At 39.6% G+C, this 144,179-nt stretch overlaps 1 long non-coding RNA gene across 1 annotated transcript; it reads left to right on the forward strand.

The window, feature by feature from the left end:
• Nucleotides 1-3,783: 3,783 nt before the first annotated feature.
• Nucleotides 3,784-104,684, forward strand: LOC140907476 (uncharacterized). Its single transcript, XR_012157505.1, has 3 exons — nucleotides 3,784-3,930; nucleotides 41,402-41,463; nucleotides 104,227-104,684. It is a non-coding gene; the product is annotated as an uncharacterized lncRNA (long non-coding RNA).
• The last annotated feature ends 39,495 nt before the right edge of the window (nucleotides 104,685-144,179 follow it).

Raw genomic sequence — 144,179 nt, forward strand, 5'->3', positions numbered from 1 at the left:
GATACAGACAGACATCTTCCTTTCCAAATGCAAACAGATGGACATCGTACCAAAAGGACTGAAGGTAAAAAATCCATTACAATCTACATACCACACAGACTATGCTGACAGCTTGTGCCACACGCTCTCAAAGAAACTGCGGAATCACCTGATCAACATCCTCTACAGCAAACAGGGAAAGATTAAGAATGAGCTCTCAAAAATGGATACTCTCATAAAAAAACAACCTTCCACACAAACTTCCTCGTGGCTGGATTTTACTAAAACTAGACAAGCCATTTACAACGCACACTTTGCTTCTCTACAAAAGAAAAAGGACACTAAACTTTCTAAACTACTACATGCTAGAAGGGGCCACAGCAATGGTTCCCTCAACCCACCCAGCAATATTGTTAACCTATCCAACTATACTCTCAGCCCAGCAAAAGAAGCTGTCTTATCTCGGGGCCTCTCCTTCTGCCCCTCCACCCCCACAAACATGATACAGTTCTGTGGTGACCTAGAATCCTATTTTCGACGTCTCCGACTCAAGGAATATTTCCAACACACCTCTGAACAACATACTAATCCACAGAGACCTCCCTACCAACATTACAAAAAGAAGGATTCTAGGTGGACTCCTCCTGAAGGTCGAAACAGCAGACTGGACTTCTACATAGAATGCTTCCGCTGACGTGCACGTGCTGAAATTGTGGAAAAGCAGCATCACTTGCCCCATAACCTCAGCCGTGCAGAACACAATGCCATCCACAGCCTCAGAAACAACTCTGACATCATAATCAAAAAGGCTGACAAAGGAGGTGCTGTTGTCATCATGAATAGTTCGGAATATGAACAAGAGGCTGCTCGGCAGCTCTCCAACACCACTTTCTACAAGCCATTACCCTATGATCCCACTGAGAGTTACCAAAAGCAACTACAGCATTTGCTCAAGAAACTTCCTGAAAAAGCACAAGATCAAATCCGCACAGACACACCCCTGGAACCCCGACCTGGGATATTCTATCTACTACCCAAGATCCATAAACCTGGAAATCCTGGGCGCCCCATCATCTCAGGCATTGGCACCCTGACAACAGGATTGTCTGGCTATGTAGACTCCCTCCTCAGGCCCTACGCTACCAGCACTCCCAGCTACCTTCGAGACACCACTGACTTCCTAAGGAAACTTCAATCCATCGGTGATCTTCCTGATAACACCATCCTGGCCACTATGGTGAAGCCATCTACACCAACATTCCACACAAAGATGGACTACAAGCCGTCAGGAACACTATCCCCGATAATGTCACGGCTAACCTGGTGGCTGAACTTTGTGACTTTGTCCTTACCCATAACTATTTTACATTTGGGGACAATGTATACCTTCAGATCAGCAGCACTGCTATGGGTACCCGCATGGCCCCACAGTATGCCAACATTTTTATGGCTGATTTAGAACAACGCTTCCTCAGCTCTCGTCCCCTAAAGCCCCTACTCTACTTGCGCTATATTGATGACATCTTCATCATCTGGACCCATGGAAAAGAAGCCCTTGAGGAATTCCAACATGATTTCAACAATTTCCATCCCACCATCAACCTCAGCCTGGTCCAGTCCACACAAGAGATCCACTTCCTGGACACTACAGTGTTAATAAACGATGGTCACATAAACACCACCCTATACCGGAAACCTACTGACCGCTATTCCTACCTGCATGCCTCCAGCTTTCACCCTGACCACACCACACGATCCATCGTCTACAGCCAAGCTCTGCGATACAACCGCATTTGCTCCAACCCCTCAGACAGAGACAAACACCTACAAGATCTCTATCAAGCATTCTTACAACTACAATACCCACCTGCGGAAGTGAAGAAACAGATTGATAGAGCCAGAAGAGTTCCCAGAAGTCACCTACTACAGGACAGGCCTAATAAAGAAAATAACAGAACGCCACTAGCCGTCACCTTCAGCCCCCAACTAAAACCCCTCCAACGCATTATTAGGGATCTACAACCTATCCTGAAGGATGACCCAACACTTTCACAAATCTTGGGAGACAGGCCAGTCCTTGCCTACAGACAGCCCCCCAACCTGAAGCAAATACTTACCAACAACCACATACCACACAACAGAACCACTAACCCAGGAACCTATCCTTGCAACGAAGCCCGTTGCCAACTGTGCCCACATATCTATTCAGGGAACACCATCACAGGGCCTAATAACATCAGCCACACTATCAGAGGCTCGTTCACCTGCACATCCACCAATGTGATATATGCCATCACGTGCCAGCAATGCCCTTCTGCCATGTACATTGGTCAAACTGGACAGTCTCTACGTAAAAGAATAAATGGACACAAATCATATATCAAGAATTATAACATTCATAAACCAATCATTTGCAAATTGGATACTATTAATTTAGGCTTAAATAGAGACTGGGAGTGGCTAAGTCATTATGCAAGGTAGCCTATTTCCCCTTGTTTTTCCCTCCCCCTCCCCCCCCACCAGACGTTCTGATTAAACTTGGATTTGTACTGGAAATGGCCCACCTTGATTATCATGCACGTTGTAAAGAGAGTGGTCACTTTGGATGGGCTGTTACCAGCAGGAGAGTGAGTTTGTGTGTGTGGTTTTTGGAAAAAGGTGGTGGTGGTGGTGGTGGTGGTGGGGGGGGGGGGGGGGGGGGGGGGGGTGGGGGGAGATGAGAAACCCTGGATTTGTGCTGGAAATGGCCCACCTTGATTACCATACACATTGTAAAGAGAGTGGTCACTTTGGATGGGCTATTACCAGCAGGAGAGTGGGGTGGGAGGAGGTATTGTTTCATGGTCTCTGTGTATATAATGTCTGCTGCAGTTTCCACGGTATGCATCCGATGAAGTGAGCTGTAGCTCACGAAAGCTTATGCTCAAATAAATTGGTTAGTCTCTAAGGTGCCACAAGTACTCCTTTTCTTTTTGCGAATACAGACTAGCACGGCTGTTACTCTGAAACCTGACAGTATCCCATCTTACAGGGGATTTTCAAACATATGGTCTTGTGAAGTGACCGATGAAGTGCATCGGATCCCACCCCTCTGGCAGCATATCCTATCCAACGCCATCTTCTCTCACCACAGATTGATACCTCTGCTCTCTGTCAGAATTCAATTTTCAGTTCTCTCTGGGCATGGCCAGCTGGGGAATGTCTCTGCAGGGCGCAGGATAGAGCCTCTGCTCAACACAAGGCCTTCAGGGTGGATCTGTGACTTGGTCTTGTGCCCGGGGTGGGTCCTGACTGGGGGTAGGAGGGTGGGTTGCTTCATAACATGATTCATACCCAGGCCTCCACCCCGCCCTAAAACACAGGGTCATGAAGCTTCATGGTCAGGGCCCCCTGTGCTGGCCTCCCTGCTGGGAAAGAGGGAGGAGACGCGACTGCTCCCACATCGCCCACGCTTGGGGAGAGCCAGCGAGCCAGGGTGCTGAAGGGGGCAGGGGAGGGGCCTCGGAAAAGGGGCGGGGCAACAGTACTCCGTGTACCGCAAATAGGAAGTCGGCAACCCAAGCTTCCCTCCTCACAGCCCCCACCCTCCAGCCCCGCGCCGCTCGGCCCCGCCCAGGAAGCTTCTCCCACGCCTGCTCCCGGAGCGGGGTCGGGCCGGCCGAGCGCGAGCAGGCGCGTTCCCGCAGCCGGGGTGGGCGGCCTCCGCTTCCCTCAGCCCTGGCGCGCGCCTGCCTGCCTGCCTGCGTGCGTGCGTGAGGGGGCGGTGCCACGCGCGCGCGCGTACGTCCGTGTGCGGGCAGAGCCCGTCCGCTTCCCCCCCCCCCCCCTCTCTGCGCTGGTTTCCGGGCGGGTCGCTGCCGGGCCGGCGTGGGTCTGGGCAGCACAGGCGGGGAGGGAGGCGGGGAGGGAGAGAGGCTGAACCAGATCGTCATGCCGCAGCGGCCGCAGCAGGTAAAACCAGCCCCAGAGCATCTTATCCTCCCCCCCCAGCCTGACCCACTGCCCTCCTCCACCCCAGTCTCCTGCAATAAAAGTGACCCCGCCCCCACTCACCTCCCTCCCTGCCCCCTTCGCTCCAGACCTCTCTCACCCCCCAGCTGTGCCTGAGTTGCAGCAGGGGCGCTAGGAAGTGGCGGTGAGGCCTGTATGCTAGAGCTGCTGTAGGCTGCCCCTCTCTCGCCTCACAGAAACTTCCTCAGGGTCATTTTGGGGAACTGATTGGTGCCTGGAGGTTAATTTATTACAAACTGAGAGCAGACAGTGTCAAGCAGATTTTTTTCCCCCTGTGTCCCTTTCATTCCTGGCTGTGGAAGTGAGTAGGGAGGAGGGGGCATGATCTGTCATCAAATTTTCCTCCCTGGATTTTTTTTTTTTTTTTGGTTATATTTTCAATCCACTATTGGGAAGTTAGAAACGTCAGAGTTCCTCCCAGTCCTTTATAAATAGTTCACAGAAGTTAGATTTTCCTTCTTTCCTTCCCTCCCTAACACCTCCCCTCCACCATCCTGGTTCTTTTCACCTTTTGGTTTCAGTTCACTCTAATTCTCAGTCTGTTGCCTTAAAAACCGCAGTTTCAGACATTTAACCATTCCCTTCATATTTGTTGAGTATAGTAGTTTGAGTTACTTAGCATCAGTTTCAAGGCAAGCACTGTTGTTAGCACACTTTCAACTGTTATAAACTGCTGTATACTCTTAGAGTGCTGTACTATATCTCCATAAGTAGTTTGGTTTAGCTAGAGATCCTTAAAAACAACAGGAGGACTTGTGGCACCTTAGAGACTAACAAATTTATTTGAGCATAAGCTTATTAAGATCCTTATGGCTTTTTTTGCATCATGGAGCCTTTGCGGACTAGTCCTAGGAAAAGTTTTGCTGCTGCCATATTGGCATCTTGCCTTAGTGCTGTGATTGTACATGTTTGTAAACATTTAGAAACCATTCATCTATTTTATGGAAGAAGTATGTTCTGGTGGGTAGAACACTGAGTCGGAGCCAGGAGACCTGGGTTCTTTCCCCAGTTCTGCCACTTGCCTCCTGTGTGACATGTGAAATACACTTCTCTGTACTTCCGTTTTCCCCAGTGGCAAAAATTGGTGGTAATACCTACCATTGAGATTTATGGATGAAAAGCTCAATGTAAGAAAAGCATTGTTACACCAGTGACCATCTTCTTTGCTTTTGTAAAATGTGCTCATTGATGGATGTTATTTTTAGGTCTGTTGTTTATTACACAGTAGTTATTTGTTTACTTGTATTATCTCTGTCAAGGTTTTTAGGCCAAAAAAACTCTACAAATGTTTTCCAAACAAATCTTGTCTACATTGTTGACACTGAAAATATTTAATTAAAAAATTTAGAGAGATCAAATGGAATTAGTAACCTCACATCATATGATGTATGCATACCTCACTTTGAGTCATCGCATACTGTTATATTTGAAGCTTGGCTGGTTGGGATTTTATATTCCTTGATAATAGCCCACAGAGAGAGGAACCTAATGATTTTACTGTTTTCAAACCTGTTTGTATTTTGAAAATATAACAAATGCATGGCTTACTGTCATTGCTGAGAGGTTCATTGTTAAACGTATTTCCCACCTGGTATGGAAATCTCCAGTTTTGGTATCAGAAGGCTCTAGCTACTGTCCCTCTGAAGTACAGAGGTGAAAGCAATGAAGTGGAATATAAAGTTCATTGATAATGGTTGGTCAATTTTCAGCAGGCTTTTCTATTATTTGTATTGTGATGGCACCCAGAATATGCCAGGCATGCACTGAGGGAGAAATCCCCTGTGATGAAGAATTTGTTGTCTCAAGAATTTGATTATTTTTACAGCTTCATACTCTAAATTAATAACTTTAGTTACTTCTGAGCCAATGAATGATGTTCGCCTGCCCTTTTATGGTTTGTGAACCTATGTTTTAACTATAGTTTGCAGATTAAATTAAGCATGACAACAGTAACTGTCATTTGTTAGACATACACCTGTGGCAGGGTGTGTGTGTGTGCATATTTTTTATACTTTGTGATTTCATAATTCAAATGAAGCTACAAATAGATCAATTGAAGGCAAAAGCTATTTCAAAAAGCTACTCATGGGCTCTCTGTTGGATCACAAGATAGGGAGGTGACTCTGCACCCTTCTTAGTCCCATACTCTGCTTCCAAAGTCTTTGCTTCTGCTGCTTATGTTTTCGTGAGTAGTTAAATGAAAATGGGGATACTGGTGTAAAGTTCTTTGAGTTGTACTGATGAAAAGCACTATTAAAAGCTAGGGCTTTTGATTATTACGTAGTCACAGTAGCATATCAACTGAAAACCAAGGTGGGATCTACAACTATCTTAATGACCACTAACTCCTACCAACAAACTTTCTCTTTCTTAGTTTTTAAACAGAAATTAAATGACAAAAATCTTCATTAACACAGAGTTAAGGTTGCCTGATGATAGCTTGTGCCCTTCCAGAATGTTCAGTTCGGCAATACTCAGACTTCTGAAAACCATGAAATATAGAATTAAGGAAAATGCTCTGTCCTCTTTGAGCAATGCACCACCATGCCCATAGCGTGCATACTTGCGCTCTGCCTTGTCGCTTTAGTGGACAGGCACTACCTGCATTTGTCTTACACTCAAATGCTGTGCCTGCTCCCCCAGAAGAAGACCACACCTAATAAATTTAACAACCACATTATATCCTTTTCTGACCCCTTCACGCTTGAACATAAGATATCACTTAAACCTCTACTTTCTCCCACCCATCATTAAATCCACAGACTGCTTTGGTATCCCACCTCGCTATTGACCGTACCTTTGTCTACGGACACAATCTATACAATTCTGCATTGAAATGATGCGGACTGGAACCTGAAGGTACATATGCAGTTCTTTCTTTAGATGACATTTATGGGGACTCAGATGCAGATCTCCTTATATCACAGTCACAGCTCTGTGGTGCCTCTCAAACTAATCCCCAGATCTCCTCATATCACAATCAGAGCTCTTCCAACCTGTTCCAGCTTATTCCTCCACAATTCAGTACAGCTAACACAAGGAATACAGCTGGTATGCATACAGATAATTCCCAATGGCTATTGCAGCACAAGGGTGGGGCAGAGTTAAAGTTTTGTGGACATTTACCTTAATTCTGTATTTCAGAAATTTGAGTTTTGCTGACTTCGACATTCTGGAAGGGCACGAGCTACCACTGGGCAACCTTAGCTCTGCGTTAACTAAATCTTTTGCCATTTAATATCTACTGGTTTAGTCTGTCCTCTCTTTGTCCATATCGAATGTAATCCAGTATCAGAGGGGTAGCAGTGTTAGTCTGTATCCACAAAAACAACGAGGAGTCCAGTGGCACGTTAAAGACTGACAGATTTGTTTGGGCATAAGCTTTCGTAGGTAAAACCCCCATTTCTTCAGATGCATGGAGTGAAAATATAGATGCAGGCATAAATATACTGACACATGAAGAGAAGGGAGTTATCTTACAAGTGGAGAGCCAGTGATGACAAGGCCAATTCAATCAGGGTGGATGTGGTCCACTCCCAATAATTGATGAGGACGTGTCAATACAAAGAGAGGAAAAATTGCTTTTGTAGTGAGCCAGCCGGTCCCTATTCAAAAAATCTGTTAATCTTTAAGGTGCCACCGGTCTCATTGTTAATGTAATCAAGTAATTATCATTGCTCCTTTGCCAATCACCAACTTCCAGTTCTGTGATTAATTCATCTTTATCTATCATAAAGCACAAAATAGTTACCTTGTGTGGTGCTATGCCTTTTATATTAGAAAAGTGTTATCTATAATTTTTGGAAACCCCAATGATGTTTTACTACAGGCTGAATGAGACCTCCAGCATATGTCTCCTATAGCAACACAGTTTCCCCCCCACATGTTATGGACAATTGTTTAAGGAGTAACTTAGCTATTCTCTGGTTGATTTGGTTGTCTATAACATACCCCCACTGGTACCCCTGCCTAGGATTTGTTAGTTAGCACAACGTTTCTCTTAACTGGGGTCCGCAAGGGTACTCCAGGTGTTCCCAGAGTGCAGGAGGTGCTGGGAGGGGAGGGAGAGGAGGCGGGGAAGAGGAGGGGCGAGGGTGGGGCCTTGGGGAAAGGGTGGACTGGGGACGGGGCCTGGGGCTGAGCAGAGGGGCGTGGGGTCCTCAGGTTGATAAAGTTAGACAGCCACTGAGTTAGCATATTGATCCATAAATATTCAAGGTCCTGTGGTTGAGTTATTGATAACCCTAAACCAGGAATGTGTGAACTATGTTTAGCATGAAGCATGAAATACACATATTTGATAAACATGCCCATTATTATGTAGTATATAACTTTTTTCTTTATATATGCTTTGAGAGTAATACTTTCTTTTTACTGTAAGAAACAAATATGGTTATTTGTTAAAACAGGATTGGACTTACGTTCCAAGGAAGGCATGGGGTCTTATGGACCCTCTAGAACTGTAGCTAGATATTTTTGATATTTTAATTTTATTCCCGTGTAACATCAGAATTGCCATGCTGGATCAGACCGGTGATCATGTAGACCAGTGGTACCCAAACTAGGGCTGCCGCTTGTTCAGGGAAAGCCCCTGGTGTGCCGGGCCGGTTTGTTTACCTGCTGTGTCCACAGGTTCGGCTGATCGCAGCTCCCAATGGCTGCGGTTCGTTGCTCTGGGCCAATGGGGGCTGCAGGAAGTGGTGGCCAGCATGTCCCTCGGCCCGTGCAACTTCCTGCAGCTCCCATTGGCCAAAAACGATGAACCGCGGCCGCTGGGAGCTGTGATTGGCCGAACTTGCGGATGCGGCAGGTAAACAAACCTGGCCCAGCCCATCAGGGGCTTTCCTTGAACAAGCGTCACCCCTAGTTTGGGAACCACTGATCTAGACTAGTATTCTGCTCCCACAGTGGCCAAAACCAGATGTTTCAAAAGAAGTTTAAAAAAACCCCATAATATATAACTGTAGAATAACGTGACTATAGCAAAGGTTTCTACAAATTCCTATAACCTACTAGTTGGCATATGGCCTAAAGCATGAAAGTTTGTATCCCTTAAAATATTTTTTATTTTTAATATATACCTTTTGTACTGTTGATGTTTTTACTATCCATACAAATATCTCACCCTTTTACAAATACTACTAAGTTCTTGTTTTTTATTTAGCTAGCCACAATAATGCTCAGCTCTCTTATGAATGGTTAGGGAAATGTAGAACACAGCAATACATATGAGTAGTTTAAATTATTCCTTCCAGTATGCATTACCTTGCATTTGTCAACAATAAATTTAATCAGCCATCATGCTGTACATTCATCTAGGTTTTGTAGATATCTTTGAAGTTCAATCTTCTGTAGTGTTGACTAATCTAAATACTTTTTTTCTGCTAGTTCTGATGTATTGAGCTGTAAGAAACCCCACCATTAACCTTTTGCCATTCTAAAAATAGTCCATATGCATTTTCTCTATCTCTAAGCCATATTCTTTTGTGTAGTAGTAATGTACTACTTATATCATGATTAGTTTTCCTTAACAGCCTTGTTATGAGGAATACTGTCAGAAGCCTTCTTGAAAGTGTTTCTTCTTTACCCACTATTTTGTTGATATATATTTAAAGAATTCCTGTAGATTAGAGAAGCAAGATTTTCCTTTACAGAAGCAGTATGGGTTTGTTTCTATTCAGTCTACAGAGTATGCATGTGTTACCTAAATTATCTTCTGTAAGATAGTTATTTTGTACACTTTCTAACCACATTAAGTAATTCTATAAGATCTTCTTTGAAAAGTAACTTGTAAAAATGGCATTGTAGATTTTATGTTAATTTCATAATGGTTCCCATATCAAATGTGCTCTGTTTAGTATAACTCTGACTACAACTTGAATAAATCTGAGTAATAAAGTGCCATCTCTACATAGCCACTTTTCAGTCTTTGATCACAAGGTAGTCAAAAATGAGCAAAGAATTTTCTCTAAATTATTCATGTGATTAATACTTGCTGGTTTTATAGTGCTTTCCATCCATAGATGTTGGTGCTTTACAAAGGTGAATATCCTTTTCATTGAGAGGCAAGTGATTTATCTGAGGCTTAACAGCAAGTCAATGATGAAGCTGTAGTCAGAACCCAGGTCCCATGATTCCCTATCACAGAGTGAATCCATCAGCATGAACCAAAATATTTGGTAAGTCACTTGATTTAAATGCGTTTGTCCTTTCTTTTCCAAGTTTTAACAATCTAAACACATTAAATAATGGTGTCTTTTAAAGAAACTCCAGAAATATAATGAAGGAGCAGGCTTAGAATGACAAGTTGGTCCTAGTGCATTCAGGAAGAATGCAAAGAAGTGTTTAGGAATGTAGTCACTGTTAGAATAAGACCATAGAAATCAATGGAGTTAGTCTAGGAGAAATTTTGGCCCTTAGTTTGTTGTTTTAGTTGAGATTGTTTTTAGTTTGTAGAACAGTACTGATGCCTGACCTTGGCTGTCCTGCTTTCCTTAAGTCTTTTGTACTGGAATGATAGTGGCTGGGGGAATTGGAAAGTGGGGCTGTTTTATGTTCAGTGAACATAACTTATTTTCTAATTACTTTATGTTAATAAAGATAATTTTGTGCCTACTTCCTTTCCATCCCAACAATATAGAATATCTCTACATAGAACCAAATACTGGACACAGTTATTTGAAAATGGGTGCTTTGCTTGACTCTCAGTCATGAGTCAGTGGCATCCTGTTTCCTCCTTTAGGCCTCAACCTATGTTGCTGATAAATAAGTTGGGGGGAAAGTTAATAATATAATCTGTTCTTTTTTCCTTTGGCTTTTTATATCACTTCTGTACGCTGAAAAAAACAAAGCGGTATGTGTCAATTCTCAACGTAACTGTACCTCTGACCTCTTTATGGCCTCCCTGAGGGCACCTGTATTAGGCGATGGTCCGAGATCTTCCTCAGAGCAGGATCCCACAGCTTTCTAGATTGGGGTTTGGGCTGCAATTAACTGATCACCTGAGTAAGTCTGACTTCAGTTCAGCACTTGCAGTCCTGTTCTCCCCAGGGCAGTGACAGCCAACCTTCATAAAACAAAGTATCTATTCAGAACAAAAGCATGAGAGAACATCATAATAAACTGCTTCTATGCAGGTCTTAAATGACTGACTGCTTGACAAGTTATCTTTGAAATGGAGAACTTGGCAGGTTTTGCAGTACTTCTGAACCATTCTGCAGGTTCTGTCACTCTTGGTCATAGCATCCTGTCAGGTCTTGGACTGAGGAAGTGTCCCTCTCCACTGTCAGGCTAGTGAATTACAGTCTTGACCTGGTTAAAGGTAACCACACATGTAAGTTCCTCCAGGACTGAGGTGCTGCCTGTGGTGATACCTATAGTTCATTATGAATGAATCGTTATGCGCATTGTATCCAGTTGTCTAGACTAGCAGGCCAAGAATTTGATCTTGTTTTTTTCTAACTGTAGATTCTCATTTTCACATAACACTTACACTGCCTATGCCTTGTTAACTTTACTTCCTTCCAGGAAAAATATAACAGGCAACATTTAAAAGAATCCTGTTCTTTAAAGTGTTCAGAAAGCTGGACTCTTGTAACTTTCACTTCCTAGTCTGATGAAAGAACAGTGAACAGCACTATGGAGGAAAATGTTACATACAGGAAGTTTGTGTGTTACTGTGGTTAGAGGGAACTGCATTTATATCACTCTGGGTGTCAAAACCATTGCAAAACACTTTGAAAGAAATCAGTGGTTTGTATGCGCCCTTTCCAGCTGGTTACCCAATGTTTGTATTATTTTGAATTTTTTTGCATCATCTTAATAATGAAACCTGCCTTAAAGAAAGGGAGATCGACTAAGTGGTGGTTGGTTACTTTATTCCCTCTTCCCTGGTTTATGAATTTGCCTACTAGCTTAAAGAAAAGGGGTACTTGTGGTACCTTAGAGACTAACCAATTTATTTGAGCATAAGTTTTTGTGAGCTACAGCTCACTTCATCGGATGCATTCAGTGGAAAATACAGTGAGGAGATTTATATACATACAAAACATGAAAAAATTGGGTGTTATCATACACACTGTAAGGAGAGTGATCACTTAAGATGAGCTATTATGAGCAGGAGAGTAGAAAACCTTTTGTAGTGATAATCAAGGTGGGCCATTACCAGCAGTTAACAGGAACGTCTGAGGAACAGTGGGGGGTGAGGGGGAGAAATAAACATGGGGAAATAGTTTTACTTTGTGTAATGACCCATCCACTCTCAGTCTCTATTCAAGCCTAAGTTAATTGTATCCAGTTTGCAAATTAATTCCAATTCAGCAGTCAAGGATCTACAACCTATCCTGAAGGACGACCTATCACTCTCACAAATCTTGGGAGACAGGCCAGTCCTTGCCTACAGACAGCCCCCCAACCTGAAGCAAATACTCGCCAGCAACCACACAACAGAACCACTAACCCAGGAACCTATCTTTGCAACAAAGCCCGTTGACAACTGTCTATTCAGGGGACACCATCATAGGGCCTAATCACATCAGCCACACTATCGGAGGCTCGTTCACCTGCACATCTACCAATGTGATATATGCCATGTGCCAGCAATGCCCCTCTGCCATGTACATTGGTCAAACTGGACAGTCCCTACGTAAAAGAATAAATGGACACAAATCAGACGTCAAGAATTATAACATTCATAAACCAGTCGGAGAACACTTCAATCTCTCTGGTCACTCGATTTCAGACCTAAAGGTCGCAATATTACAACAAAAAGACTTCAAAAACAGACTCCAACGAGAGACTGCTGAATTGGAATTAATTTGCAAACTGGATACAATTAACTTAGGCTTGAATTGAGACTGGGAGTGGATGGGTCATTACACAAAGTAAAACTATTTCCCCATGTTTATTCCCCCCCCCCCCACTGTTCCTCAGACGTTCCTGTTAACTGCTGGAAATGGCCCACCTTGATTATCACTACAAAAGGTTTTCTCCCCCCTCCTCCGCCCCCCGCTCTCCTGCTGGTAATCATCTTAAGTGATCGCTCTCCCTACAGTGTGTATGATAACACCCATTTTTTCATGTTCTGTGTGTATATAAATCTCCTCACTGGATTTTCCACTGAATGCATACGATGAAGTGAGTTGTAGCTCACGAAAGCTTATGCTCAAATAACTTCGTTAGTCTTTAAGGTGCCAAAAGTACTCCTTTTCTTTTCGCGAATACAGACTAACGTGGCTGCTACTCTGAATCCTACTAGCTTACTTACATATTTCCACAATGACATACTTTAAATTATGACATTAAGGATAGAAAAGCTTCTCTTATCCCCAGACTGAATCTTGTCTCATCCTGGGACTTGGGCAGATGTAACTTTGGAAGGAAATTTCATATTTGGAGAGACGAGTTGAAAACATTTTTGTCAGATCTTTTTTTTTAAATGGCAGCTATTTAGAATAAATTTTGGGAGTTGGCAGAGATTAGCTGAGGTGTTCAAAAGTGACTGCTAAATTTATCACGTGGATTACACCTCCACAGGTATAGGAGAGTATGTGCATAATTTATGTGTGTGATCGCTTTGCCCATTAGAATGGAGTATGAGTTTGAGGGGAATCAGTCCTGATGAAACTGGATCAGGAAAAAGCAATGGTGTCACTGGACATAGGTGCACTCTGATATCATGCCGAGTTGAGACTAATTAAGGTCCCCAATACAGAAGAAACCAGTGACGCAATCACCTGGTTCCAAACCTAGCTGAACTTCCATATGATTCTGGTAGCAATGTATGCATGCCACTGCTTTAGTGAAAGGAGATGATTCTGGAGAGAAGAATCCTAAACCTATCAAACAGGACTCTGTACCTTTGGGATTTGATAATCCAAGTGAATCAACTAGACAAAGCCCTCTCCAAGACTAGAAGTTTACCAGATCCAGGTAAGAAGAGAAACTTACGTTTTGGGTAGACTTTGTGGGAAGAAGTGGGAGAAGTAAGAGGAGAGAGTAATTAAGGGTGTGAGGGTAGGGGAGAGGGCAGAAGAGGAGACAGACATTGAAGACAACTCAGGAAAAGATACTTCATGATTTATTATAGTAAAGAAAGAGTGGTGTAAAAACAGTACAAAAATGTAATGCACTCTTTTATTGTCCTAATTTGTATATGGTGTGGGATTGTATGGCCTTGGTTGGCATAGTAGCACAGATATTTTTCTCCCAGGTTAGTAGGCTTTGTCCTTGGTCATGTCAGTTACATTTTCTGAGCTCCAGGTACTGGAATTGGACTACAGTACATAGCTTTTTACCTATAGATCAGGAGTTCAATCTGAACTGGGTCAATAGCAAGTGAAAGGCATTGCCATTTTATAGCTGTTCAGTGAAACTATGTGAAACTTTTTTCTTAGACGACTTCTTGCTGTTGCTGGCATCTGACCATGGTTTTAACTCATCCTTTTTGGTAATCTCAGTTGAGGTAGCTCACAACTAAGTTGAGATAGGACACAAGGGGTTAATTCCCTCTCATCTCTTCCCCTCCCCCCACTGCACCCTAAACTCAGAACTGTTCAGGGGACACCTCTACTTTAGGGATATCAGGGTCCATATAGCTCCAGCCATGTGAGCCTGAAGAAGAAAGAGAAACGGCTGGGATGGGCTACCTAGAAATGCAGCTGTCAGGACCAGGGGTGAGCAGCTGCTGCAGGGACTTTCAGACACTGATGATGATGTCAATGCCTGATAGCTTTCTACAGATTTTACTCTGGACTTTCTCTCTCCTTTGCTGTTTAGCTGCCCACTTCAACTTCTTCCCACCTCCTTCCTCAGTCGTTTTTTCAACCTAAATCTGCATGAATTCCTTCCCCTCTCTTTCTTTGTCTCTGTTTAGCTAATCTTATCCCAACAAAGTTTAACCGTGCCCCCAAATCCGCAATAAAACATGGGAACAAAACACAAGTTGTAGCACTAACGTGACATTTGCTGACCATCACACTATTCATTGTGCTTGCATATAGTATCCTTTCTCTGTTAATGATTTGTCTGCCATGTCTATTTAGCTTGAAAACTCTTCAGGGCAGAGACTTAATATTCCATGTTTGCACAGAGGGGTGCCTACGTGATTCCATAATGTAAATAATAGTGAGGTGTAGGTGAGGAAGGACAGATATAATATCAAAACCATTACATGGTTACTCAGTGAAGTGCAGAGTATGATGGAGTACTTTCTAAGATAAACAAGTAGATGATTTTGGCTAATTGTAGGTGTCATGGGAGAAGTAGGCCTTAAGGCGGGATATAAATAAAAATAAGGGTTTTTTGACCCATCTCATAAAGGGCATTCATGTGCTGCTGGGATTATTGAAGAAAATCTTGGAGCTGGCTAGGGGAGAGAAAGAGAAACAGGGTACAGAGAGGCAGAGACATGTAGAGTCTTAAGGGAGAGAACAAGAAAATTCAGCTTTATCCAGTGAAGAAAGTGTGAAGCCATAGAAGTATTTTAAGAGTAGGATGATCTGGTCAGATCATCTTATTGGCTTCATTTTGAATGGATTGGAGGGAAACTGATGTAGGTTACACTAAAGAGGGGGAAATTTGCAGTAGTAAACTCTGGAGATGAGTTTTAACTGTGTGGACAATGAAAAGGTTGGATCTTAATTATATGGGTGAAGAGGCAACAGGGTTTGGCCGTGGCCTGAATGTGCAGGGCAAAAGAAGGAGCTGAAGATCCTCCAGCACAAACTGAGCCTGAGTGACAGGGAGGACAATGACGTGTTTGACAGGAATAGAGGGATCAGAGAGCTTTCAATCCAGCACCTCTCAAAAACATTCTGTTCACTTAACAGAAAAAAAACCTATCAGCATTAGTGCTTTAATGATTACATTAGTCTTTAAGACTTATTCTGCAGTGTTTGTGCTATGTACTGTATATATTTCCCCTCTAGTTTAAAAAAAAGAAAAGAAAAAGAAGTCAAGCTGCCAATGGGTCTCTAAATTGCTAAAGTGTTAGTTAAAATATAACATCTCTCATTTGCTCTGACCAGACAACTACTAACATCAGTAATCAAATTAACCTCCAAGTAAATGAAAAAATTGAGACTAGTTCTGCTTTTTTCTAACTCAGTGAGAAATTACCTTTCAAAGCCCTGAGCTACAATTTTCAATGATTTCATCATTATATGGTATTAGGAACAGACAGGAATAAAATAGCTGCCATTTGACTTGGGTCCAATTTTCAATGTACAGCTAAGGATTTTGATTGGTAAAAGTAATGGTTACACCAATTTATATTGCTGTTTGTTTTGCTGAATTTTACAAGAACAGAAATATGTTTTTAATTCCAGAATTCTTTTGTAGCAGCCAGCACAAGCTTTCTTGTTTTCTAACAGTTCATCGCTGTACCCAGCTGCAGTACGCAACACATTTTATGGCTGTCTGGGTCTAGACTGGAGTGTTAACTTCTTCACTGCACCTCTTGAGACTGGGGTTTCCCCAGTTCTCTTGCCTTTGACAGTGCTCACATTTTTTCCTCTCCCTTTGATTTGGCATTCTCTGGAATTAGAGATGGGTTTCCTCTCAGTAGTTTTCCAAGTCTCTACTACCAATGTCGGATACCTTAACATAGTTTTTTCATTTTAAGTTTAAGGGGATATTACCAAAAATAGACAATAAAGTGTTAGGTTATCCCTGTGATGAGCAACCATAGCTGTGTCTGAATTTAGTAACAATCCGTTGATTTAGCAAGTTGAAAATGTTACATAGCAGTAAGCTTTGTCCCTCCTAACAACAGCATGTTGTGTCTTAACATCTGTCTCAGGCATTTATGACTGATCAAGCTGTGTCTATGGTCAGTGTCTGTCAGTTTTGCCTTGACTTGTCTCCTTGTGTAGCCAGAAGCCCTGTTTTTAATTCTCGGAGGGCTTTATTAGCCCAGGTGTTAAGTCTTCATTAGCTTGTTGTGTATTATGTTGGCCTTTAATTAAAATATCCTTACACAATTACATGTAACAACAGATTTAATTAAGTCCATGCCTATTTTGTTTGGCTCCACTACTTAGTTATAAAGTCAACCTTGTGTGCAGGGCAAGGTTTATTTGCTCATTTTAAAAGATGCTTTGAATGTGTATTTTAGACTTTTAAATTGGATACCTCACACATAATTACTAATTAAAGTCGACATAATTACCTTTGACATTTTGTATCCAATTGAAGAGTCTTCATCCCAACTTGGTGTCTGAGTATTCCTGTTTTAGGAGTGTGTCTTTGATTGGATAACAAGTGTATAAATGCAATAACAAAATACAATAGTTTAACATTAAATCTGGTTTATTGGATAGTCGCGGCACCAGCTGTCACAAATATTCATTGATCTGCTTCACTGTGAAAGACAAAATTATCAGACAGCTTTCTGTTACAGCAGGTAAAATGGTTCTTTCTCAAAAGCAGGACTGAGCAATCATCAGTAAAGTTTTCAGATTATTTACAGTAATAAGAAATCTTGGAGGACTTAATGTTTGGACTGGACTTTATTTAGAAATTTAGATTGCACATTTCAGTTTTACAGCTCTACAGCTTACTCACTTTAAACAGTTGTTACAGAAAACAAGTCAGGAATGTTTGTTCCAGGAATCTCTGGAATCTTAGATCCAACCTTAAGAAAAACGACTGTGGGTGGCAGGGAAATGGAGATACAAATGTCAATAACTAAGCATACACCTATCCTGTCAAAAATCTTAAATGATTTAATTGTCTTAATTTACTTTATTTTGTCATATGACTAGAAAATTGAGAAAATTTCTTCTTGCAATATCATTTGAGATTGGTATTCATGTAGTGCTGCTTTTGATCCTGAAGGTAATCCCTCATAATCACAAATGTTAAAGAACATTGATTACATTTTCTAAATTGATGTATTTTGCCTTGGTAAAAAATACATAAGATTAGAAACTACACTGTATAAAACTTGTGTGGACATCATTCCTGTTTATATTTGACTTTGCTTCGTGTTTAGATTTTGGGCTTTAGGTAATGTCATTAGCTATTTTTAAAAATAATCATTTGTACTGCATGTGAAACATAAGGTTAAAATGAAATGAATTCCTCTAATGGAATGGCGCTCTGGATAGGTGCCTTATAAATAATAAATAAAATAGTGCTGTCTCTTTCTGACAACCATATGATTTCATAAAATTAGTTTACTGTGAAGTATAGCATTTGATACTATACATGACTCAAAAGATGAAGCTTGTACAGTAGGAATAGAAAATTACTTCTGCACAGTTTATTTTTTAACATAGACATTTCATCTCACTGAATATATTTGGGTTGCCATAGGCTTTCTCCACTAGTGGAGATAATTTTTTTCTGTGTTGTCTTGTTTTGCTGTTCTTGTGACATTTTGTCACTGTTAAGGAAATTAATTTACCTGAAAGGGGTCAGACAAAATATCTGTTGTTTGCCCATATGTTTTGCAATATGTCAAACAATACACTTGTTATTGTTATGGATTCTTATGTAAAATGGATAATAGTGCTAGCATGGTTAAGTGGAGTAATGCATTACTTTTTGGATGCCTGCTGAGTAAGCACTTAGTTCATGAAGTCGAACATTGCAGTCCTAGGTTTCAGATTGTTTGAGATTTGTTCCAGGAAGGGAAAATGGGTCTGTTCTCATAGGCGTGGAGTCATGAATAGCATTGCTGCTGACTTCAGCAGTTGAAAAGCCTCCGTTTAAATAAACTTTGAACTAATAGTTCAATATAATTACAATCAATATAAATTTACTAAGAGGCTTGAGAGGGAGGGTGAGTGTGGAGCATACCAGGCAGTTATCAAGTTAAGCCACTTTCTCTTTATTGCTTCTGCCTTTGTTTCTGTTTGTTGTTTATGTTTCTATTGACTTTTGGTCTGGTGGTGGTTGAAATGTGTTTAATGTGTACCAATTAGTTATTTGCCTTATAGGTTAATATTTTGTTCCAAATGCAGGGAAATTTAACAAATAGAATCTATTTCTGTTTATTTTCTATTTCAAATAAGTAGTAGCAAGAATACTACTGAAAAAGGCTTAATGAATGAACAATACATGCATTTCCTAAAGAATAAAATCAAAGCTGGTTAAGAAGAGATGGTCAGAGTTATGTAGGGCCTTGAAAGTAATTATAGAAAATTTGACCTTGATGTGCTGTGGCAACTTAGTGAAGAATTTGAAGAAAGCAAGTCATATGGTCAGAATGATGACCAGGAGCTATAATTATCTTTGTGGCTACATTTTTTTTTAGGAATAGGAATGGGGTGAAATGGGTGTTTTGGCGGCTAGTGAGGAAAAGGTTAGAATAAGTAGAAGTTACGAAGACCTGCCTGATGGTTTTATCTCTGTGGACCAAGGAAGACGTAGATCTTACAAATGTAGTGAATGAATTTGCAAGACTGGGATGCTATCTGGAAGTGTGAGGACAGAGGGCGGTGGGAGGGAGGGCGGGGGAGTTTCAGGTGACCTCTTGGGTTATTGGCCTCAATGACGCACACAGGATGATGGTATGCTCACAATGAGAACTTGTGAGGATTGGGGAGAGGAGATTTTGTAGGAAAGATCATGTTTTGCTGTTAAGTTTGAGTTGATGGTAGTAAACCCAACAGTGTATTTTATGGATGTTACCTTTTTAGCAGGATGAATTTAGATTGCTTTTATGTTTCAGGGAAGTATCTGATTTTGAAATGTTTAAAGGTCACCATCAGAATTTTGCCAAAGATTTCACCTGAGAATGAGAGTATGGATAAATGCAGGAATTCAGTCTTTGGAGTAGTTTTTTGGGGGATATAAGAAAAAAATTAAGCAGACGGCTAAAACCTTAATTTACAGTTAATATTTTGAATTAATGATATTGACATTTAAGTGGCAAAACCGTAAAAGTAAGGCTAGTACGTTAAACCAATATCCTAGATTGGTTTCTGATCCTGACCTTGATAGGCCTTGGTCTCACATGTTCATCTTAACTTTTTCCCCACTAAGGTTAAGAGTTTCCACAAATACACTATGACTTCTGGCATCAATAAATTCATTGAGGAAGAAAGGTGGAGTATTTCTCAGAGCTTTGGGTAGGATCTTACATTTGGATTTGAAGAGACTGATTCATTTTATAAATGTAGTCAGTGATCAGTACAATTACTTGAGACTTGACTTTTTTGTTCCTTGTATTTGACAGAAGAAAATGCAGCCAGCCCTGTCAGGCTTTTGTTGTTTAAGATCAACTCTTTGACTCACTGACACTATAATGAGGAGTAAACAAGCACCCTTTCTTTGAGTTTATAGTGTCTAGTAGATTTCTAAATTAATAGTACTTGTTTAATAGTTATTAAACCATATCGCTTTAGTAAGTTTTATGATTGTACACATGAACATGGAACAGTTTGCTTATCAATTAAATAAGATTACTTGCACTATTTGCTTGCACCTATTCACTTGAAGTATATCCCTGCTAGCAATGCACAATATATCTGCCCTACCACATCCTTCTGGGCTCCCTATACACTTTTTCTGAACTCTGGGCAAAAGGAGGCCACATAGGAAGGCTGAGTTATGTGGCTGTTGCTCCTGGTGAGCAAGCTAATCTGAGTCTTGGCCTAGTGGACTCAAAGCTGGATTGGCTCTGAGCTCATTAAGACTTCACAACTGCCAACGTCTTAGAATCTATTTCTGGTAGTGAGACATAAAAGAAAGTAGTGGCTGGAAAGGGAACATTTACTTGGGTTTTGGGGTGTCAGGTCAGTGCCCATTCATGTTCAGTTCCAAGTTGCCTTCATCTGGTGCTATTGCTCCCAGCTGGGGGCTTCCTCCAAGAACCCTCTTCCCCACTTTTTTATGCTCCCCCTTCTTTGGGAGTCATCCTCTCTCTACTTCATGCTGTAGCTTACTGAGGGGTTCCTCCTCATTCCTCATATCTTCTGGTTCTGCCCTCAGCTGTTCCTGGCATCCAACTGCATGCCAGTTGCTCACTATCCCTGCACCTTCACATCTTCTTCCATGTCTAGTCACTGGTTTGCTCCATCCTGTTTCTTCCTGTCCCCAGTCAGCCTGTCCCTTCATTCCTTTCCCCATTTGCCCCTCTCACTAAACACAGTGGTTTTGGGAATACTGTTAGTTGCTGCTGATCCAGAGCTGCAACGTACACTTTTGATCAAAATCATGGAGAAGTAATAGGGGTAGGATATATGTACACTCCCTTATGTCCATTTCGCTTCCCTACATTGTATTCCACTACACCTCTATTTTTGTCCCTCACCCTCCCCAAAAATTCTTTGTGTTTTCCTTATCCTATTTTGTTTCTTACCTGGTTGCAGCAATTCTTTCTCTCCCCACCCATCTAGTCATTCACACATACACCAATGTCCTGGTTCACTCTCATAGGACTTAATTTTTTTGCCAAATACTGAATAAACAGAGGACACTCTGGTGTTCAGGGGCCTCATGCAGGTGAGAAGCCAAGCCTCCCCTTTTCACTGTTGCTGGAAAAGAGGACGGCACTTGTATTTTTACCTCTGTCCTAGGAATTACTAAGGGACTCGGTCTCTTGTAATTTCCATTGAGTAGGTATAATAAATACAAAGCCTCCAAGCCTTTGGCTGATAAAAGGAAGAAGGGATGTTCTTTGTTTTTCTCCCCCTGTTCATCATCTTTACTGAAAAATCCATGGAGAGTGATAGAAGCTAGTACAGGGGTGGGCAAACTTTTTGGCCTGAGGGCCACATCAGGGTTGTGAAACTGTATGGAGAGTCAGGTAGGGAAGGCTGTGCCTCCACCTATCTGCCCCTTCCCACGTCCTGACTGCCCCCTTCTGAACCCCAACCCATCCAACCCCACCTGCTCCTTGTCCCCTGACTGCCCCCTCCTGGGAACCCAGGCCCCAACCCCTCCCCCCCGCTCCCTATCTCTGACTGCCCCCCCCGACTCCTATCCACACTCCCACCCCCTGACAGACCCCCCGGGACTCTCACGCCTATCCAACGTCCCTTGTCCCCTGACTGTCCCCCACCCCAGAACCTCCACCCCATCCAACCGCTCCCTGTCCTCTGACTGCCCCCCAGGAATCCCTGCCCCTTATCCAACCCCCCTCCCCCCTTACCATGTCACTCGGAGTGGCAGGAGCTCGCAGCCCCATTGCCGCGCTGCCCGGCAGGAGTGGCGGGCCAGAGTGCTGGTGGTGCAGTGATCTGAGGCTGCAGGGGAGGGGCCGGAGGCTAGCCTCCCCAGCCAGGAGCTCAGGTGCCAGGCAGGACAGTCCTGTGGGCCAGATGTGGGCCGTAGTTTGCCCACCTCTGAGCTAGTAGAATCTTGAATTCAGATGTAGTTTCTAATTAAATAAGTTTGATCTTAATCTATTCCTGAATGGACACTTTTTACTCATCGCATACTTTACTGGTGGTGGTGATCTCTATTTAAGAGGCCCAGAATCAGATTAGCTTGGATGTTACAAGTGAAGAGAAAGGTACATTCACATAATTATCTGAGGAAACTTACACAGCTCACACTATGCCAGACTCAAACCATTGTAAGTAGGCCCCCATTTACACTTTTTTAAAAACACATTTGTAGAGTAAATATTAATACAAATATTTATTAAAAGCAAACTGATTTTGTTAAATTAGAAAAGCTTAGCAAAATTTGTCTTGCTTGTTCACCTGGGAAATAATAAAGGTCAAGTAAAATATCATTAATTTTTTTCTTTGTTTTCATGGAAAAAGTGGACAGGTTTTGTGCCCAGGCTGTCAACTTTTCAATAGTTTGGTAAGGCAACAGAGAAGTCTATACGGAGAGAAGGAGGTAAATCTTTTTCTGCCCCCTCCCCCAGCCAAGATATTGCTGTCCATCTTATCAAGTGAAGCATTACAAACTTTTTCCTCTGTGGCAAAACATTTTTCCTTGATGAGTTGGAAAAATATGTAACATAACTGTTAGGATCATTTATAAAACCTCAGTGGAATTTATAAGATTTTAACCAGGGTTTAAAAGACTTGGATTAAAATACTTGATTTAATCATGGATTTCTACATAAAAGTTCATTCTTGTTGGTAGTTATAACCTTAATACATATTCTTCACAACTCAGAGATAGATGTAGGTTTTATTTTTAGAAGGTACACACTATACATTTTTAAAGTGATTTATTTTGAAAACTTTTCAGATTAGTTTTACAGCTATGTCAGAAAATGAATAATTGTTTGGTTATTACATTTACCAAGGGTAATTGAAGCAGATACTTATGAAGTCTTTGGGAGGTGAACTATCTCCAGTTCAACAGGTTAATCATTAATATTTGGAGGATTTTCTTGCCATGCTGTATTAGGAGAACATCACCAGATAGACATTTAAATTGTTTTATTTAACTAAAACAACAACGTTATGTATTCTGGATTTTTTTATTCAACAGCAAACATATAATATTTTAACAAAACAAGCATATTAATTTTTGAATTTAGCTAAACATTCAAGTTTTTTAAAATCAGGTTTGTTTTTGTTAATTGTTTAATTAAAATAGTTAAATGAAATATTAAATGGACTATGTCAGCCAGATCAACATGAGAAACTTAAAATATTGGCTTCTGCAGCTAACTCAGTCATCTTCACCTTCATTTTCCTGTTTGTTCATAATCTGGAAAAGAAAAACAAACTTTCCTCCTTTTTCAGGTCCCAAACAATTTCTCAATTTGGAATGAATTAGTCTAAAGGAAGAAAATATTTTTTCTACACTGGCAGAAGAAGCTACTGCTGTTAAAAGTGAGATTATCACTTCAACAGTCTCTGAATCGAAGTGCTTAAATGATTTCCACCAGTTCACTGGTGTGACTTTCTTTAAAATATCATCAACAAACATATATTTCTTGACTGGTTCACCCTTAGCTCTGAAGTTTATTATAGTTGGCATTGTGAAGGGATGATTCCTGGATGTCCATGTCATAACCATAGATCCCCGTTCCCGGCCAACGGGAGCTTCAGGGGAGAGGTACTCACAGGCAAGGGCAGCGTGTGGAGCCCTCTGCTCCCCCTCCCTCAGGGGCCGGAGGCACGTGGTGCTGGCCGCTTCTGGGACTGGTGTGCGGCCCGCGGGCTGGGGGCCGGATCTGGCCCACGGGCCGTAGTTTGCCAGCCCCTGCTGTAGACTTTTTGCACGCTGCTCAATTTCTCTTTCATATACTTTTTCCAGATGTCGCAGGCAAATTGCTGCTCTGTTGGGTGGACTGTATCCTGGTCTTAATGACTGAACCATGTTAAGGAAGTATGGGTTTTCCGTCATATGGAAAGGAGAGTTTGTTGCATAAACAAACCGGGCAATTTTTTCATCAGTTACCCCTTTTTGTAATCTGCTGGTTCTTATCACAAACTTATCTATGGTTGTTTCTGGATGATGGAGTTTTTTTTTTTTCTTTTTGCTGCAGGGGATATACTGTGGCTATGTAACCTACATGATGTGACTGAAACATTATCATTGGCAGATAACTCTGAAACTATAGAAAATGATGGTGATCTTGAAAGTGGACAGTCTTCAGAATCCTGTATGTTGAGGATGGATTCTCCTAAACAAAATAAGTCAATGCAGTTATTTAATTAGTATTTACTGCTCATTTAGTATTACTCATTGCATTCACTGACACTCAGTACTACTTTAAAGGTGAAATTGTAAAAGGAAGATCTGCCTATTTCAGCTATTTATTCTTTTTATCACAACTGCATCTAAAATGATAGTACCATAGAGTAACAGCTATATTTTTTGCTCAAACATGAGAATTCAAGAATAGTCCAGAAGGAAGACGGGCAGTCCTTAAGAAAGAAGTATGAAATAAAAAAGTTTACCAACCTGAAGATCCTGCGTGTTCACACATGTTCCTTTCATCATCTTCAATGCACTTCCTCCTGAGAAGGAGAACACTTCTCATGATGTTGTTTCATTCGGCCAATCAGGCCGTGCAGTTCTTTTTTGTACTGTTTGCATTTTGCACGCATGCCTGTCTTACCCACAGGTAGAGGAACTTCATTAAAATATTCCCAAACTGGGTCTCTTATGGCCTGCTGACATTATAGGTTTCCCCTTCAAGTGAGAGAATGGTATGGTATATCTCAAATCAATGCAGGCTACACTCAGAAAGACCTCAAGACTTCTGGAATATGCTGCTCAAACAGTTTCACTTTTGTTTCTACTGCCTGTCCCTCCCTTCTCACATTTATCTCCAGACTTCTCCTTGTCCAGATTTATTCCCCCTGAACAATCTTCTATTCATTGAACTGTTTGAAATTTTTTACTTTTAGAGAGAGGTAAGGGATTGACTCTGTATACAAAATTTGCAGAGGAACAGTAGGCTTGAGGTCTGTTATTTCTCACCTCTCTCTCTCTATTTATTTATTTATTTATTTAAAAACATTTTTGCTGTTGTTGAGCATGTTATCTCTGGAGACGCAAATCCACAGTTTGAGAACTGCAAAACTGAGCATCTCTGATGGTATCTTCTAGACTGAGCACTGAGTCCCATTGGGCAGATAGAATGATTAACCTAAATAATCTATACAGAAGCCCCTGGAACCCCATAAGATTGGGTCCCTAATCCATGAACTATTGGAACTCATTTACAAAACTTTTCTTAAACATTACATGAATATATTGTCTCATACTACAGAATTAGAATTTATAATCCCTATTCCATGATGAGATATCTTTGCGCTATAATGTATCTTAATTAAAACTATCTTGAGATAGGTTTCTCCTCAAAAAACATGTTATCAAAAAAATCCATTTTAAATAAAAATCTGATTTTTTTTAATTAAAAAAAAATCATTGATTTTTATCCACCCTGATTTTAAAAAAGTCTATTATATGTAACAATTCTTTGTTCTGTTTCTCTGATTTTCCATTCCACTGATAAATGTTAATAAGTAAAGGCTCAAAAGCTTGAAGAAATTACAAAGCATAAATTGGAGCTCTCCAAATTATTTATTAGTAATCCTAAAGATAATGTATTAAGTCAAAGGGGAAAATGCAACTTTGTGTACAGATTTGTTTTCAGTTGAAATTGAAATCCGCCAATGAATCAAGCTGAACCTAGTTAACGATAATTACTTTTAAAAAGCACTGTTAAGGTGTGATCTGTCAACAGTCAGCAATTACTCCCTGAACAGTGCTGCTATACAGGCCATTTTGAGTTTCCATTGGACTATATGAATAGTTGTGATCTGGAGTTGGCACAGAGAAGCTGACTGTTTTGTTGAATGGAGTAAAATACTCTAATGTTTCCGGTTCCAGTTGTCTCCAAACTAGGATACTTTTTTTTCCTTAGTGGCAGAAGTTTAGGTAACAGCTATTTGTTGCTAGTGCAGTTTCTATAAACACAATTAGTAATCTGAAACATTTTACCCATTTAAATCTCACACACACAATTTGTTTTCATTAATGCGGTTTTTTTTCCACTATAAGAACTTCATTCTTCAGTATCTGATCCTATTAATGAATGAATTAGACTCTGCTCAAACTCCATCTTACATAGTGGACAGAAAATAGCCTGATGCAGTACCATTATTTCATGTAAAATATTAATTTCTCTTAATGGGAGATTTTGCTTTATTTAAAAGCATGTAAATATTAGAGGGTTGACAGAATGAGATGAAGCCTAAAATGGCAAAAAGCATATTCGTAATCGCACATACAATGCAAAAAACTACATTAAAGCTACAGAAAGGTTATGTATTCTATTTAAACACAGACTGTGAATGTTCTCATAGCAACTTTAATTAGTTCTCAGTGCATATGCTTGTGATGCTTCCAGGAGTACCCAGGATTGAGAGGTACCTCGCTACTGCCTGCCCTTAGTGTGAGGAAGTCTTGTCTGTGCCTGCTGTTGAGCAGCTCTCGCATTCTACCAGTCTCTGGCAACTCAGGCCCTATTTTACGGGTTAGTGGTAAGCACAGACACACTCCCAAATCCTCCAACCATTGCTCTGGAGTCCTCAGGACCTCTTCTACTGAACGATCACAGAACTCTGATTCTCTATTCCCGAAGGAATAGTATACTCCAACTTACAAGATTCAACTCAGGATCACCACTCTGTTTAAAACACAGCACTTAGATATGTTTGCAGTGAAAACAAGAATAAGTTTATTATCAAAGAACGGAGATTCAAATGATAGTAAGAAAGAACAAAAAACGATCATACTGGGTCAGATCAATGGTCCGTTTATCCCAGTATCCTGTCTTCCCACAGTGACCAATGCCACATGCTTCAGAGGGATTGAACAGAACAGGGCAATCATCAAGTGATCCATCCCCTGTTTTCCACTCCCAGATTCTGGGAATCAGAGGCCAAGGACACCCAGAACATGGGTTTGCATCCCTGACCATCTTGGCTAATAGCCATTGATGGAGTTATCCTTCATGAACTTATCTAGTTCTTTTTTGAACCCTGTTATAGTTTTGGTCTTCACAAAATCCCCTGGCAACGAATTCCCCAGGTTGATTGTGCATTGTGTGAAGAAGTACTTCCTTTTAAAAAAAAAACAAACAAAAAACTGCTGTCTGTTAATTTCACTGGGTGACCCCTGGTTCTTGTGTTATGGGAAGGAGTAAATAACACTTCCTTATTCACTTTCTCCACACCAGTCATGATTTTATAGCCCTCTATCATATCCCCTCTTAGTCATCTCATTTCCAAGATGAAAAGTGCTAGTCTTAATCTCTCCTTTTACTGAAGCTGTTCCATACCCTTAATTGTTTTTGTTACCCTTTTCTGTACCTTTTCCAATTTTTATATATCTCTTTTTTGAGGTGGGGTGACCAGAACTGTATGCTATATTCAAGATGTGGGAATATTGGAAACAAAGGATTACAAATAAAAGAAAGTTATAATGCATTTTCTAGTGCATAAACTTAACTCTCAAGATATTCCCCTGTTTTTTACAGGATAGTTTACCCCAAGTCCTCTTCCCAGCGTTTTCAGCCAGGATGGCTGAGATTCACCTTTATAAGATTAAGGCTTCTGGTAGTTTGTCTTCACACACTGGAGGATGCCAGAACATGTGTTTGCAACCCCAGATAGGCCAGACCTTTGATCTTCATCTGAAATACAGGTCATCCCTCCTCCCCACTGTTTACCTCTTCCTGTTAATTTCCTTCAGAAGTCTCTGCAAGCTCTTCATTAGCTTTTGACTCAATATACTAATAGACTTGTAGTGTGAGAGAGAGTGGTTCACCAGGGAGGTAAGTGTCTCCCACCTCCAGTCTGGAGCAGTTTTCCTCAGGGCATGCTGCATTTGAGTGCCCAAAGGCTAGAGAACAGTATACATAACTTCTCACATAGTTTCTGGTCATACATCTCACGATGATGATGGTAAATGTGACACAGGATTTCATTAGGGACCTTGCAGGGGTGAATGCAGGGGGTCTCTGTACCCTTATGTATCTTTGTGCCCTCTGCCACTTGGCAACAAAAGGTCCTTGGACATTTAGTTGGGCATTTGGGTTTTCCCATGGGGTGGAGTTCAGAGCCACTATTTTTAAAAAAAAACAAAAAAACCTCAAATAGGGTCTTTAATAAAAAATAAAGTAGAAATGAGTCTTTATAGACTGAGTCTCATAATCTGAAAACATGGACAAACTCAGTAGTTTGCTAGCCTCCACTACCTTTCTGCATTTCATGATTTATTCTATTTAAGAATATATAATCTTCATGTAACATTGATTTTTACATTATTTTGCATTTCATTCCCTTGTTTTTATGTTAGAGAGAAAAACTTCTTATGTATGTTAGCATTCAAATTTGTCCCACTAGGTTTTGATGCTCATATACTTCTTGAAAATAAATGAAACTCTGGAAGACAGAACTCACTACTCAGGGAGGGGAATGGAATGATGAAAGGGGTATTCATATCTTTCTGTCCTGTTGGGCTGAGGGCATCAGCAAATCCAAAAAAGCAAAAGATGAGAATTATCAATTAATTAATGGATTCATAAATAGAAAATATTTGGAAAAAATCTGATCTAATACTTGATCTTTTGCAGTACTACTTTATGGGGCCAGTTGCATGTGACCGAGTTTAAGTGTAGGCATGTGCCCTGACTTTGTTTTAAGAGAGACCTTAATTTGTAAGAAAAACTTCTTGATGCCACCAATAAGTTAGGCACAGATAATGATATTCTTCATCAAGAATACAGGTTTTTCCACTTAAATAATTTCTCTGTTTCCCATTTATAATGGCCAGTACAAAGAAATGTGACTACTGTGTCTCTCTAAGTTTTGTGGGGCACAGCATTTTGTTTTAGTCATTTATTTCTTTATACAAGGCTCCACTGAATCAGTGCTCCACTGCAGTTGATTAACTGGGTTCAACAATTTCCTTCATGAGCATTTTCATCTTTCACAGACAAAAATGTTTCGCTCCTTTATATTGAATGTTGGGGCACTCATCTTTACTCCTTGGTACCATAAGAGGCCCCAGATTTGATGGTGTCAAATTTTGAAATTCACACCATCCATACAAGTGGTTTGTGTTGATGTAGTTCTCCCATTGTAGTGGATGAAACCAACTTGTCCCTGTTCATTGTGTGCCAGTGAGGGTGGCTGTTTTGTTTGATGAATATGGAAAAAGTGTATAGTCCAGTGCTTTGTTCCATTCCTCTAATTTATGACACACACAGTAATGGATGATGAATGAGATATCCAAAACATTGATAGATTATCTTAAAAGGTGTACTAAATCAGAGGAGACTAAGAAAATAATCTTATATAATGCCTCCAAGAAAAGTAAGCTAGTCCCAGCGTTATTTATTCAGCAATATGCAAAAAGCCACTGAGAGAAACTTTTGAAAGGGAACTACTGTAGTTAGTGAAACAGTAACATAACTCAGCATTCCTCATGTGGATTTTATGTCGCTAATGTATCCAACTTTAAGGTCCAAGAGTTTTAAAGGGACTGGGTACAGTTTGAAATAATTTCCATGTATTTAATGGTTTCGAATGTCTTAATGTAGAACTTAAGTGTGTTCAAATAACTGTTTCACTTCACATTTGCAATATGTCCCTCCTCTGCCCTACGCGCATTCCTAAAATGGTAGCAGTTTTCTGGTATTTACAGGTTTACATTCACCATTCTGGTGTCATAGGGTTGTGCATTGTTCTGGAAAACTATGAACTTTCTCCTGTTCCATAGAGGAACAGAATTTCATACAGTTAAACTGTTGCTATATTTTCATATTTAATGTTAATAAATGTGGGGGACACTTGGCGTATTTTATAATGGTGGATAAGATTTAGACATGAAGTGAAAAATGTTGCTGTTTTTAGAGGTGTTAAAGCAGTCTGAATGTATCCTTGTTTAATAATGGTTTCAGCTTTACATAATTTTGCCCACCCCAGCTCTAAAACTACGGGCTGGAGGCCGCATCCGGCCCTTCAGACATTTTAATCCTTCCCTCAAGCTCCTGCTCGGGAGTGGGGTTGGGGGTTTGCCTCAATCCACATGTGCCGTGGATCCTGGAAGCAGTGGCATGTCCGCCCTCCAGCTCCTACGCGTAGGGGCAGCCAAGAGGGTCGGCATGCTGCCCCCACCCCAAGCACCACCCCCATAGCTCCCATTGGCCGTGGGCTGGTCCTGCGGACAGGGCAGCCCTGATTCCCCTCACACCCTCTAAACTCCTTGGTCCCACCCCAGAGCACTTTCCTGTACCCCCAGCCCTATCCCAGAGCCTGCATCCTCAGCCCCCCCTCACTCTCCCACCCCCGCCTGCACCCCTGCCCCAGCCTGGAGCCCCTTCCTGGACTCTGAACTCCTAATTTCTGGCCCCACCCCAGAGCCTGCTCTCCCAGGCAGAGCCCTCACCCCCTCCCGCACCCCAGCCCCCAATTTCGTGAGCATTCATGGCCAGCCATACAATTTCCAAATCCAGATGTGGCCCTTGGGCCAAAAAGTTTGCCCACTCCTGTTTTAGAGGGACTAACTTTTTTCCTTCTCCCCCAGCAACAATTTTCTTAACTTTCACTCATACATTAGGACTCTAATCAGCTATTATTCGTAATTCCCACGAAGCCTGACTTTTTCCCTATAGTTACTTTTGAAGATTATTAACTTTTGACCACCTCCCATAATTTCCAGCTACTACAATCATGTTCTAGTTAGGTTCTGATACTGTACTCTTTATTGTAGTATCTGAGAAACTGCCACATCCTTTGGAGGGCTCAAACCACCAAGCTATTATTCACAACTGAATGTAGTTGGCCTATGCACCACAGACACACAACACCCACCTCCAGGTTGTTCCAGTTTGTGCATAGAAGAAAGGGAAAGGAAATTCATTTCTGTCTCTCACAGAGCCTATCTCAAAACACAAGATTTTGCTTCCTTGTGCTAGTGAAAAATATATATTGATATAGTAGATATATAAAATGCTAATAAAACTATTAAAATTAATGTTTTTGAAATAATAGTAAACAATTTACCTGGAACAGTCAATTCTACAAGTATGTGGTCTTTATTTTTGATTGTTAAATTTATTATGTTTCCATATTTGTTCCCTTCATATGGCAAAACTGTGAGAAAGAGTATCTGACAGTTCCCTGTACCAGTGCAGTTTTAACTGAGATGTATGAAAAATGTAATTTTAAAATCATTTTGAGACTAAACTTGTATCCGCTTCCAGACTTTAAACTATTTTTCTATTTTACTGTTGTTGTTTGTTCTCTGCTTTATTTTTTTTTCCTTGAGCATCAGTGACCAAAATTGACCATAGTGCTCTGGATGATGCCTTACTACTATTAAACTATTCATAATCTGTAAAGACAAATGCAAAGTAATGCACTTAGGGAAAATCAAACACACAGATACAAAATGGAGCATAAGTGGTTAGGTAGCAGTACTGAAAAGAAGGATCACGGGTTATAATGGATCACAAAGTGAATATGAGCCAACAGTGTGGTATTGGTGCGAAAAAGGCAATGTCATTCTGGGATGTGTTAATAGGACGCAAATGGTAAGCGTTCTACTCTACTTGTTGGCAGTTGGAGTATTATGGGCACCGTACTTTGAGAAAGATTTGAACAAATTAGAGAGATTGAGGAGGAGAGCAACAAAAATACAAGGTTTAGGAAAAAATGATCTATGGAAAAAGTCTAGAGAAAAGATTGCTAAGGGTGGACAAATCTTCAAATATGTAAGCGATTTAAAAGAGGATGGTGATTAATTGTTCTCCATGGCCACTTAAGGTAGGACAAGAAGTAATGGTTTAGTTTGCCATAAAAGGGAGATGTGGATTGGAAACTTTGTAACTATAAAGATAGTTAAGCACTGGAATAGGCTATCTAGGGAGGTTGTGCAATCCCCATTGCTGGAGGTTGTTAAGAAGAGGTTAGGCAAACACCTACCAGAGATGGTAGATATTTGTAATCCTGTTTTAGCCCAGGGAGATGGAGTAGATGACCTTTTGAGGTCCATTCCAGTCCTACGTTTGTATGCTTCTATAATGATTCTTGGGTGTTTCTTCTGTGAGAAGATAATGCAAGTTAAAAACCTACTGTCATAAATTTTTGCTACCTGCATTATTTTGTAGATTTCCCAAATTAAATCTGATCTGTTTTCCTTCAACTCAATCCCTCTGTTTTTTTTTATTTAGTTGGGTCTGGAATTCCTCACATTCTTGGTTCTTTAGCTTATAAATTGTCATTAGCAAATTTCAACAACTTGCTTTCATCAAATCCATAATAAATACACTGGATATCTCTCGTCTAAAGTCATTTCTAATCCCCGATTTTCCTTCTGATGAGTAGTTGGTTAGTATACGTACACACACACAGTTTTTATTGCATACCTAAATTTAGTAAGTGACAGGGTTTTGACACTTGCTCTGTGGTTATTTTCTTTAATCTCAGCTCAAGGACATGGCAAAATTTTGATAATCCAAGTACATTGTCTTCAATCTTCTCCTTATCCATTAGCTCAAGGTTTCTCAAACTTCATTGCACCACAACCCCTTTCTGACAACAAAAATTACTACATGACCCCAGTAGGGGGGACTGAAGCCTGAGTCCTCCTAAGCCCCTATGCTGTGGATGGTGGGGCCAAAGCCTGAGCCCCACTGCCCCAGGCAGGGGGCCTATAACCTGAGCCCTGCCACCCAGGACGGCGGGACTTGGGTTTTGGCCCTGGGTGGTGTGGCTCGGGCTTCGGCTTTGGCCCCGGACCCCAGCAAGTCTAAGACAGCCCTGGCGACCCCATTAAAATGGGGTCCCGACCCACAGTTTGAGAACTGCAGCTTTAGCTTATTACCACTTTCAATTAATACTAAGAAGTTCAAGTAATTTACCTTTACAGAAGCAGGGCTGGTTTGACACAATCAGTTTATATTTATCGACGTGTTCATTACATTTCCAATCCATTTTCTCCCAGAGCTAAAGTGTGATTAAATATGTCTATAATTTCTAAAATCACCCTTTTCTCCATTTTTTTTTTTTTAAAACATGAGGCATCTTCAGGAATGAAAACTGTTGCTTTTTATAAGAATATATTAGATAGCCATCTCAGTGCGTCGGCTACCTTACCTGTTGTTTTCTGCAGAAATTACTACTTTCTAGTTCTGATCATTTATTATACTTGAGGTTTTTATAGATTATTCCTTAAACCCTTAACTTGATGCTTACCTTCTGATTAAAATGGAAACTATTTTATAATCAGACTTTGATATAGGTTATTTTGTATTAATGAAATTTGAAGAACTGCAGACATTCTACTTACTTTGTGCAAACTTACCTTCGATTAGCTATGAACCTATATGTGCCTTGTGCAACTTAATGTATCTGATGACCATACACACATCCTACACCTTATGGGCTCATTCCATCCTTCTCTTTGTCATTAGCTATAATTGTAAAACATCTTTCATCTCTTCTGTAAATGAAAGCAGATGCTGATGTTACTCTTTGATGTGCTAAAAGATGAACAAAGGACCCATAAGTCCACCAACATTTTCCATAGATTATGAAATATTCTCATCAGTGCCAGCAATTTCATTAATTGGGGAAATGGACAATTCTTGCTTTGCAACTGGCAAAGCATAGCTTCCTGTGAACTGTTGATAAGGCCTAAATGAGGAGAACCCTTGCCTGTGGAATGAGACCAAGCCTGATCTTTTTGAGAACAAGATGAGACCTACTTTTTTTTTTTTTTTTTTTTGTGGATGACTTCTGTCTGGAAGAAGAACCTGGCATCACATCTTGGGGATGATGATGATTTTAAAACATACACTAAGTAAAATGGTGTAATCAAAGAATAGTGGATGATTGGATAATTCATGGGGAAGTTCTGTGCAATTCTTAACATTGCATTTGGTGCTACAATGATGGGCAAATTATAAATACACAGGTAATTAGAAAGCATCTTACTTTGGTCATTAAAATAAAACGCTATCTCAAAATTACCTCTTTGTGGAGGTGACAGTTGGAATGCTTTGGTCTTAAACCACCTTTCTCCTAGAAAGTGTTTTCCTTTAGAAATAAGCATCCTAATAATAGAGCCATATGCTCTCCTGGATGGGATTTTGGGAGCTGATTAGAATCATATCTGAGGCTCATAATTTAGATTCTTTCAGAGGAATGTTCTCTTGGTTATCATATTTCAACAGTGAAAGGAACCTTAAATATTAAAATCTGACCAGCAAATAACCACAAAATCATCCTTTGCTTATTCTCTATTTACTTAATCAGCATTAATGTTTTTCATCACTTCTGTTTTAATGAATAATCAAATGTTTAAATAACATAGTAATTTTATCTGTGTAAACTGTGTAAAGAGAAATATCTCTGATAGTAAAATAGACTTTACCATCAAAATGAGGATCTTATTGTAGGATACAGTTTGTAATAAAAATATTTGCCCGGTCATATTTCAGACAATTTAATATGACCAGCTGTAATGATGACCATCTTGTAGGCAGATACTAGAAAAGGGTGCATAGTGGAAATGGATAGAATAGTGTAAGGGATATTGTTTAAAAAAATAAAGGGATTAGTAAAATATAGGCTTAATGTTGATCATAAAAATACAAGAGTATCAGTTGAAATTGATTAACATGCATATAAGATAACTGATTATATAAATATGAAAGTCAAATAATTGTAATTGTTAACCATGGCTTCAGGTCATGTGAGTTGTCAGATTTAAAAAACTAGAGGAGAAAGGTTAATTTGCATATAGTTAATGTGGCATGCTGTACATGTGGGAATATGAGATAAACCTTTGCTAGTGATCAGTTAGTCTTTTTTTTTTCCCCTAGGAATCACCTATTAGGAAACCTGGCTGCTAGATATCTACAGCCCAGTGAACTGCATGTTGTATTAATAGCAGTTGATTCAATCATATATCATCTAATAAGGTAAAACATTCTGCATTACTATTTTTTAGGAGACAGTGTGGAGAGGATTATATAAATTGTATCCCATCTTAATACTTTAGGATTTATTTTATATATAAAACATACATGTCAAGGTAAAATATCCACCATATGTGTCATGGAAAAATTTGGCGTTCCAAAAGAGGCACTTAGCTACGAGTGGCCTAAAATGATGAGTCATAAAAAGATGGTGGCTGAAAACTCTCTCTATATAAATAAAATACCACTATATATATATATACTTAAAATGCTATAGTGGCAGTGTTGCTGCTATGCCACTGTAGCTTTTTAAATGTCAACACTCACTACAAAGGCAGGACTGGTTTTCCTGTCACTGTAGTTAATCCATCTCCCCAAGAGGTGGTAGCTAGCTCAACAGAAGAAATTTTCCATCGACCTAGCACTGTGTACATACATCAAGGGTTAGGTCTGTGTAGCTACATCTCTTGGTGTAGATTTTTTACATTCCTGAGAGACATCACTACGCTGATGTAAATTTTCGCCATAGACCAGCCTTTCGTCTCCAAACGTCCAAGAAGTCTTTTCCTAGAACATACTGAAAGTAATTCTATAACTATTTGATATGCTGGATTATTTTTAAAACCTTTAGTTAAGCTTCAGTAATAACACTTCCCCTGCTATTTTAAAATTTGAAAAATCAAAATCACTAAGAAGAATAATGGAGATATATGTATGCATTCTAGTCATATACAGTACTAAATTATAATACAGTAAACACTATAGTCTTTGAAGTATGAAGATGAAATATAAAGAGGAGGATCTTGAACAAAACAGAAAAAAATTCATTAATATATTAAAAGTGTGGTAATTAGAGAAAACAATTGAAAAACAGACCATTCCCGTTAAAGTCTTCAATGTAATACACAGTATTAAAGTTCCTAAAGAGAATGACCCACTGAAGTCAAAATTACTTTGATATTTAGATACAAAATATTTCACATAACCTCATAGAAACTGAAATCTTGGAACCTGTGTGAATATTAAATGATCAGAAGCTTTCTTTGCATACAGTTTGGTCAGATTGATATGTATGTGTATATCTCTTCCCCCAAGATCACATATTTTTGTTTTTTTCATTTAGGAAGCTTCCCCCTCTTGGTCCTAACTTTAAAATTATATACTTTTCTTAATTCCCACGTCTCTCCTCTGGGACACTGTTTACTCCATCAGAGGTATCAAGTGAAAGAAGCACTTTTGGGACTCTGGTTAGTGCCTGCAAACTGAGGAAACATAGCATCTTCATCCAAAGCAATTGATGGTGCTATTATAGATGTAGATGTTATCTCCATGGAAAGTTTTAGGCAACCTCAACTGTGCATTATAAACTCTTGTGTTCAGTCGCTTATAACTTTGCCAAACAGTAACCATTCAGGGTGAAATTTTATGGTTGCTCTCTGCCTCATGCTGAATTTGTTTGGAAAGTTTTTTCAACAGAAATCGTTCAGCCATTTCAGAGAATAATATTAGGAAAAAATTAGTAGTTTTGCCAGTGTTAAAGAATTTCCAACTATTTCTTTGACGAGCTGTAGCAGCTTTATGACTTGAAGCAGGAACTTGAAATTAGGCAGAGGCGTGTGGTGATGGATTCAGAGACGAGTGCTTTGTAATCTCCGTGAAAATCCATTGAGTCTTGACTAAGGATATAAACCTTTGAAAATCATAATTTGTACGTCCTCAGTGGAACTCATTAGACTTGCTGTTAAAATCTCTGAACATGCTATCTGTACTGAACAGTACAGTACAGTCCCACAGTATTCTTGTCAGCAAGTTAAGGAAGTATGGGCTGGATGAATGCACTATAAGGTGGGTAGAAAGCTGGCTAGATTGTCGGGCTCAATGGGTAGTGATCAATGGCTCCATGTCTAGTTGGCAGCCGGTATCAAGTGGAGTACCCCAAGGGTCGGTCCTGAGGCCGGTTTTGTTCAATATCTTCATAAATGATCTGGAGGATGGTGTGGATTGCACTCTCAGCAAATTTGCGGATGATACTAAACTGGGAGGAGTGGTAGATACGCTGGAGGGGAGGGATAGGATACAGAAGGACCTAGACAAATTGGAGGATTGGGCCAAAAGAAATCTGATGAGGTTCAATAAGGATAAGTGCAGGGTCCTGCGCTTAGGACGGAAGAACCCAATGCACAGCTACAGACTAGGGACCGAATGGCTAGGCAGCAGTTCTGCGGAAAAGGATCTAGGGGTGACAGTAGACGAGAAGCTGGATATGAGTCAGCAGTGTGCCCTTGTTGCCAAGAAGGCCAATGGCATTTTGGGATGTATAAGTAGGGGCATAGCGAGCAGATCGAGGGACGTGATCGTTCCCCTCTATTCGACATTGGTGAGGCCTCATCTGGAGTACTGTGTCCAGTTTTGGGCCCCACACTACAAGAAGGATGTGGATAAATTGGAGAGAGTCCAGCGAAGGGCAACAAAAATGATTAGGGGACTGGAACACATGAGTTATGAGGAGAGGCTGAGGGAGCTGGGATTGTTTAGTCTGCAGAAGAGAAGAATGAGGGGGGATTTGATAGCTGCTTTCAACTACCTGAAAGGGGGTTCCAAAGAGGATGGCTCTAGACTGTTCTCAATGGTAGCAGATGACAGAACGAGGAGTAATGGTCTCAAGTTGCAGTGGGGGAGGTTTAGATTGGATATTCGGAAAAACTTTTTCACTAAGAGGGTGGTGAAACACTGGAATGCATTACCTAGGGAGGTGGTAGAATCTCCTTCCTTAGAGGTTTTTAAGGTCAGGCTTGACTAAGGTCAGGCTTGACAAAGCCCTGGCTGGGATGATTTAACTGGGAATTGGTCCTGCTTCGAGCAGGGGGTTGGACTAGATGACCTTCTGGGGTCCCTTCCAACCCTGATATTCTATGATTCTACTCGAGATACAGAGCCCTGTACATGTCAAAGGGATCTCAGAAAACTGGATGGTTGGGCAAGAAAATGGCAAATCATATTAAATATTGATAAATGCAAATTAATGTATATTGGAAAACATAATCCCAACTATACATACAAAATGATGGGGGTCTAAATTATGTGGTACCACTCAAGAAAGAGATCTTAGTATCTTTGTGGATAGTTCTCTGAAAGCATCTGCTCAATGTGCAGTAGCATTCAAGAAACTAATAGAATGTTAGGAACCAATTAGGAAAGGGGCAGATAAGAAGACAGAAAATATAATACCACTATATAAATCCATTGTACACCCACACCTTGAATACTGTGTGCAGTTCTAGTCACCCCATCTCAAAAAAGATATATTAGAATATGAAAAAGTACAGAGAAGGGCAACAAAAATGATTAGGGATGTGGAACTGTTTCCATAGGGGGAGAGTTTAAAAAGACAGGGACTGTTCAGCTTGGAAAAGTGATGGCTTGGGGGGGATATTATAGAGGTCTATAAAATCACGAATGGTATGGAGAAAGTGAATAAGCAAGTGTTATTTACCCCCATACATAATATTTGAACTGGGGTCTCCCAACAAAATGAATAGGCAGCAGGTTTAAAACAAATATAAGGAAGTACTTTTTCACATAACGCAGCGTCATCTGTGGAACTCGTTGCCAGGGGATGTTGTGAAGACCAAAGTATAAGGAGTTAAAAAATGAATGAGATAAGTTTATGGAGGATAGTTTCATCAATGGCTATTAGCCAAGATGATCAGGGACGTAGCCCCATACCATGGGTATCCCTAAGCCTCTGACTGCCAGAAGCTGGGAGTGGATGAAAGGGAATGTATCTATAAATTGCCCTATTGTGTTCACTTCCTCTGAAGCATCTGGTGCCAGCCGCTATGAGAAGACAAGATACTAGCTAGATGGGCCTTTGGACTGGCTATTTCTGCATTGCTTCCCTTGTCCCATCGCCTCCTACCGACCTGCCAACTCGCATCACTTTTGGTAAGAGAAAGTGGTGTTTCTCTCCCTCCCAGGTGCTCCCCAGATTTTGTGGGGTGTGCACATAGGTGCTTCTCAACCTGCCTCCCAAACTGGCTATCCTATGGGCGGGTAGGGGTGCTCCTTGCCAATCCTCCCTACAGTCTTTCTACCATATGCTGTGTGTATGGGAGTGGAGTGTAGGATGTTTCTCCCTAGGTTTTCCTGATGCTGTCCCGAATCCTTTTGAAGATGACAGAATCTCTTATCCCCCTCGATCCTTCCCAGGCTCTCTTAGAGCTGCTGGTCTTTAAAACAGCTGCAATCTCTGCTAGCCTAGGTTCCCCCAATGTTTCTGAGCAGGGGAAGTGAGCCTCTACCTTGCAAAAACAGGAAGAAACATAAGTAGGTCAATCCTGGGGCCCCTTATGGTTCAAATTAAGCTTTAAAGTAATTAAGAACAAAGCACAGTTACCAAAAACCTAGCCACTTACCTTGATGCATACTTTTATAAAACATATTGGTGGGTATAATTATGTTCTTAACTCTACTGTAATTCATTAGTGAATATCACATTGCGACACAAACTTACAAATAGTAAATGACGTCCTGTAGCTTAATGGTACAGTGTAGAAACTCTGATTTTAGAGGCTCAGGATCAAGCCTGGTCTGTTGTGTATCCCAGGAAACTCTAAATCCTTTCATCTATGAAGAATTCATGCTGTGTAGTTTGAAGGAGAGGAACATTACTAAAGAAAGAAAGTTTATTTCTTATTCACATAATGCATCAGTACCAGGAGAAAAATATCTTCTTTAGGTACATCTCATTTATCCCCAATTTAGAAGATTATATCCTGAGACAGGTGCATTTCAGATACCTTAAAATAGAAGCCTCTGCACTGCTATGTTTTAGGGTTTGTAATGTTAGCTCAGAGGAGAGGTGTGCTTTTGCAGGATGACTATATTTAGCCAGGAGGAATAGTCCTTTTTAAAGCAAATTGAAATGAGAGTATGAGAGCGTGAAATTATCAGCAGCGCTGGTGCACATTTACATTACTTCTACAAACTCTTTTGAATGACCACATAACAGAACAAGTACTCTGTTTCCACTGTGTTGATTTTTCTTGACAAAACATGGCAGTCTATCCAAAGGAGGATGTTTAGCCAAGATAAATATAAAATTTATGATTAAGCAAGTGTTTCCTTATTATAATCTCTAAAGAGAATTTGAGACTTGTTAAATATAACGTGTCTGTAAGTTCTTTTAGGAATGAATTTTCCTTTGTAGTTTGAATGCAGAAATACACACAAACCAATGCAGTTTAAAATCTTATCTGTAGAGGAAAATAGTTCTGCTTACCTGTTTCCTTTGGCTTGAATAGCAAAATTCACGAGTATGTGAAATTTGTTCAGTGACATACTGTAATTTTTGTACATAACATCTACAATTTCACAGACTTGTACAGAGTCCAAAAATACTTGTAGGTGACATTGCTTATAAGGTGTGTTACGAAGTCTGAGTTTGGAGAGTACAGGTAAAATCAATGTATGCATAACGTTTCTGGCATGTTCCTTTAAAAGACTATTTACACAATACCACTTTTTGAAGCAAACTACAGTGTGTGTCAATATAGTGTATTAAAATAAATGCAGAATAAAGGCTGATTTATGAGGGCAGTAGTTTCTTGACCCTTCTTGGTATCACTGTTGGATTTGGAGTGCAGTGTTCTAATTACACTGTGAGGGAACTTAGATAGTGGAAATTAAGTGGTCTTGTATTCTTTGAAGGGTTATGTGCTTCCAAAATCCAGAGCATTAGATGTCAGCCAAGCATTTGTCCTTCTCACGTTTTGTCTTCACATCTGAATTAGTGCCAGTTTGCACAGATTGCTTGTCAGTTTAAATACAAGAAACAGGCCTCAGTTTGCTTGAACTCATTCCACCAAAGACTTCTAAAAACTTTAGGTAGTCTGCAAACAGCAATGGTGGTTTCACATTAAGTTGCTTTTTAGAATTATAAAACAGCTTTACTTGTGCTTTCAAATAAAATGTTGTCATCCGCTAATGAATGAGATACCATCTGTAATAATTAAGGTTATTCTACTTATTTTCCCCCTGCAGCACAACTTCTAAAGGTTTGGAGAAGATAGTGAGAGAACCACCAAGAAGGCTATAGTACTATTGTAAGTACTGCACTGAAAAGAAAATTAAGAATTAAGAGTGTTATAAAGAGGCTGTCCATTTATATTTGGGAAAAATGAGCTACATAAAAGGATTGCATGTAAAATACAGAGCAGGAATTGTAGGAATCGTGTTAATAATTTATAAGGAAAAAACTGCCTTCTTGTAAAATCTGAATTGTATCCTTATACAGTGTAATCAGGAATTTACCAATAGCAGTGAAAAATATTTCTCTATCCAACAAAGATTGATCTAGTTTATATACATTTGTTTATTTAAAACTATCAGAATTTAGAAAATTATTGTAGTTTTGCAGGTTTGTCATTTGTTTTAGTGACTTCTTGTTTAGGTTATTTTGCAGAATTATTTATTTGCTGATTTATTTATGTATTTCATTATTTATTTATTTGATTATTTAGTAAATTATTTATCTGATGAATTATTAATACATCTTCATGACATGCTTTAAATTATTTATAACTTAATTTTGAGTTTATTGCTTTTCGACGCTGCATTGTTACTGACTAGTTTTGATTTTTTTTCTTACTTGGTTCTTGAAAATTAAAGTATTAGCTCCAAGGGAAAAGTATAGTCATTGCAAGATCCATAGATGTTTTTCATATGAAGTAATTTACCATATAGAGACAAATGGTGTATAGTTCTATTTTTCTTAACACTACTGTTTACCTGTATGAGTTTTTACTCTGCTTATTCCTAGAAATATAAACATGAAATGAATGACCTTCAGGAGCAAAGATTAAAAATGTGTAAAAATAGGGTTGTTTCTTATACAGCTATTAATTATCATTCTTAGAGTTGTTGAAATTGATCCCGGCATTTTTAGTCAAAAAAAGAAATTGGTGCTTTTTTGATGAAGCCTCTTGATAGCAAAAATAACTTATTTAACAACTTCCGTTAAGAAAATAACGGGATTAAAATCACAAGAACTCTTCTCAAGGGGAGAATCAGTCCTACTGAGACCATTTTAAACATATGATATGTACGGATGTATATATAAGATTAATATTTACACATAACTAGGAGGAGGAAGTGGACTAGTATGTAAGATGTGTTTAAAATTCTTGGCTGCAGATTTTTTTATATGAATGGGGAATTTATAAATTCCCCAAATTTAGCATTTGTGTATTCCCATAGGTAAATAACTGTTAGCCACTATTTTATATAATTCACAAAGAACCATTCTTAGTGTACCGAATATCGTGACCACCTTTTGGTGGTGCTTTCTGTAGGCAGTTCTCTTAAATCTGGGTTTTTACTCAACAAAGGGTTGACATAATGTGTAAAACCAAAATTAAGGGCTAAATTCTTGCTTCATATATGAACATCAGCTTCCGGGAGTTGTGTACAAATATCTGAGTTCTGAATATGTCTCATTAACTTACGGCTGCTGTGATTTGAGAAGCTATCAACCTTGTATCTAAAGTTATCTATTTAACTTCTGGATCAAATAAGTAAATTGCTTCTCTAATCTGACTCTACCTGATACCCTGTGGGAACGCATACTTTACCTTCCTACCTTATCGGAAAGTGTAGTGATTAGGGCCTTATTGCATAGCACTGAAGGGAGTTTAATGAACAAGGCAAAGCAGTACTTCCCGTAGAAAAGTGCCGTGTGCATAACATGGCCTTTATTCTGTGTTTAGTGCTTGAAATGAATTACTATATACTTTAAAGTTTTAACACAGCATGGAAAGGCTGCATTGTACATTTCAAGTTAGGATGCTGTTGAAATACAGTAGAAATGGCCTCTGTAGACAGGTTTCACTATAGAATTTAAATTATGCATGTGTATATCCAAATTCCTTATTTTGAAATATTGAATGTATGAATATTTAATTGGTATCTTGCTTTAGTATCTTCATATGCTTGCCTTAAAGGAAGCTGTTTCCTTTGATTTATATACATGGATAAAAACGTGTGTACAGTATGTATCAATGGCTTTTTCTCTCCACAATATTACATGAACAGCTTTAAATGATAGCTAAAGATTTTATTCTAAGAGTTACCACTGTGTGTAAAACATGCAGAAGTGGCATATCTCTTGGCTTCTTTTACCTTCCAGGAATATTTTTTTCACATGTTTAGAGAGGTCAGGTATATTGCAACTTTTAATACTAGCATAAAACCCCAAATATTTTCACTATTTGGGGAAGAATTTTATTTTGAAATTTTTGAGTTTTCTCTTTATTTAAATATTTTGGTGAAAGCTGAAAACTCCATGGAAGTTCCTGAATGTATATTAAAATTACGTGGCATGTTTTATGAAATTTTGTACAGTTACTCTTATTTTCCTGCATACGTGAAATCTTCTTGTTCAATAAGGCCTATTATGCATTGTTACAGATAACAGCAGGTAAAGTGCTGTCAGTGTATTCTGTCTCCAGTTTTGCATAGTATGAAACATTTCCTGAAATATGCATTACTATAGTTATAGGGATAATATAATGAAGCGTATGTGTTGGCACCGAGAGTAGCTACTTTGTAATTATGACAAGTGAAAGTACAGCCAAAGGTCACATTAAACAAGAGATTTCTTTCACACCTAATCCTTTTCCTGGATAGCACACAACATGAATTTGGTCCCTACACTACCATATTTTTAAAGAGAAAAGGAAAGCACTGATTCAGTTGCCCTGAAATGTTTTTTGTGGCTTGTGTATTATTTTGTTCATAGTTCAGAACTTAAGCCTGGAACTTTTGCATGTTGACTTAAGTGCTACTACACTATTCTAAAGTAAGTTAAATTCTGGATAAAATTATACAGTATCAATAAATAATATTTATGCTTTAATATATTTTTAACTTATATAAATTTAGTTAAAAGCATAATTTCATATTCCAGAAAGAGAACTGTTTGTGTCCATGTGTGCAAACTGATGTTTGTATTAACGTGGTCTGACTATAAAAATGGCTTTCCTCTTGCAGTTCAAGTGGAAAAATGCTGATTTAAAAAAAAATTTTTTTTTAACAGTTTTGTAGGTGAATTTTATCATCTTGTAAAGTGCTAGACTCGCTGTCCTGGTAACTGAAGTCTGCTATTTAGGAGCAGGAAATTCAAACCACTCCACGCTGTTTTTCAGCCTCAACTTAAAGGGTTCCTATCACTAAGGGTGAGAGGGTAGTTCATTTCTTAGGGCTATTCTGTTCTTGGCTTTGTGCTGAAATTGCCAACCAAGATGCTAAAAATAACAAAAACAAGTGTCCACATCACAAAAGCTAATCAGGAAATGAACTGAAACTACTAATTCACTTCACATAAGCTACTGACCATCCATGGAATAGAGGTTTTATGGCCTGACTTTAGGGGTACTACTGATCTGAATAGTATGACTCCATAGAAGTCAGATTGGATCCTATTTGAACCCCTGACCTATGGATGAAAGGATTTGCATCCTCTTAATAAATCCCTCTGAATCATATAGTCTCCCTATTGTGTTTAATTAATATTTCAGTATTTAGCATTTGTCTTATTTTGTCTCCTCCCCCTCCACCCCCCTTTACTGTTCCTATGGAGTCTGTGGAACACCTCCATCTAGGATTTTATAATGTCTTCCATCACCATGGTACCATGGAGGCACCAAGAGAAGTAAATATCTCCCGTTCAGTTAAGGAGACAAGGTGGGTGAGGTAATCTCAGAGTTTGTCCAATAAAAGAGATGATCTCATCCATCTTGTCACTCTGGGACCAACACGGCTACAACTACACTCTCCTGTAATTTTAATCCAATAACACCCCTGTGAAAACTACAGCAATTGTGCTTGCATTTAAAAGTGATAGTAGGGAAGTATTAATGTACTTCTGTCTTATTAATGCAGTTTAGTTTTAGGAAATAAGGAGAAGCCAGCAGCAGATGACCAGCCAGTTGTCTGCAAAGTTTTTTTCCTTTTCTTTATATATTCATGGATTAAAAACGTGTGCACAGTATATATCAATGGCTTTTTCTCTCCACAATGTTAGATGAACTACTTAGATAATGGTAGCTTAAAGATTTTTATTTTAAGATTTACCACTGTTGTGTAAAACATGCAGATGTGACATCAGGCAACAGTGTTTGCTTTTGAAACTGAACCTATTGCTGTTTCACGGATGAAACAGCACAACGTGCTTGGTTTCAGGCAGTGTTTCCTCTTGCCCCCATGAGGCTTGTCTGTGTCATCCTAATGACACGGTACGTCTACAGTGCAAAAAGAGGTGTGTTCTTAAGTTGGGTTAGCTAACCCAGGTGAGAATAGTAGTGAAGACATGGCAGCTTTGCTTTTCAGTTGTGTTAGAATCTAGGGTTATAGGTTTCAACTTGAGCTGCTAAGGTGAGTTAAAAACCCAGTTGTCATGTCTTCACTGCTATTTTAACCCAAATTAGCTAACCTGAGCTGAAATATTTTTTTCAGTGTACACATACCAGAATATAGGTTTGAGAGGAGACTGGTGATTCCGTCTTTACAATTTATCTATCTGTTTAAAAGAGTATGCTCAAAGAATTACCAGAGAAATAATAATAAATATCTTAGAGTAAAGTATTGGCAGTGAAAATACATGTATTGGATTAGGTAAAATGAAGGTTAATGAAACTGATAGTTTTACCTCACTTACTAGAAAAGAGACTCTACAGCATATTTTTTTCAATCTGCAGTGTGAGACTGGTCAGAACTGACAGTGATGGCAGCATGACATTTTAAAGAAAAATTGCAAACATCTTAAAGAAAAAATATTGGGTTCAAAGAAGGTGAAGACCACAGAGTGTCTACTGTTTTAAGTTAAAATGCCCAGAGGCACATAGAATATTGAAATTTTTTTTTTTAAAAAAAGAAGAAAATTCCACAATAAATCTTTGCTGCATTGACCAGGAAAAGAAAATTATCTTGCGGGGGGGAAAAATATTTCCTCCAGAGAAATTGCTGTACCAAACCTAAGATCACACTCTGTGTTGTGGTCAAAGAGGAGTAAACAGTTGTTCTTAATTGAACTCAGAGTCCCAGGGGAAGACAGAGTTGTGGAAACGTGAAGTCAAGAGGAAATAGCGTAGGCATGAGAAGGCAGTATAATGATAGGAACTCGTGGGCATAGGGCTAGCAGCAGGCTTGAGCTTTTGAACAACCTGTACTGGGACTGTGATGAGCATTTGTGAGCAACACTAGGGATAAATCTTCTTGTACTATTGAAGTATAATACTTTCCTCAACAAGAATATATTTGTGTGTACACTTGTGTAATATATATGTATATTATACAGTTATTAAGCCCTCAAATAATACATCACAAAATTAAGGTTGCATAATCTGCTTGGGTGAATAAAAATAATCTGTGATTACATGATCATGTAATATTATGCAGCTTTATCAATAGCATTCTACACGTAGCATTTTATTATTATACTATTTTCATTGTCTTATATTTTTGACAGGGAGCAAGCGTTCTCAGACTCTTTCCTAGTGTAGGCAACATGATAAATACATAGTTTTAGAATGCCTCCCCTTCCTTCAATGAGTGTGTGGAACACCTCTATCTCTAGGTTTTTAGAAGATCCATCACCATGGTATCTCAGTGCCTCCGCGAGAAGTAAACATCTCCTATTCAATTAGCAACCAAATATCACCCCTGTGAAAACTATAGCAACTGTGCTTGCATTTAAAAGTGATCATAGGGAAGTATTTAATGTACTCCTGGTTTATTAATGCAGTTTAGCTTTAGGAAGTAAGGCGGAGCCAGCAGCAGATGGAGATGACCAGCCAGCTCTCTGCAGACCAGCAGTTGGTGGTACATAGACCATAGTTTGAGAACCACAAACTCAGAACACTTATACGATAGATTTCTCTTTTCTCTCTCAAGTATGTTTTTAATGATTCAGGCCAAGTCTCTGCTAGGAGTGATTTGCTGGTATAGCTTTAGCGGTGTGCATACCAGCAAAGTACTACTAGTGTGGATGCAGAATATATCAGTAAAACTACCCTTTTGCCAGCACAGCTTATTCCAGTCCCCTGAACGAAATAAACTATACCAGCAAAAGTGCAGTTCTGCTGGAATAACTGGGTCGACACTAAGAGTTTTTGCTAGTATAGCTAGGTTGGACAGAGACAGTCATGATAGCAAATATTTGCAGTGTAGAATTGGTCTTTTACATAGCCACATACTATACAGTGTATTTTCAGTCACTGAGAGAGCTTTCCAGAGGTGTCAGAAACTCTAAAAAGCGCCCCCTCCTGGTCACCCAGTAGGACTGCTATGTGGGGAATCCAAGTTCTCTGTTCTGGATTCCCTGGGCCGTGCTAAGCTTTTGGAGCCTCAACAAGCTGCAGCAATTGTTCCTCCCTTGGTCTCTCCGGCACATTTCCTGGGCACTGACTCTGCTATCCCTCTTGGAAATGGGGCTCCCCAGCCCAGCTGTCCTAGGCCCCAGGACCTGTGCTGACCCCTGAAATAACCCAGTAACTTATACCACCCCTGTCCCAGAGCTTAACCCCAAAGATGCAAAGTTTTTGGATTACAGTTTAGCTCTCTGAGGCATGCAGTAGTTGTGAAACAGTTGACATGCATACATTTTGCACAGTCTACATCTTTATACCTTTTTATACTTAATCATGTAAACCACAGGCGACTATAGATCATTAAATAATAAATCTGAAAGCACGGTATCCCTAACTTTCTAGCTCACCCTTCCATTATGAGTCCTGGGGGAACCATCTGGGTCCGGGAAGGCAGGCAGGAAAGGTGTCCCCTGCCTCATGCAGTTACATGGTGAGCGGAATCTGCCTCATGGATTGGAGAAAATCACCTTTTCCTGTGTTTCTTTATTTTAGAGGTCTAAGCACCATCATTAACTTAAGTATATTCCTTTGTATCTGTCTGGGGTGTACTTGCTACAGGATCTATCAGCAATAGTTGATCCACGTACATATAGGCATTTTTTCATAATACAACTTCACAGTATCAATCAGAATTCATAAGTTGTGCAGACATAGCCCCAGTATATCACAAAGTGTAACTGGGAGATGAAGCAGCTAACTATAAAACTGACTTAACTTCACACTTAGGTGTACTGTATATGCCTGAAAGTTTCCATTATTACTTCATTATTCTTAATATAGTGTACGTTGTGTAAAATTGATTTACTATTGTATTTTACTTTCTGTATATGGCTTAATGGACTGTTTGTCTAACATATACAGAATAGTATACAGAACTTTGATGCTGCATGGGTATGTCTAGTTGTAGAAAAATGTATATTACAGAATTTGAGAAATATCTAATTGTGTAAATAAAATAGAATATTGTGAAACATACTTGCAAGGGGACAAATTTAAGACTGCATGTGCAACTTTAACTTTATAATTTACTGACTTCAAGCATTTAATCAGGCAACCTTAATTTCTACTAAATATAGTAGTGGTATTTCTCAGAATGATTTTTCTTGGAAAAAAATAAATTCTGTAGGCTTTTGCTAGGCTAACCTCCACAAGAACACTATTGTACTTTTGAATGCCCACAGGAAGGAGCCCCTCAAATATCAGGGGCAAGAAGCTCAGTGAATGTGTCAATGTCGTCTTGGGCACCCCTGTCTCCTTGAAGCTCAGGCTCTAATCTTGTCTGTCTATCTTTCTAAGGTACTTGTATGATCCCCATCACCATAGTATATGAGTGCTTCACAAGCATTAGACACCTATTTCACAGGTGGAGAACTGAGGCATAGAGAGGTTCAGTGACTTGAAGGTCACACAGGAAGTCTGGGGCAGAGCAGGAAACTGAACCCAGGTCTCTCAAGCCCAAGGCTAGTGCTCTATCTACTGGAACGTCCTGCTTCTAAATATGTGCTCCATCCTGCAAACGCTTAGGCATGTGCTTAGCTTAAGACCTGACTAATCATATGAAAGTTGATGAGTGTTCCCTTGCAATCATATATTTAGCAAACACCCACCGCTTTCAAAATGCTGTCTTCATCCCAGACTCTAGCCAGCTAATGCATTTGACATATGGTGGTAGCTGGATTAATGTTCCTCCCTCTTTTGTGAGGATCAACAAACATTAGAAACATCGTTGTTAGTTGCTGTGAAAGTAATCAGCAAAAACATGGAGATTAAAGGGTTTTATCATCCTCCCATTTCATAGTTGTCTGTGGGGTAGATGTATCTTGGGTTTTAGAAATGGGCCATATTCAGTTGATCCGCACTTTCAAAGCAAACTAAACAAAAGGTGTGATTGCCCCATTATTTCATATTTATGCCAATCATATGTATGAGATTTGAGGAAAATTGCAAACCATAATTTTGTATGCAAACCATAGTATGAGTTTAAAGTGATTTGTTGATTCAGATAACAAAACAGGTAATTCTTTATCATGGAGATTTCAATACCAGAGTGGAGTTGATGTGCATGGGCAAAGTGGAGGAATGATGTAAGCTTTGTGGGTAAAGTGTCTCCTAATATACTTTCAACTTAGACCTCAGCAGGAGCAAACTTGTTGGTATTTTAAGATTAGGCTACTTTAGTTATATTGTTTTTTGGCTTTTCTGATGTGCTGAAAAGGTGTCTAATATTCAGTAATTCTGTTTTAGAGCAGATTAGCTATTTGAAATATATGTGGCTTTAAGGAAGCATTATTTCCTATTTAAATTGCTTTAGTACTAAAAATGTGTACCTTACTTTCTAAATGCAGAGGAAGACTTTCCCTGCCCCAAAGAACATAACGTCTAAACTTAAATTGTTCAGAGTTGTTATAAGGTTTGATGCTCGTTGTTTCACAGAGGTGCTTAAGTGTACATTATAGGAGCATGCTGTTTAGTGTTATCTCCTTACTATTAATGATTATAGATAGGGCCCTACCAAATTCACGGCCATGAAAAACACGTCACGGACCATGAAATCTGGTCTCTTCCCATGAAATATGGTCTTTTGTGTGCTTTTACCCTATATTATGCCAATTTCGCAGGGGAGATCAGAGTTTCTCAAATTGGGGGTCCTGACCCAAAAGGGACTTGCGGTGGGTCACAAGGTTATTTTAGGGTGATCGTGGTATTCCCACTTTTACTTTTGTGCTGCCTTCAGAGCTGAGTGGCTAGAGAGTAGTGGCTGTTGGCTGGGTGCCCAGCTCTGAAGGCAGTGCCGTGCCATAGAATCATAGAATATCAGGGTTGGAAGGGACCCCAGAAGGTCATCTAGTCCAACCCCCTGCTCGAAGCAGGACAACTTGCCATGGTGCCATGGTATTGGCACCTTTACTTCTGTGCTGCTTGCTTCAGAGCTGGGCGGCCAGAGAGTGGCGGCTGCTGACTGAGGGCCAAGCTCTGCAGGGCAGCAGTGCAGAAGTAAGGATGGCAATACCGTACTATGACATCGTTACTGCTGCTGGCGGCATCTCTGCCTTCAGAGCTGGTCTCCTGACCAGCAGCCTCTGATCTCTGGCCACCCGCCTCTGAAGTCAGTGCCGCTGCCTGCAGCAGCGCAGAAGTAAGGGTAGCAGTACTGCTATCCTCTCTACAATAACCTTGCAGTCCCCCATATCTCCTTTTTGGGTCAGGATCCCTACAATTACAGCACCATGAAATTTCAGATTTAAATAGCTAAAATCATGAAATTTACTATTTTTAAAATCCTGTGACTGTGAAATTGACCAAAATGGACTGTGAATTTGGTAGGACCCTAATTATAGAGATATAATACTTTATACAGCGAAAGCAACTGTTTAACATTTTATTTCTTTGTTTCCACCATTGAGATATTTAATTAACTCAAATGACCAGGCCAGTTGTTAAACTTCTTTTTTATAAACATCCACCATAGCTAGAAGGAAATAAATAAGTGACCTCAAGTCAATGAAACAAACAAACAACAGAACTCCCACATATTTGGACAACTTTTAGAAAAATCTTGCCTTTATTAATAGTAATCTATAAATGTAAAGTATTACTCTTAGGATTTTGTCCACAGAGTGAATGAATTATAGGTAATGTTCCTTGGTTTTACTTCCTGTTTCAGAACACTTGTGAGGGGATATACTGTACGTTAGTTATTTTAGAATACAGAAGTTTTGAATAAGGACCTAATCTGTTAAGTGAAGTTGTACATTGCTTCTAAAGGATCCTTTTCAATAATCTGATGAATGAAGGTAGTGATAGTTTAGAATTGCATGCCTTCTTGAAAAGGAGTTACAATCATCAATATGATTGGGGGACTTCATGACTTATATGTATAGGACAGTGATGGAGAGCTTCATTTTTAGATAACTTGTTTGAATCCAGCTTTGGTCAGTAATGAAAGTTTCTGCCTTGTGATGGCAGCTTGGTGACTCATGCACACTTATTTAGTGACATCTTAATTCATTCATATTACTGAAACTCCACCAGAGCTGACAGCCTGTTCAGTTTCAGTAGAAAGACTAACACCTAAATAGATGTGGAGGCTGAATTTATTTCTCAACTCCAGAGATAATCTGTTTAAAAAAAATAATCTACAACAGGGACAATAGCTTGTCTTGAAGCTGTTATTTTGTACCCATTATTTTGCTAAACAGAATATCTGCAGAATTGTCAATCCAGTAATACAAGGATTTAAAAACCAAAGACAATGTAAACAACAGCAGTAGGGATGAAGAGAAAAAAGCATAATTTGGGTTGCTTGTCCAACTCTGAGAGACAGAGGTCATATGGCTTGTCACAGGTCAGAGATAGGGACTAGAGAAACTTGTCTTTGATGTTATGTTCAGCCACTTTTAAGTTTTCAAAATAAGTTTATTTTAAAAAATGGGAAATTCATGAGACAAATGGGCTGGTCTGCCAGAACTTCAGGCTTTATAACATCCTCTCTTCTGCCTCCCAGGGCTGCCAAGGAGTTGAACAGAAGCAAAATGCTCCGCTTTCTAGGAGGAGCTATGGCTCTCTTGTAAGGTGTTCAGATATCCTGGTGCTGGTGGGTTGTATAAATATCTAGATGGATAGATAGGAGTGACTTGTCATTCATTCCCCCCCCATCAGTTTTGCATTGGTGTGTTGGTTTCTAAAAGGGAAGCCTGTCCAGTTCTCCTCAGCTAAAACTATGGTGGCTTTAATGTGGGTCCCTGAGGATGGAAGGGGAGGATTGACCTTGATGAGAAAAATGGGTGTGGTCATAGGTGATTTGATAAAGGAATGTCTTCCCTTTTCACCCCTCATATAGAGGAAAAATGGAAAACTCTTAATATATACAGCAGTTACTAGAATAACGATGGTACAATCCCTAACAGTATAATGCACTGCTTCTAAAACTGTTAAGGTTGTTAAAATATTGATATCTTGACAGAGCATTTCAGAACATGTTTTCTGATATTCCAGAATGTAAATCCATGTAGCCACTCCTAGTTTGCAGTCACTGTCTATTTGTTTGTCTTTAAGCAAGAGTGAATATACTGAGTGGTATTGAGACTACACTTTACAAAGTTAAATTGGTCTATGTCCTGACAGCTCCACACCAAAAAATTCCAGTTTTGATTATTTGCCTACTTCCCCACACTAAGATTATCAAGCATGTCTTACAAAAAGAGCTCAGGAGTTCAATCACCAGCTATATATCCCAGGCAAGACTCTCACACAGCCAGCTGTTGTTCTCCCTGCAGTGACCTGGACCAGGCAGCCTAGCATCTGCTGCTGTTTTCTCTTCAGTGACCCCAGCCAGATTTCTTTGAAGCCTATTGCTGATTTTCCCTGCAGTCACTTATGCTAATGTCTCTTATATGCTACAGCTGTTTTGTAAGGCCTCTTCACTTTTCCTTTTACTATCTCAATCTTTTTTTTTTTTTTAAACTTGTAGAGTGCTTTAATTTTTTCATGAGTTCCTGGGTAATATTTATCTTAAGGATTGATACTGTGATACTATCTTTGCAAAAAAAAAAAAAAAAAAAAAAAAAAAAGCACATGCCAACTGCTATGGATTATGGGGGAAATAAGGTGACACTAAAAATATTCCATGCTGTCTGGCCTCTTTATAGCCTGAGGAAGATCTTGAGCTGAGTTAATTTTATTAACATGAAAGAAATTAAGGTAAAACTGCTGCTGGAGGAATGGGATTGAGTAAAGACATTTGCATGCAGAAACAGAAGATAAAATGGGGAACAAGTTTTTTTTTTGTGATCAAGAAACAGTGTGAAGAAAAAATTAATGTTTAGTTAAATAGATTTTTTTTATTTCCAATGAATACATTACACAAATGTAAATCATGTCAAGATGACAATTTTTCACTTTAATATATATGAATCAAGAGTGAAGTTTAGATGTCATACTTTGGGAAATCTAGTTTTTCCTCAGTTCACAGAGGGTTTAACGTAGATTTTTTTTCCCCCTTCCCATCATTGCCAATTGAAGTTGTAGAAATTCCGTATGTATTGGTGAGTTATGCCTCTGCTAAAACCAAACTACCCTGTGATCTCATTGTCAGATGTTAAGTAGCATTGAGTTGAGGAGGGGGTTCTCAAGTTTTCAATGATCACATATTAACAGTGTATCTTGTATACCTCCCCTTCCATTTGCAATCACATAACATCACTATGGCAATTTCACAATTACTTACATGGAAGAGTAATGTTAGAAAAATGTGTAGTCTATATTTTGCTGTCTTTAATGTGATTTAGCAACTGAAAATGAGGAGAACCAGCATAATGTGATCATCCAGCACTGCTTGGATCACCATCTCTCATGGGTAAAAGTTTGGGAATCACTGGTCTAGTCAGTACTTGAATGGGAGGCATCCAAGAAAAACGCATGTTGCAGAGCTAGTAGATAGTAGTCTTTCTTCTGAGTTCATACTTAACCAGTGACCTAATATGATGTTGTAAGACACTGTGTTCCTGGTGATATATCAAAGGTCAGAGAATGATGACCACTGTGATCATTAAAGTTCTGGCACTACGGTAGAAACTCAGAGTTACGAACTGACCAGTCAACCACACACCTCATTTGGAACCAGGAAGTACACAATCAGGCAGCAGTGGAGGTAAAAAATAAAAATAAACACAGTACAGTACTTGGTTAAACATAAACTACTAAAAATATAAAGGGGAAGTTTTAAAAAAAAGATCTTGCACAGTAAGGAAATTGTGTCTGTGCTTGTTTCATTTAAATTAACGTGGTTAAAAGTAGTATTTTTCTTCTGCATAGTGAAGTTTCAAAGCTGCATTAAGTCAGTGTTCAGCTGTAAACTTTTGAAAGAACCATAACCTTTTGTTTAGAATTATGAACATGTCAGAGTTACAAACAACATCCATTCCCGAGATGTTCGTAACCGTGAGGTTCTACTGTACTTTGCAACAGCAAGTCATCTTCCTCTAAATTCTGTATTCTGCTCAGTTCTGCTTTTGCAAATCTTTTCAGAAAATACAGCTTAAGTTTGAAAAAATTTCATTATGCACTAGAAAATATATGTAGGGAAAATTCTTCATAGACTGGTAGGAATGGAGTATTTGACTTATACTGTAGGCCTTTTCCACTCTACCTTCTATCTGTAACTCTCTAATAATGTCAGCATTTTTCTAAGATAAAAAATGTTGCGAAGATTGCAAGGACTTTAATGTAACTTGTTAATTTACAATATGAAATTATAAGGCTTTACTTGTATGCTCCCCCATTAGTCCTACAGTCAGTGGTTCTCAACCTTGTACATGCTTGGACCAAGTTTTCTGTACCATGATCTCATTTAGCTAGACTCTTGCCTTCCTCTAACACAGTATTATGGGCCCCTGACACCTGGTTGTGACTCCCATATTGAGAACTCATGCGTTAGTTAAATTAATTAAACATTCTATACATATAAGTGTGTGTATATATATATAAAGAATTACTTTCCTGTGATGCTAATTTGATCTTCATGGAACAAAGTACAGTATTCAAAACACACAAAAATGGATCATATGACAATTTTAGTTGTTTTGATGAAAGCAGAGGACTTTAATAGAGATTTGTGTGACCTAAATCAACAAGCAATTTAAGAAAAGGAGTACTTGTGGCACCTTAGAGACTAACAAAGTTATTTGAGCATAAGCTTTTGTGAGCTACAGCTCATTTCATCGGATGCATACAGTGGGGAGATTTATATACATAGAGAACATGAAACAATGGGTGTTACCATACACACTGTAAGGAGAGTGATCACTTAAGGTGAGCTATTACCAGCAGGAGAGTGCGGGGGTGGGGAGGAGGGGAGGGATCTTTTGTAGTGATAATCAAGGTGGGCCATTTCCAGCAGTTGACAAGAACGTCTGAGGAACAGTGGGGGGAGGGGCGGAATAAACATGGGGAAATAGTTTTACTTTGTGTAATGACTCATCCACTCCCAGTCTCTATTCAAGCCTAAATTAATTGTATCCAGTTAGCAAATTAATTCCAATTCAACAGTCTCTCGTTGGAGTCTGTTTTTTAAGTTTTTTTGTTGAAGAATTGCAACTTTTAGGTCTGTAATCGAGTGACCAAAAAGATTGAAGTGTTCGCCGACTGGTTTTTGAAAGTTATAATTCTTGACGTCTGATTTGTGTCCTTTTATTCTTTTACGTAGAGACAGTCCAGTTTGACCAATGTACATGGCAGAGGGGCATTCCTGGCACATGATGGCATATATCACATTGGTAGATGTGCAGGTGAACGAGCCTCTGAAAGTGTGGCTGATGTGATGAGGCCCTATGATGGTGTCCCCTGAATAGATATGTGGGCACAGTTGTCAACGGGCTTTGTTGCAAGGATAGGTTCCTGGGTTACAGAGTAGCAGCCGTGTTAGTCTCCTTTTCTTTTTGCGAATACAGACTAACACGGCTGCTACTCTGAAACCAAACAATTTAAGGTGATACACTTGCACAAACATTTAAGTTTAAGGATAATTAACAAGAGTGATACGTAAGATCTGTCCAGAACAGAATCTTGAGTAAAAACAACATGATGTTCAAGAAATTGAGTTAATTTAGGAGAGATTTCCAGTTGCAGAGGGGGGGAATCAGAGGGGCACACAGTAAAAAAGCAGGTTGTGAAATATGCAAAAAAGAGTAACAAGAACTTTTCCCACTCTCTCCACTCCCCAGTCTTTATTTTGTGGTAGAAGGACTTACGAGCTGAGGTGGCAGAAAGGGATGTTTGGAAAAGATTCTGTTTCCTCACAAACTTCTAAGAGAACATGAGAATAAAAATAGTCTGCTGCACAGCCTTTCAAAATCTCAATCAAGATTTAGTTCTCTTCCTTGTGTCTTAGTAACAATAAAACATATACAGCAGGATCTTCCTCAGTAACCCTTTTTGCCACTTCAACCCATAAATCCTGACTAGCAGACGAAAATTGGGGCATGAATAAGAAAATAAGGTTCTTGTGATCAAGAGTTTGCCTGTCTGAATGTGGTAATTATGTGATTTCCAGCATGTGGAAGAAGCTCTTCTGACCCAGTTAGGCTTTTGGCTATTACCTTTTATTTTTCTTTGGTTGCCGAAGCTTTTTGTTTCTGCCAAAACGCCTAGTTTAGAGTTGGGTGCTCTTGTAGAGAAATTTTAAAATATTTTCTCCCCAAGCTGATAAGAGCCCTTTGTGCAGAGATGACCCCAGAGATTGTTGTGTCTCACATCTGCCCTAACTGGTAGGTAAAACCTTTGAAGAAGCAACCCTCTGATTGCATCCTGTCCTGCTTCTTATAAAGGCCTAAGGTTTAATGCTTTAGAGTGAGCAGAAGCCCAACAGAAGTTAATCCAGCTCATTCAACCCCAACATTTCACCAGTTCCACATGGCTTCATTCTTCCACCTGTTGGGCAAAATGAATGGTGAGCCCTGCAAGTGACTGTTGCATCTGGTTTTGCCTTAGGTATGGTAACTACAGGAATAAAGCAGTCCTTTCTTAGGGAAAAACTTCTGGATACAAATTAGCACTATTGTTCACTTAACACTTACCATGCTTGTTGTTGACAGGGTCCTGACCGTGTCTCACAAAGCAACGTGAATAAGTAATTTACATCAATATATTTTTACCTTGTCTGTTCAGAGAAAATCATAGCACCCTTGCATGACTCTGGAGACTCTAAATGTCTGGGTTACCCCAGAGCACCAGATCTTTCCTCTGCCAGGCTGGAGAAAACCTAAATGAGGCCAGTTTCTCCTGCATGATATCCCTCCTTTCTCTTTCTGAAGTAGTGCCAATTCCTACCTTAACTCTACGTACATCAGTCTTTGCATTCTGCAAGGATGATTTTTCCATCTCTCCTGCAAACTCGATATCAACAGATGATGCAGGATCTGTTAAGGATGAAATACCTTCTGAGGGGGTAGTTGGATTTCTCAAGAGTCAGATTTTTCAAAATGGGTACTCTGCCTGTGCTGACTTGGTGAATAGCTCGCACAGTCTCTAGGGTCTGTGGATGAGGAGAAGCTATTTTGGCTAGGGCTCCAAGACGTTCATTATTTGATTGTTTTATTGAAGACACGTCATGATGCTGGCTGTTCCTAACAAGAATGTTGCACTTAAGATAGCTTTACACCTCCACAGAGATGTGATTTATGTGGCCTAAGGGTGGATTCAGAGTCTGGTAAGTAGACAAGAAATCCACTCCACTATTTGATGCCTTGTGGCCCTGAGTGGGCTGGGAAGTAGTGGTGCCTCTTAAAAGCTACAGATGTCTTTACAAACATTCTTTTATAGAGCTTATTTGGCAAGGGCTCAAGTAAAATAGCTGGAAAAATTGGTGTCCAAGGAAGATGGTTTATAAGCATGCTCTCCTAAATAAAATTTCCCCTCCCATGTTTTAGATTTTTTTCTGCAATCTCATTTGAGCTTTCTTTGTAGTAATATGCCCTGCCAAGATGTACAGCTGTGGATGACCTTACAATACTCCAAATCTGTTTTGACTTCTCTTTCTTTAGAGTGGAAATAGCTTCGTGTGGTCTCAGCTTAGAACGAAGTTCTTTAAGAAGAAATGTGAACAAGGGTGGTGATGAACATAATGACAGATCGATGTCAAGATGTTAATTTCTTTACAATTGAGTGTACAATTGACTGGGAGTCAGGAGATTTGGGTTCAATTCCTGGTTCTAGCACTGATTCTGCTGTATGACCTTGGGCAAGCCACTTAGCCTCAGTTTTCCTCTCTGTAAAATGGAGATGACACTTTTCTCTCCCACGTGAGATTGAAAGATGAAAAATGCTATATAAGAGTTATGCGTTAGTCCTAAATATCCTCTCCCTTTGCTTCATCTTGGCTGCTTGCTTCATACTTTGCTTGGGTATACAAATGGTCTGTGATAGACAAATATAAATGGAGGAAACTACAGGGAGAAAAGTGAAAAAAATCACACTGAGGTTGACTGATATATAGAAAATTGTGATCTTATACCTTAGCTGGAGAGGTATCAAAGCTGATATTTTTCAAGTTCTGTTCTTGTTTGTGTTGTACTGAAACTATTGTAAAATGCCAGATTCTTGATCGTTGCATATTTTACAAATCAAAAACTAAGCATTACTGGTTATGGCATTTCTATCAGTCTTTCATTACAGCCTGACTAAAGGTCCATTGTCAGTTTCTTGTATATTGATACAGCAGCTATTGTGTTTTGAGGACACACAAGAGAACATTCCTTTGTGAGTTCCCACATGGAGGTGGTGAATTTTTTAGAGTAGCTAGTAAGCTGAAGATGAAATTCTGGCTTTATAGGATTTTCATCCTTTGCAGAGTAGTACTTCATACATTTCCCCCCAGATCCCTAACAAAGGGAGTTGACAATTCTGCTCTCTTCAAACTGATTTACTAGTGCCTATATGTTCAGTTGATTTGGGAAGCTTCAGCCTATATCAATCAAGAATCCGTATTTGCTTTTTCATCAGTAAAAGGTAGAGATCAAGCCCCATTTCCTTATCAAGATGGTTCCATCCTTTATTTTTCATTTGGATCAATATGTTCACAACAAGGTACCTTCATGCCCTTGTTATGAAGAACTTTGCATAACTTTCTGCACAAGACACTATTGTTGTATTCAGTGTAGTTGTAGTAGAGTTGGTCCCAGGATATTACAAGAGACAAGGTAAGTGAGATAATACCTTGTATTGGACCAACTTATGTTGGTGACAGAGGCAGGCTTTGAGCCATACCCAGCTATTCTTCAGGTCTGGAAAAGGTACTCCAAGCATCACAGGTAAATGCAAGGTGGAACACAGAAACACTGGATTTATGGCTTATTACAAAAATCTGTAACCCACTAACTCTCTCTTCTTGTCCTATGATTTCAGAGGTTTTAGTGGACCACTGTACCTTGAATGGTCCCTTAGAATATGTGCTAACTACTTATGCTAAACAATCTGTTTCACCTTGCATTTAGCTATGATGTTCACAGTCCCTTTTCCAGATCTGAAGAAGAGCTCTGTGTGGCTCGAAAGCTTGTGACTCTCACCAACAGAAGTTGGTCCAGTTAAAGGTATTACTTCACCTACCTTGTCTCTCTGAACAAGACACTGGAAGTTAAAAAGTCACGTCACCTGTTTGCTGTTTTGGGCCCCTTAGACTCTTAGGCTTCATTGTCTTAGTCCTCACTTACTGATTCTGCATCAAAGATGTACAGGCATGTCCCAAGCATTGTTTGCTTAGAAGAATGGATACCACGATGAGTAATTTGCATACATGTGGGGGAGGAAGAGGAATGAAGCTGATGTGAAGGGATGTAGGACTATCTACAGAGAGAGAAAGAAGTCTTGTTTGGGAGGTGTAGGTTATTCTTCCCAAGAAGAAGAACTTTTTACTGGAAATCTATGCCATATGCCTAAGCTGTCTATTGTAAAAAATATTACTTCTCATCCCAGCATTCCACATTGTCCCCTGTTTGGGTGACTTGCCTTACCTAGGACTGGGAGACATCGGAATAGTTTGGGGATGCCACCTTACTGGATGGGAATTGCTTACGCGTGCCTCCTGGCTGCTGCTGGCTAGTATGGGCTGCAGGAATAAGCAAAATGGTAGACGAGGCCTCACCTATTATCTGCTCTTGACAGCAGCAGAGCTGGAATCTGGAGTAGAGCTGGAACTGGCAGAGGGCTGTAGCAGGTGGTCTTGAGCAGTATTCAGCAGCAGGTGGTATTGTTTCAGCTTGAGAACAGCATCATGAGTCTGATGCAACTTGCCACTATGCATTCCCAGCCAATACTGGAAGTGGAAGTCTTCCAGTTGGTCTGAGGGATTGGCTCACTGAACAAATGTCTTGTTGTCTGGGTAGCCTATGTGGGCCTTTTGTGTATGTTTATTCTTTTTGGTATGTTTTTCAAGGTACATCTCTTATGTTTGCTATGAGTCTAGGTACTGTTTTTGTCCCACTGCTTGAAAAAGCATGGATAATGGCAATTTCTTGCCTTTTAATTTGATTTCTCTGCGTTTCATTTTTGTTGCCAAACTGCACTGTTTTTTGTTATTGGTTTGGAGTTTTTTTAGACCCTCTTACCAATATGAAGAAATTATTTCAATCCCTTTTAGAAAGTAGCTGTTAGAGATTGATTCAGTTAATACTGTCATGTTTGGGTCAATTACAGCAGACGAGGTTCTAGAGCTGAACTGAAGGAAGGAGACCTTTCGCTATCCCACAGAGTTGAAATAAAAATTTTAGAGTCTTAACTCTTAAAGGCAGATGCTTAAGAAAAGGACATTTATGGGCCAATTAATTCCTTTCAAATATAGTGTGTTCACTTTTTTCATTTTAGAGAATTGTTTATACAAGCTGTTTGTATTTAAAGTAGTATAAAGAAATACCGTAGTTGATTTGTATGTTGGATTTTTTTTTTTGATTCATGTAGTTCATACTGTAGTGTTCCCTATATTGAGATTAATGAGGAGAAAAAGGGTAAGGCATTTTTGTTATGGCCAATTTATTTCATTTCAGACTGTATTATCATTTGGTGAAAGCCCTATTGATTAGCCTTCATAGCTTTACAGAGCTTTTCTTCTAAGCACTTAAAGTTTGAGTTGTCTCAGTCCCATAGGACTGAAAAGAAAGCTGTTAGTACCATGAAATTCTTCTTCTGTATGTTTCCAACAGCTTGACGCTTCTTCTGAGAATGTGGAATATTAGCACATTAATGTTATTAACCCATTTAGTACAAAAATACATTTGGAAGCAAAAATATTTTTTTATATTATCAAAGTCTGGGTGGTTTCTTCCATATGAGTACAGTTTCTTAAAGCTGAAAAATGTGTTATGCTGTGCAACAAACAGATGCTGCTCTAACAATGCAATACATTATGTACCAAAAATGATCTCTGTTTTAATCATAGATGCTGATTTAATGAGACAAGACTAGCTTACATCAAAAATGGATTTAGGGTGTGATTTTGTTTTCTCTGTGTTTTCTCTACATAATTAATAGAAATATGGTACCTTATATACTCTAAATTTGAAATTTGTACTATAGTTTTATATTATTTTATGCTCCTTGGTCCTAAGTCTGCCTTGTATAAATACTTGTTTTCGCTCTTCGTGCTTTGAATTAAAAGACATATACTAGCAAATGTGTAGTATAGTTAGTTAAAAATTTATTTAAAATAATTAAGATATTTCCATAGGTCTTCTCTTCTTTATAGCTGTGAGAGTACTTAATTTCTCTTGATGATTTTTTTTTCTATTTTATGACTTCTCCAACCTTCTCCCACCCAATGGCTTTGTTTTATGTTTACCTTGTAGAATACATTAGCTGTTTCTCTCTAATGTTGGTACTAATTCATGGATCAGAGAGGCAATGCTGATCAATATGCTCGGTTCATATCTGTACCTTAAATCTTGAACACACTCTTGACCGCCTGGGAATGTTTCATTGTTGCTGTCCCTCCAGTTTAACTTTTTAATTTTATTCCATGGATATTCTGTTTCCACATTAGTTACCACATCTAATCATTTAAATTTTTCTATCACCAGATATAAATAGTGATTGACAATTTTACCTTTCGATACAGTCAGATAATACTATACTTGAGGGCAGCGGGGGGGAATCTTCTTATTGTCTTTCTAATTCCACTGAACCCAGCAGAGCAGTTTGGATGCACAGGGAAGAATTAATGATTGGAAGATACAGAGTTGGTAAATTATTTATTCTGGCCCTGAGGAAGCTGAAAAGCTGAGTGAAAGACTAATAAATCATTTGTGGTAGTGCTGGTTGTCACTTCCAATTATTTTAGACGGTTTTGTGATAAACTGCAGCACCTGCTAGATATCCCTACACCATCCCTTGATGCTTGCAGTGCAGCTTGTTCAGTGGATTATCAAAGGCAAGTTTGTCTAAACTTTCTTCAGGTTGTAGAGAGAATTACTCTTCCCAGTCGCCCCAAACCCCATTTTTAACAACTCCCTTTTCATTGCACATGTGAGCTAGGTGCAGTATGTGATGTACAGAGTAGAGAATTCTGAGTGATGCTGTAAAATTCATGGGTTTCAGAGTAGCAGCCATGTTAGTCTGTATTTGCAAAAAGAAAAGGAGTACTAGTGGCACCTTAGAGACTAACCAATTTATTTGAGCATAAGCTTTCATGAGCTACAGCTGCAGATGCATCCGATGAAGTGAGCTGTAGCTCACGAAAGCTTATGCTCAAATAAATTGGTTAGTCTCTAAGGTGCCACTAGTACTCCTTTTCTTTTTGTGAAATTCATCTATTTCCTGTTGATCCAGAGGTTAGATTTGGGAGACATTCGTAATTGTTGGAAAATGGCAAATTCTGCCTTTAAAAACAAAAAACCCAATCACACCAGAAACGATAGAGCCAGTGACCCTAACATCTGTTATGGGGAATCTCTTGGAAATTATTTTAAGGCTGTGGTAGAAGTACATCTGGAAAAGCAGTCTAAGGATAGCCAGCATGGTTTTAGGCATGGCAGTTCATGCTTATCTAATTTGTTGGAGTTCTATGTAGATATTACTGCCATAATAGATGAGACGAGAGAAATTCAGTGGATGCAATGCACTTAGTGTTTCAAAGAGAATTTGGCTAAAAAACTATGGAATAGGGAATAAGAGTGTACTGGATAGAAAGCTGATGTAAAAGCTGGAGACACCATGTCTCTTGCTTTTAAACAGGCTTTCTAACTGGTATGCTGCAACAGCGTTTTCAGTTGGAAAGTGGTTACTACATGGAAAACCATAGGAGTCAGTTTGAGACTTTTTGTTTGCAGTAGAACAACAGTGATTCTTACTATGTGAATCCTATATAAGGGATCACAAACTGCTGCCAGCAGTAGGGAAACCAGTAGCAAAATGGCAACTGTGGAAACATTGAAGGGTGTGGAGGCAAAAATCCACAGAGAAGACAGCACTGGGATGGAGTGAGACTGACTGACTATAGATTCTTAGATACTATGGTGGTGAGAGTGGTATGAGAGCTTTCCAGTAATGCATTAAGGAACATGACTAATATCAGTCATGTGATGTTTTTCTCATCCTCTCTACAAGGAGAGAAGTATGTGAAGTTAAATGTCTTGTTTTGGTTGTGTAGGTTTTCTGTTTCTTTAAAATACGTGTTGCTATGTATTTGTTATGTATCAAAGAAATGCTCCTTGCGCTTGAAGTGGGAGATGGTGACGTTTGGAGGCCCCTAGTTCCTAAGGAAGTTAATTCCACAGACCAGCCCCAAGAAGTTCTGTGTCCCACACACAGACAAGCTTTATCTTTACGGTAGAGAGTTCAGCTGTGCCAGAGGAGCATAGTTCTTCATCATGGTCTTCATCGCAGAGCTTTAGGTGGTCTTTTAGATATCCAGGGCCCAGGCCATGGAGGGCCTTGAAAATGAGGGCCAAGACCTTGAACTTGATTCACTATTCCATGGGAAGCCAGTGTAGAGAATGGAGAACAGGTTTAATGTGTTTCCTGTAGCTAGTGTTGCTGAGAAGACGTGCTGCAGCTTTCTGAACTAGTTGGAATTTCCCAAGTGCAGTGTTTCATGCCCAGGTTTCACATTGCTCTAGTCCAGCCAAGAGTGATAAAGGCGTGAATAACTGAGGCCAGGTAATCATCAGCCAGGAAGGGACAGTCTCTCCTAGCCAACTGAAGATGATAGAAACTGTTACTTATGGATGCTGCTACATGAGAGCTTATTATCAAGCGAGGAATCCAAGAGTACTTCAAAACGATGGTCTGAATTGACCAATTATGGATGTGTATGTTCAAAGGAGACTGCACCATGGCTACAAACTCTTCAAAATGCTTTCCTCTCTTCATAAGTACCACCTCTGTCTTGCTCAGATTTAGATTCAGCCAGCTGTTCCTTGTCCATGAGCTCTCATCCAAGCACTGGGCTGTCTTGCTAGTAGTGGTGGGGTTGTGTGGTGAAGAATAGGTAAAGCTCTGTCTCATTGGCATATTGCTAGCACTTGATTCAATGTGTAGTGGTTGCGTGTACATGTTGAAAGAAATGGAAGAGAGAATTGGTTCTTGTGGGACTTCACAGGTGAGAGGTCTTGTGGTGGAGTTGCAGTTTCTCATCACTATTTATTGTGTATATCCCTTCAGGAAGGACTCAAACCATCCTAGTGTATTAACCTGGTACCTCTTTTAGCTGAGAAAGTAGCATCTCAGGTGTTGAATGCTGCAGAGAGGTCCAGGAGGCTGAGAAAGGATGTCTGCTCTCTATCCATTGACAGGAGGAGAGCCTCCATCAGTGCTCCAAGGGGTTTTGGTTCCATTTGCTGGGCTGAATCCAGATTGTGCCAGGTCTAGACTAACTTCAGGCTCGTCTAACTGAAGCTGCCCTTTTTGCTAATTTTCCTTGCTCAGGAAAGGTAGGGTTTAACGTGGGCAGTAATTAGTGATACATTGGTTTCTTCGGTGTTAGACTATTGACTTTCTGACACTGGCTGTTTTGGTCAGGAGTGTGTCAGTTCCTCATGACTCTTTTTTTCATAAATCAGGAATGTCCTGGGTTAGATTCACAAGTCTTGGACTGAGACTCCCTTATGGTGTCTAGAACTTCTTGGGGCGTGAATGTATGGAACTCTGGGAATGCAGATGGGCTTTTGCATGGTTCTAGACAGAACGGATCCATGCAGTTTGAGAGAGCTTCCTGAATGTAATATTTTCAGCGAAGTAGGATGATAGTTTTTTGGAGTGTGTAGTGCTAGTTCTGATACATGTTGTAGGCACACAGGATCGATGAAGTGGATAACTCCTTGGAATAGGATTTGGCATAGTTAGTGGAGGCTGATAGGAAGATTCTCTTGGTCTACAGTATGGCCTCATGCAAGGCTTTGGGGAAATTGTTTCATCCTGTCTGTATCAGCCTTTGTTTTCCACTGTTGGTGCCCAGGTTTCCTCCCCTTTCTATCTGGTGCAGAGTGTCAGAAAACCCAAGGTGATCTATGCTGGGGATGGGGAGAAGGGGCTGTTTGGGAGCCAGTGTGTCAATGGTTGAGGCTAGTGTATAATGAGGATGATTCATCAGATTCTTGACTACTCATCTTGTGGATGGAGTACTGTGTTTTAGCAAGCTTTGGAATTTGTTAAAGACTATGAGTTTTCATAGTCAAATCAGGATCATTGGTTGGTCATGTTGCCTGGGGGCTGGAAGATTTCTGACTGCTGCCTTAATGAGATGATAATATGTCCAAGACAGTAGGTAGGTTGTACTGTCCTTGATCTTGACATCTAGGCTGAAGATCAGGTCTTTGGGATCTGATCTAGCTCTCCCATGGATCTTTATCCGCTCAACTTTTGAGATGCTGTATCACCTGCCTGTTTTAGGAGGTCATGCAGAGAGAGATCTCCCAAGTAGTATTTTCAGGAATGATGGTGAAGAACTAGAATAAAGGTAGGACAAGTTTTGTTGGTCCAAACTGTTGCTTTATTTTTAAAACTTCCTAGGGCTCCCTCACTAATGAAAAACTAACTATACAGTAATTAACTCTTAAGAGTACTTAATTCTTTCTTACCTTTATTGTTAGCTAAGAGAAATTACAAATAACACTTGATATCTAACACTCTGCTATTTAAGATTAGGAAACAGACCATTGATGTGTTTTTTAGCTGTTGGTTGGAATAAATGTGTACCTTTAACTGAATCTTTGTTTGAAAATGTGTGTAATGAGATGCAATTATTTATATAATCAATTACTCAATCCAAATTTTTGTCTTTAAAAATGGTAGATTTAAGGGGGTTTGTGTGTTTCTTTTGACTGACAGTATATCAGAATCAGTGTTATGATTTGCTTTTGTGATGTTTTCTCTAGGATTTTCACTGGAATTTAGACTTCAGCTTTTAGTTTAACGACATTTAAGAAAAAAGCATGTTTTGAATCTTTGAGCAAAGAGAGTTTTTATACCTGTTAAATTTTATATCTGTTAAATGCCTGTGAAAATTTGTAGTCAGAGTTCTACCCCTGTTCCATATAAGGATCCCTGGGATTGATTATAAAGGTATGTCTATACTTACGGCAATGTGTAGAATACAGACAACGCACACCCAGCTAGCACAAGTATAAAATAGCAGTGTAGATGGTGAGTCACAGCTGAGGTGAGTAGAGTAGAGTTCCCTACATGCCTGAACCTGCAGGGTATATACTCTACAATACATGGCTCTCTACATGCCCAAGCAGTGCCTCCCACTTCTACATTGCTATTTTTAGCAGTGTAGTATCCTGCTGCCAGAGCCTTTCTCCTTGTCTTCACCGTGTCAGAGCCTTTCACTGCCTTGTGTAGCTACATGCTGCAGTGGCAAATGTGTACACAGCCTGATTTCACTGTGGTATGTAGCCACACATGTAGTGACTGTACTCTAGTTGCTGCATAGGATACAACCAAAATGCAGTTACTTTGGGCAGAACTTGTTTAGAATGACATGTTGGGGGTGACATTGTGTGACAAAATGGGCAATCTGGATGTTGGGTAAGTCAGGGTCATGCTCTGTTTTCTGAGAGTGCACTTTAAATTTCAGTCTTCAATTATATTTCAAGTATGTAGATTTTCAACATCACAGTTACTGGAAGACTTATGATTTTAATGATGGACACAATATTTGTACGATGTATTTGAGTAAAGGTGGTACCAAATCATACAGACGCTCCCTGACTTACGCAATTGTTCCGTTTCGGAAAGCCTTGCGTAACTCTAATTTTGCGTAAGTCGGAAACGTATACCCAAACGTTATTGCCCCCTCCCCAAAAAAAGAAAAAACAAACCCCCCTATTTCTAGCTTAAGGAACTTTTCCCTGTAAGTGTGAATTTGCGTAAATTGGGTCTTCTGTAATCTGGGGAGTGTCTGTACATTGCCTCTTGAGAATACTGTTAAATCACATGGAACTACTTAAACTCACCATTAATTACTTACAATAACAGCAGTGTTGGGAGGAATTTCTTACTAGCCTAGTTATAGATGCATATGATTCTGGCTGCTTGAAAAAGTTTCTTTTTAGACATATTTATGAAGTGCTTGCTTGGTTTCTGGGGCAGTGATAGCTACATTTTGAAGAGGAGGAGGTGTGTATTGTACAATTGTAGAGTATGACATTGTTGACTGTGGTAATTGTAATAGAACAGTGGTACTGTTAGGTTCCAGATGGAACTTTAATCTGGCTTCTGATTGAGCAGAGTGTCCTTGTAGAGTCTCTTAGCATCTGCTGTGAAAATGTATATGACATTATTCAAAATTTGTACCAAATTAAACCACCTTCAGGCTATAATTCAGTTTTTCTTTATTGAGAAATGTATTGTCAACAAATTTATGCCACGGAGTAAAATCTACACTGAATCTATTATTTATTTGGCTATTAACTGGTCATTTAGATTACTGTGATTGAATTTCAAATGACTTCCAGTTTACATTAGGAATAGAAAGTTTCCAGTATCAAATATGGTCAGATAATTTTTGCTATGAAAAACACCCTGAACTTAAATGAATTGACATGATGTAGCACAAACCATTTCTATTGGTTTACATTTTTATTTATAAAAACCTCATGAGATTTTATGTTTCTAGATATTTCTGGTGGATCAGTTTGAGATCTGTTTTTGACATTTGCATTTCATCAGCAATCTTGGAAAAGTATTGGAAGCATTTAGTCCCATTAATTTAACTTGTGTCATATGAGTTAGTTCCTCTTGTGTCTTAACTGCTAGCAATTGTGATTTTTGTAAGTCCTTTACTTCCAGAAGTTTGCTGCATTTAATAATTATACTTTAAAACTGTGTGTTGGAAACTCCTCTTTTTTCCTCTCCCTCAACAAATGCACACACTATAGCTGATTTTTGGTAGGATTTCATTTAGCAAATATGGCCAGATACTTTTTGCTAGACTTAAAAGAATTGACATGACACAGTGCAAATCATTTCTGGTGACACACTTATTATGTTTCCTGGCAAACTTGACTAATTGTACTTGAAAAGCCTGAAATCTTTTAACTTGCAAGATAAAAATCTGAGACTTTTGTGTACTTGGTGGCTCCTATTGAATTTTTCAGACTTAGGAACATTTGTTCAAAACCTCACAGTGCAATTTGATCCAATTTTGATTGAGTGCTGAGCACTTTTGAAATTCTGGCCACTCCTTTCAGGTGCCTAAATAGGAGGTGTGCTCTTTTGTAAATTTGGTCTATAGTCTTTTACCCATGACTATTAAAGCATTACTACACTCTGCTAACTTTGATAAATGAGGCCTTGTCTTGAATAAGTCTGTGCATCCTCCAAGTTCTCTAAGCCATTGGTGTTCAGATTTTCTCTCATGTCTTCACCCTGCCCCTGGCATAAAGCTATTCCGGGGTCTGCTGTGTGTGTTCCCCACCCTAATTGCATCCTTCTTGTCTTCCACAGCAAAAACTGACTGACATCTCTGTTGCCAATTTGGCAAAAGATGCTGATTCATTGAAACTACAACACTTTCCACAAAACCTTCATTGGGAAAGCTTTACCAGAGAGACTGACTGACTAGCTGGGTGGGTGGTTAGGCTATTGGCCTGGGATGTGGGAGACCCAGGTATTCAAGTCCTTGCTCTCCCTGATTGGGATGGAAAAACTCTGCTCTACACAAGGAAAGAAGAGACCTGACCCTGGGTCTCGCACATCCCAGGCCAGTACTCTTGCAGCTAGGCTATAGTGTGACATGTCCATGTTTTTTTCATTCCAGGGCAGAATCAAAACAAATTTTGAAATTTTGAAAGTTGCTGTGGAGTGAACTGTCGTCCTCCGGTCAGCTGTAGTTATTACCACCTGCCTTTTAGAAGCGTTATTACATTCCCCTCCTCCTCTTCCTCTTCCTTATTGTTGCTGAGTGGGGAAGTAGAATATTCCTCCCCAGTATTCCACTTTTCGAGATTAAAAAGAATCCCAGTTTCCTGATCTTGCTGCAGCAGCTCCCTCTTGGGAGTGAATAGAAAATATGCTGGTCTTGCTTACAACCGCATCCCAGGAGGCGTGAAGCTAAAATGCTATCATACCTTTAACTTTAGGGGTGAAGAAGGACTGAACATATTTCTTAAGGTGAAGCCAGAGATATTTTGCCTCATTTGGTCTGCTCTTGGTAAGGTGAAACTCTGCTTATGGTTATATGTTTTATTTATAAAGACTGAATTATAAGAGAATTACACTATTGCACATATTGCTTTTATTAATTATAAATAACAATAAAAAATTACCATAGAACCAATGAAATAAGAACATTTGTCCACAAATAGAACATAGCAATAAGAGACCATTTTATACCAAGTAAAACAAAAATAAATTAAGTTTCTATCTTACTGGTAGATAAAGGGTAATACAAGTATATGTTTGACAGATTTTTGTAGCTCTTAACTGTATATAGGGAAAAGTCCCAGATGTCTGTGAAAACGATGCCTTATTTTCAATCTTCTGTTTGGGAAAAGGTGGTGGTTGGGTGCTTGGAGAACTCATAGTAATAGGAAACTCTTATTAATAACTGTCATTGGTATGTTGAACTTTGAGACAGACTATGGTAAGGAAAATATCCACTGTACTAAGGTGTACTCTTTATGAAATATATTTGTGAATTTACAAGCTGTTTTCATTTTCTGGAAATAAGTTAAAGCAATTAACTACCTGGCATTTGAAAACTCAAACAACTCTAGTTACATGCTCAAGGACACAATCTTAAATTGGACTTAGTTTGCCTCACTTCCTATTACTCTTATGACATGCTACTTCTCTGTAGTTGGGACCCTTCTGATCTTTAGAACTTGCTTAGGAAACATTGCCACTGAACTATAGAATGAGGCCTTAAATAAAAATTACTTGGAATAAGAGCACTCTAGGAACAGACTTCTTGCAATAATTCACACTCATTTTAAAAATGTCACTGTGTAAAATTCCCTAGGCTTTGTGCATCCCAACACTCAGACTCTAAAGAAAGCAGCAAAGTATTGGCTACACGCATGCACACATACTCAGACCATTGTTACTCCACCACTGTTCTGTTTGTAATGAGTCCATCTCTGTGAATCCCTTCTTCTAACACAATAAACCAAACACACTTCTCAGAAAGTAAGAGTATGGGAAAAAATATTGTTGTATACACCTAGTTATACCACCTTTATCACCACAGTATCTTAGCACCTACCAGTTTGAGTGCTTCTTATGGAACAGAACAGAATTTGCAATGGCACCGCTAATGTCTCCACACCATCCCACTAATTTGCTGGGCCTCAGTCTTTACCTAGGGGAGACACTTCTTGATATGTGAAGGTGGCTTTTTCCATTTCTTATTTGATACTTAGTATTCCTTGTGAGATTAATGATATTAGTACTAATTGGTACTAACTGTAGTGATGGTTTACATTTCATCACTTGTAAATTAAGATTTCTAGGTGAATTTTTAAATTAGTCTTTTGAACATTTATATATTTATTCATTCAGATTTAGAAAAATACAGGATTTATTTATCTTGCTTCGGACAGTCGATCAAAAGCATGAAAAAATCAATATAACAATATGAAAAAAACAAAATGCCGCCCACAATATATAGTAGCTGAATAGCCATACAGCACAGATCATATTACAAAGAAATTACCTGCTTTTCTTATACATCATCTCTTGGAGAGTATTTGTTTCCTCAACCTCCATCTTAAAAACATGAACCCTACAGCATGCCCTCCAGACAAACAGATTTGGGCTATTTTGGATCATAAGTGGAGCACATTCCAAAGTGAAGTGGGTTTTAAGGAACGGATCCCCCTTTTGTGCTGAGATGAAGTACATCCATAGATCTTAACTATGGCAGTAAGGGAGAGAGATATGACCTCTCAGGCAGGAAGGTCCTAAAACATTTAGAACTTCATAGGTAAATTTCAACATTTAATTTCATCTGAAAACCATCAAGCAGCCAGTGTGGCTCATGTAGTATTGGTTGAATATGTGGTTGGACATTCTGCTTAATTAGACAACTCCATGTTCTGTACTAGCCTTATCTTTTGAATCGATTTCAGATGTAGCTCCAAATTGAGCACGCTACAGTAATCCATCTTTGAGGTACAAGGTGGGTGAGTGCAATATCTTATATTGGACCAATTTCTGTTGGCGAGAGAGACAAGCTTTCAAACCTAAACAGAGCTTTTCTTCAGGTCTGGGAAACGTACTCAGTGTCACAACAATCTCTTCCACCTTCTTTTTAACTTAGCATAGGTAGTTAATACATATTTCAAGGGATCAATTAAGATGAAATGGTGACAGGTGAGAGAGACTACTTCCTAAACAAATGCAAATAATAGAAAGCTAACACTGAAAGGTGATTGTCCAGCAATAATTTGGAGTCTAGTTGGATTCCTCGTTTCCAAACATGAGCAAAAATTGGTGGGAAGACATCTCCAATGGATGGCACAGGTGCGATTTTTTGCCTTACCTTCAAGTTGTATTCTTCAACTCACCCCATCACATTTGTCTTATCTGAATTGAGTCTCTGGCAGTTGGTCTCTATCCATGGCCAAATCTCCTCCAGACACCGGGGAAGGCAGTCAATTCAGTACCAGCATCTGGGTGAGAGGATATTGAAACACAGAGATAAGTGTCATCAACTTGCTGAAGATGCTACAACCCATGTTTCCTCACTCACTCTCATCACAGCCTCATATACATATTGAACAAGCGAGAGGACAGGTGGAATATTATACAACACCATGTGATTGCTCTTGTGGTAGAGGTACAATTGCCCAATACTACCCTCTGGGATTTGGTCGAGAGAGAAGAATGAATTCACTTGAGAGTAATGCCATCAACTTCTGCTGAAGACTGCATGTGTGTGGTGAAAAATTCATAATCAACTGTGTGGAAAGCAGCTTTTCAGATAAAACCAGCCTGGATACTTCATCTTCATCCATTGTTAGCTCATCCAGCAATGCAGCAGGAATAACCCAGGTCAATACTTAGATTGATGAGGGTAAAGAAAATGGGGTATCTAGATACTGTGTGATACTGATTATTCTAACTCTGCAGATCTGTTTAAAAAATTTACAATTTGAGTGCTTCTGAGGAATTTACCCACTGTCTCTTGAGGAACATTTCCTGTTCAAATATTTTTACAGAATTCTCAGGTTTGTGAGAGTTATAAAAGCCTCTTATGCTGCTTTGTAACTCTGTTTCCTATTTCAATAGCCCACAAATTTCTATTTATACACATGCAGACAATTGTTTAAATTGGGTAACTATTTCAGTTATCTTACATGTTTTGAATAGTGAAAGACCTCATATCTATAAAATAGCTGCCATTTTATCGATAAATATGACAATATTTTAACTTCCTTTAAAGAATTGATTACAACTTTTATTGCATATGGGTCACAGTTAGAGTTGTTTCTTCTGATTGATCTTTATCTCATAATGTAGAATTTACAAGCTAAGCCTACAGCAAAAAGGACAATATAAAGCATGCAGTATATAGCTTTTTCTTTCTCTGATATAAAACAATTACTTTGCAGCTTGGACACACCACCATATGCATAGTATGATCCCCAGGAAATGGCGGTTGGCATGTCAGCTCCAGAACTGAAATAATTTGAACCCCTGTGTGTTACCTGCATGGTTATACTAACAGGAGTCATAGATCCTGACAAAGACTTTAAAAATTGTTGGTTTCAGAGTAACAGCCGTGTTAGTCTGTCTTCGCAAAAAGAAAAGGAGTACTTGTGGCACCTTAGAGACTAACCAATTATGGTTAGTATGGTTTGTATGGTTGACAACAAAGGTTTTTATTTTGCATTGTTACTTTGGTGGTGGAAGGGCAGAAAATAATGAGTTAGTTCAATTGGGCTTTCACCTGTTGAATATAGGCAAACTTAACTCCTCCTTTAAAAATTAAATCATACACTATGTATCTTTAATAAATTAAGATAATTTTTGTTGCAAGGTACTAAAAAATCTGTTAAACTTAAAAAGAGAACAGATGAAAGGAAGAAACAATTATTTAACTTGTAGATTTTGAATGTCGGCATGACCTGTGTATATTTAAGGAAGACATTTGTCATACAGATGAAGCTGTTTTTTCCAGAACTCACTGTTGACAGAATCTCACCTACTTCTCCCATTTATTATGATAATAGTCTACTGGATGTCGTATGCCACAGACTAATGAAGTTGTCTGTCTATTACTGCGTTGCATATATTGTGTATTTTGTTTCTTTTCTTTGAATTTAGATAATGTTATATGCTCTTTGACATTTGTGGAGTTAATTTACAAGAAAAGAAAATAATGGATGTTTAATAATTAAGAACTTTTGGGAGTAATTTAAGGAATTTCTAGTTTTCGGAATGCAAGTATCCTTCATAAATGTTGACACGTCGTGCTTAGCTTGCATCTCTTGAGGAATGGTCAGACTAGAAACTTTTGTAGTATGGATTAATTCACTTGTGGATAAAAGTAACTGTATAGCTAGCTACAATATGCAACTGTCAGTTTCCTAAGAAGCTTATCGGAGCATTTATTTTGTCTCTGTTATGCTTATATATCTTTCTTTTATTGTATTGTTAAACTTTTTCAAATGCAATTTCAAATGGAAAATGTCACTTTTTGGGGTGTAATCCAGGCCAGTGGGAGATTGTCACTGCTTGTCCTGTAACTCTGAGTGCCTTAAAATGTTCTGCTGCTGTAGCTCCTTGTCTAGATGCTCTCACTTGGAATACAAGCATGCACTGAGTGTCTGAATGTTGAACAGCCCTGGTTCAGCAACTCTGACTCCAACAGTCTGCTTGTTACACCACAGTTGCAATATGATCTTCCACCAGCCTTGGTTACTCTAGTCAAGAGACCACAGCACAACCCCAGTCTCGAATTTCCCCAGAGCCATCTGTCCTGAAATGTCCAGTCCTCCCCTAGAACGCTGAGGAGTAATAATGTCTGTTGCTCCCTTAAAGAGACAAAAGCACAGCAGCTTGTTGCTTTTACTAGAGTAAATCATCACTTCAAGTCAAACACAGCATTGGATTGATCAAGAGTGAAAGTAAAACAAGTGTATTTAATCAAAAAGAGAGAGGGTTGGAGTAAGTTCAAGTTTGAGGGATAAAGTCCGAAATTGTTACAAACAAGTAGATGTGAAAATCACTTTCTAGTTACCAAAACATCACACAACTACAGTCTTGGTTCAAGGTAAGATTCTTACCATACCTCCTTCCAGCAAGATGGCTGACTACCATCTTGGTTAGGATCTCCCACAAAGTCCAAAATGCTCAGTTCTGTTTTGTTAGGTGAAAGAGAACTTTAGGTTCTTTGCCCCTCTCTTCTGTAGTCCAGTGAACTTCTTAAATGTATCTTTATCCAAGTCCAGTGCCTTTGCTGTGAGGTAAGCGCCATGGAATCAGATGGGAAAGATTCTATGCTGATACTTCCCTCCTGGTGCTTTCTACGGTGCAAATTGATCTGTCCCTACTGCTTCTGATATGCCAGCCAGTGGCCACTAGATTGTGCTTGCATCTGGATGGAGGCATCAGCCTTTCCTTTGTCTGGAAAAACCTGTTTACTTGTTCCCCAGACTTGTCTGCTTCAAATACATTTTAGACCCATATTTCCTTCACATTTGTTCTTTCCTTTAGGTGCTTAACATACATACACCATACAGGAATTAATTCATTATTAATTAATAATCAGTGTGGTGTTGGTTTTCCACTGATACCGTAGATACATATGACATAAGTGAATTGGGGCACTGAACTGGGCAGGCCAACTGAAACTTACTACCTGATACCAGTGAGCCCCTTGTCTTCTGGCGGTAGAATGTTCTTAAGGTCACAGAAAACAAAATTGTTTCTGTCTACATTTTAGCAGATGTTAAGTCCAGTAACTCCTTTAGAGCTCACTATTGCTTTAGTGTATATAATATAGATATAAGATATGTTCCAAGAGCACAAAGTACTGTATGTAGCTGATTTTAGTGACAGTGGCAAAGGATGCCAAATCTGCCTCTCTAAATGGAAATGGCTAAGATTTATTATTCCTGATAAATTTAAATTTGACATACCCCAAAATGGTGTCTACCCTCTCCCTTATTTTGCCTGAATTGAGTTTTGGCACGTATACAATAATGAAACAGGATAGTGTCTTACAATTCACATTCTGTGAGCAATTTAAGAGCTCCCCGTCCTATCTATTCAAAGTGTAGTCATTTTGGTTCTGTTTCATTCTTGCAAAACTTTATGGAGGATCATATTTCTCTGTTTGATTAGAAAGTTGACCAGGTCTAGAAATCTGTAACCATGTAAATACGTTGAATTTTTGCAGCCTTATTCCCTAAAATAATTGGATTTTTTTCCTATAGCAAGAATACTATACTACTCTTTATCTTTCTAAGGATGGTTTCCTCATCACATAAGATCCTGTCCTTCTATCTACTGTACTCTGATTTACCTCTCTTAGGAAGCTAAATATTGTACTCAATGTTGTATAAGGAGTGATCGACTAACATACTACTTTTATTCTGAAAAATCAGTTGGATTTGTAAATTAGTTGGTAGGAAATCACGAAGTGCTGATGAATAGTTCAATGAGATACACATTTTTCTATTACAAGCACTTTACTTTCCTGCAGTTCTACTAAGAGTATGATTATTTTTCTACTGGTTGTGAATTAGATTTTCATACACATAGCATTGCATGTTCCCTGATGGTACAGATATCTAACACAGAGGTTTTCAAACAGTGGGGTGCATAGGAATGTTTTTTGGGGGGCCAAACGGCTGGGGACAGCCCCATGTGGAGGGAGCACCACCTCCACCCCCTGACTCACCTCAATGGACCACCCAGCTTGTGGGTCGGTGTCAACATTTGCTTCGCTGTTTCTGGCAGCCTCCATACCCAGCGCTGGCTCTGCCCCCAGAGACGGTCAAATGCGCCTTCCCTGACCTTGAAAACCCAAGGGAGGAGAGGCAGGTATTGTATCTATTTTTGTCTGGGTTGGGGAGGGGTGCAACTAAAAAGTGTAACTCAAAGTGTGGGGCTTAACTCAAAAAGTTTGAAAACTGCTGGTGTAACATGTAATAAACGGTAATCTTATGCACCCTTTTAGTGCGTAGTGGTTCTTAGTGCCAGCCAGGGCTAACCCAGAAAGGAAGAAATGAAAAGTAATCCATTAACATAGATTATAAAGTTTCCATATCCCATGAACCCCTGACACATGATCCTCTTATTATACTGAAAAAACTAAATGTTGAATATGTAATAACACAGGTGTGGATATTAACAAATACATTGCAAGGTAGGGGTTTTAAAAATCACAACGCAGGATCAAAATAAGAAAGTGGTAAAGGCTATTAGGTATTTTCTCAGTTGCATGTTTTGCATCTCCAACCCCAAATTTATAAAAGTAGAATCCAAAATGTTTTATACCAAACTGATACTCTCTTTAAAAGGCTATGTTGTTTTTACAGTTTGAGCAATCATTTTTTTTACCTTTCAGTTTACTGTGTTTTCTAGGTCATATAATATGTGTTGCATTTCTTTAGTACGAACTAGAAAGAGACTATTGCTGAATATGCTAAAGTAGGTATGGTTGATTTTTTTAGCTTGGCATTTAAGTAGACAAGTAAGAATCATGTTTAATGCTGCTTTGATAATAAATAGTAGTATAATTGATTGTTGATAGAAACCCTTAAAATACATTTTTATGGTTAAAAATGTACTTTGGGTAAACAGCATTCATTTTGCCTATTAAAATAATTCACTGTGTATTGTGGTTACTTTGAGTATTAAGGAGGCAAGACTTTTCCAGCAACAGTAATTGGTTGACACTGTTTGACCTTAATGCAAAGCTACAGTATTTAATGAACAAAAGGGGAGAATAAAGTTTTGATAAATAAGGCAATTTTCCTGAAACCTTTAGAAATATGGTTGAAGTCTTTTAGTATTAGATTGACAGTTTCTTCTTTTGTGAAAAGAATAAGTGAATAATTTAAGGTTATATTTCATGTTTTCAGATCTTCATTCTGTCATATAAATAATAGACTGCTGAAGTGTGGAAGTTTCTGCATTCACAGCTTTCATAGAGCTATATTAGTGAGCCTCTTACTCCATTTCTGGGTCTTGTAATCCTTTTTGCCCACTTGCATTGGAACAAATTTAATATCTAATATGGAGAAGTAAGACATTCAGAGGTACTCCACAGTTTTTTAAATTCTTTAGAATATCCATATGCCAAACCTTAAAAATACCACATGATTATCCACTTTTAAATGAGACTTTCTATTTCAAATCTTTAATACAACATCATGATGGCTTTAATATTTTTACTTTTTTTAAATCCTGTAAGATAGATAGGATGCTAGGACTGATAGTTGTCATCAAAATACAACTCATATATCCTCAAAACTAAAGCCTGATAGAAATGCCCAGTTGACATAAATGGGAAGACTCCTACTAAATGCATTGAGATTTGGATCAAGCACCCTCTTTTTGGGACTTGGGACATAATCAAATCTTGATGAGATAGAGATGAAACTTGTATGTCTAGTATAGGACTTTTTACATTAATTGGTGGAAAACAAGATGTGTATGCATTCTGTATGTATGTGAGTGTATATATATACAATTATAATTTTGGGAGGAGCAGGGGAGCAATTGATCACTGATTAAACAAAGGAACAATAAGCAGCCTTAGTCTGCTATATGTTGCATCTGAAATAAGAACTATTTCAGACAAGTCATTGTCTGATAGCAAGAACATCGTTTGAGGACTTTCTCTTAATGGAATGAAAAGTATGTATGTAAAAATCTCCTTATATATAAACATATCTTACTAACTGAAGGATCCTTATCTTCATCTTCCTTCTTCTAAATATGATGATCATTCTTCTAGATTACAACAGCACAGTAACTTGAACTGTCAGGAACCTGTTCAGTTTGACATAACAATCTTGCCTCCATCTCCCAGGTTACACACATGCCTACTGTCAGTGACAAATAGTCCTCATCTTACATTTTCATTACTATTTTATTTTCTAGAAGTAGGATTTAGAAGGAATTGCTTCATTATGCCTTTTCATTGGTCCATGTAGTCATTTATCCTGCCTTCAAAAGTGGCCGGTCCTTGATGCTTCAGAGAAAAGTGACAACTCTCCATTCGTGCTCCTGACCACTTGTTTACAACATGGGAGGTTTCCTGCCTGACCCTTGCCACCTATATACTTTATTTCATAGTCAAATTCCTTTAACTCTTACTTTTCAAGATCAATAATTAATTTTGCAATCTGATGTCATACACTATGTAAATCTTGCTATATTTTATTTTCACTGCTCTAGAGTGTTTTGTTAATTTATTTATGTATTGATTTCTCATTTCTGCTTTTGTAATTCTCTTCCTCATATTTTCATTAAGTCTCAAATCTTTTAACTTTCAAAACTGGAAAATGTGTGTTTCCCATTTTCAGTTCTCAGAAATCTCCACTGGGCACCTGTATATCTTAAATGTCAAAAAATAATTCTCATAGTGAAGTACTTAAATCGGAACTGGGGTAGTTGATGATCTTTTAGGCCACTTCAGAGCTTGACTCATGACTAACTCCCAGTAACTCATGCTCCTCCTGTAGCCCTTTATTTAATTCAGTGTTGCATACTGAGTCTTCCATGTGGTACAGATATCAGCCTGGTTCCAAATAAGGTTAAAGAGGAGGGTAAATAGAGAGATAAACATGACATGAGTGAGGAAGATATGGAAAGTAATATTTTAGTAGAACGGAGGAAATAGGGTAGTCAAAGTTCAGTAGTAGATATCCTGAAAAATTATGTACTATGAAAATTTTTGAATGAAAACATAGATGTTCACACACAATCTTTTTCCATTATCATTAAATAATGCAATTATATGAACACAGTAATATCTCCTCTGGTAACCGTTGTTTTCCATTGATACAGTAGCTGTAGATTAGAAGGTCATGGTATGTGTCATGTGCAGAATGGCTTGTGGCATCACATTGACTTGAAATAACTGGTGTCACCATTGTTTTCAAAACATTCCTACAGTAATATTTTATATTCCTACTATGCAAATTTTATTTAAATCAGCGGTAGAGATTTCTGTTCATTTCCATAAGAGTTGGTGTGTTAAATGTACTGATCATTTTGCCCAAACTAGCCACTGAACTAGGTTCACCAGAAACCAGATTTATACTGTTTTTGACATCTAATTTAATACCTTTTAAGATGATTTGTATTTTTAGTGCTCAAAATCCCAGTCTAGATTGGACTCCCATTGTATTAGGCCCTGAACAAATATATAAAAAGTCACAGTCCCTGTTTACAAAGTTGACAGTCTCATTTAAGAGAGGATACAACACATGGGTCGAACAAATAGAAGGAGGAAGTGCAAGAGGAAGAACAAAGTGATAGGAGCAAGTGATTACTGCACTGTGAATGTTACCATTTACATATATTTTAATGATGATATAAGGCAATGGTTCTCAAACTTTTTGTATTGGCGACCTCTTTCACACAAAGAAAAGGAGGACTTGTGGCACCTTAGAGACTAACAAATTTATTTGAGCATAAGCTTTCGTGAGCTACAGCTCACTTCAGTGCATCCGATGAAGTGAGCTGTAGCTCACGAAAGCTTATGCTCAAATAAATTGGTTAGTCTCTAAGGTGCCACAAGTATTCCTTTTCTTTTTGCAAATACAGATTAACACAGCTGTTACTCTGAAACTCTTTCACACAGTAAGTCTCTGAGTGCAGCCTCCTCCCGCCCCCCCCATTATAAATTAAAAACACATTTACCATTATTTTAAATGCTAAATTTAAAACCCTGTTTAAAATGAATTTACCCTTTCTCACTGCTTTTAAATTAAGACTAAAATATATTTTAATGGAATGATTGTTATAAGCAGAATTTTTTTTATAGTTACTGTTTAATATTGGGAAGTGGGGGACATGAAGAAACTTTGTCAATATCACTGATCACAGCAGATTTGGCGCCCAATTGCCACCCTTACTTCTGAGCTGCTGCTGGTGGCAGGCACTTCTTTTAGAGTTGGGGGAGTGGTGGCTGCTGGCCATGCACCCACTCTGAGGGCAGCACCGCCACCACAGGCACAGAACTGCAGAAGGAAGGGTGGCAGTACCATACCATGCCACCCTTACTTCTGCATAATGTTTGACCTTTGTGCTGGGAGAGATGACTCCGGGGGGTGGGGCGGGACACTAAGGCAAATTTTGGGGTGGCTATAGCCTCCGCAAGCCTCCCCCCAGTGCAGCCCCTGCTTGTGAGTCTGACTGTTAAATTAGAAATTTTTATTTTTTGCCGATCTCAATATTCTGATTGGTCGGAGGTTTAATGCAGCTCTTCAGCTGCTGAACAGTCAAGCTCTCTAATGTTGTCTTAGTCCCACGGCCGGCCTTAGGGAATATGGTGCACTGGACAAAATTCTATTTTGGCGCCCTTTTTTTGGACCTGGAGACCCGCCATGTACGGGGTTGGCGACCTGTGATCACCTGAGTGGTCATGACCCCCAGCTTGAGAAAGTATAAAAAAATCTGAAATCTCCTCTGGTCTTTTACTTAGCCAGTGAAATGTTGTTTTTTAATATGTTAAATCATGTTAAAAATGGTGATGAGTAGTTGTCATGGCCTTTGTATAATCTGAAAACTGAGTTTTATTGTGTTTTAGTAACATACAATGTTCAGCTGCAATCAACTATATAAATGCCATTCACTTAGGTTATTAAGAAATAATATGGGAATGCAGTAAGTCCTCTTTGTAACTAGATGCATTACAACTTATTCAAGTTGCACAACAGGATTGATAAATTATGTTTTGGATTAAAATCATTTTTGTATTTAAAATATTGCAACTAGGATGACTGTGTTTGACCATTTTGATTTCAAATGTCTGATGCAGATCCTTTGAAACCTAGAAATAATTATTTAATATCTAGTGTTTGTGATGATGTGTTGATCCAATTAAAAGTGTTTAGGTTCTCTCACCAGCATCTGGGCCATTTCAAAACATTAATTTCACCAAACTTCTTTAAGAAACTTTTTAGTCTTTTGCAATAAGTACTAGTTTTTCAAAGTGTGTATTCAAAGTGAACTATTATTAGCTTGATAATAAGGGCCAGCTTTTCAAAAGTGTTTAGTTGCCTAAGGATGCAAACAGGCACCCAGGTGGGATTTTCAAAAGCACCTACTTATGTTAGGTCCATCGTTTCTAATGTAGAAACTGTGGAAATAGAAAAGTTGTGGTTTTCCTCAAAAAAACAAACGTTAACTGTTTACTATTCAACAAGATTAGATTTATACTTGTTTATGTGGAACTGTAAAATGGTTTGTAATTAAAGATACAGTTCTATTAGTTTCAGAGTAGTAGCCGTGTTAATCTGTATCCGCAAAAAGAAAAGGAGTACTTGTGGCACTTTAGAGACTAACAAAAATAAATTTTAGTCTCTAAGGTGTCACAAGTACTCCATTTCTATTAGTGATACGCTTGTTCACACTTATAGCAGTGATACATTTATAAACGGTTTATAAGTAACTATAGATATTTTCATAAATGGTTAACCAATTAGTCCAACCATTGAAGAGTTTTCTGAGAACTGTCTTATAACAATCTCTATCCTTTATGATATATACAGATATAACCATCAGTAACATATTCTACTCAATATAGAGTGTCACGGATACATTTGTACACTAGAAGTCTTTGAGGATTATAACACAGGGAGAGGAATTCACAATAGTACTAAGATGTAGCCTGAAATAGAGGAAAATAAAAGTTTAGGTTGAATTTTGGGGAATATTTCTAATAATGGGACTTTGGAATACTCTCCCAAGAGACGTAGTGGCAGTTCCATCACTTGGATCATTGGAATATTTGTTGGGCAGAATACTCAATATAGAGTAAAAAAATCCATCATGTAACTGGTAGGTCTTTTCTGTCTCTTAATTTGTGATTCTTTGTCATTTGATCATATGAAATAATTATCTGATCAGAACCAAAAGTTCAATTTGTCCAGTGTTATGTTTCTATTATATTAATAGGTAATGGATTTTAAAGCCAGAAGGGATCATTGTGATAAACAAGCGTGACCTACTGTGTAATACAGGCTATAGAACTTCCCCCAAAATAATTCCTAGAGCATGTCTTTTAGAAAAACATCCAATCTGGATTTACAAATTGTCCGTGATGGAGAATCCACCACCATCCTTGGTAAATTGTTCGAATGGTTAATTACTCTCACCATGAAAAAGGTACACCTTATTTCCAGTCTGAATTTATCTAGCTTCAACGTACAGCCACTGGAACGTGTTATATCTTTCTCTGCTAGATTGAAAAGCCCATTATTAAATATTTGTTCCCCTGTAGATACTTAAAAACTGTAATCAAATCATCCCTTAACTGTCTCTTTGTTAACGTAAATAGACTGAGCTCTTTGAGTCCATCACTATATGGAAATCACTACAGTAATCTATAATTTCTCCATGTGATTGGTCAAATTCACAATTAAAGAAGTTTAGTAATTTGTCTAGTTTTTTTTCCCAGTTGCATCTTTTGAATTTACCTAGAAACAAGATTGACCTCAGAGATTTCATGTCAGAAAATTTAATCTAGCTGCCTGGTTATTCTGATGAATGGGTCATATCCCAGTAGTCTCTCTGGACTGCTGAATGATCTGAGAATACAATTTAAAAAAAAGATAGATTGTCCTGTTTATAGTTGAACCACCTGTCAATGATAAGCAACATAATTTTGTTGTGATTTTTTTCAAGAGTCTATTCAGTTTGCTTGGTTTTATTGATGGTAGAGTTTCCTGTGCCCAGTTCTACTTCTGCCGTCTATGAACATATTGATTATTAATTTGTGATATGTTTCCAGTAGTTATCCAAAGCTTAAAGTCCACTCTCCTTTAAAATGCCTCCTTCCATGCCTCTCTTTACTGTGTACTTAATTGCATAAACAGATTTTTCTCACTTTAATGTCAGATTTAAGATGATAAATGCTCCCAAACAGTTGATTTTAGTTCTTAAATATGATGGGTTGATAGCATTAAATATTAAAGTCTGCAGTCCACAGACCAGCTGGAACATAGAAGGCATCAGTGAAAACTTCCCTATGGTTTCTCACAAATGTGCCTCATTCATGACATGGAAGGATGATTCAGTATTTGATTCAAACCTATTCTGACCTTCCCGACAAGGGAATATTTGGTAATGATGCAAAGTTTGCTTTTAGATACTTCCCAGTTTTACCTTAAATAGCTAGATTATATTACTTCAGTATTTGCAATATTCCTTCTGCTTAGATTAGGAATAACCAGGTCAGAAGAGAAGAGCTGAAGAAGAGCTCTATAGGAGCTTAAAAGTTGGTCTAATAAAAGATATCACCTCACCCACCTTGAGTTATATAAGGCAATTGAAAATTTGAAGTGCTAACACTGCTCATTTAGAATATTGCCACTGGTCTGCTGGAAAACAGCTCATGCTGTTTATAGGCCATCAAAGGGCTTTTTGATAGGAACACCTTTTGGGCACTACTGGCCTGCATTGCATTCAAACCAGTAACTGTTATTAGTTTTATTTTATATACAGGTGTGTGGAATGCTTTGGGCACTGACGTTGTTTTATTGCTATTTACTTTCAAGGAATTATCATCTTTCCAGAGACACTCCCTCGGTACAGGGGAATAAGTGTTGAGTGGACTAGGCGGGGGTCACATAGTTCATTCATACCAAACCAGATGTGTCTATCAAGAATTGTCAACACGAGAGTAAAGTTACTATAGAAATACAATGCAGATAAATGACACTCATTAACACTAAGGAGAACTGGCCACGGGAACTTCTTGAAATATGGATGGGTTATTACCTATGTGACCATAACCATCTCCCTACCTGAACTGGGCTGGGGAAAGGAGGGGAGTACATGTGAAAACAGGGTAACTGTTTCAAAACCCAGTCATCCTTTTCAAAGGACACAGGTGTTACGGAGCTTTTATAAAATACTTGCTCTCCTGGCCGAGGAGGGGGAATTCCAATCTGAGATCTATTGGCCAGGGTTAGGGAGGCTAGCTGCAGACCAAAAGTCTATCTTTCAGGACAGTACAAAGAGGGACCCTCCTAACTGAGTTAAAGGAAAACTGACAGATTATGGGTGAGTTGCGTTGGGCTTTTCTTTACTATTTTAATCCAATGTCTCTGATCACTGTATTGCTGATGACTAATAGGCTTTTGTGTATTGCTGCAAACATTGGCTGATTGCATAGCTCCCAAGAGAATAAGGTCTTGTCTACATTATACAGGCTCTGTTGATACTGATATAGCTATGCTGGTGGAGTCCCTAAGTATAGATACAGTGTATGCCAAGAGAAGGAATTTTACTGACATACTCCCACCACCTCCCTGAACAACATTAGCTATGCCAACAGAACCGCTCTTCTGTCTGCATAGCTGAGTTCAATCCTTGAGAGGGCCATTTAGGGATCTGGGGCAAAAATTGGGGATTGGTCCTGCTTTGAGCAGGGGGTTGGACTAGATGACCTGCTGAGGTCCCTTCCAACCCTGATATTCTATGATTCTACACTGGGGTTTTTGCCAGCATAGCTGTGTCGGCGAGGAAGTGAGATTTTTTTCACACCTCTTACTGACATACGTATGGTGACAAAACTTTGTATTGTAGATCTGGCCTAAATCTTCAGTGTGCTCTGGGCTCATTTAGACCTGCTGAAGGGGTCACAGTGAGAAACAGAGGTGCCGAAGCCCAGGACTCAGTCTCAGAGTAGAGGAGTCATGGGGCTCCCTTGAGCAAAGTGCAAGGCCTATCAGTAAGTAGAGTACATTTCCAGCAGCGGTCAGAGGCACAGCATTCCCTGTAATATTTTGTGTGTATTTGTGCATTCTTTAAATATATTTTGTGTAGCCACAGTTGCAATAGAAGCACACTATACAGTAAATTAAAGAAATAGAGCCTATGCATCAGAACATTTTTCATGCCTCACTCAATTCCTAATGTAAATTAGTAGGAACATTGGTTATCCATTTGAGAAATTGAGTTGGTATAAAAATAAAAATGCACTTATGGTGTGTGGTGCTTTGTGTATCATCTTGGGAGTGTTTTTCTGTTTATCTGTCACTTGCATTAGAAAAAGCAGTCACTGGCTGCAGGTGACATTAAAAATTAAAGGTTAACCTCAATTTCTTTACTGACCAGACATAGAGCAGAAAGTTTTTCTGGATGTGTGCCTGAATTTTGGAACTATCAAAAAGAGATTTAAGAAGTGAAGACTTGTGGTTTGGTGTTTCCCCCTGCATGTATGTGTAGGTATGTGATTTTAATAATGTCATATATTCCTATCACTTGCATTTGATTATTTCAATAGCATTTCTCATCACAACCAAGTGCCTGAAATTTGAAAATGAAATTGTAATTCTCGAGTTAAAAATTGCAGTGAGTTTAGGTTATAGTATCAATTTGGGGATGACTTGCTCTTAAAACTTAGAAAAAATGCTGAATGGTCAAATGCTTCTGTACCAGCCAACTATTTAAAGCGCACGTGATCGTTTCAGAAATAAGTGAAAATTGTAGTTGAAAATCAGTAGAAAAACTTTTTTTAAAAACTCAAATTTTTTCAGTGTAAATATAAATCAGCTGTAATTTACAAGTTAATGAACGGTACTGGGAACTCTGAATGCCAAGGATTTCCACAAGGTTGGCCTCTCCCTTCCCTTAAATTTCAGGTAAGCCAGATTTAGTAGGGTGATAGTGTTATGAATCTCTCTTCTCCCAATGTACCACTGGAAAAAGTCATCTCTACTAGTTTGGCTCTAGCTTTAAGGAACAGGTGGTGAAAAGTGTTCTCTATGTAACCTGCATATATCTTCTGTTCAAGAAATAGGTCCATCGTGTTTATTCAGTGGCGTACCTAAGCCAGGAGCAAACTTCTTAGCGTGTGTGCTGTAAAGTTATTACAAATTGAAGTTCTGGATTAAGCTCTTCCAGGGCTCCTTCTCTTACCAGTGTTCTGCCTCCTGACTTTACTTCATAGATTCCAAGGGCAGAAGGGACCATTGTGATCATCTAGTCTGACCTGTATAACAGTCAGTAGAACTTTCCCTATATAATTCGTAGAGTACACCTCTACCCTGATATAACACTGTCTTCAGGAACCCAAAAATCTTACCATGTTATAGGTGAAACCGCGTTATATTGAACTTGCTTTGATCCATCGGACCGCGCAGCGTCCCCCCCCCCCGCCCGGAGCGCTGCTTTACTGCGTTATATCCGAATTCGTGTTATATTGGGTGGCGTTATATTGGGGTAGAGGTGTATATTTTTATTCTTGATTTAAAAGTAGTCACTGATGGAGAATCCATTATGACCCTTAGTAAATTGTTCAAATAGTTAATTACTCACACTGCTAAATATGTATGCCTTATTTCCAGGCTGAATTTGTCTAGCTCCAACTTCCAGCCATTGGATCTATACCGGGGTGGGCAAACTTTTTGGCCTGAGGGCCACATCAGGGTTCCAAAACTGTATGGAGGGCCGGGTAGGGAAGGCTGTGCCTCCCCAAACAGCCTGAGCCTCCCAAAACAGCCTGACCTCCACCCGCTATCTGCCACCTCCCACTTTCCGCACCCTGACTTCCCCCCTCAGAACCACCCACCCATCCAATCCCTTCTGCTCCTTGTCCCCTGACAACCCCCGCCCTGGAACTCCACCCCCTATCCAACTGCCCCTGCTCCTTGTCTCCTGGTTGCCCTGCCCCTCTGACAGGCCCCCTTGGACTCCCACGCCTATCCAAGCCCCCCTGCTCCTCATCCCCTGACCATCCCCTCCCCGAATCTCTGCCCCATCCAACTGCCCCTGCTCCCTGTCCACTGACTGCCCACAGGGACCCCCTGCCCTTTATCCAACTCCCCCGCTCCCTGCCCCCTTACCATGCTGCTCAGAGCAGCATGTCTGGCAGCTGCGCCGCCTGGCTGGAGCCTGCCATGCTGCTCGGCAGGAGCTTGCAGCCCCACCGCCCAGAGTGCTGGTGGCATGGCGAGCTGAGGCTGCAGGGGAGGGGAGAAAGCAGAGGAGGGGCTTGGTGCTAGCCTCCCTGGCCGGGAGCTCAAGAGCCAGGCAGGATGGGCCCTCAGGCTGTAGTTTGCCCACCTCTGATCTATACCTTTCTCTGCTAGATTGAAGATCCCATGATTAGATGTGTGTTCTCCATATAGGCACTTATAGTCTGTAATCAAGGCACCCCTTAACCTTCTCTTTGTTAAATTAAATAGATTGAGCTCTGTAAGTCTTATCATTATAAGGCATGTTTTCTAATGGCTTCATCATTCTTATGGCTCTTCTCTGAATCCTCTGCTTTATCAACGTCCTTCGTGAATTGTGGATACCAGAATTGGACACAGCATTCCAGCAGCTATCACACCAGCGCCAAATACAGAAATAAAATAACTTCTCTACTTCCCCTGCTTATGCATCTGAGGATCGCATAACTCTTTTTGCCAGTATGTTGCAATGGAAGCTCATGTTCAGCTGATTATCCACTTAGACTCCCCAAATCTTTTTTCAAAGAGACACTTTTTCCCAAGATAGAATCCCCCATCCTGTAACTATGGCCTGCATTCTTTGTTTCTAGATGTGAACATTTACATATAACCATATTAAAACACACTTTATTTGCATATGCCCAGTTTACCAAGTGATCCAGATTGCTTTGAATCAGTGACCTGTCCTCTTCATTTTTACCACTGTCCCAGTTTTTGTGTCAGTTGCAAACTTTATCAGTGATGACTTTGTTTTGTTTTTTTTCCAGGACCCTACGAGAAACACACCTGCTTGAGGATGATTCCCCATTTACAATTACTTTTTGAGACCTATCAGTTAGCCAGCTTTTACTCTATTTAATGAGCACCATGTTAACTTTATACCTTTGTAGTTTTTGAGTCGCAATGTTATGCGGTACCAAGTCAAATGCCTTACATCAACACTATTACCTTTATCAATCAAACTTGCAATCTTATCAATAAAATATCAAGTTAGTTCAACATCATCTATTTTCCATAAACCCATGTTGATTGGCATTAATTATATTACCGCTCTATTATTTTGCCTGGGACTGATGTCAGACTGACAGACCTATAAATACCTGGGTCATCTCACTTACCCATTTTAAATATTGGCACAACATTAGCTCTCTTCCAATCTTTTGGAACTTCCCTGGTGTTTCAAGATTACTCATGCAATAACATAATTTGTATATAATCCATATATTTATTGGTTTATTTTGACTGCTAAGTAAAAATGAGCAGGTAAGAAAGAAAAATGAAATTGTCTGCATGATTAAAATAGACTACTAAAATGCACTTGCTTCCTTTTTCTTTGCCAAGGGGTCAATCTCTTCTGTCCCTTGCTACTTCTCCACTTACAGGTCCATTAAAAATGTATTTAGAGGATGTAATAAATATTAATTTAGGAGAGAATATGGGGACTGAGGTTTTAGGAACCCTAATATACAGACCATTCCTAGCATTGTACTAAATGACACATCCATGTATTGTACTTCACTTTGGTGGAAAAGCTTGACAATAGAGGCTTTGGTATTCTGTAGATTTTTTTTTTCCCAATCCTTGGATTAAATTACATTAATCATTCTTTGGTGGAAAAGTAATTATGCATATTTCACAGGATTTACCTATTCTTTTTTGTTGAACCTATATTTTAAACCAAGAATTTCTCCTAAGATACAAAATAAAATTTAAATGCAAATAAATTATTTTTTTTATTCAGTCCAAAAATAGACTACTTAAGTTTTTAATCAGTTTCTAGCATTTATCAAGTCAGGGTGGAACTTTAAATTTACTAATGTGTTGGGTAATCAGGCTGTTTATTTAAATCAGATAATAATGAAACTGATCAAATATTTAATTTACTAAGTTTATATATAAGGAAATGAATATACTGTGTAACTTTACCTTTATCTACTATGACTTCAAAAATCTGATGTAAATTCCCAGAGTAAGAGTGGATTCTCCTGTTTTTGCATCCTGGATTTGGTTGCATGGTTATATTACAGACTGTTTCTTAAAGATGACTTGTCAGGCAGATTCACTTGCAAGTGCCACAGTTTCTATATAGAACTGCACTGTAATTAACACAGATTTAACAAAGTTCTGACATCATATATGTTCTAATAAACCCCTTGTATGCCAATCTGTAACAGCACTGTTTGAGGACACCAATAGTATTACAAATAGTGTGTCTACTTAGATAATCTGTGGCTCGTGGAGCAACTAAATTACCCATATGGTGCACCATCAGCATAGGTAGTCCACCTCACAAAGATGCAGTAGCTATGTTGATCTGAGAACCCCTCCCATTGATATAGCGCTATCTACGCTAGGGGTTACGTCATCATAACTACATCACTGAATCCATACCCCTGAGCGATGTTGTTATACTGACACAAGTTGGTAGTGCAGACCAAGCCTTAGTTCTTCTACTTGATTGATAGCTCCATTGCAAGGGTGAGTCAGAGAGAGAAGTCCATTAAGCCAGACTCCCTGTCTTAGCAACACCCACAGGATTTTCAGCTTTAGGGAAGGAGAGAGGAAGAGATGCAGGATTGAGCTGCATTGCACAGCAGTGAAATTGTTACAACAGATTCCATACACACACACTCACATCAAGACTAGTTACTTCTATAACTTTCTTTCAGTAGTTGTTAAATCACTTCACCAGAAGCAGCATGTTTGCCTTTGAGGTGGCATAAACTCTATAATTTCAAATGCCTGCCATATGCAAGCCAAATACAACTCTAGATCTCCTTTACCTCCAGTGCAAATAGCCACATCTTTCAGCTTTCCCTCTGCTTGGTTCAAACATACAATTGGCTGGAAGGCAGCTGATTGAAGTTAAATCTGGATAAATCGTAGAATATCAGGGTTGGAAGGGACCTCAGGAGGTCATCTAGTCCAAACCCCTGCTCAACGCAGGACCAATCCCCAACTAAATCATCCCAGCCAGGGCTTTGTCTGATCTTAAAGCCTTTAAGCCTGATCTTAAAAACCTCAAAGGAAGGAGATTCCACCACCTCCCTAGGTAACGCATTCCAGTGCTTCACCACCCTCTTAGTGAAAAAGTTTTTCTTAATATCCAACCTAAACCTTCCCCACTGCAACTTGAGAGCATTACTCTTCGTTGTGTCATCTGCTACCACTGAGAACAGTCTAGATCCATCCTCTTTGGAATCCCCTTTCAGTTGAAAGCAGCTATCAAATCCCCCCTCATTCTTCTCTTCCACAGACTAAACAATCCCAGTTCCCTCAGGCTCTCCTCATAAGTCATGTGTTCCAGTCCCTTAATCATTTTTGTTGCCCTCCACTGGATGCTTTCCAATTTTTTCACATCCTTCTTGTAGTGTGGGGCCCAAAACTGGACACAGTACTCCAGATGAGGCCTCACCAATGCCGAATAGAGGGGAATGATCATGTCCCTCGATCTGCTGGCAGTGCCCCTACTTATACATCCCAAAATGCCATTGGCCTTCTTGGCAACAAGGGCACACTGTTGACTCATATCCAGCTTCTCGTCCACTGTATCCCCTAGGTCCTTTTCTGCAGAACTGCTGTCGAGCCATTCGGTCCTTAGTCTGTAATGGTGCATGGGATTCTTCCGTCCTAAGTGCAGGACTCTGCACTTGTCCTTGTTGAACCTCATCAGATTTCTTTTGGCCCAATCCTCCAATTTGTCTAGGTCCCTCTGTATCCTATCCCTACCCTCCAGCATATCTACCTCTCCTCCCAGTTTAGTGTCATCTGCAAACTTACTGAGGGTGCAATCCACGCCATCCAGCAGATCATTAATGAAGATATTGAACAAAACCGGCCCGAGGACCGACCCTTGGGGCACTGTGCTAGATACCAGCTGCCAACTAGACATGGAGCCATTGATCACTACCCGTTGAGCCCGACAATCTAGTCCGCTTTCTATCCACCTTATAGTCCATTCATCCAGCCCATACTACTTTAACTTGCTGGCAAGAATACTGTGGGAGACAGTGTCAAAAGCTTTGCTAAAGTCAAGGAATAACACATCCACTGCTTTTCCCTCATCCACAGAGCCAGTTATCTCGTCACAGAAGGCAATTAGATTAGTCAGGCATGACTTGCCCTTGGTGAATCCGTCCTGATTGTTCCTGATCACATTCCTCTCCTCTAAGTGCATCAGAATTGATTCCTTGAGGACCTGCTCCATGATTTTTCCGGGGACTGAGGTGAGGCTGACTGGCCTGTAGTTCCCAGGATCATCCTCCTTCCCTTTTTAAAAGATGGGCGGTACATTAGTCCTTTTCCAGTCATCCAGAACCTCCCCTGATCGCCATGAGTTTTCAAAGATAATGGCCAATGGCTCTGCAATCACATCTGCCAACTTCTTTAGCACATCTTCATCCAGCCCCGTGGACTTGTGCTCGTCCAGCTTTTCTAAATAGTCCCGAACCACTTCTCCCTCCACAGAGGGCTGGTCACCTTCTCCCGATGCTGTGCTGCCCAGTGCAGCAGTCTGGGAGCTGACCTTGTTAGTGAAGACAGAGGCAAAAAAAGCATTGAGTACATTAGCTTTTTCCACATCCTCTGTCAGTAGGTTACCTCCCTCATTCATTAAGGGGCCCACACTTTCCTTGATTTTCTTCTTGTTGCTAACATACCTGAAGAAACCCTTCTTGTTACTCTTAACATCTTTTGCTAGCTGCAACTCGAAGTGTGATTTGGCCTTCCTGATTTCACTCCTGCATGCCTGAACAATATTTTTATACTCCTCGCTGGTCATTTGTCCAATCTTCCACTTCTTGGAAGCTTCATTTTTGTGTTTAAGCTCAGCAAGGATTTCACTGTTAAGCCAAGCTGGTCGCCTGCCATATTTACTGTTCTTTCTACACATTGGGATGGTTTGTCCCTGTAACCTCAATCAGGATTCTTCAAAAAACAGTCAGCTCTCCTGAACTCCTTTCCCCCTCATGTTGTTCTCCTAGAGGATCCTGCCCATCAGTTCCCTGAGGGAGTCAGTCTCCTTTTCTGAAGTCCAGGGTCCGTATTCTGCTGCTCTCCTTTCTTCCTTGTGTTAGGATCCTGAACTCGACCATCTCATGGTCACTGCCTCCGAGGTTCCCATCCATTTTTGCTTCCCCTACTAATTCTTCCCAGTTTGTGAGCAGCAGGTCAAGAAGAGCTCTGCCCCTACTTGGTTCCTCCAGCACTTGCACCACGAAATTGTTCCCTACACTTTCCAAAAACTTCCTGGATTGTCTGTGCACCGCTGTATTGCTCTCCCAGCAGATATCAGGGTGATTGAAGAGAACCAGGGCCTGTGATCTAGTAACATCTAATAAGACAGAGGTGGTGATTGATGTGCATAAGGCTGAAGTCCCTGCCCCCGTGCACACACAAATGGTTTAACATTCTACCTTCCCAATGTAGGTAATGCTCTTTGAATCTGAATTCATTCAATCTCAGATTCTCATTAACATGTTGAAGTTCAGGATAATTTCTGACCAGTTTTTCACTGGGATCATTTTAATTGAAACCCCAAATGTCCCTAGGTATTGATTTGGTCTACCTGAAGCTAATTAAATTTTATTTTGAGCCAGTTGAGATGAAGTTTAAGATTTGTTGCACGTCACAGTGAGTGATCTCCAGTGACTGATTCACTGTAAACTAAGTTTCATTAGAATAAATTGGTTCTGCAGAATCCTGCAAGTGTCTTTTCAGAGGGGGTGTTAAAATACTATCAACATCAATTACCCTGGCAACATTTTACCCATTCCCCAATGTCCATTCTAGCAAGACCTTTTTGAATAAGTGTAGTGGTAAATTCCATTAGATTGTGGTAAAAATGGTCAAGCTTGAGTGAGAAGAAGTGTTTGACGGACTGCCTTTGTTAGTTATGCCTTGGCATAGAATCATAGGATTCGAGAGGTATGCTGTGCCACTTTAAGATCATATTAAAGCACATTCAGAGCGTTATTGGCATCTGTAGCACGTTTCACATCTATTGCTTTGCAAGGAATTTTCAGAGCAATCGCATGGAATTCTGTGATCTGTGACTGTGGCGCCTATTTCTGATCCCTCCTAAGGTCACATCTCCAGGCATAGTTCATGTGGGAGGTGTCCACTGCTTCTCTGACACCTTTGAGGAGCCAGTAGTTTCTGTTCGGGGTTCTCTGCTTGGTTTCCCCCTGTGGATCACTGATTTTATACCTTTGACCCTCACTGGCATCCTGGTTTCGCCCTCCTCCCCTCATTTGTTTCCTCCCATGATTAGTTGATGCCTGGGTTCAGTGGCTTCTCCTCTTAAGCCGAGAGGGCAGGAGGCCTTTAGTAATGGGCCTGCCTACACCCATCCATTTTCAGCTCTTCAGTAGGTACATGGAATTCTGTATTTTTACAAGGTATTATTGCTTTAACGCTGTCTTGGGTCATGAATCTAGTCTTTCCCTTTGAATGGTACAGGGCCTGTTTCTAGGATAAGTGGCCAAATCCTCCTTAACATGAGATTGTTTGTTTTATTTTGGAGGGGTTTTGTAAAATATTCCAGGAGTAGGGATCTATTTCATGTGTTTTGGGGAGAGATTTTCTTTTATTGAAAGAACCATAGAGATGAAAATAATGAGGAGATCCCTACTTTACTTTCAGTACAGATTTGGGTACACAACTTACATTTTTCATAATTTTTTACTTGTATCCTAAAGGTGAGGCGGCGGGGGTGGGGGGTGAGGGCTTCTGCAAACTCAGTCAATACCCAATAGTAAGGTGGGTTTAGTGACCTTTCGAGAGCTCTTGTATTTTCTCCCTGTTTTGGAAGTGACCAGAGTGGAGAGATTTTATACACATACCTTCTGAAAGCACAAATTACATATTGTTTTCTGTTTGCTCATTTAGGCTTTGATTCAGGAAAGTAATTAAGCATTAATTATTTAATAAATCTTAATTTGTGAGATTTCTCAATAATATAAATATTTAATAATTGTTAATACTGTAAATGAAAAGCAGCTCTTATATTGTTTTGCTTTTATTTTTTAAATCAAGTTGTATTAGTGTAGAGTATGTCTAGTTTGGTTTTACCGTTAAACTTTAAAAGGCACTTACAATTGTAAGCTCTGTCAATAGTAGGGGTAACAGGTGAAATGTTTCAGTTGTGAATTCATCTAGCTTCCTGTGATCATGTATTGGGTCAAAGAAAGGGCAGATTTTAACAGAAACCCTTACACCAAATGAATAGTGACCAGAAGCTGGAGTAAATAGTACAATAATTATACATTGACTATCATGCCATTGATTAAATGCATTTTGATTAATGGAGTGTAATGATACATGAATGATTGGATATAAGTTGACTGTTTCAGGTTATATCTTGTGTGTGGCTATCCTAGATATGTAAATTACATGCATCCTCAATCAAAATAATATTTTTCAGAATTTTAGAAAAAATGCAAATTGTGTTTTTGCTTTGTTCATTAATTTAGTTAATTCCTTAATTAGCGGTTAAGCATACTTAAAATATTTTAATTTTTTTATATTTTTTCCCACTTATTACCTTTATTCCATTTTATATACCTAAATCCCTTTTTTCCCCATTCTGTAAAACATATTTGTGATCAATTGCATCTTTGTAACGCTCCAGCTTACTGGCTCATTCAGCAAGCAGGTGGTGGGGTATTTCAGACTTTCCTTTGGGTCTAGTGTGCAGTTGTTGTCTGATATTAGTGGTATCCTGTGATATACAGGAGGTCAGATTAGATGATCTAGTGATCCCTTCTGGCCTTAAACTCTGACTCACTCCAGGCATTGCAATGTTTTTGCTTTATAGGTAATGCTGTACACACTGGCCCTCTTGATTGTGCAGAAGGGGGATTTTGACAAATGTAGTCTCTCTGTTGTTGTTGTTGTCTTAGTGCTTTCGTGCACGTTTCAGCAACATAGAGCTACAGGGTCTAAAACATAGGGAAAATGTTACTCAGTTTTCTCTGGCAAAGCAGAAGAAGAAAATCTGTATGCACATGCACACACTAGTGCATGGACCAGTTCATATGCTTTGTTCTTAGAAGTATTTTAATTATATGATTAATAGAGGAAGAAGGCTGGTGGGAAGGTTTGAAGATTCACATCAACTTGTTTGTTTTTCGAGGAAATTAATTTAGAATATATGCTTTCTTTGAGCAGGTTATCCTTCTGTTACTTGGGTTTTTCAGGATTATATTGGTTACGTTAAAGGAATAATTGTCATTTCATTTTTTCTTCTAATTAAACATGCAATTATATAATAGCGCTGATTTATATGAAGAAAGATATTACTGGCTTTGCCTGGTTGTTATTAAGGACCTTTTGAAGTGGGAATTAATCCTTGATTGGTGATCTACTTTCTAAATTCTTATGGTAATTGTTTATTGCTTCCCTTTATTATCTTGTCCAGACAAATTCTATATTGGAATGGTTAACAGAAGAGCTTATATCCTTTTTAAAAATTGCTGTAGGCAATTTTAACCTGAGGATTAGTGGTGGGATCCAGAGTGTTACACTTCTAGATTTTCATCTATAGGATCCAGAAGGAGTCACATTAAAATGACTTTACTTTTTCCTATGATTAGATCCCAGAGTTTTGGTGGGCAGCTCCATTAAGGGTATGTCTACACTATGAAATTAGGTCGATTTTATAGAAGTCGATTTTTAGAAATCGATTTTATACAGTTGATTGTGTATGCCCCACTAAGTGCATTAAGTCGGCGGAGTGCTTCCTCAATACCTGTGGCTAGGATCAACTTATGGAGCAGTGCAATGTGGGTAGCTATCCCACAGTTGCCGCAGTCTCTGCTGCCCATTAGAATTCTGGGTTAAGCTTCCAATGCCTGATGGGGCAAAAACATCGTCGAGGGTGGTTTTGGGTACGTGTTGTCAGTCGCCCCTGCTTCCCTCCCTCCGTGAAAGCAACGGCAGACAATCGTTTTGCGCCTTTTTTCCTGGGTTACCCATGCAGACGCCATACCATGGCAAGCATGGAGCCTGCTCAGCTCACTGCTGCTCACTGCTGCTGTTGTGAGCATTGTAAACACCTCATGCATTATTTTGGAATATGTGCAGAACTGGGCTAAGAGATGCCAGCACGAGGACAATTGTGATGAGGATATGGACACTGATGTTTCTGAAAACATGGGCTGTGGCAATTGGGACATCATGGCGGCAGTGGGGCTGGTTGATACAGTGGAACGCCGATTCTGGGCCCGGCAAACAAGCACAGACTGGTGGGACCGCTTAGTATTCCAGGTATGGGATGATTCACAGTGGCCGCAAAACTTTTGCATGCGTAAGGCCACTTTCCTTGAACTTTGTGAGTTGCTTTCCCCCATCCTGACGCACAGGAATACCAAGATGAGAGCTGCCCTGACAGTTGAGAAGCGAGTGGCGATAGCTCTGTGGAAGCTTGCAATGCCTGACTGCTACTGGTCAGTTGGGAATCAATTTGGAGTGGGCAAGACTACTGTGGGGACTGCTGTGATCCACATAGCCAATGCAATCACTGACTTTTTGCTATCAAGAGTAGTGAGTTTGGGAAATGTGCAGGTCATACTGGATGGCTTTGCTGCAATGGGGTTCCCTAACTATGGTGGGACGATAGATGGAACGCATATTCCTATCTTGGCACCAGACCACCTGGCTAACCGGTACGTAAACCGCAAGGGGTATTTCTCAATGGTGCTGCAAGCACTGGTGGCTCACAAGGGACATTTCACAGACATCAGTGTGGGATGGCCAGGAAAGGTGCATGACGCTTGCATCTTTAGGAACTCAGGGCTGTTTGAGCAGTTGCAAGAAGGGACTTATTTCCCAGACCAGAAAATTACCGTTGGGGATGTTGAAATGCCAATAGTTTTCCTTGGGGACCCAGCCTACCCCTTGCTCCCATGGCTCATGAAGCTGTACACAGGCAGCCTGGACAGTAGTAAGGAGCAGTTCAACTATAGGCTGAGCAAGTACAGAATGGTGGTAGAATGTGCCTTTGGAAGTTTAAAAGCTTGCTGGCGCTGTTTGCTGACTAGGTTAGACCTCAGCACAGACAACATTTCCATGGTTATTGCTGCTTGCTGTGTGCTCCATAATATCTGTGAGAATAAGGGGGAGACGTTTATTGTGGGGTGGAAGGTTAAGGCAAATCGCCTGACGGCTGATTTTTGAGCAGCCAGACACCAGGGCGATTAGAGGAGCACAGCTAGGTGCACTGCACATCAGAGACTCTTTGAAAACCAGTTTCATGACTGGCCAGTCTGCGGTGTGACAGTTGTGTGTTTTTCTCCTTGCTGCAAACCCCCACCCTCTTTGCTGATTTTAATTCCCTGTAAGCCAACCACCTTCCACCCTTCGCTCACAGCTGGCAGAGGAAATAAAGTTACTATTGTTTTGAAACCATGCATTCTTTCTTTATTAATTAAAAAAAAAAAGTGAGATAACTGACAAGGTAGCCTGGGTGGGGTGGGGAAGGAGGGAAGGACAAGGCCACATTGCTTATTGTAGCCACACTATAAATCAACACGGTTTGAATGACAGCCTTCTGTTGCTTGGGCCATGCTCTGGAGTGGAGTGGCTGGGTGCCCGGAGGCGCCCCTCCCCCACCCCCCCGCGTTCTTGGGCGTCTGGGTGAGGAGGATATGGAACCTGGGGAGGAGGGCAGGCAGTTAAACAATGGATGCAGTGGGGGGCTGTGCTCTTGTTGGCTTTCCTGCAGCTCCAACAGATGCTTCATCACGTCCCTTTGCTCCCCCAGCATTAGCCTCAGCATTGCCTCCTGCCTCTGCTCTTCGCACTCACTTAATGCTTTCCTGGCATCTGCTACTGAATGCCTCCATGTATTCAGCTGTGCCCTATAAGTGTGGGAGGACTGCATGAGCTCGGAAAACATGTCATTGCGAGTGCGTTTTTTTTTCGCCTTCTAATCTGCGATAACCTCATGGACGGAGATGATAGGGGGAGCATAGAAACATTTGCACCTGGGGGAGATAAAAAAGGGAGAGTAAAATTTAAGATACATTTTTGAGAACGAAAGGGAAACTCTTTCACAGTGAATCAAGCAATTCACAGCAGACAGCATATGTGCTTTAGTTACAAGGTCGCATTTTGCCTTATATCGAGCGCCTGCCTGTATGCTGACACATCACAAATGGCTGGGCAACAGAATTCGGTTTCCAGGTAGCCATGGTAAGCCAAAGGGTACGCGGGGTTGGCTTCTTACGCCTTCATAACGTGGGAATGGTTTCAAACTGCAGTGCCATCCTTTCCCATAGCAAGCAATTCCAGTTGGGATTCGCATTTAAAAGGACAGGCTGCGGTTTTCAAGTGGATGTGCAGCAAACACCTCCACCCACCCCACTGCGTGGCTATTTTCCAGGATGATCCCTTTTAGCCAAGTGCAAACAACCCAGCATGAATGGAGTCCTTTTAATGTTCCCTTACAAAAATTCCCCTATTTCAACCAGGTGACCATGAATGATGATATGCTCCTGAGGCTAACACAGAAAGATAAAGACCGAATGTTGCTTGAATGCGACAAAAACCCAGCACCATTTGCTGCCATGCTTTGTGCTTCAATGATTCCAGACTACTTGCTCCTGGTTTGGCGTGGTAAAGTGTCCTACTGTGGAGGACAAAATATAAGGCAGCCCTCCCCAGAAACCTTCTGCAAAGGCTTTCAGAGTACCTCCAGGAGAGCTTCATGGAGATGTCCTTGGAGGATTCCCGCTCCATTCCCAGACACATTAACAGACTTTTCCAGTTGCTGTACTGGCCGTGAATGCATCAAAATTCTTCAGGGCAAATCAAACATTAAAAACTGTTGCTTTTAAACCCTGTACTGTAATTACAAATGTGCACTCACCAGAGCTGCCTTCTCCGGCTTCAGGGTTGGGGATCCCGCCTTGGGAGGGTATTGGCTCCAGGGTGATGAAAAGGTCCTGGCTGCTGGAGATAACGGATTCACCGCTTGCCTGCTGCGCATTCTCCTTCCTCATCCACAAAATCCTCCTCCCTGTTGCGTGAGAATCCCCCCTTGCAGGTATCCACGGACAGTGGTGGGGTAGTGGTAGGGTCCCCCCCTAGAATGCCATGCAGCTGATCATAGAAGCGGCATGTATGGGGCTCTGACCTGGAATGACCTTTTGCCTCCTTTGTCTTTTGGCAGGCTTGCCTGAGCTCCTTAACTTTCAAGCGGCACTGCTGTGTGTCCCTTGTTGTAGCCTCTCTCCACCATGCCCTGTGCGATTTTGGCATATATATTAGCATTTCTTCTTTCTGATTGGAGTTCGGCCTGTACAGATTCTTCTCCTGATACAGCAGTCAGATCCAGTGTCTCCCTTTCGATCCATGCTGGAGCTTGTTTGCGATTCTGGGAGGACTGCATGGTCACCTGTGCTGCTGAGCTCCCACGCTGACCAAACAGGAGATGAAATTCAAAAGTTCCTGGGGCTTTTCCTGTGTACCTGGCTAGTGCATTGAAATTCAAAGTGCTGTCCAGAGCAGTCACACTGGAGCACTCTGGGATAGCTCCCGGAGGCCAATACTGTCGAATTGCGTCTGGAGTAACCCAAATTCGACTCAGCAAGGTCGATTTTAGCGATCCTCCCTTCACCAGGGAGGAGTACAGAAGTCTATTTTTAGAGCCCTTTAAGTTGACAGAACGGGGTTGGTTGTGTAGCCGCATTCATTTTAAAATCGACCTAATGTGGCTAAATTTGACCTAACCCTATAGTGTAGACCAGGGCTATGAGATTTCTCTGTAGTGGAATCCCACAACTTGATCATATACTCTCTTCTTCATCATATTTGTAGGGCCACTGGGGGGGATTGCCTAACGATAACCATGTTTCATATCAGTATGTTAATGATGCCCCACCCTGTCTGCTCATTATCAGGCACAGACAGGCAGATTTCTGCTGTCCTAGTGTCTAAGGGAAATAGGTACTTCAATGGAAAATATCTGGCTCTTTCTTAATCCAGGAAAGAGAAATGATATTAGGCAGGAGAAACATTTTGAGGAGCTGTTATCTCACCATTGATAGATGATCTCTGCTTTTGATTTGTCAAGCTCATCCAACAACTTGGTGTCTTTTTACGCTCATCTCTGCATATTGATGTCCACAAAGGAGCAGTAGCCAGAAACCTCTTCTTCCATTTCAGTGGTCTAGGAGAATGTGTCCCTGTCGTACAAATGTGGACTTACCTGTAGTGTTCTGTATCTTTGCACTTCACGGCTGGACAGTTGTATTGCATTCTACTTTACCTTGAACAATACCTTGGAAAAAAACAGTTCAACAGCTATCCATCTGCTTCATAAAGCCGACCAACACTAGTATACTGAACTTATGATTTATTCCACTTGCTTGAGGTTACTACCATTTCTATTTGTATGTAATGTTGCCCAGATATAGAGGGATCAGCACCATAGAGATGACTTGTATGTGTCCCAGGCTGTGGCAGTGACAAAAAGCAGTTGCTATCACGTGTCTAAAACCATAGTTTGCAAATGTCATTTGAAGGCTTAACAAAAAAGTTTTTCATCCCACTATAACATTTCACAGTGTAGGAGTCTCATCTGGTAAATTTTAAATGCACTAGAGTGGGTTTTCAGGGTCAGGCCCTAGGTATGAAATAAACAAAGGACATATTGCTAGCTGACATCATTCCAGAATCAAAGTGAAAGTGCACATAAAAAATTGCAATCTGTATTAAGTATGTGTGGTGGTAGGTGTCAGAGTTGAATACCTATTCTTAACAGCAAAAAGAAAAGGAGGACTTGTGGCACCTTAGAGACTAACAAATTTATTTGAGCATAAGCTTTCGTGAGCTTCATCCGATGAAGTGAGCTGTAGCTCATGAAAGCTTATGCTCAAATAAATTTGTTAGTCTCTAAGGTGCCACAAGTCCTCCTTTTCTTTTTGCGGATACAGACTAACATGGCTGCTACTCTGAAACCTATTCTTAACAGGTGATTTCCATAGTTTTCCACGTTGAAGACTTCTTAATGTGTGTAATCATGTGTTTTTTGGAGTATTGTTTTTCAGTCTTAACTGTTAGCTAATGAAGTTTTATATTTGGGAATTTCCATTTGTTATGTTTGTGGTCTTTGGATACAATTCTATAATTAACCCAATGCTTTCAAAACATTTTGGCAGTGGTTAGGCAAATTGAGTTTTGTTATGTACAGATGCAAAAGGGACTACCTTTTATTTCATAAAGCCAGTGGTAATTAATGGGTTGGAGTAAATTGTAAAGATCTATGTAAAATTATAGAGAAAACCATGAAAGGCAGTTTTATTTAAAAGTTTTTAAAATGCCTGTTTATGCTAAATGTGGTCCAAGTGCAGAAGGAGACCAACTGAAGGAACAGCTGCAGTAGGTTCACAGATTAAGTCTAGCTTCCTGTTCGCAGAGAAGTAAGAAGAATTTAGAAGTAGATGCATAACTCCTTTTACAGAAAGCATTTAGCTTTTAGGCACTGTTTCAGTGCTTGGACAGCTTCTTTATTTTCCATTGGAGTTTTCACAGCTTGTAATATACATAGAAAGTTAATGATGAAAGAGTAGTAAAGTATTCAGTGAAACCAAAAATTAGAGAATTTGCAAATGTAAAATCATAATTTACATAAATGTTATAGTTAAGAACACAGTGAATGTAAATATGCCTTCATCTACTCTCAGTCCTGTAATGCCATTCTTTGTCCAGTGGGAGATGAAGAATGATTTGAGACTGCTGTTTAACCTATTATAACAGTTTTAAAAAGATTAAATAGCACTGATGTAAATATGAGGTGGGAAAAGAGTATTTATCTCCATTAAGTTACACAAAAAACGACAGTAAGAATAACAGGCGGGTGGGTGTGCATTAAGCAGTGAAATCCCTAAATTCAGACACTAATTATAAGCACAAGGACAATTGCCTCCCACATACTTAACTGTTGTTATGGGATTTTTCAGACAGAAAATATGCTTCAGAGTTCTTCAGGCACTAAATATGGATTTTATTTTCCATCCTTTTTTTACCTGATACATAGTTTTGATATTAGTGCATGACAGCCTAATGCTAAAGATTGAATTTAGTGTTAATTACTAGGCAAGTTTAAGTCTTTGTGCTGTTTTGCTGTTTAATGTAGGTCTCAGACTTCATCTAAACAAATCCTATCCAGTTTTTGATTGCAGATAAGAAGCTGTTGCAACATTATGCTCAGGTGATTCAGGGCATTGTTTGGTTAACATGCTTTGCTTTAATTGTTTCAGATTCCTATTAGCTTTCTATGAACTAGACCAGTAGTCTATGTCTCAGACTATAGTCTATGGACAATCAATGGTCTGAATAAAGCTATTGAATCATAAGGTTCTGGTTCTTCTCCTTGTTTCCAGATGATGCATTCTGTTAAAGAAAGCTAAAATACTTTCTAATATTACTTTTCCATTTAAGCAATTGTTCTAGTTACTACAAAGATGTTGAGTAGCACTTAAGAGAAAGGTAGGTAACCCTCACAGTCACAAATGAGGAAGATGATGATCTATAAACATGCAAGAACCCTTGGTCAAGTTAATCTTTACATTAACATTTTAGCTTAGAAGGGACCATTGATGATCATCTAGTCTGACCTCCTGCACAATACATGCTAAAGAATCTCATCCAGTAATTTCTGCATCGAGCTCATAACTTCCATTTGAGTTATAACACATATTTTAGAAAGATACCTAGTTTTGATTTAAAAACTTCAGGTGATGGAGAATGCACCATGTCCCTACCTAAGTTGTTCCAGTGATTAATTACCCACACTGTTAAAATTGTCTCATTTCTTTTCTCAATTTGCCTGTCTTCAGCTTCCATCATTGGATTTCCGTATGCCTTTTTCTGCTTGATTTAAGAGCTGTATACTATCAAACTTCCCCCCTGCAGCTATTTGTACAGTGTGATCAAGTCACCTCTGAAACTTCTCTTCAATAACCAAATATATTGAGCTTTTTAAGTCTCTCTCTTACTACAGGCAGGTTTTCCAGATCTCTAATCATTCTGGCATTCTTTTCTGAACCCTTTCCACTTTATCAACATAATTTTTGAAGTGTAGACACCAGATGGGGATACCGTTTTCCAGTAGTGGTCTCATTAAAGCCATATACAGAGGTAATATCACCTCCCTACTCCTACTTGGTATTTCCATACTTATGCATCTAAGAATTGCATTAGCATCTTAGCCAAAACATCACAGTAAGAGCTCATCTTTATGTATTTATTTACCAGGACTGTATCCAGTCTGCTTTTCAGAGTCATTGATTTGCTTATATGCTATTCTTTGTTCCAAATATAAATAATGTAGTGTAAACATTCCTGTAATATGTACCCTTAGATACATTTGCTGTATGCACCTGTTTGGAAGGATTTACACTTACTTCGGTCAAGGCAGGATTTGAACTAGGGCCACAGCAGTGAAAAGTCAGTGACTAGGCTTTATCTATTTTACGTGGTTTATAGTTTTAAAAGAAAATGACATCACAAAGCATTAGAATCTTAATAATACTGCACAAAGAAGGTTTTATAATGTGTTTAGCTTGTGCTGAGAGCTAATAATACAGCAAAAAAAGAGCTCTCTTCTTAGAAGTCTGCTTTTAAGGGAACCAGAAGAAGTGTTAAGAATTATGGATTACATTGCTTGGATTAATATTTTTAAAGTTTATTTTTAGGAACAGAAGCACAAAAATCCTGTCTTAATCTTTCTGTTTCTTTTAGTTATGCTGCTTATTTAGCTTTTAGTAACTTGTAATTTAAGATCACAGTTATTAGGTGTATTTCTGCATTTTATATATCGCTCCCAGATGCTACGGTATTAGTTTTTATCACTGCATATTTTATGAAATGTCAGCCTTCTGTTGGCTGTTCACACAGCATTGTTAGTGATCAAAGCCACAACATAAAGGCAAGGAATCTAAACAGTTGGCTTATCTTTGTCCTTCATTGTGACACACATACCATAAAATTACTTTACGAAAAGCGAAAGCCTCATGCAGCATGTTCTGAAAAGGTGAACTTTTTTGAGAGTCTAAATGAAATAGATAAATTCTTTTTACAATTCTATTTATATATAAAAAACTAAAGTTTCAAAGTTTATGCTTTTTAAAAAAGTTTTTTTCCAAATGTTTTAACTTGCACAATGTGATCTCCTTAAAAATAATTGCACAGTAGAAATTTTGCCTCATAAAACTGTGTGTCTTAGCAAAATCCATGTTGTATATGATATAACTTTTCTGAGAGACCTACCGAATATAGTTAGCCCTACCATGCTAAATCCCTTTGAGCTAAAAACTGGAGAGTTGAATCAAATTTTGTATTATGGATACTACCGTGAATGCAAAATATATTTGGTTTTCATTTTGTCAGAGTGGGAAAAATTTTTGTTCTGGGTTGTATTTACAGTTATGAACCTTACCACACAGATATAAGTGGCCCTTAATTTTCCTGTTTGCCTAAGTGATTCTGAATCAGAATTGAAGTGATAAGGTGTTGTGGGAAAAAACCCACAAAACCTCTACATGCTCTGGAGAGATTCTGTAGGAATAAAAATCTTGAATGATTTTGATCAGCTGTTGTGTATGCCCTGCACAGCAGTTGGCTCAATCAATTTTATGTTTTGGGATGGTTTTATTAAAACGAGCTGCTGCTTTCAGTAAATCATTGAGAAAGATGCTAACTTTGTATATGCATTTTTGGGCCTGCAGCTTACGAATGCAGCCTCTCAAATTACTGTGCTTGAGTCCATTCACAGAGAGGTGGATTGGATCAGTCACTCTTACAATGCAGGGTGTTATCTGGAGTATGCAACGAAGAAAGTAATATTTAAAAAAAAAGATTATGATGGGGGAAAGCTATTTTAAAAAATACTTTGGTAGATGGTCTTTAATGGTTATCTAGGGACAACATTATTATAATGATATGATAGGTCAAGGCCAGGCAAGAGAGTTCACGCAAGAGAGGTAACACAAGATGCTGTCCAGCGGTGTAAAGAAAGAAGAGGGTTTTTTTAAATAAAACGTTTTCCCTTTTGAGTGACTTAGTTGTGTATATTGCTCTGCCCCCCTGCTGTATGGCTCTCTGATCACTTAGAGGCTGTGTTCAAAACATTCTTGCATGTATGTAATGTTTTGCCTTTTAGATCAATTTGACAGAGGAACATCTTGTTTCTAAGAGAAGTCCTATGAGAAATACTATCCATGTAAAAGGAAGAAAATATTTTTATCCCAAATATTGATGTAAATATTTCATTAAATAGAAAAGTATTTAGTTACTTAATGTGTTTAAGAAGAAAGGAACCTACCATTTATGGAGTAGTTGCTGGTATGTTTTGTATATAATAAGGAGTCAGCACAATAATGTACATTTGCATGGGTCATGCTATATGGCCATTCCTTGTAATGAAGATGTCAATTTTCATTTCAGTTTCCATCTGTTTTTGTCATCTGTTCTGATATGTTTTCCAGTTGATTTATAAGCTTCCAGAGTCATTGAAGCCTGTCACACCCCACAAGAGGGCCTTTACCCCAAGGGAGGGCAGATGTTGTTTCCACCACTTCCATCTTTGGATTTGCTGGTTTCTTTCAACTGCTCGACAGGAGCTCCAGTAGCAGGAGTTGCTGAGGGGAAGTGCTGAATCAATCTGCTCTCAGGCCATGTCTTCACTGACACAAAGGTTTGGTTTTACCATGGGATAAACTAATTTGCATTAGCTTTCCCTGCTCAAAAACAAGGTACTTTATCTTACCCTGAGGTAAACTAGGTCAGGTCAACCATGGGTCAGGGGTTGATTGCTGACCTCACTTAGCTACCTCATGGTGAACACTACAATTGTCTTGTGTCCACTTAGGATTTTGCAGCAAGATAACTGTCCCCTGTTTATCTTGCTGTTGTTGTTTGGGGTTATTTTAATTACCTTTTATGTCAGTGAAGACAAAGCCTCAGGCTGTCCTGACTGTGCTGCATTTTGAGCCAACACTGCACACATTTTGCCCTGCCCTGCCCTGTCCTCTTCTCCCCTTCCAGAAGAAAAGAGCGTGGGGGTCACATTGTGCTACTGCAATCATTTTTTCCCTGCTGAATTTTCCACCACCATGGCTATATACATTGAATGAACGTGGCCATATGACTGTAATAAGAAGTCAAAAGGTTGGTGTTTTTTTTTTTTTTTTTTGTGAATTTAGGCAATATGTCAGGCCAAAAATCAAATTCACACATACAAGCTTGGTTAAGGTTGAAGGCACATATTAGTGGGTTGAATGCAGGTTACTGTCAAAACGTTTAATTAAAAATAACATTGGAGAAAGAGGAAAAATTTCTCAGAGGAAAATCAGACACTCATATTATGGATCCATACATTTCATTGTCCTGAAGACCACAGGGAGGCAAGACAGGACACCAAGAGTGTGGTTCAAATAGGCCACAATTATATTAGGTAACATGTCTGGAAAACTGGTCATGCCTCCTTCCATCATCTGGATGACCTGGGGGCTGCTGTCAGTGTCCTGCCCTTCCCCCCCCCACCCCCCAAATTGCACACATTTAACCTGGTCCCAGCAGCATTGCTGGGATCCTGTTGCCCTTTCCTCATACTGGAACTAAAGCAGTAGTCTCCTTGCTTTACCAAACATTAGGAGAAAGCACTTTCTGAAGAAGATGAGGAATAAGATTGGTGATCCTAATCTGCTTCCAATTTCAATTTACCAGGGAACCGGACTGTTTATTGAATAAGTTCCTGCCGGGAACACTTGCAAAGTTGTGACCAATGTACATTTTGCAACCTAACCTACCCGCTGTTAAGACCCACTGGTCTCGGATGCAGGTTTGTGGGAGTGGTCACACTCCAACCCTCCACCTGGCACCCTGCTGACAACTGCTTTTACATAGAATCCACCAAGCCCAGTACCAGTTGGAGGCTCCACCCCATGGTCCTATTGGTGGAGTCTCAGAGCAGCCGATAGGCCTGCTGGGCCTACTTAAGCCAGCAACATGAACTGGAAGCTGTCCAAATAACTTCTCTCCTCCCTCCTCTGGACTATGTGCCTTTCACTTCCTGCTCCCCTGGCCTGACTTTTTGTCATTCTGTCCCAGCTTGACTCCTGGTATCTGACTTTGAGGTTCCTGACACCCAGTTTGTTTCCTACCTCCGATCCCCTGCTATTCTGACCTGGCCTGACTCTAGGTCCTGATTCGTGATTCTGATCTCAAGTTTGTTTCCTGCTTCTTGTCTCCCAGTATCCTGACCCAGCTGACTCTTGACTCCTGTCTTGTAACCGGGGATTCTGGCTTTGACCACTAGGTCTGCCTCCCTTGCTTGAATGGTTTGAAGGAAACCATTGGAGGTTCTGGGGCTTCATGAACCATTGCTGCCTTCTGTTTCAGATGCATCCCCAAATCTATGCCTCTGAGCAGTCCAAGATGGCCTTGGTAATCTGCCCGCTGACAGGAGATGGATTAGATTAGGCCCCCTCACCCGGCTGGAAGGTCAGAGCCCAGTGGTATCAAATGGGGATGTTTTTCTCCAGTCAATATCAATCATCTTTGATGACCCGCACCAAGCTCAAATGGCCAAGGCCACCCTGAGGAGACTCTGGCAGCGGCAAGGCACAGTGGCCTCTTATGCAGCATGCTTGCAGTGCCTTACAGCAGATAGAGAGTGGAGCACTGCAGCACAGCTATTCCAGTTCCGTTGGGGCTTCCAGGAAGAAATCCAAGAGAATATGTGTAACAATGCCTACAGATGTACATGTCCTTGTAGACCTTGCCATCTGCACAGATGATCAGCTGAGAAAACAAAGAGAGGAGAAATGAGGTTCCCTGCAGTCCCTCTACCATGACCTGACCTTCAGTATTGCCTGCGGAAGCTATACAAGCTGATCTGGCTCATCAGCAGCTCACTCCTGAAGAAAAGGAATGGCGCTGTCAGCAACACCTGTGCTTCTACTGCAGTGAACCTGGCTGTGCCATCTTGACCTGCCCCGTACAAGCACTGAAGAGCTTGGGGAAACAAGCTGGTCCAGGCACGGTGAGGGGAACTGGCCTGGTCTTTGAGAGAGAGGAATTTCCCTGTACAATAGTCCTCACTGAGACACATCCTGAGCCCTATCCAGGGGCTTCCCATTTGCAGGTGCCTGCCCAGCTGTGCATCCCAGGGAACCCCCAACAGATTCCCCTCCAACAACCCCTCATCGATTTGGGAGCAGCAGACAATTTTATGGATGCAGCTACGGTTCAGGCCCTACAGATTCCCTTGCAACACAAGGCCACGCTGGAGAAGATTGAAACTCTTGATGGCTCTCTGCTGTATTCGGGTCCAGTTGTGGAGGAGACTGTCTCCTGGGAGACTGTTGTTCAGGGACACAGAAAAATAATACAGCTTGGCGTGATCAATTCCCCATGTTTTCCCCTGTTGTTTGGCATCTCCTGGCTAACACTTCATGACCCCCCCCATTCATCGACGAGAACAGATGGTTACTTTCCCATCAGAATTCTGCCAACGGCATGGCCAGCGATCAGTAGGCATTGCACCGATGCCCAAGGAGGTTCAAGTAGGTTTAGTCGCCTTCACTGAAACACCTACTGAGGGAACTGTGGAGTGCTTCCCCCTCTTCCCTCCCCCCACCCCCCGGCTCCAGTACCATGATTATGCTGACATCTTTGAGAAGAAGAATGCAGAAAGCCTCCACCCTCATTAAGACTATGGTTGCACCAGAGGAATCCAGTCAGGGTGAAGATACAGTTTAGGTGGATATACACAATGTCAGAGCTAAACTGGATGCATTGCACAAATACCTCCAAGAGAACCTGTCCTGGAAGTTCATCCACAAGTCAACTTCACCAGCCAGTGCTCCAGTCATTTTGGTTTTTAAAAAAAAAAAAAAGATGGTGGCCTTTGCCTCTGTGTTGATATTGAGCCCTAAATCAGATAACAGTCCTGAACTGTTATCCGCTAGCCCGATCTCTGAGTTGTTGGACCGTGTGGTAGCCACCTGTATATTTACTTCACTGGATCTCTGGGGAGCTTACAATCTCATCCTTATCCAAGAGCAGGACGAATGGAAGACTGACTTTCAGACCCGCTGGCTGCTTTGAATATTTAGTCGTGCCAGTTGGATTGACTAATGCCCCAGCAACTTCATTAACGATGTGTGAGACCTGCTGAACTAGTTTGTAATGGTGAACTTTGATGATAGATTAATCTTGTTAGATGATCTGGACCAACTCATCGCTCATGTCCACACAGTCCTGGAGAGACTGTGACAACATTGTCTTTATTGCTAAACTTTAGAAGTGCCTCAATTGAATTCCTGGATTTCATCCTGTACCCGCAGAGAAACCAGATGGATCTGCACAATGTCCAGGCTGTCTGCGACTGGGCCCCGCCCCGCCCGGCAGTGTGTACGACCTAAAATGTTTTTTAGGCTTCACGAACTTTTACCAGAGGTGCACCTTGAACTTTTCAAAACAAGCCAAGGCCCTCACTGATCTTCTCCAGAAAAATGCCCAGTGCCCAAGGCCCAGCAGGCATTCAAGCAGCTAAAGTTTGCCTTCACCACTGCTCCAGGATTGGCCCACGCCAGACGTGCTACAAGTTTTCATTGTAGAAGCCAATGCTTCTAGCACAGCAATTGGGGCAGTTCTCTCCCAGAGGCACTGACCCAATGAAATACTGCACCCTATCATGTACTACTTGAGGAAACTTACTCTTGCTGAGTGAAACTGAAATCTTGGACAAAGAACTCTTGGCAATTAAGACTGCCTTTGAAGAGTGGCAACACTACTTGCAAGGGGCCTGTTTTCTGGTCCGAGCGTTTACCGATCACAAGAAGCTCAAGTAACTGCGTAGGGCCAAGGCCATAAACCAATGATAGCTCTGGTGGTCTCTATTATTTTCCCAGCTCAATTTTACCTTGACCTACCACCCTGGAACTAGAAATGGCAAGGTCCTGAATGTATGGCTCCAACCCCCGAGAATCCAGTCCACAACCAGCCCACATTCTGAAGTCCCGTAATTTCCTCTACACTACCTACCGCCAGGATTTGCAATGAGCATGAGCTCTGCCTCTGTCTCTGGAATTCTATCCAGTGATGTGGTCATTATCAACTGAGAACCACACGACATGTGGGAGGGGATCACATTCAAAAGGGACCTCATTTATGTTCCCCCAGTACCTGCAAGACTGGCGATTCTTTAACTGTGCTATGACTGCACCTTGGCAGGACACGTGGGGTGATGTGAAACCCAATAATTAACGTCTTTGTACTTCTGGTGGCCCTGTATGCAACTCGCAAAAGGGACCTTTGTTGCTTCGTGCCGAGTGTGTGCCTATAATAAGATCCCATGCCAGAAACCGTGAGGTCTCCTCCAACTGCTGGACACCCCATCTGGGCCCTTCAAAGCCATCTCCTTGGACTTTGTGGCAGAACTACCAGAATCCAGTGGATTCATGACCATCCTGTCAGTGGTGGAATTCTATTCTAAAATGTCCCACTTAATTCCCTGCACAGGTTTACCCTTTTGTAGGGGAAACCGTCCAGCTCTGGATTAACCATTTTCACGGCCTCCTGGATCATGTCATCTCCAGCAGGAGTCCCCAGTTTACTGCCTGCTTCTGACATAAGGCATTTTGTTTTTTAGAGGTCTGTTTGCCCCGTCCTCTGCCTACCATTTTCAGTCAAATGGCCACACAGAAATAATCAACCAGATCCTGGAGCAATACTTATGATTCTACACCAAATATCACCAGGTTGAATAGAAGCTGACCATTGTAAGGGGCCTGGATAGTCATTAGCCTCTTACTCCACTTTTTCATGTTCTGTGTGTGTATAATCTTCTTACTGTATATTCCAGTCTATGCATCCAATGAAGTGGGCTGTAGCCCACGAAAGTTTATGCTCAAATAAATTTATTAGTCTCTAAGGTGCCACAAGTACTCCTGTTCTTTTATCTTTGGCATTGGGAGCCAGGCCAGTCAGTGGGAGAGACTAGAAGAAGTGTTTGCAATAAAGGAAGAGTAGTTTCAGGCAACGGTGAAGGAAGATGGGGGTTATCTTCCCCATGGTTCTGTTGAAATTGTGTTTTGGGGCTTTTGAGGAAGTTATAACCCCAGTTTATTATTATTTGTGTTGTAGTTGCAACTAGAGGCACTGTACAAACATAAATGAAGACACAGTTCCTCCTGTAGAGAGCCATTGAATTTTAAATGAAGATGAAGCAAGGTGGAGAAAGAGAGCAGTGGGGAGAAATGAGGGTAATGATGATTTAGAGCTTTTTCTGTATTAACTATCAGATATAGATATATCAGTGAGCCCTACTTGCCATGTATCTAACCCACAGCGTGCACTTTACTTAGACTCTGGGGCATATATAATTGGTGAAGTCTCAGGTTTCAGTGGAGCTCAGTGCAACTAAAATGATTGCTATCATGAGACTGCAGCCATTTTATATTCATAATGTTAATTTTTATTTAGTTTTTGTATTCAAATACTGACAAATTATGGCTGTTCATGTATGAGTAGAAGATTCATAATATCTGTAATAATTTTTTATCATCAAACCTCTTGTAAAATACTCTGAATGGAAACTTAGCATATTATACAGTGTCTCAATTCTGGGTCAACTAATTTTAAAACCAAATGTTAAAATATCAGTGTGGCTGTTATTCAATTTTAGGGATACATAGAGAAAAAAATACCTTTTTTGAAGCAAATGAGGGACTAGTTCTGTTTTGCAGTAATTGGAAAAAAGTGTTTTCTTCCTGAGTTGGACATGTTTTAATATCAAGTGTTTGGAGGTTGTGGGGGAGGAGGGTGTTTAATTTTAAAATAACTTATTTTGGGAATAAAAATGGCTTGCTGCATGTGTTAATTCTTTTGAAAAGAGGTGGTGTTACTCTCAGTTGATAGCAGATTGCTGGGACATAGGACCAAAGACATCTCTGGTGGCTGCTTTGCAGCACCTGTCAACCAATGGCATGCTATCATTTGAATGTGGCGTTTTGGCTGGCCTTACAGTTCATGGATTCATAACCTTTGGCAACAGAGGTTAGTTTAAACTAATGAAGGGAGGCAGTGGTCATGTCTCCCAAACCTGTGGAGAGTGTTAGTTGGGAACTGTGTCTTTTTCCTCGTACAAGGCACTAATCTGTCATATTAGGCTGACCACAATAATGTCTCGCTGGCACAGTAGCATGTGCAGGACTGCAGGCCCATTTAAGCTTAGATGTAGGTATTAGGAACCAGTGGGCCTGTTGCATTGAATGTTGAAATGGGGAAGAACGTGACAGACTGGGCAGCTGTAACACACACACACACACACTCACACTCTTGTTGATTCTCAAATCTTTCAGACGAATGGGGCAGAATTATAACAAAACCAAAACTTATGTAGGATGTGCTGTTCTGCTCCTCCTTCTGGTCTGCAGCCACAGTTCACCTAATGACGTTGGTATGAAAATATTGGTGCACAAAAAATTAGACAAGCCAAGAAATGTTCCTTTAAAAAAGGGTAAGAAATATCAGCATTTATAAAATGGGAAGACCCATAACTGATAGGAAGGAAATGAGTAAGGTATATCTGTATTCATAGCCTGAGGCCTGGTAAAGAAGAATCTGGTATAATCTTATAGAAGCTAGAAAATAAAGTTTCTTGTCTTAAACAAAATTAAACTGTTAAACTCTGTCCATTCCTCTGAATGTTCTTACTTTTTTAGATTCATTCCCTAACCTTAATTATAGTTTGTGTGAACACATTACAAGAGCAACTTTTGCATTATAATCCTCCTTTTTTGTGGCTATTATTATTATGATCCACTTGTACTATTTTCTCTGTGTATGTTAATACCTTGAGGCTTGAGAATGGGAGATTTTTAAAATAACATATATGAATATATAATTCTAATAAGAGATGAATTATAAAAGTCCACAATTTTTTGCTCCCTGTTTTAATAAGAGCTAAAATTGATTACAGAGATACTATAAGTTGGAGTTTAAACTTTTTTGGATCTGTTGTCTCCTGTGTAAATCTCATGGCATTCAAACATTTCATGCATTAAGAAAAAGATGTGTCCCTTTGGATTTTATTTAATTTTATATAATGACTAATTGAAGCAAAATTCTTGTACTTGTGCAAAACAGGTTTATCTACTTCTTTCGGGTAACTTTCTGAAATATTTTTTGTTTATAATTCACCTAACCCCTCTGTTAGGGGGTTTATTCCTTCACCCAGTTACTTCCCTGGTCCTTCTCGCATGAACAGAGAGCAACAATACCTGAAGTCCAAAGGTGCAAACAATTCAATGTTTATTGGAGTGAACTTCCAGCAAGCATGATTCCAGTTTCCTTCCTTAGTGTCCCCCTTCCCAGCTCTTACACCACAGAGCCTTACACCTGTGTCCCTGTTCCCATTCCTGCCCTTAGCCAAACATGATTCCAATTTCCCCACCCCTAATCCCATTTCCCATTTCCCCTCCCCACACCCATCCACTCACTTCCTGATTGACTGCAGACTATATAGTAAAACTTGAGTTCTGCTTAGCTATACCTTAACCAATCATTTTCCTGAAATTTAACTAACCAATCCTAACATATTGTACCATGATTATGTAACCAATTATATCCCACCACCTTAATTAGTTTACACCCAGCAAAATTAATTATACAGCAGACAGGAACAATCTCAGAACCAGACAGAGATTATACAGACAAACAATAGCAAAGTGGGAACTATAATGACAAAACAATATAGAAGTGTGGATTTCACATCCCAGCTATTGATAAGTGAGTTCTTGCCAGACAGGATGCTATCAAACTAAGTTTCCTTTTACATCTTCTAGGCACATCCCTTTCTCTGGAGGTGATGGGCATTATCAGGACAGGATTGTATTCCTAACAGCCCAATAGCACCTTATTTCAATATGACTAGTTTGGAATGTGAGGATGTGACCGGTCACTTCCCACCTTATGGCTGCCTGTGTTGCTCAGCCAAAGGCCTTAGCCTGAGAACAGGGCCTCAGACTGTCACAGTAAGAGAAGGCACTTACACCGGCAGACAGTGATTTTGATTCTTTCTTTTATACCTCTAGAACTAGCCAAGTGATAAGAATACACCTAAATTCTTAGAGTACAGGCCTTTACAGACAGGCCTGAATATCTATATCCTAATACCCTCTTCAACCAAATTTAATGTTCCATGTATCCTGAACACCTCACAGGAGTATACAACTTCAAAAAAGGGACAAAGTCAGCAGAAAAAGAGGTGGTCTGAGCATTTATGCATTAAATATGCATGTTAATTAGAAAAAAATATGAAAACAGATGTTACATAAATTATTGTAGTCCCAGGACAGCGGTAACTTATATACTGACAATAACTTTTATATGTGCATATGCATGTGTATATCTGTTTCTATATTTCTGAGCAGCGATGCAACTCCTAAGTGGGTAACACTAGAAAATAACTTCTTGTTTAAGCAGATCCTTAAAGCTTTAGAATTCAACCTTTCCTCCAGGGGAATTCCTGTCCTGCAGCATGAATTCCATTGGGTGACAGTGAGCTCCTTTAAAATACACTGCTTGCCAGACAGGTCTAATCTTAAGGCTCCAGGACTGTTCTGCAAGTAGCTGAGATATTTTCACTGAGAAAACATTCTTACTGCCTACAGATGTCAGAGGTGCTAGAAATTTTAAAATGCAGCTCCAGTTGAGTTAGGGTTCTCTTAAACCAGGGGTGGGCAAACTTTTTGGCCTGAGGGCCACATCGGAGTTGCAAAACAGTATGGAGGGCTGGGTAGGGAAGGCTGTGCCTCCCCAAACAGCCTGGCCCCCACCCCGTATCTGCCCCCTCCTACTTCCCGCCCCCTGACTGCCCCCCTCAGAACCCTGACCAATCCAATCCCCCTCCCCCCTGCTCCTTGTCCCCCTCCTGGAACCCCCCCGGGACCCCACACCCTATCCAACCCCCCTCCCCAGCTCCCTGTCCCCTGACTGCCCCGCAGAACCCCATCCCCTATTCAACCTCCCCCCTTACCCTTACTCGGCTGCTCAGAGCGGCACGACATGCTTATTTGAAAGTCTGGGAGCTGGGTGGGTGCAAGCCACGCTGCCCATGTGGCGGCGTGGCTGTGGGGGTGGGGCCGGGGTTGAGCCTCCCCGGCTGGGAGCTCAAAGGCTGGGCAGGACAGGCCCGTGGGCCGTAGTTTGCCCACCCCATCTTAGACCATCTTTCATCCTTCCATATCCCATCCTTTAATCTTATGTGTCTCATCTCACCGTTCTGCAATATACCTTGTGGTGGAAGGACCACTTCCCAACAGCCAGTTAGCAGAATATAACCTAGCAACTAAAATGGTGAGAAGTTGTGAAATTAGGAGTGTTTTAAAGCTGGGTATTTGTATATTATAAACACTTAGAATTAATTTGCTTTCAATACAAATGTATTTTGTTTTTCTATGATGATACTTCTGATTGATCCAGTTCTTCCAAGATAAATTCTGATATAATTGGAATAATTACATAACTGTGTCCATATTAAGAAACAGACAATGAATAAAAATGTGCACTTTGTAAACTAAGGTTTCAGAGTAACAGCCGTGTTAGTCTGTATTCGCAAAAAGAAAAGGAGTACTGTTCCTACCTACATGCCTCCAGCTTTCACCCTGACCACACCACACGATCCATCGTCTACAGCCAAGCTCTGCGATACAACCGCATTTGCTCCAACCCCTCAGACAGAGACGAACACCTACAAGATCTCTGTCAAGCTTTCTTACAACTACAATACCCACCTGCGGAAGTAAAGAAACAGGTTGATAGAGCCAGAAGAGTTCCCAGAAGTTAGCTACTACAGGACAGGCCTAACAAAGAAAATAACAGAACACCACTAGCTGTCACCTTCAGCCCCCAACTAAAACCCCTCCAACGCATTATTAAGGATCTACAACCTATCCTGAAGGATGACCCAACACTCTCACAAATCTTGGGAGACAGGCCAGTCCTTGCTTACAGACAGCCCCCCAACCTGAAGCAAATACTCACCAACAACCACATACCACACAACAGAACCACTAACCCAGGAACTTATCCTTGCAACAAAGCCCGTTGCCAACTGTGCCCACATATCTTTTCAGGGGACATCATCACAGGGCCTAATAACATCAGCCACACTATCAGAGGCTCGTTCACCTGCACATCCACCAATGTGATATATGCCATCATGTGCCAGCAATGCCCCTCTGCCATTTACATTGGTCAAACTGGACAGTCTCTTCGTAAAAGAATAAATGGACACAAATCAGATGTCAAGAATTATAACATTCATAAACCAGTCGGAGAACACTTCAATCTCTCTGGTCACGCAATCACAGACATGAAGGTCGCTATCTTACAACAAAAAAACTTCAAATCCAGACTCCAGCGAGAAACTGCTGAATTGGAATTCATTTGCAAATTGGATACTATTAATTTAGGCTTAAATAGAGACTGGGAGTGGCTAAGTCATTATGCAAGGTAGCCTATTTCCCCTTGTTTTTTCCTCCCCCTCCTCCCCCCGAGGTTCTGGTTTAACTTGGATTTAAACTTGGAGAGTGGTCAGTTTGGATGAGCTACTACCAGCAGGAGAGTGAGTTTGTGTGCGTATGGGGGTGAGGGGGTGAGAAAACCTGGATTTGTGCTGGAAATGGCCCACCTTGATTATCATGCACATTGTAGGGAGAGTGGTCACTTTGGATGAGCTATTGCCAGCAGGATAGTGAGTTTGTGTGTGTGGTTTTTGGGAGGGGGGTGAGGGGGTGAGAGAACCTGGATTTGTGCAGGAAATGGCCCAACTTGATTATCATGCACATTGTGTGGAGAGTTGTCACTTTGGATGGGCTATCACCAGCAGGAGAGTGAATTTGTGTGGGGGGGTGGAGGGTGAGAAAACCTGGATTTGTGCTGGAAATGGTCCAACTTGATGATCACTTTAGATAAGCTATTACCAGCAGGACAGTGGGGTGGGAGGAGGTATTGTTTCATATTCTCTGTGTGTATATAAAGTCTGCTGCAGTTTCCACGGTATGCATCCGATGAAGTGAGCTGTAGCTCACGAAAGCTCATGCTCAAATAAATTGGTTAGTCTCTAAGGTGCCACAAGTACTCCTTTTCTTTTTGTAAACTAAGTATTTGAAAAGTTGACTTCTGAGTGAATTAAAGATGCAATAAAAGGAGACGTTGAGGACTATAGAATTTTATTTTTATTCTGTAATGTAAATTTCAGATAATTAATCCAGGATAACATTCTACTTCTCTAGCTCCATAGCATATTGTTTGAACTGTTAAATTGTAACTTTTACAACTTTCTTCCTTATCATATTTTTATTTCGGTAAAACCCTACACATACTGTAGGAGAACACAAAGGCTGCAAGGAGTAGATGACGAATTCTGAAAGAAGAGGAATAACATTTCTAGCCAATTGCTGGTATTGAAGAGTTTTTAAAATAGCGTTCAGGGTATGCGATTGGTGTTCTAGTAGATGCATTACAGTATTAAATGTGTGAGAATATGGTACTACATGAAAATGAATCACAGAAATCTATTAAGCACACCTTATTTATGTGTTGAAGAGGAAATAAATTACCATAATCTAACTTTATACCAATAAATTGAGTTACCAACACAGATGTATTTAAACAGGGAAAAAAAATGTGTTAATCTATCACTACACATGTATTCATTCACAATGTGAGAGAGTCAAGTTGCATGGGGGAGGCAGAGGAAGTTGTATGAAAGGAGAGTAGAATTGTTCTGGCTATGTGCCTTGAACTTTCAGTAAAAAGCAGTATTTTGGAAATCTGAGTCTATCCTCCACAACCAAGTCATGATGAAATTCAAATCCTAGTTTGTGCCCCTTTTTCCTGGCTCCTTTTGCAAGAGAGAAATAGGATTAAACGAATTTTTCAAACGTAATCTGTTTTGGTTGGCCTGTAATGGTTGTCTGCTTCGTATTTCAGTGATGATCTCAAATATAAATTTTGCCCTTAAAATAACTTAATTTATTCTATGTTTCTGGTTGCTTCACCTGCATTTGCTTCAGACCTAACAGTTTCTAGCTTCTCTGTTTCTGTGTTTAAAATCAGCTGCCACAAAATGTCTCCTTTTTTCTTCTCGAAAGTGAATCACATAAAAGCAAAGATTGAAGATTGCACTGAATCGAGGTCTGGCAGTGTTCAGTGCTGGACCAGTGACAGTTTAAGTTCCAGTACCTGAGGAACCACTACTTGCTGCATTACATTAGATTCCTGGTCTTCCACAGCCTTTGATCATAGCTAGTCAGGGCAAGTTGCAAGAAATCAGATCTTAAAATTCTGACATCTTAATTTATAGAAAAACTATTTTTGATAATTTTAAGGTTTTAAAAATTGATTGATTCTAACTCTTCTAATAGCCTGAGGCCTGTACATATAAAATCAGGTGGCCTTATAATTTTTAAGTGGAAACTATGAAAAATAGCACTCAGCACTCAGTAACTCAAAAGAAGGCAGTAAAACCTTTATAACTTCTGTCTTTCTGCCATTGAAAGCCTCAGAGAAATGAGTGGAACTGATAGAAGAAATCTTTTCTGTATTTTCCCATAATAAAATCCCAAACCTCCACACATTTGGATGCCCAAACATATTATTCCCAGACCACTTGTATTTCAGACCTCCTATTGCTCACGATGCATAATTATGACCAGTATGTTTTGAATACTTCCTAGGTCTCCCAACACCTATATTTTCCTCACACCTGGATTCTTACTTATCAGTAACATTCTGAGAAAATTGTAGTTCTAGAGGTAATATAGTTTACAACACATAAAACATTAAAGGCAAGGATTGCGCCCAGTTCTTTGTAGGTTTTTATCTCGCCCTCATCACTCCACTATCAGAGCACCTTCAAGTAGTGCATTCTCGCAGTTGAGCATGGTCCCTTTAAAGAGAGTGATCTGGCCCACTTGCAACCAATTGGTTTTTGCCCTTTGCCTAATGAGGGATAAAAATTAGCAGGAAAACTCTGTGGGGAGGAAGTTCATAGAGATCAGAAAGTCTCTGGCAGGAACCGAGGTTTGGGAGGGGGAAGAAGGAACGGTACTGTATTTGCTTTTTTTTTTGTCTCTGCTGCTGTACTTCTGGTTCCAAATGAGGTGTGTGGGTAACTGATCAGTTCGTAACTCAGGTGTTTGTAACTCTGAGGTTCTACTGTATATAGATTTAAAGGTAATCATACTGTAATGACTGAAGTTAGGTATTTGAAGAAAATAACATTAACAATGTGTAAATTGCAAAGATATTGTAAACTCGACTCCACTGAGAAACTGACCTTTTGCTGACATTTGTTATGTGCAACTGGTCCTCCTAAGTGGTCCTTGAAAATAGGTAATAGATGAGAAAAGAACAATTTTCAACATCATTATGGAAAACATGATTGATGCTCAGTGGTGGTGTTGAAAATATCTTCCATCTGTGCAAGCAGTTAACCTTATCTCCACACCAGTTCATGGAGACTTCTTCATGACAACCACTGTTAATAATGGGTCAGTTTCCTAGTGTAGACAGGGCTGATCTGTGTACAGACTGCTGATGGTAAAAGTTTCTTGCCTTTGTAACACTGCACCTTGCTTTACAAAAGTAGGACACACATAGGATGGTACTTACAAAACATTTGTCAGACTTATCTTAGGACAAGCAAAAAGTATATTGGCCTGCTGAAACATAGGACAATGCTACCAAAGGTGGTGGTAGTAGTAATTAAATAGCATTTTCATTTGAAGAACTTGCTGTGCTTTACGAATATGGCTAAGTATTATCCACAATGTAGGCTCCAGTTCAGAAAACCATCCCTATTCAGGAATGGTGCTTAAGCATGTGCTGAAATGACTTTGAAAGTTAAGAACATGCTGTAGTGATTTTCTGAATCAGGGCTTTCCAGTTGGAGAAGTTGAGGTACAGATAAAATTGCCTTCATAACTACACAATAAAACAAAGGGGCAGTATGGATTAGAACCCAGTTCATCCGTTCCTAGCCCAGTGCTTTAACCATTGACCACACAGCCGTACAGATTATCACTTGTGTTTCTGAATAGGCTTTGAACTCTCACAGTTCCCTTTTACCTTTATCTGATCAAGGCAGTTAATATCAGATGGGAGATTATTATTCTGGGTTATTAAACCTAGTCAGTGGTAGGCTTTTCTCAGATGAGTTGCTCCACCTTTGGAATTTCTTCCCTTCACGGTGCATCAGAGCATGACTCAAAAAAAGAGTATAGACAGTGTCAAGGTTCCTTCCTCACTCTGAACTCTAGGGTACAGATGTGGGGACCTGCATGAAAACCCCCTAAGCTTATTTTTACCAACTTAGGTTAAAACTTCCCCAAGGTACAAACTATTTTACCTTTTGCCCTTGGACTTTATTGCTGCCACCACCAACCGTCTAACAAATATATAACAGGGAAAGAGCCCACTTGGAAACGTCTCCCCGCCCCCCCCCCCCAAATCCTCCCAAACCCGACACCCCCTTTCCTGGGGAAGGCTTGATAAAAATCCTCACCAATTTGCATAGGTGAACACAGACCCAAACCCTTGGATCTTAAGAACAATGAAAAAGCAATCAGGTTCTTAAAATAAGAATTTTAATTGAAGAAAAAGTAAAAGAATCACCTCTGTAAAATCAGGATGGTAAATAGCTTACAGGGTAATCAGATTCAAAACATAGAGAATCCCTCTAGGCAAAACCTTAAGTTATAAAAAGACACAAAAACAGGAATATACATTCCATTCAGCACAGCTTATTTTATCAGCCATTTAAACAAAACAGAATCTAACGCATATCTAGCTAGATTACTTACTAAGTTCTAAGACTCCATTCCTTTTCTGTTCCTGGCAAAACAACGCACAGACAGAGAGAGCCTTTGTTTCTCCCCCCCTCCAGCTTTGAAAGTATCTTGTCTCCTCATTGGTCATTTTGGTCAGGTCATTGCAATTCTTCAACAAAAAAACTTCAAATCCAGACTCCAGCGAGAAACTGTTTAATTGGAATTCATTTGCAAATTGGATACAATTAACTTAGGCTTGAATAGAGACCGGGAGTGGCTAAGTCATTACGCAAGGTAACCTATTTCCCCTTGTTTTTTTCTAAACCACCCCCGCCCGACATTCTTGTTAAACCCTGGATTTGTGCTGAAAATGGCCCACCTTGATTATCATACACATTGTAAGGAGAGTGATCGCTTTAGATAAGCTATTGCCAGCAGGAGAGTGGGGTGGGGGCAGGTATTTTTTCATGCTTTGTGTGTATAAAAGATCTTCTACACTTTCCACAGTATGCATCCGATGAAGTGAGCTGTAGCTCACGAAAGCTTATGCTCAAATAAGCAGGTTAGTCTCTAAGGTGCCACAAGTACTCCTTTTCTTTTTGCGAATACAGACTAACATGGCTGTTACTCTGAAACCTGTCAATAGAAGGAAACTTCCCTTCTCTCCAGGCGGTGAGAGGAAAGAACCTGCCGGACTGGGGAATAAGAAAGGGGGCGGAGTTTGGAGTTGAAGAGGCAGAGAGAGAAGAGAACCTGCTCAGGGGACTGGCTCTTACCACTGTGTTTCAGTTCATCTAAGAGCATAGAAATCCTTTGATTTTTCATCCTCAGTGCACCACTGGAATGGTGTCTCTGAACCTAAATGGTTAACTCTGAATTTCTTGCCTCTTCTTGAGTTGCCGTATTATTAATGTTATAATGTATTTAAGTCCAAAGAGGTAACCGAAGAGAAATCATTCGTAGAAGTATTTGAGATGCTGCACTTCAGTGGATTCTCCTGTCCCCCTTTTAAAGATATATAAAAGCATTGAGAGTTTTTAAAGTGCATATTCACACAATAGACTAGCAACCATTTGGGAGCTGTTGTTTGTGGCATTTTCAAGGACCATACAACAGATTATATATTACATCAAATAGATTTGTACAGTGGGCAGAATATTGAAAGTAGCTATTGGCATGGGCTGTAGCCAATTTTTAAAGTTAAAATAGCCTTTTTTGAATAACAAATGTGATGAAGTGGTCAGTTAACCTAATGGGTCGTTTGTGTAATAAAATTCACCTTTTAAATATTGATGTTAAAAGCTGTTACACAAATGCAAAAAAATCTAATCAATAAACTCTTACGCTCTTGAAATGTAACAGTGCCTGAGACATTTTTCAAAAGTTGTATTTAAACAATTTAAAAATCACAGCCTTATTACAGGGTCAACTAAGTGAATTTTGTTATAGCCAAACAGAAACAGCAACTGTTCCAGTTAAAATTCTGTGTTAGGCAGCATTGCCTTAATATCAATAGCAACCTTATCAATTAAGGTTTACTGCTTCTATTGGGCTGGGCTAGTGAGACTGGCTTTATTATTAGTAGGATGTTTTACTTTTGATAAGTGTTGTGTGTGTGTGTGCACATGTGTGTACGCACGCACGTGAGATCATATATATGTAAATACATACATTTTTCTTTAATCTGATTTGATAATCTGATTCCCATTGTTAGCTGAAAATTAAAGAGAATTTTGCACTGGTGTGGGTTGTAAAGCCTTGACATTGTTTTAATCTGATAACGAATGGCTTTAAGTTCATATTCTTTCAGTTGTTGGCAACAAATCTAAACCTGTGTTTTTTGGATTTATGAGGATAAGTCCTGCTTTGGCAATCTTGTAGATCCTCAAGAGAATAGTTAAACAGTGATTAATCATTGTTTCTTCACTGAGTGTGCAGAGAAGAATGGAAAAGCTGCATTTCACACTTCTGAAGCAATTAATCCCCATGATCTTAGCCAGGTTTGTCTTGTAGATAAGTCGGGATACAAAACTGTACCTAATTTATCAATGTATGCATGCCATAAAGTATAAAACCCGCAATTTATTTCATATCATTTATAGTCAAATGTAAAAAAAGAGTGACTTTGCCATATCCAAGAGTGTTTCTTACATTACCTTCATATAAACTAAGTACCAGAGATTACAATGGGATTCCTGTTTATTGTGCACATCTGGTGCAGTCACTATGCATTTTCTCATTCACTTGCTGGCATTTTTAGTGATTGTGGCATAAATCACCTTGCTAATCAGAAACATAAGTGACGGGAAGTCATCTCCTTTTTTTGAACAATGGGAAAAAACATATGGCTGCTTAGACAGGACTTGGCTGTTATACTATTTATGTGGCATTATATTCTGTATTTAGAATTTCATATTAATTGCAATGGTTTGATTGAAGGCATAGAATGCCCAAGGTTTATGGTCAAAGTATTTGTTTTATGTTTTGTTCATGACACACTTCATGCTTAACTTTTATTGTACACCTGGAAACAAAAAGTGCAGTTTTAACATAGAGTATATTTTAAAATACAACAGAGTGCTTTCAACCAGTTTTCAATTAGTGTGATATAGGAATTGTATGTTTTGAGTGGTGCTGCATAATAGAAAGTTATTGCGAATTGCATGGTATAAACCTAAAAGAGGCAAAAGAAAATATTTGTTGCTAAATTATTCCTGCTGGGGAACATTTACTCTTTAAAGGCCTGATCCGGCAAAATATTCCAGGCATGATATTTATTATTGGATGTATTACATATAGTAATGCTTACAAGATAGTACAAATTAGTTTGGAAATCAGTGGTGGTGGTTTTTGAAGGGGAATGGCCATGGTAGTTCTGTATTAAAATTCCCTTTGGGCCAGAGTTTAAAAAAAAATGTCAAAATTGTATCAACAAATTGTACAAGATAATCACTCTCAAAACTGCACAAAATGTCATCACATTTTGCCTCCAGTCCCCAGTACATATATCTATGTACATATTTTTCACTTTATTTGCTGTCACTTAACCAGTGTTTGATCCATGAAAAAATGTTTACTCCTTAGCCAAATGGTTTATTATTCTTAATAGTTCCAGTGAGAAAATTTTGTCAAAACACTTCTGAAAGTCTAGGTTAACTTATATCCAACTAGCAACACTTCTATCTGCTGTTTTATTCATTCTTCTAAATAATTCAAATGTTATGTTCTATTCCATAATACAATAATATGGTGCCATGATGATTTTTTCCTAACCAATTTGAAACTTAACACATTATAATAACAATAATGGGATATACTCATTTATGAATGGCAAAGTGACTGGTATGCTGTGTCTAATTCAGAAATTCTGTTCTAGCACAGGAAAACTAAGAGTTTGATAAATATTAATTACGATTTCTCAGATCTGCAGGGGATCTCCAAATAAAGTTTCCTTCTGTTAATTTTTTTGAGGGCCAACATGATGACTCAGCTGGTCTCATGACACAGGAAACCTTGATCCTTGACTGACTTTGAGACTCATGCATTCCAGGCTCTAGGGGACTGAATAGGATACAGAGAGTGGTGGTCTGAATTGCAGGGGAATGGCAGCACTATTAATCACTCTGTGGCAAGGTAAATGTACAGCAAGTATAACTTGGGAAAAGTAATGAGTGGGAGAGTAAAGAATAGGGGTTGCAAACTCAGGGAGCACTCTTCAAACTATATAATACTTTAGTCACCATCCATTCCTACGAATTAAGAGCTTATTGTCTAAGATTCATGTTCAGGACAGTGAGTAAACCAACACTTGAAAGTCCTTGTTTCTGAAAGCTCTATCAGAAAGTTAGTTTTTGCCACATGATTTAGCATATATTTGTTACACTGCAAAATGAAGAGAAGATAGGTAAGACGGCCTGAAGATACCCTTTATAAAGAATAGACAAAGAATATATATTCTAAAAAGGTAGATTAATATATGTAACTTGATTTTTTTTTTTTTTTTTTTTTTTACAGTTTTTAGTAACTTGTTAGTACAGTTTTGGTTCTGGTTTAGCTGTGCCCCATGCCCATTCAATTGTCATTTTCAATGTAGAACACAAACTGAAATTCAGTTTTCTAGGCCAGGGTTTTCAAAAACTGGGTGCCTGGAGCCAGACTGTGAAATCCATACTTAGGCACCTAAATAAATGGCATTTTCAAAAATGCTAAGCCCCTGCTAGCTCCTATTGACTTCTAATTGAATCAGTTGTACTAAAATAATAATTCCTTGTTGATAGAATTTACCTAGTTTGATATAATAATAAGCATCTTTGCCATAATGATTTTTTAATATGCATTGTTGATATATATTGAAGTGAAGAGTTGTTAAATGGTAATTACAAACAGTACAGCAATGGTCAAAAATGTTCATGACTGAAAAGAAGACCATTGTCTGATTCTGCATAGTACTGCATGGTCATTATCCTCTCCTCGTTGAAGACTTGGCTTGAATATCTAGTGTACTTTGTAAATCAGGGTGGAAGTGCAGTGACAGAGCTCTTTTGGGAAGCTGGCACATTGCCTTGCCACACTATGTACTTAGCGCAAGTCAATGGTGTAATCCATTACTTAATGAGCAATAAATTCACCAACACGAATTCTAAAAGAAAGCAAATGGAAAGTAAACAGCTATTCTCTTCATCATAACATCTTATGTGCTGTTAGTGTTTAGGTATTGGGATGTGATAGAAGTCATTCCTCTTCAGACCAATTCTCCTCCTCAAGAAATTCCATTCCCCCTCTCTACACTTTTCTTATAGCCATCTCTACCTGATACACCCAGACTTCCATCTAATTCCTTGCATTTAAAGGATTCTGAGGTGGATACCCAACATATGATTTTTAAATTGAGAATTTTGGAACCTTGGATAAAGGCAGCTTGTCCAGTAGCCTCCCCTCAGTGGCCTCCTTAAGGAGGGTGTAATGGAATGTTAAAATGTATAATACTGTTCAGCCACTAGATGGTCCTGTTTGTAAAATATCTCATTTAAATGCACCTCAGCCGTACTTGGCAAAGCATTACAAGATCTTATAATGAACACATCTGGTGTATATAAGCAAGCTCTGTGTGCAGTCCGTATCTGGTACAGAAGAGTATGACATGGTGTCAGGAGTAAACTAAAATCAGAAACAGATGTAAACCAGCAACATAGGTAGTGGACAGAAGGAACAAAGCAACAAAGGTTGCAGGATCTCATCCACATGCCACTCTTCAAGGCCCCAGAGAACTTCAGCTTTGAGAAACCTTCACAGTGGACATCCTGGAAGCAGTAGTTTGCAAGATTTCGAATTGAAAACAGAGAAAGAAACTGGAAATATCTGTATATCTTCTCTAATTTATACTATGGGCAAGCAGATAGAGCATCTTTTAAAATCCTTTGACTTTACTGAAGACAGTCTCAAGGATTACTATAAAAGGGTTCTGGCTCTGTTTGATGCATACTTTATAACTCAGAGAAATGTGGTTTATGAAAGAGCATGTTTTCACCAGGAAATTCAGGAGGTGAGGGAAATGTTGAATGTTTTATAAAAGCTCTGCATACGTTGGTTGAAAACTCTGATTTTTGGAAATGCAAAACATGAAAATATCAGAAACAGGACGGTTATTACTTTAACAAAACAAAAGGCAGGAGCAACTTGAAAAACCTGGAACTAGCTTAGCTGCTATGAACAGACACTTGAGCGTTAAAAGTCATTATCCTAAAACCCTGAGGCAATGAGAGAGAATTCTGAAGCTAAGAGTGACAAATTCCAGCCTACATGAGCAAGTGTGGAAAAAGTCATCTACCAAGAGAGGATGCTTGTCCTGCCAGAGGCGCACAATGTAATAAATGCATGAAATATGGACATTTTGTAGCTGTTTGCTGCACCGAAGCAGTCAGGGAGCTGACTCAACTTACAGACAGTCAAGAGCCATAGTCATTGTCTGGAATCTGTCATTTGTGATGAGAGAGGCCTGCCTGGAGAGTGAAATTGAATAGCCAGGTCAAAACTATTAACTTCAAAATTGTCTCAGGAGTTGATGTCAGAGTCACCTCAAAAGGGACCTACAAACACCTTAAAGCCCAGAGCTGAAGTCACCTGATACAGCTCTGTCTAGCCCTGGAGGTATTTTCAACTGCAGGGGCCAGTTCACCATAGAAACAATTTACAAAGACAAAAGATATGTATTCAGAGTGTATGGGATCAAAGAGCAACAACCTTCTCAGCCAGCTTGGCAACCATGATGGGCCTGGTGAGAAAGGTGGAAGAACTTAATTGTTTCTTTGATGGCATTGGTCTTTTGAAAGGAGATTCAGTATGAATCAGTTTGAGGCAATGTTGAACTATACAGTATACAAACACCTCTATCAGAGACACCTTGGAAGAGACTCGCTGCAGATTTATATGAATTCAGAGGTTTATGCAAATTTACCTGGTCATTGTGGACTATTTTCCAGTTATATAGACATAATGTACTTGAAAGCCATAACATGTTGCAATCAAGAAACTGAAGTACACCTTTGTTCATTTTGGTATTCCTGAACAAATAGTGATGGACAATGGACCACAGATTCACTGCAGCAGAACTTGTCATTCCAAATGAAGTATGATTTTGATAATATTACTAGCAGCCTGCATTACCCATAACCGAAAGTAGAGGCTGAGAGAGTTGTACAGACAGCCAAGAAAATCCTGCAGCAGGAAGATCCATTCTTTGCTCTTCTGTGGTACAGAGCAACACCAATAGAGGCTCCTGGATATAATTCACCACAACTCCTGATGAGAAGACAACTCAGATTCTTTTCCAAAGTTGGAACAGTAGTTCTATCTCCAACATGGCCAGACATGAAGAGAATAGCCAAATCAGATAAAAATGCTAAAAAAGCTTGTGAACACTTTACAAGAGACATCACTCACTTAGAGAACTGCCGGGTGTAGAACCTAGTGGCTCTGTTCATGTCAGTTTGGATGGGGAAAAGTGATAAACAACTTCAGGTGTCATGAAGAAAAATAATTCAGTGCCAGATCATACGTGATCATGATAAACAATGGAGATTCTGTGGAAACAGTTGACATCTACAGTTTGTTCCTTAGAAAGAACAACCAACAGAGCAAACTCTACAGATGGCAGATGCAGAACAAGAGGAAGAAGACTCAAGGATTCCAAGATGACCACAGCCAATTGGTTCAACTATTGGACAGCCAGATGACCAAGTTGTTGTGTGTTTGGGTCATGTAATTAGAAAACTAGTACGATTCAGAGACACGTAAGAGACTGATATGTACTGAACTTCGAAGAGAGTGTGATGGTGTAAATATTATAAATGGTGGGAATGTAGAACTTAATGGAGGAGATGTAATGGAATGTAAAATTGTATTATACTGTTCAGTGACTAGGTGGCACTGTGTACAGAATATCTTATTGAAATGAACCTCAGCCATACCTGCCAGAGTATTAAAGGATCTTATAATGAACACATTTGGTGTGTATAAACAGCTGTTGTGACCGGTCAATATCTGCTATGGAAGAACATGACAGAGGATTAGGAGGAGAGTTGTCTTCAAGGAGTGCACGGGGGAAGTCTGATTATCAGAAAGACCTCCACTTCTACGATGAATGGTCTACGGAGCTGTGGTGAAGGAAGAGTCTAGAACTCTATTCTGGGAGAGAGCTGTAGAAAAGAAGTCCATTGGTTTAAACTGACTTTTAGTGCATCTTTTAGCCATATGGAACCTGTATCTGGAAATGACATTTAAGTCATAGCCACTAGTAAGTGGTATGCATGTCACTGATTGTGTGTATGCGCACCTTCTTCCTGCTTCATTAGTCTGTGCCCCGTCCATTCTCATTTATTTCACTTCAGCCAGTAAGGATATTGGAATGCAAACTGAAGAAGACAAGGAGGGTGGGAGAAAAGAAGGGAAGTAATGGTTTTATCATTGATGTCATAGTGCCGCCATTTAAAAGAGAAGCTCATTAGAGCAACAGTGGCAGGGAAAGAGAGGCGACACTGAATGTTCACAGGAATTAGAGGCACTGGGTATGTCTACTCAACAAAGAAAAATCTGTGGTTGGTCCATGCCAGCCAGCTCAGGCTTGCGGGGCTTGGCCTGTGGGACTGTTTCATAGCTGTATAGACTTCCGGGCTTAGACTGGAGCCCAAGCTCTGGGACCCTCCCACCTCTCAGGGTCCTAGAGCTTGGGCTCCAATCCAAGTCTGGAAGTCTAGACAGCAATGAAACAGCGTCATAGTCCAAGTGCTGTGAGCCAAAGTTGGCTGGCACAGGCCAGCCACAGGTGTTTAGTTGCTGTGTAGACATTCCCAGTGAGGTATGACACTGCTGCAGGATAACTGTAACTCCTGATATTTCCCAAGAAAAAAAGTTAGCAGATCCCTAATCTTTTAGGGAAACATGACTTAAGGTGACAGCATTACTCCATCGGTATTGGAAGCAGTTTTAACAGATTATCCTAGACTTAAGTATGCACTGTCTGCCAAAGACTTGCATTTTATTTTACACTCTTGTTGTACCTTGCAACTTGGAATCTTTATTTTGTAAAAAAGAGAAGAAATGTAAAATGTAGAGAAGTTGCAGTTTAAAAGGACTTTTTAAGATTGATAGGTGTTAAATCTCCTCCTCTGTGTACTCCCCCACCCCCGCAATCAGGAAATGTTCTTTATTTGATTTATGGTCATATGTGACTTGAGAGTGGGTGCATGCTGTACAATGGTACCTTTACTTTCCTCCCTAACTATGTTCTTAGGAGCTGGTTGGATAAAATAATTTACTTCATTTTAATATAGTTATTTAAAACTTAAATTTGAGTTTACAGCCATCTGTCTCAAAGGCTAAGCTCACTTTAAACTATTCTAATCATTTAAATAAATTGAGGAAAACCAATCAGTTCAATATGTTGAATCAATATGTCATGCTTTGCATATCTATATAATTTTCCTCGCATTAAGATCCATGACACATGTACTGTACGTTCTATAGATAAAATTGGATAAAAAAATTCAATAGCTGGGATTGTGGAATGACTGCTAGTGTTCTCCAGAATTCAGTACTTTGGTTTTGGTTTGGAGAAAGCTTTTGCCATAATCAAAGCATGTTTCATATTCAGACCAACTGATTTTAACAAAAAAAGAATAAAGTGGAATGACTGAGAGAGATCTTTGTAACCAGGTTTTCTAGAACATGGAATCTTCATCTGCCACCTGGCTTGTGTCCATTGCCTGGAATAGAACTGAAGACTTGCCTGCCGTTCTCTATTCCCATTCAGATTCTCCAGCTTGAATGAACTAGTTCAAATAAAGAAAATATTTTTCTTTTCACCTGTTGAAGAGCCTACCTCAGACAAAGTCAGGTTTTCCACTTCAACAATCTGCATTTAGGTGGTTAATTTAGATAATAGATCAGAGGCTCTCAAACTGTGGTCCGTGGACCACCAGTGGTCCGCAAGCTTCATTCAGGTGGTCTGCGGATAATTCCCTCTAAGGTGTGTGCCTGAGCGGCCACACATGAGACAATGAAGGGCCACCCACCTAATTAGTGGAGCTGCGCAGGTGTGGAGCCGCGCAGGTGTGGCTCCACTAATTAGGTGCCTGGACCCTGGAGAAGACGCACATGTAAGGTGAGATGGTGGCCTTCGTGGGAAGAGGCAGTGGGGGGAATTTGGGGCATGCAGGGCTGCGGTTGCCAGAGAAAGGCGACTTTCCCCAGCTCCAGGGCTGTGGCTGCTGGGGAGAGACAGCCCTCCTTCCCAGCCCCAGCTCGGGGGCTGCTGCTGCGGCGGGGGGAGAGAGGGCACATCCATCGCATTAGAAAGGTAAGACTACTGATATTAAAATATGAGTTGTGTTTTTATTTGTAGAACAAAAAAAGTTAATTACTTTTTTTTATATAGCACATTTATCCAAAGCTCTTTACAATAGTTAGCTAACGGTACAAACAACATTTGGAAAGATCATTAAGTGGTCTGCCGAGACCCTCAGCAATTTTCAAGTGGTCCGTGGAAAAAAAAGTTTGAGAACTACTGTAATACATTATTTTCCTTTAACTCCTACAGCACCATATATCTTTTTGAATACATCTATGGTTTGGTCTAAGAAAAATTTTTTTAGTAATTAAACATACTTTTGGTACTCTAGATCTTTTTGATGGCAAGAACCCTACTGTGGTTCCTGAAAACATTTGATCATGTAAATTTTTGTAAGGGTGTGTTAATACCGATGTTCCAAAGCATTTATTACTTGGAGAAATATACACTGACCTGCCTAAAATTTCCTCTGTGATTTTAATGGAGAAGATTACTCTTAATTGCCTCACCTAAAAGCTATAGAATTGTACAGAATGGCAGACATTTTCTATTCTAACAGTAGCACATTTCAGTACTTGGTGAGTGAACAATAAGGGTTGTAAAATGCCTTGTAATTCTTCATAATGACAAGTGCTGTGGAAATGTAAATTAGTTAATTTTATTTATGAATATATTTGTAGTTTATATTTTCAGATCTTAAAATAGTCCAACAGGCTCTTTTTTTAGTGGTTCAGTTTAGTTTGTTCTAACAAACAATAGTACTTAAATATAGTTTAATGAGTAAGTTAATAAAACAGAGAAATCATTCACACCCTTTTAGCATAACATGAAGTCTGAATAATTTTAGTTTATATAGTCCTGTTTCTGCACTACTAGTTTCCGTTCTCCTATCATCCAATGAAAAAGAACTTGAAACACAGTTGCATTGGAAAGCTCAATGACTTAAAATGAAATCAAACCAAAATTAAATAACTTAAGTCAATATACCTTACTGTGTATTATGGGGAGGTCCAACAGACTTTAGTCCTCTCTGTAGTAAAGGTTGCTTTTTAAAACGTGTCCATGGACACTGGCGTTCCATTAAGTACTGTAAGTTGACAATATTAGAAATATATTTATTTATTGTGTAAGAGTTGCTATTTTTGTTAGGTTGAAGATCATATACCTAGTTGTCAAAATGGGTTATGCCAGCAGAAGACACTTGAGATGAATAGAGCACAGGGGATAAATGTAAAGTAAGAGTGAGTGCTGGCTCACTCAGGCCCTCAACTAATTGCATCCTCTCAGTCTCCCACCTTCTCTAAAGTTTTGTTTCTTTTAATCTTCCATTGATTCATTCATTATTACCATTACTTTATTCTTGTTCAGACTAATTAAGTTTTTACTGCAAGAGAAGAGAAACTTGTGCTCAGTTTGAATAGTGAATATAAAAGACTATAAAACATGTTATTGTATAATGCATATATTCTCATCTCCCATAAAATGTGAATTGTATTATATACTATAAGCCTGCTCAGACTGACTGACTCCTGAGTACTAGTGGGGAAATAGAGATAGATGTAAATATAGTAAGTGGATGAAATTAATGTAAATAAATCTCAAAACAGTATTTATACCACATTTGTCTTGAGTCAGCTTTGGCCAGGAAAGATGATCGTCATTATTTTTTGTCTTATCTGGTGATATTGTTTTAGCTGCTAAAGAGCTACTTAATAATTTTAAGTAGTTTCACGGGCTATGTGCTATGAAAATATGGTGGGAACAGATTTACTATAAAAATAAAGATTTTAACAGTATTTTATCAAATTACACTTTAAATGTAATTTTCTCATTATTTATTAGGTGCAGTATAAAGCTGAATATAGGAATATCAGATATAGATCTCACTGCCTATCTGACCATATCTGATTTATTGTTATGAATTGGCCTTGGCCTTTGAGCCATGTGTAAAGAACAAAATTACAACTTTTAGTCCCAGTTAGTTCTGTTTCAAAGAGGAATATATCAAAGCACATTTAATGCACTGTAATGCATGACACCAGGGTCCACATAGACAGTTCCTGAAGCAGGTTAGTGAGGGGCTAATGACGGGAACCCCAGCTTGCTGCAAACTAATTTTTTGTGTAGACTAACTCAATACAATTCCATTCAGGGGTTGTAGTGACATTATAAACAATGAGACCCGTTGTTTATGATGTAACCAGAATCCCTTGATGAAATTATAACCCAATAATTCACTGTTACCTCTTCCATATTTCTGGGGCAAACAAAGAGTAGTAATGCCAGGTATAAATCTTTTTTTTTTCTCAGTTCTGTCTATACAAATAATATAACCTCTAAAGAATGACGTATGTATCTACGCTTCTCTGTTGCACAAATAATATTCAAGTGAGCCAATGAGTCAAATACCACTTGCTTATTCAGTATGGAGGAGTACGGTACAATGGTTAGAGCAAAGAATTAGAAGTTGAGAATTCTGATTTCTAATGCCAGCTGTGATACTGACTTGGACCCTGGTACTGCAGGTTACTCCATGAGGGAAGACCCCAGTGTTACACCCCCACTGAAGTCCTCACATGCCTGATCTCATTCTGGCTCAATGTGAAAAGATGGTTACTTACCAGTGTCGTAACTGTTGTTCTTTGAGATGTGAGTGCGGATGTATATTCGACACAGGTGTAGACGTAACCAGCATGCCGAAGCCAGAGAACTTTGCTTAGCAGAACCTGTTGTGGAGGTGCTTGTGCCTCTGATTCTCATAGTGCCTCCCAGGGCTATATAAAGACAGTGCTATTCTGACCCCCCTCACTTTCTTCACACCAGAATCTAAGACTAGAGACTCCACTGCAGAAGGGTTGGAGGGTGGGTTGTGGAATACATGTCTATACCTGCATCTCAAAGAACAGTTAGTACAGGTAAGTAACCATCTCTTCTTCTTTGAGTGGTTGCAGACATGTATTCCACTCAGGTGACTCTCAAGCAGTACCGGTAGGAGGTGGGGCTCGGCGTCTACTTAAATAATGAGTCTGACCTTGATGTCGCTGTAAGAACTTAATGTTTGGTAAAAGTATGTTCAAAAGACTACATAGCAGCCCTGCAAATGTCAAATATTGAAACATCTCTGAGAAATGCAATTGATACAGGGTTTAAAAGAGAACTGGATAAATTCATGGAGGTTAAGTCCATTAATGGCTATTAGCCAGGATGGGTAAGGAATGGTGTCCCTAGCCTCTGTTTGTCAGAGGGTGGAGATGAATGACAGGAGAGAGATAACTTTGATCATTACCTATTAGGTTCACTCCCTCTGGGGCACCTGGCATTGGCCACTGTCGGTAGACAGGATACTGGGCTGGATGGACCTTTGGTCTGACCCAGTATGGCCATTCTTATGTTCTTATGTCAATTGGCCCTTGTTGAATGAGCCTGTAATGTTTATGGAGGTGTGGTCTGAACTACTCCATAAACTGGTAATCAGAAATTTATCCACCTGGAAATCATCTGCCTGACTTTTCATCCGATCTGCATAAGAGACAAAAAGTCGAGGTGATGAACAAAATGGTTTAGTCCTGTCCAGATAGAGTGCCAAACTCCACCTCATATCTAATGTACGAAGATGCTGATCATCTGCATTTGTGTGTGTTTTAGGAAACAGTACAGGTACGTAAATCTGGTTAAGGTGAAACTATGAATTCACTTTGGGCAAAAACTTCAGATGTGGCCTCAAGGACACTTTGTCTTTGAAGAACTGTATATATGGAGGCCTGCCATTAGGGTCTGCAGTTCACTGACTCTTCCTATGGATGTTATAGCAACAAGAAAGTCTGTCTTTTGGGAAAGGAGAAACAACGAGCAAGTTGCTGGCGGCTCAAACAGAGGACCCAGGAGGGTGGTGTGTACAGTATTAAGGTTTCCTTCACAAGTGGAAGCAGGCGGACAATGCCTTTCAGAAATCTCATTACCAAGGAGTTTGAGAAAACTGACTGCCTTGGTATTGGAGAATAGAGCACCAGTATCACCGCCAAGTGAATCCTCAACAAGCTAAGAGCCAGACCTGAGGACTTGAAATATAGCAAGTAATCCAAAATGTCCTGAACACAAGCTAACACTGGCTGAATTCCCTTAGATGTTGATCAAACAGAAAAATGCTTCCACTTGCCAGGCTTGGTAATCTTCGTAGATGGCTTTTTTTTACTATAAAGTAGGACACTCCAAACTGCTTCCAAACATTGTCCTTCCTCCTCATCTAATTGTATACCATCCACACTGTGAGGTGTAGGCTGCTCAGCTCTGGATGAGAAACCTGGCAATGGTGTTGAATCAGTAGTTTGGGAAGGAGAGAAAGAGATCTGGGAAGTGAAACAGACAGGCTGAGAAGGGTAGAGAACCAACACTGTCTTGGCCAACCCAGTGCAAGAAGTTTCAGTTTGTCATGGTCCAGCTTCAGTTTGAGGATAACCTGAGAGATGACAGGAAAAGTGGGAAAGGCATGCATCAGGGCCACTCCCCAATTCAATTGGAAGGCATTGACGAAAAACCCTGGACTGGGTCCCATTTGCAAACAAACTTGATGGCACTTCTTGTTGTCCTTTATTGCAAACAGGTCAACTGACAGGATACCCCTTTCCTTGAAGATAGACCTCACCATACTGCTGTTCAGAGACCACTTGTGGTTCTTGGAGAAAGTTCTGCTGAGATGGTCAGCCAACTGGTTTTGAGAACCCCGGTAAATGTGTGGTTGTGGACATGATACCAAAACTTCATTTCTCTCTGACAAAGCTGGTTGGCACACGCTCCTCCCTGCTTGTTCGTATAACATATAGGATGGTATTGTTGATGAGTATGTAAACTGCTGCTCCCTGATCTGATCCCAAAAGGTACAAAATTCATTGTAAATGGCTCAAAGCTCCAAATATGTTCGTAGGAAAAGATACTTCCTGTTCCGACCACATAACCTGAACCTTTAATGTCCCTAGATGCACACTCTAACCTATGGTCCTGTTGGATAGAGGACAGGCAAAGGGAACACCCAGACATACATTGTTCTGTTCTGCCTACCAGCGTAGAAAGTTCAGTATCTCCAGAGGCATTCAGACAAGCCTGTCCACTGACTGGAAGCACAGACGATAGATCAACTTCAACTGTGACTGAAGAGGATTAAGATATGATCTCACATGCTTGATCACATAAGAGCATGCAGCCATGAGAGCAAATAGGCATGCATTGACTATAGTTGAAGGTTGAGATTGGAGGTCCAGACACAGGCATTAAATGTAAACTGTATCGCAGTAGTCATCAGCACCAAAGATACTATTGGTGCTGCAAAACCGTTGGTACTAAGCAGGAAGCTGACTCCAACTCTGGCCTGTGGGTATGAGGCAGTGTGGATGATGATGACGACGACGATGACAGCGATAAGTCTGCAACCAGTCCAGGAGGTGCCAAAGTCCCCCAAGATGAAGCCACCACAGTTTTATGCTCTTGAATAAGTGACAAATCAGGAACAGAAAGGCACAGCAAATCCATTGCTGCCTGATAAGCTACCCGTGTGGAAACAGTCAGTGCCAACGTCTCTGTTGTTGGTACTGGACACTATGGGTGATACCCATGGGTGGTACCAGAGGCAACGATATGGTGTCTAACTGGTCTTGTATCAGTACTGGAAAGTGGATTGATGGTCCACTTCTATCCCACATACTGGAAAAATCATGGTGCCTGGCTGCATGCCTCTTAAAAGGGGAGGAGAAATCTCTCCAAGCTCTGGAGCAACCTGATTGCATTTTGGGAATTCTTTTTCTTGGAGAACCAGAGAAAGGAGAGCGATCTCTCTTCCTTGTGGGCTCAGAATCCAAGTCTGGTTATGGAGCCCCAGGCTGTACCGGCTCATATGAAGTCTGTGAAGGAACTGATGATCTGCCAAAGTGCGCCTCATGACCTGCTCTATAGGGTGCTGCTTCAAGCGCAAGTCTCTAGCTATCTGTATTCTCTTCTTGAGTAACTTACAGGTGGAGCACCTTTCCTTAATGTGCCCTTCCACAAAACACAATAAACATGATGGACAATGTGAAGGTATCACACCAGGCTAAAACTCTTCTAACTACACTAAGCTAAACTAATCCTAAGGTACCAACTATTTACAGAAAAAAACCCACAGAAATACTGTGATAGAGAACATGAGGTGAGACATAGGAGTGAACGCTCCAACTCAAGCTGCAGGCGGAAAGAAGGAACTGATGGGGGGCTTTTAAAGCTATGGGAGGGGGCTACAAGGGCCAGAGGGTTCTCTGGCTTCAGTGTGCCAGGTATGCGCGTGCACGAGTTGAATACACATCTGCAGCTACTTAAAGCAAAACATGGGGTCCACTTGGAGTAATTTACAGGATTGGGGCCTTGGTATATGATTGTGGGTGTCACTTAATTTCTCTGTGCAACTGTTTTCCCATCTATAAAGTAAGAGAAATACATCACCACAAGGTTGTTAGGCCTTAGTAATGTTTGTAAAGCATCTGCTGAATACTCAGTTAAAATGGTCTCTATACATGCAGAGTTTTATTTGTTCAAAAATACATAACTCCTCTGCTAATAAACAAGTTTTTATCCAGTGACTTCTGTCATTGTAAATGTTAGGGTCAATCAAACTCTTGAAACACAAGTTGTGTATTGAATGAAAATATGTAGGTTCTTTGCTTTTGCAGCTTCTTATTATAGCAATTGTGATTACTATAGTGTCTTCATTTTAGATAAAATTTACATTCTTATGTATCAGGGACCCTTTCTGGCAGCTGTTTGTCTAATGCTATTGTACCTTTTCCACCTTACTTTGTTTAAGGTTCTGCAGTGTCTTTTCAGTTATTATTTTTCTGAATGTTGTTAGCACTTAATAAAACTCAACTATTTTTGTTGTTTAGGTGAAAACAAATCTAGCTTTCCTACATTTTGATTGGTCGTTTGGTTCAGTGGTAAATAACATGACAGTTTACAATCTATTTAAAATTCTACATGATTTTTTTAACCTTTTCTTCTAGAGTTCCTTACCATTTTCAACTTGATTAGCAGAAATGTGTATTTGTTTATATAAATCTATTTGTACTTATGCATGCCAAGAAGCAGTGAGGGCTGAACTCTCTCCGTAATTTATTTTCAGTGTGTAGTGTAAACTGCTGTGCTGTATATACATTTTATATTTATGTCAGAAAAGGGTTGCAGAGGGGTGCTTTAAAACCACCTTTTCGGCTCTAAATAGCTATTGTGTACATATGGTAAGGTACTGCTGCTTAACAATTAGTAACTGCTTTGATGAAGCTAAATTACATGTTTAAGTTCCCATCAGGAAGTCGCTTCACATATCTGTATTAATGTATTCAAGGCTTGAGAAGGAAAGTTAATTTTCCAGCTTAAATATTTAATTCAAGCTTAAAATTTAGTCTGTAATTAGAGCTCCCAAATGGCAGGAACATGGAGTATTTGTCCATTTTAATTAGATTGTTGTTTACCTATTAATTATATATCATATCTTGTCATATAGTTTTGATGGTAACAGATGGTGCTAGGAGTTAGTAAGGGTTTGAACAAAATAAGATTCCACATGATTTATTAAGTTGCACTTTATTAGTGAGTGGTCTGCTTTAGTCAGGTTATTCTCTGGAGTAAGAACTTTGAAACATTTCACTAATTTTGGTGATTATTCTTTTATGGGCTCTGTGGAACTATGGAAGTTAAAAAAAATGAGAGGTGCAAGTTTTTTGTTTTGAAAGAAAAAATGTTATAACTTCAGGAAAAAGAGAAATATCCCTGTCATGTTGCATAGCTGACACTGAGGCTTTTTATTTTTTAAAAAGCAGCATACATTTGTATGTGTAAGGTATTTTATATCTATAGCAGTTAGTTGTCTCAGTATGGAAATCACAATATTTAGTAAAGAGATTAGCATCTACAAATTAGGTGTCCAAGTTTGTCTCCAAATTGAGAGGAGGGATAAAAACAGCACTATCCATTTCATGAACGGCAAATTCCGATGTCAAGTGAATAACTGCACATTTGAGTGGCAAAATAGCAAAATACTAGATGTTAGTATTCTGTTAAGCACCAGAATTAAAGAAGATAAATACCAAAAGAAAGTTTTCAAAGTTCTGTTATGGGTTGAATGAGTCGTATCATATGTGTACATTCAGTCAAAAAACTGAAGTTTTCTTATCCTTTGGCAGTGGCTGAGTAGACTATTCAATAGTCCACGTGGGCACTCTTTACCTAATTTCTTTGCTGTGTATGCAATGTACCTTTATTTGTCTGTAGTGTCTCTGTTACAAAGTGTAACCAAGAATGTTTTACAGAATTAATACAGGGAAGTATATGGTATAAATAAATATATGGAAAAAAGATAAAATATGAGTTTAATTACAGTATTCAGTTATTAGACAAGGAGCAGAGGGAGAGAAACTGAGGTTTAAGTAAGGGCAGAAAAGGGTTTTTGTTGAAATTTGAAAAAAATTGCAGTAAATGATGGGGAGAAAATATAGGAGTTGTGGAGAATGTACTCAGATGAAGAGTACTGAGGTGGTGGAAAGGGGCATAGAGGAGGCAGGCACTAGCTGAGAAGAAGGAGAGATCTGGGGAGTAGAGAGCACAAAAAGGCCCATGAGAGAGACTGGAGAGAGACATGTTTATGGAGAAGTTTAAAATACACACCCTCACCCACCCGTGAGAGAAATGTAAGCGGTTCCTAAAGAGAATGAGGATCAGGCAGAGGTTGAGGATGCAGCTAATATGACATATTTGATTCATATGAGAAATCAGGCAGCCCTTCCTGTACATGTCTAGAAAATGGATTCTAGAAACTGAGGCCAGCCAGCAAAGGAATGTAATAGATCCATTGTCTGTCTGAAATTTGGGGGTTAACTGAGGTGAGTGTTGAGTCCTTAAATGCACATTGTCTTTAGCCTAGAGAATTTCAAATCTTCTGTTGTGGGTCACTGGAGGAGAGAGCTTCTTGTCTCAAACTCTTTATCTCCATGTCAGATCAGAAACTTTCTGCTATAGATCAGATGATTATTCTCAAATAAGCTTCTGTGGCAGGCCAGCCTTTCTACTTGTATGTGTCAGCCTCCTAGTGTATATCTAGGTGGCTGCAAGTAGACACGCGCACTGGCCTATGCTAGCTGACTTGGACTTGCAGGACTCGGATTAAGGGGCTGTTTAATTGCAATGTAAACATTCAGGTTTGGGCTGCAGCTCAAGCTCTGGGACTCTCCCCTCTCGCAGTGTCCAAGAGCCCAGTTTCCAGCCCGAGCCCAAACACCTACATTGCAATTAAATGGCCCCTTAGCCCAAGCACTATGAGCCTGAGTCACCTGGCATGGATCAGCCATGGGTTTTTAATTGCATATCTAAATAAATAAAGATATGTTGTTTATACTATTATCTTTTTCTAGATTTAAGTGGGTCCATTTTTATGTAGCTCTTTTTTCCCAAAGTTAAGAAACATGCATGATCATGGTTCAGTAACAATATTTGTGTTTTTGACATGGACTCTTAGTATTTCTTTTGAAGCCACAGTCAGAGTTTTGATAGTGAAAAGTAAACAGATGGCAACAGTACATGCACTGATTTCAAGACTTGCTTCAGTGGGCGACTTGACAAACAGTAGATCCACAAAACTGCTTCCTTGTTCTGCACACAGTTTGTCCACACACCAGCAGCAATAGATTCCTGATGCTGATACTAGTTCATTTTCCCCCTGTAACTTTTGTCACATATTCATATTGTGTATACTGTGACATTTCTGGTTCCATAATTTGCCCCTTAAAGCATGCTACATTAAGCTGTGTTTGGTAAGCATGCCTATGTTCAAATCAAGAGGAGGTGGAGTGAGCAAGCGGAGGTGTTTGTGAGTGTGTATGTGCCTTGGATTCGTTCCCAAGCCCAGCATCATTTCATCACCACCTACATTTTAAAAGAACCGTGACACTGCAACTGTGCAGATTCCTTAGCTAGGGTAAGCTAAGGGTTTGTCTACATGGTGCATGTCCATGTCAGAAGGGTATATAAATTCTAACGCACACTAGCCTGTCGCACACTAACTGGCTCATGTGGACCCTGCTGATGTGCACTAAAAGTTCCCTGGTGCACATTAATGTGCTCTTCAGAAATGTATCAGTGGATCCCAGGGAACGCCAGCAGGGTCACCTGGGTCAGCTATAGTGTGCAACATGCTAGTGTGCACTAGAGTTTACACCACTATGGTGCAGACTAACACACCATGTAGACAAACCCTAAGCAACTTGGCCTCTTGCCTCCTGTGTGTATGAAAAGATCACCTTCTTAAAATGTGACCTTTTGTGCTTGTTTGCTCAGATATTTAATTTTTCATAGAACTGTTAAAACAGAAAGCTGTAATGGATTTTTAGTGACTGAAATGTAGTGATTACAAAAAAAAAAATCAAAATCAAAAGACAATGTTAGTTAAAAATATATTCCACTAAATACACAGAGGCTGAGTTTGCACTATCAGCATTTATTTATACATTTTATATAAAATGTATAGGGTTAATTTTTTTATTCCTTTGACCTTATTTATCAAATGTGATTAAAATATGCTTTCCTGCCACTAAAAGCAGATGGAAAAATAAAGTGAAGAACTGCATTAACGCAGTCTTATCCAAATTTATATAAAAATATTACAAAAATAAAACAGACACATAACTAGGTCATTGAAATGTTCCTTAAGAAGGACTGCTTTATGCAACAAAATTACACCACTTTTAAATACTGTAGTTCATGATATTCTTTAAAAATAAAAATTAAAAGCTGATGAAAGATAATGAAATGGCTCAGCAGTTTGGTGATTTAGGCCAATCTTGCATTAATAAATGCAAGTATAAAATAGTTTTTGATAGCTTACAAACAACAAAAACAGGGATGTGTTGGCAATGAAACTTTAGGGTGGCAGAATATCAAGGTTCTAATCTGTTTTACTCCCATGACCATGGAAAGGTTCACAGCTGAATCACCGTCTCTGAGTTTATTTACAGTGTCTCATAAGGTTTCTGTTTTACCTATTTGATTTTGGTTTGCAGCACTTGTAATTTCCAGAAAGATTCAGTTTTCACATTTGGCTCTTGAATTGTAATTGTCTGAGTGGGAAGTTGTAAAATGTCCAATTAATACAAAATCCCTAATATAAATAGGGTACATTAAGATGATTTACCTTCATTCTTCAGTGATTGTCCACATGGCGAGATAAATGCTGTTAGTAGGAAAATGAACACTCCACTTTTACATGCTGGCTTCATGGGGTGAGATGCATTGTTTATGTAAATGTGGATATCAGATATGGGAAGTGGGCTTCCCACAGAAGAGACTGCCACCAAGCAAATATTACACTTAACAAGTATCTGAGCACTTAAGACGGCATTAATCAAAAAAGCTGCCTTTGTCAATACATGTGAGAAACGTGGTTTCTAGTGTCGTGTGGGACAACTGGGCCACCCTAATATAATCACAGTCTCAATGGTGATGCTTCCACTTGTGATGTCATAAAAGCGATTGCCTCCTTGTTCTTCAATAACAATGCCAGTGCCCACATGAGCTAAGGATTGGACACAGACCACACACTGTACATTAAAATATCAAAATCAAGAAAATAAATCAAAAGATGGAATTTCTGGTGCAGAAAAACTAGACTAGAATTTTGAAGGAAGGAAGAACTCATAAGCATGAAATATAATCCATTGATCTCTAAGAGAATCTGAAGAACATACTGTGAACCTTTAACAGAGATACTTTGTCGTCTTGTCTATAGAAAAGATGTATGTACTAAACGAATAAGTAGCATAATATGGACGTACACATCAGAAAAAAGTTTTCTCTTTCTCACCCACTTTGATCAGTTTTCCTATGCTACTGTCATGGTCAATTTTTATACAGCTTATTTGCAGCAGAAGTTAGAGTTGCCTCAGGGAAGTTTTCAAATTGTCCACAGGACTTTTTTTATCCATGAACGTTCATGTTTATGCTGAATTTTCCTGTTGTATTTAGTTGGCTCTATTTGGACTCATGAAAAAGTTTTGTTGTGCAGCAAGTAATCAACACCAAGTATTTTTGATTTCATCAGAGGTCTATGAGAGAAGTGCAGTATAAGTTAATACAAGTCCATTTTACATGTGGGATGCTAGTCCTATCAAAGTGAATAAAAGAAACTAGCCTAGTAAAGAAGAAATAATTAGCATCAAACACCTCATCTTGTTGAATTTATTCTGATATCCAAAGGCAAACCCCTTCTTTATTAGAAATTTTCATTTATTGTATAAGTACAGGGGAATGGAGAACCATACCTGAATATTAAAGCCTGAACAATAATGTTTGACTTCATTTTTTTTGTCATAGAGAATTTAGCTTACCTTATTTAGTAAAAGTGGATGGAACTTAAAAAGAGTTACATTATAACGAATGACGAAATGGTTAGCCTGTTTCTTTTGCTTTGTATCAATGAGTTATATGTTTGTTTAAAACCTCAGTTGTTAAAGCTTTGGTTATGGGGCTGAAAACTTGGTGGTAATTTTGGACCAGATTTTGATACACACCTCTCCTTACACCCAATGGTGAGTAGTTACTCCTATAAGTAGTCCTGCC

Source organism: Lepidochelys kempii, chromosome 2 (genome assembly GCF_965140265.1).
Source record: "Lepidochelys kempii isolate rLepKem1 chromosome 2, rLepKem1.hap2, whole genome shotgun sequence".
Lineage (NCBI taxonomy): Eukaryota > Metazoa > Chordata > Testudines > Cheloniidae > Lepidochelys > Lepidochelys kempii.